The sequence below is a fragment of the Oncorhynchus masou genome, chromosome 10, assembly GCF_036934945.1.
Source record: "Oncorhynchus masou masou isolate Uvic2021 chromosome 10, UVic_Omas_1.1, whole genome shotgun sequence".
In the NCBI taxonomy this organism is placed as follows: domain Eukaryota; kingdom Metazoa; phylum Chordata; class Actinopteri; order Salmoniformes; family Salmonidae; genus Oncorhynchus; species Oncorhynchus masou.
Window position 1 is genome coordinate 14,485,506 of NC_088221.1, and position 129,408 is coordinate 14,614,913.

General features: G+C 42.3%; 4 protein-coding genes across 12 annotated transcripts; 3 read left to right on the plus strand and 1 right to left on the minus strand.

The window, feature by feature from the left end:
* Nucleotides 1–242: 242 nt before the first annotated feature.
* Nucleotides 243–18,906, plus strand: ttc21b (tetratricopeptide repeat domain 21B). 5 transcript variants are annotated; one of them, XM_064975953.1, is made up of 31 exons: nt 243–639; nt 886–934; nt 1,518–1,647; nt 2,257–2,367; nt 2,454–2,620; nt 2,928–3,050; nt 3,482–3,639; nt 4,347–4,431; nt 4,736–4,834; nt 5,096–5,288; nt 5,625–5,717; nt 7,783–7,880; nt 8,347–8,547; nt 8,873–9,002; nt 9,117–9,274; nt 9,372–9,596; nt 9,824–10,062; nt 10,568–10,640; nt 10,914–11,024; nt 14,484–14,622; nt 14,767–14,873; nt 15,046–15,234; nt 15,542–15,652; nt 15,747–15,828; nt 16,006–16,156; nt 16,239–16,400; nt 17,221–17,416; nt 17,778–18,002; nt 18,089–18,209; nt 18,315–18,382; nt 18,509–18,906. In XM_064975953.1, the coding sequence occupies exons 2-31, from the start codon at nt 902–904 to the stop codon at nt 18,584–18,586; spliced, it is 4,056 nt and encodes a 1,351-aa protein (XP_064832025.1). In that variant the 5' UTR covers nt 243–639; nt 886–901; the 3' UTR covers nt 18,587–18,906. The 5 variants fall into 5 exon arrangements, with proteins under 5 accessions (XP_064832025.1, XP_064832027.1, XP_064832024.1 ...); XM_064975955.1 differs by having other exon boundaries at nt 243–634; XM_064975954.1 differs by lacking the exon at nt 243–639 and adding an exon at nt 731–795.
* Nucleotides 18,907–21,075: 2,169 nt separating this feature from the next.
* On the plus strand, nt 21,076–32,952 carry galnt3 (UDP-N-acetyl-alpha-D-galactosamine:polypeptide N-acetylgalactosaminyltransferase 3 (GalNAc-T3)). 2 transcript variants are annotated; one of them, XM_064975960.1, is made up of 11 exons: nt 21,076–21,247; nt 22,616–23,194; nt 26,068–26,240; nt 26,852–27,001; nt 27,359–27,593; nt 27,752–27,869; nt 28,052–28,252; nt 29,610–29,741; nt 29,954–30,055; nt 30,171–30,323; nt 30,529–32,952. In XM_064975960.1, exons 2-11 carry the CDS (start codon nt 22,695–22,697, stop codon nt 30,640–30,642), a joined length of 1,878 nt encoding a protein of 625 aa, XP_064832032.1. In that variant the 5' UTR covers nt 21,076–21,247; nt 22,616–22,694; the 3' UTR covers nt 30,643–32,952. The 2 variants fall into 2 exon arrangements, with proteins under 2 accessions (XP_064832032.1, XP_064832030.1); XM_064975958.1 differs by lacking the exon at nt 21,076–21,247 and adding an exon at nt 22,080–22,291.
* An 846-nt stretch (nt 32,953–33,798) lies between these two features.
* On the minus strand, nt 33,799–101,197 carry csrnp3 (cysteine-serine-rich nuclear protein 3). 4 transcript variants are annotated; one of them, XM_064975962.1, is made up of 8 exons: nt 101,148–101,197; nt 100,950–101,020; nt 100,396–100,437; nt 44,076–44,241; nt 39,504–39,677; nt 36,855–37,114; nt 36,309–36,605; nt 33,799–36,089 (listed from the first exon to the last, which is right to left on the minus strand). In XM_064975962.1, the coding sequence occupies exons 5-8, from the start codon at nt 39,646–39,648 to the stop codon at nt 34,941–34,943; spliced, it is 1,851 nt and encodes a 616-aa protein (XP_064832034.1). In that variant the 5' UTR covers nt 39,649–39,677; nt 44,076–44,241; nt 100,396–100,437; nt 100,950–101,020; nt 101,148–101,197; the 3' UTR covers nt 33,799–34,940. The 4 variants fall into 4 exon arrangements, 3 of the variants coding, with proteins under 3 accessions (XP_064832034.1, XP_064832033.1, XP_064832035.1); XM_064975961.1 differs by having other exon boundaries at nt 100,950–101,182; XM_064975963.1 differs by lacking the exons at nt 44,076–44,241; nt 100,396–100,437; nt 100,950–101,020; nt 101,148–101,197 and adding an exon at nt 43,745–43,822.
* Nucleotides 65,704–76,594, plus strand: LOC135547190 (UDP-glucuronosyltransferase-like). Its single transcript, XM_064975957.1, has 5 exons — nt 65,704–66,768; nt 74,066–74,197; nt 75,473–75,560; nt 75,725–75,944; nt 76,216–76,594. Exons 1-5 carry the CDS (start codon nt 65,854–65,856, stop codon nt 76,499–76,501), a joined length of 1,641 nt encoding a protein of 546 aa, XP_064832029.1. The 5' UTR covers nt 65,704–65,853; the 3' UTR covers nt 76,502–76,594.
* Nucleotides 101,198–129,408: the final 28,211 nt, after the last annotated feature.

Sequence of the window (129,408 nt, forward strand, 5' to 3'; positions counted from 1 at the left end):
TGTTAATTTTCTCGAAATCTATAGGCACAACCTAGATTTGAGGCAATTTGCTAGTAGAACATGCTATTACCCCAACCTCACGTTTTTCATTTTCGTCAAAAACAACTTCATATCGAAGAAGTGCCTTTGAGTTGACGGTATTGCACATGCGCAGTTCGGTTCGAGAGACCGTCATACCCGATGACGTCTTTCTACGTTTCAGTTTAGCTAATCAACGTCGCCATGACATCACCTACAAGTGTGATCGGGGATGTATTTTCGACAAGCAGCTTTGTCTTATCTTCATACTGCACTGTTTTTATTGAAACTCTGTGGGAGGACCGTCTTCCGTTTTCCAATGAACGAAATGACACTACTCGACACTGGTCGTCACTAGTTACCACAGCCACACAGTCATAGACCCCGCCTGTTTCTACAATTTATCTTCTTCAAATGGTTGTTTTCATGAATTGTTTTATACATTTTTACTTTGTGGTAACTAGTGTAAACCTCGACCACTTAGAATCGGTTTAAAGGTAACAGACTGAAGATGGGAACCTAGGTCACTTTTATCCAAACGAGAAAACACCACAAAGTAGCTACAAAGCCTCTTCTCACAGCCTTTGTGCCAAAGAGCCACAAGCGCGGCATGCGGGTGCGGTCAGTATTTTACGTTCAGCGTGCTTGGTGCGCCACCTTGTGAAACATTATTGTTAAACCAATGATTTTCAACTTCCTCTACAATCTAAAAATGGCGGCGGTGGTTGTCAAGTAAACGAAAGACGCTTACTGGTGTTTGTAAGATGGCAAAAAAATGTAGCTATAATCGGTTTCTATCTTGCCTTTTAAGAGTACATGTGGCCGCAGTATTCAGTTAAACATTTAAGGTCTATTTCATTGTTGCAGTTTGAGGTGAAACATTATGGCAGAAGTGGAGGACGAAGAGTCAATGCTGGTAAGTGTTGTCGCGTTGCACTGTAGCCAATTTATATTTGTACTGAGACATGTTCACCTCAATGTATACAATAAAGAAACACATCACCGTGTAGCCTGTTTAGCTTGTTTAGAATGTCAAGCTGCAGTGGTTCTTTCAAAGTTCTGAAATGAAAAACGCACAGTTAACCTTATCCGCCAGGCAGGATGTTTATGATGACATGCAAGTGACATTTATCATAACGTGTAAGGTATTTATTTATCCTCGCAGAATAAGGGGCAAAACATTCAGGATAAAGCTCCTAGGTTATTCAGGTTATGAATGGTCTTCATCAGCAAATTGGTTACATTGTTGAGTAAACACACGACTTCATATCAGTAACACAGGCCAACTTGGACACGGAGGATATTACGGACAAGTATTGTCATGTTGACCGTTTGCCTTCCATACGAGTTTTTTTTTTATCAGCACATTGTTGGTTTACAGCCTACTTTGATTTACTCAGGTATTTTCTGAAATGTTTTTTTTTTTTGTGGTTTTGATCTCTGCCATAAATTAAGCTATTTTCTATCACAGCTCTACATTTTCATGTTTTTGTTCCCAGGCCTTGATCAACTACTATTGCCACGAGAAGTATTTCAATCATGTATTAAATGCTGCAGCTGTGGCACAGAGGAAATTCAGCAATGATCCAATCTTCAGCTTTTTCCATGCCTACGGCACCCTGATGCAAGGTCAATGAGTACTCCATTGCTTAGTTTGAAACAATTAAACAAAGCAGCTACAGGGAGGTCCACAATTATTTGTTGTTTAGGCTGTATGTTCCAGCACTCTGGATTTGAAATGATACAACTATGAGGTTAAATTGCAGACTGTCAGCTTTAGTTATAGGGTATTTTCATCCATATCAGGTTCACTTTTTAGAAATTGCAGCATTTTTTTGTACATAGACCCCCCCCCGTGTCATTTTGGCGTCACTTTTATTGTAAATAACAATATTGACTTCCAGTCTGTTGTGCTAACGCTAGTTAGCATTGTCTCACAAAACTACCTCAAACTTGCTTCATACAGGACACAGAGACATAAACATGGTATCCATGAATTCATCTGACATCATTGCCAAAATAGTATCCCTTTAACCTCAGTCATTGTATCATTTAAAATCCAAAGTGCTGGAGTACAGAGCCAAATCAACAAAAAATCTGTCACTGTCCAAATACTTTTGGACCTGTATATCTGTTTCATGTAATATCAATCACAGTGTATTATTGCATAATGCCTTAATTTTGTCAGCATATTATGGATCCAGAATAAATACAAATTATTTATATGTTTCGTTTTAGATCAAATTCAGGAAGCCATCCATGAGTTTGAGACAATAAAAGACAGAAGAGATATTTCCCTCTGTACATTCATGGCTCTTGTTTTTGCTGAAAAGAAAAGGCCAAACCCAGGTAAACCCATATTTGTCTTGATCCATGGTTACTTCTCTGTGTATTTTTCTGTAGCTGAATCTATACACTTTTTATGTTGACTTCAGATCGAGATGTCATTCAGGAACTGGATGCCAAGGTGAAAGAGGACCGTAAAAGTGCAACACCTAAGGGTCTCTACTACGCTGGGATGTTCCTCTGGCTTCTGGGACGAAATGACAAAGCAAGGGAATACATAGAGAGGATGATCAAAGTCTCTAATGGTTCCCGAGAAGTGAGTTTGGTTATATGTGTTTCTCTCAAATTCTATCAAATATATATATTTTTTGAAAATGCATTTGCAAAAACTTACGAAGTTTGCAAGTGTCACTGTATACATACCTCAAACAGTTAAATGGGTGAAATTATGCCCACTCTAGGGCACTATAGGGTTGCCTAGGGACGGCCTTTGTCAGCGCTAGGCTATTTGAGAATGTGTTTTATGAGCATTTTGAGTGGAATTACTTGAAAAACAGGTAGAGGTCTACTCTGATTTATATTTGTCTACCCTTCTAACATTTGGATTAATGTCTGTTGTTCAGGGGATTATCCTAAAAGGCTGGATAGATCTGACCTCTGGTAAGGATGCATATGCCAAGAAGGCTGGGAAATACTTTGACGAAGGCCTGAAAGAGAAAGCAGATGTTTTTGCTCTGATGGGAAAGGTAAGAAGGCACACAACCCTTGTGTTGCCATGAATAGATTACTTCACTTGCAATGAGAAGAGATGTTAAGATATTGGAGACATTGTTGAGGTCTTTGTCACGTCTCATATTTCATGTGGCACCTAGTTATTGTGCCTGAATGATAATCCCCCATTGTGCTTGATTTTGTATATCCCACAACCTCACTAGGATGTCAGTCTATTATTCACTAACACAATCTGTTTCTCAATTTGTACCATATATTGAATGGACTGTTTTGAAATGCCAAAGCTCTATGTTGCCTTATCTGTAGTAATACAGTGAGACCAATTGTTAGCTTGCGATCTTTTGCTCTTTGTGTAGAGTAATTAGCTTTTGAAACAGATGTACAACTGTGCATTTTACTTTCCCTCAACATGTCCATACATTGTGTGATATTTTATCGGTTTCAGGCACATTACTATGAGTATCGGCATAATTATTCTGGAGCATTGGAGACAGTCAACCAAGTGATTGTTAGTTTCCCTGGGTTCCTTCCTGCCTTTATCAAGAAGATGAAGCTTCTATTGACCCTGCAGGACTGGGAGCAAACTGTAGATGCAGCACAGAGGTATAGTATCTCATATTAGAGGTGATTTTGCTCTAGAATTTCTGTTTTCTTGTTACTTAAGCTAATGACACTGGAAATAATAGCTGGCTTTAATCTTAGTTTGTAAAGAATTGTTTGGATCAAATAAATACTTTCATTGATGGATTTGGTCAATCAATAGCAGCCATATAAAGAACGAGCCAGTCCGCCTTTGCAAGTGGCCCGTATTGAAGTGCAAATTAAAATGGAGCGTGATGCCTGGAACCAGTGGCATAATGACTGAGCCATTGTTCCTGACTGCTCGCCTGCTGGACCCTGGCCAAAGCCAGGGAATATGAAAAGGCTTTTGAGCTGAAGCGCTAGAGCCACACGTTTCCCAGGATGCACTTCTCCAGGTTCTATGAACTGCAGGAAGGAGGATCACTCAGGTGGAGCCTGTTTCTAAGGGGACTAAGCCCAAGGCCAGAGCCACTGGTTTAGCCCTGCTGAGTCATAGCTCTTTGAACAGGAATGGACACATGCAGTGCACAGTCAGGCTCTCTTTTTTTTTCTCTCATTGTCTAAGTGGGTGTTCTTCCTTAGATTGTATTCTCTCTCCCTTTCCTCCAGCCTTGTCAGGCATATAAGCCATCATGGGAAGAAACAAATACAATACTCTGACAACACCACATTTTCATTAGCATCAAACAGTGCTGATCATTAAAGAGATGTTTCATGTCCTATTCTAGGCTCTTGCAGAAGGATAAAAACAACCTAGAAGCCCTGAGAATGCTCGCTCTTCACTCCTTATGCAGAGAGGGGGACATCACAGAGGTAATTTCCAAACATGAATAGTTAAAGGGATGGTTCGGGATTTTGGCAATGAAGCCCTTTATATATTTCCCTAGAGTCAGATGAACTCGCGGATACCATTTTTTATATCTCTGCTTCCAGTATGAAAGAAGTTGGAGGTAGTTTCGCGAGCCACTGCTAACTAGAGTTGCCGCAAAGACTGGAAGTCTTAGGGATCAGCTAGCATGCATTTCAACCTGTTGCCACACAACTACGTATGAATGGTACATAATGATTCCCATGATGTGTACGTGGTCAAGTGGGATACCCTTTTTACTTTTGGCAGTCACTAAACATGCTCTCAAGTCTCGTCAGCAACTTGGACACCCAAGAGCCTCACAGCCCAGACCTTTTCTACAGGATGTCCTTGGCTTTCACACGGGTGGTAAGACTAATTTGATTTATTAGTCGAGCGTATTGCATCTTCAGGATGCCCAGCCCACATGGGCTTATAAGACACTATTCAGTGTTTAATGCTTTTCGATAAGAAATGTTTTTACATGGAAACTAGTGTGACTAGGTTTCACCTCTGAAGAGATCGAGAACCCTTTCACTTCACCTTGTGACATTACAGTCCCTGAACCAGGATAATTGCATGTCTGACATGAGGTATACACAAATACTTAACTCTGTTGTCATTTGCTAGTGTGGAAGAAATGAGAAAGTGATTCAGCAGACTCACATCATGGTGGACAGAGCCTTCTCCCAAGCCCAAGGGGATTCTGATCTGGCCACAGAGCTGGGCTACCAGTTGGTTCTGCAGGGAAGAATCAAAGAGGCTATGAAGTGGTACAAGACTGCCATGACTCTGGACGAAACAAGTGTCTCGGCTTTGACAGGTGAGACGGGCTTCCCTGATTGTTTAGACATGTGCCGTAGATCTCAAACTTTTTAGCTGTAATGTAGCTATGCATGTAATTCTGTACCTACAGTTGAAGTCTGAAGTTTACGTACACTTATATTGGAGTCATTACTACTTGTTTTTCAACCACTCCACAAATTTCTTGTTAACAAACTATAGTTTTGGCAAGTCTGTTAGGGCATCTACTTTGTGCATGTCACCAGTAATTTTTTACAACTGTTTACAGACAGATTATTTCACTTATAATTCACTGTATCACAATTCCAGTGGTTCAGAAGTTTACATACACTAAATTGACTGTGCTTTTAAACAGCATGGAAAATTCCAGAAAATGGTGTCATGGCTTTAGAAGTTTCTAATTTACAAGTCTGGTTCATCGTTGGGAGCAATTTCCAGATGCCTGAAGGTACCACGTTCATCTGTACAAACAATAGTATGCAAGTATAAACAGCATGGGACCACACAGCCGTCATACCGCTCAGGAAGAAGACGCGTTCTGTCTACTAGCGATAAACTTACTTTGGTGTGAAAAGTGCAAATGTATTTTATTTTATTTGACCTTTTTTTAACCTCTTAGTGATCCCTTCATGCGCCAATCCCTTTAGCGGGATCGATTTGACAACATCCAGTGAAATTGCAGAGCGCCAAATTCAAACTTCAGAAGTATCAATATTAAACATTCACGAAAATATAAGTGTAATACATCAAAATAAAGCTTACCTTCTTGTTAATCCAGCCGCTGTGTCAGATTTCAAAAAGGTTTTATGGCGAAAGCAGACCATGCGATTATCTGAGGACAGCGCCCCGCATACAAACACATGAAACTAATTTTGACATTTTTCTGACACAAAAGTCAGAAATAATGATATGACAAATGCCTTACCTTTTGAAGATCTTCTTTTTGCAATCCCAAATGTCTCAGTGACACAATGAATGGCCGTTTTGTTCGATAAATTCCTTCTTTATAACCCCAAAATGTTAATTTATTTGGCGCGTTTGATTCAGAAATAAAAAGAAAAACATCGACCAATTTCTAAAGACTGTTGACATCTAGTGGAAGCCATAGGAACTGCAACCAGGTTCCTAATAATAAGGGTATCTATTTACCTTTATTTAACTAGGCAAGTCAGTTAAGAAAAAAAAACTTATTTTCAATGACAGCCTAGGAACAGCGGGTAAACTGCCTTGTTCAGGTGAAAATTTACATTTACATTTAAGTCATTTAGCAGACGCTCTTATCCAGAGCGACTTACAAATTGGTGAATTCACCTTCTGACATCCAGTGGAACAGCCACTTTACAATAGTGCAAAATCTGTCATTCTGCACCTTGTCAGCTCAGGGATTTGATCTTCGGTTACTAGAACAACAGCAAAGCACCTTGTGAAGATGCTGGAGGAGACGGGTACAAAAGTATCTATATCCACAGTAAAACGAGTCCGATATCGACATAACCTGAAAGGCCGCTCAGCAAGGAAGAAGCCACTGCTCCAAAACCGCTATAAAATGCCAGACTACGGTTTGCAACTGCACATGGGGACAAAGATTGTACTTTTTGGAAAACTATCCTCTGGTCTGATGAAACAAAAATGGAACTGTTTGGCCTTAATGACCATCGTTATGTTTGAAGGAAAAATGGGGAGGCTTGCAAGCAAAGAAAAAACACCATCCCAACCGTGAAGCACAGGGGTGGCAGCATCATGTTGTGGGGGTGCTTTGCTGCAGGATGGACTGGTGCACTTCACAAAATAGATGGTGTCATGAGGTAGGAAAATTCTGTGGATATTTTGAAGTAACATCTCAAGACATCAGTCAGGAAGTTAAAGCTTGGTCGCAAATGGGTCTTCCAAATGGACAATAATCCCAAGCATACTTCCAAAGTTGTGGCAAAATTGCTTAAGGACAACAACGTCAAGGTATTGGAGTGGCCATCACACAGCCCTGACCTCAATCCTATAGAACATTTGTGGACAGAACTGAAAAAGTATGTGTGAGCAAGGAGGCCTATAAACCTGACTCAATTACACCAGCTCTGTCAGGAGGAATGGGCCAAAATTCACCCAACTTATTGTGGGAAGCTTGTGGAAGGCTACCCAAAACGTTTGACCAAAAGTTAAACAATTTCAAGGCAATGAAATTGCAATGCTACCAAATACTAATTGAGTGTATGTGAGCTTCTGACCCACTGGGAATGTGATGAAAGAAAGCAAAGCTATTATTCTGACATTTCACATTCTTAAAATAAAGTGGTGATCCTAACTGACCTAAGACAGGGAATTTTTACTAGGTTTAAATGTCAGGAATTGTGAAAAACTGAGTTTAAATGTATTTGTCTAAGGTGTATGTAAACTTCCGACATCAACTCTATGTAGAATTTGGTAACGTTTATTCTTCATTATAATATTATAAACAAATAATTAAGTTGTAAATCCTTTAGATGTAGATTGTAAAAACATCTGATCTGTATTTCCAGGTATTATCAGGTGCCAGCTGATCGAGGGAAACTTGGAGGATGCAGAGCAACAGCTGGAGTTTCTCACAGAGATCCAACAGTCTATAGGGAAATCAGGGGTAAGGCTGATAGAGAGATATTGCTCTGTTCAATCCAGTACTTTTGACATTAATATCTAGTGTTTGGTCATCTAGTGAAGCTTTGTAGCCTTTTGGACAGTTTTTTGTTTAGGTAATGGTAGTTCTTTAGAAATGTGTGGGCTTTCCAGTGTTTGCTAAGCCCTTAACAGTGACATCAGCTTGGATAAGTAACCGCTGAGTAACAGCTTGTCCTGTGTATCTTTAAGTATTATAGGGGAGACTCTGGGTACATTCCAAAAGGCACCTTATTCCCTTTCTAGTGCACTATAAAGGCCCATAGCGCTCTTGTCAAAAGTAGTGCACTATATAGGTAATAGGGTGCCATTTGGCACGCTCTGCTGTACCTTGGTCCTATAAACCATGTTGTGTTAGAGCTGCCCTACTGAGCTGAATACTGTTGTGTGAACCTGTTGACAACCTTGGCTTGCTCTTTCCTCTCTGTCAGGAGCTGCTGTACCTGCGTGCCATGCTGGCTGTGAAGAAACGCAGGTCACAGGATGAGGTCACCAACCTGCTGAATGATGCCGTGGACACTCACTTCTCCACACTGCAAGGCCTGCCGCTGGGGGTGGACTACTTTGAGAAGCTCAACCCTGACTTCTTGCTGGAGATCGTCAAGGAGTACATAGCACTCTGTCCTGCTAAGGTCAGTCTGGAGAGAGATGTCTATGGATACATTTGTTAAGTACATATTTTAAGATTTTATTATAGGGGACTATAAGATAAGGAGAGGAGAGAAAGGTGGAAAGATCGACTTGGGGATTGAACCCCGATCTCCGGTGGGGGGGCTTTGCATATCTACAGATGCATTTATAGAGATTACTGTCAGTAATTTTTGACACCACATTTACTGGGTTTAACAAACGATACAAAGACTTTGTCACAGGTTGTAAATAGATTTGTAGCCCCCGTCGTGTCATTCATTGTGGTCTTGATCATAGAGATAACCATTGGTATCACGTGTGTGTTAGCCTCCAGCCCAGGGCCAGCCTCCTGCCCCTCAGCTCCAACACTGTGCCTCTGTGTTGGACACTGTGGTGAAGATAGTACCTGGACTCCTACAAGGTGTCTTCCTATTGGCCAAAGTTAGGTTTCAGTCTGGTGAGTTTCAACTGAATTGCATGTGACACAATTCTGCTCTGTTTTCATGCCAAGTTGTTCTTAACATGGATGACAACAATTAATGGGTTTGATGGCAATGCTGATGTCCTTTAGGTGACATTGACTCTGCTCAGAGCAGCCTCCAACACTGCCTGGACCAGTGTCCCTCCCATGCTGAGGCCCACCTGCTCATGGCACAGATCCACCTCTTACAAGGCAACTACAAGCTCTCCTCCCAGTCTCTGGAGCTTTGCCTCAGTCACAACTTTGCGGTAAGAACAGCATTCCAGATGAACGTGGTATCAGATCAAACAGAACTGTTATGGGAACATCCATCCTCTAATAGCTCTGTGTGCTGCTCCCTGCTAGGTCCGAGAGCACCCTGTGTATCACCTTATAAAGGCCCAGGCCCAGAAGAAGATGGGAGAGCTCCAAGAGGCCATCCAGACTCTGCAGATGGCCATGATCCTGCCGGGGGTCCGCAGGGCCGGTGCCTCAGCCAAATCCAAGAACAAGAAGGTGGAGCTGAGCTCTGCTGACTGTGTGTCCGTGTTCCTTGAACTCGCCGAGGCCCTCTGGCTCAACGGAGAACAAGTAAGAGAACAAGCTCAGCAACAGAGAGTATTATTCAATATATCTTGAGTTATGCTCACCTTTCTAGGAAATATGTACTTTCCAGGTACTCATGAAATGCAGATCCTCCATATTTTATTGTACTTACATTCCCGGTAGTGTTTGTCCATTCTCTTCTGTCTCCGTCATGTTGTTGCCCAGTGTTGAACAGTAAAGTCTGATTCATGAACGTGGGTTTGACGTTTCAGCACGAAGCCGCCAAAGTGATGCAAGACGCCATCAACGAGTTCTCGGGCACTCCTGAGGAGCTGCGTGTCACCATCGCCAATGCTGACCTGGCTCTGCTGCGTGGCGACACCGAGCTTGCCCTGAGCATGCTCAGAAACATCACCCCTGAGCAGCCCTACTATATCCAGGCCAAGGAGAAGATGGCCGACATATATCTGACTCACAGGAAAGAGAAGCGCCTTTATGCCAGTTGTTACAGGTGAGGAACAACACGGCATTATAAAAAAGGCTATAGTCTGACAGTTAGGCACGCAAACTGTTCACTAATGGTGTTTGACATGTAGCTTAGGGTAACAAATAGTTTGTTATTTCTTGAAACCACGTCTCTTATTCAGTGTACTAACCACATCCCCCATTGCTGTGTCAGCCCACCCACCCATGCCATAGCAGCAGTCAGTCCATAACAGTATGCAGGCCACAAGTTCACAGCAAATCAAGTGTAAATGTTCTACTTTATCCACTCATACAGCAAGGCTGTAATATGCAAAGCTGCCTGCAGTGTCTAAAAGTGAGCTGAAGGCCCATCACCTCATCTCTGATACTATACTTGTGTTGACAGAATTTTCCACACAGAGACACCACTGGGAAGCCATTAAGGATGAGTGAACCTCAGAGCAGAACAGACCCATGTCTGTATAATGTGATTGAATCTTATTCAAGACATTTTTGATATTCTACCTGATATTTTTCCTGTCTTTCCTCAGAGAATTAGTAGAGAAGCTGCCGAGTCCTCATACATATCTTTTACTTGGGGATGCTTATGTGAATATCCAAGAGGTGGGTATGAAATTGAATATCGATTAATCTCATTGTTGCCCAAAACGAGGCAATGCAAGGCTTGCAGGGTTTTGGGGTCTTTTAAAGTAGTTTGTTCAAAGTAAGTAGTATTATGCAGTGTTTTATTAATTCATGCATATATTTATAAAGAGTAAACATCTGTGCATTGTGCTTATATCTTCCTTCATGACTCCCTCACTGTGGAATGTTGAATCATCACAGTTAATGTTCGGTACAGCTAAATGTCACTAAGTCAAGTCCGTTTATCCGCAGCCAGAGAAGGCCATTGAGATCTACGAACAGGCTCTGAAGAAAAACCCCAAAGATGGAGCTCTGGCCAGCAAGATTGGGAAAGCTCTCGTCAAGACTCACAATTACGTCAAGGTCTGTATACTAACTGGGGAGCTACACTGAGGCGTCAGGAAAACAGTAGCTACTACACTGGATGTGTACATTTTTGCCGTGCAAGCACGTCAAATTATTACAAATAAAACCAGAGCGTAATTTTACGCTAAGTAATGCAATCGTCTCACAGCTGCGCTCCTTATGCCCAGGTTTCTTTTAAATAAATTGGAGTGTCTTACATGCTAACCACACTGCATGCGTTGCAAAATAAATGTACACATACATGCTCTTCAATCATTGGACTCACACTGCTCGCACGCGTCTGCGTAGCCAGGTGCTAAAATAGAACTTGGTTCTATTTGTGATGCTTGATGCGCTGCAAGTCCTGCCTCTCCCATCCTCATTTGTTTTTAGGAGCATATACCCACGTTGGTGATAGAAAGATGAACTGAGATCCACACTCCAGTCCAGTTGGTGGTGGTAATGCATCTTAAAGTTGGTTGCCAACTGCCATATAAAGTCCAGAGAAGAAGAAGAAGCCTGGAGAGATTACTAGAAACGTTCTTCTTACTAGAATCCTTCTTCTGGTGCCGACAGAGATGGCCGCCTCCCTTCGCGTTCCTAGGAAACTATGCAGTATTTTGTTTTTTTACGTGTTATTTTTTACATTGGTACCACAGGTAATCTTAGGTTTCATTACATACCGTCGGGAGGAACTACTGAATATAAGAGCAACGTCAACTCACCATCATTACGACCAGGAATACGACTTTCCCGAAGCGAATCCTGTGTTTGCCCACCACCCAGGACAATGGATCGGATCCCAGCTGGCGAACCAAAACAAAGTCGCCGTAAAAGGGGCAAACGAAGCGGTCTTCTGGTCAGGCTCCGGAGACGGGCATATCGCGCACCACTCCCTACCATACTACTCGCCAATGTCCAGTCTCTTGACAACATGTTTGATGAAATCCGAGCAAGGGTTGCCTTCCAGAGAGACATCAGAGTTTGTAACGTTCTTTGCTTCACGGAAACATGGCTCACTCGAGACACGCTATCGGAGTCGGTGCAGCCAGCTGCTTTCTTCGCGCCGAAAGAAACCAGCATCTTTCTGGTAAGAAGAGGGGCGGGGGGGGTATGCCTTATGATTAACGAGACGTGGTGTGATCATAACAACATACAGGAACTCAAGTCCTTCTGTTCACCTGACAAATAATTCCTCACAATCAAATGTCGTCTGCATTATCTACCAAGAGACACATCGATGGCCCTGAAATGTTTTTATTTGACTCGATGTATACTGGAAACCACATCCTGAGGCTGCATTCATTGTAGCTGGGGATTTTAACAAGGCTAAATTCTATCAACATATCGATTGTGCAACCAGGGCTGGTAAAACCCTGGATCATTGTTATTCTAACTTCCGCAATGCATATAAGGCCCTCCCCCGCCCTCTTTTCAGAGAAGCTGACCACGACTCCATTTTGTTGCTCCCAGCCTATAGACAGAAACTAAAACAGGAAGCTCCCGCGCTCAGGTCTGTTCAACGCTGGTCCGACCAATCTGATTCCACGCTTCAAGACTGCTTTGATCACGTGGATTGGGATATGTTCCGCATTGCGTCCAACAACAACATTGACGAATACGCTGATTCGATGACCGAGTTTATTAGCAAGTGCATCAGTGATGTCTTACCAACAGCAACTATTAAAACATTCCCAAACCAGAAACCGTGGATTGATGGCAGCATTCCTGCGAAACTGAAAGCACGAACCACTGCTTTTAACCAGGGCAAGGTGACCAGAAACATGGCCTAAAGCAAACAGTGTAGCTATTCCTGGGTCTCGACCCCGCCCTGTGCAACTGGGTACTGGACTTCCTGACGGGCCGCCCCCAGGTGGTGAGGGTAGGTAACAACATCTCCACCCCGCTGATCCTCAACACTGGGGCCCCACAAGGGTGCGTTCTGAGCCCACTCCTGTACTCCTTGTTCACCCATGACTGCGTGGCCATGCACGCCTCCAACTCAATCATCAAGTTTGCGGACGACACTACAGTGGTAGACTTGATTACCAACAATGACGAGATGGCCAACAGGGAGGAGGTGAGGGCCCTTGGAGTGTGTTGTCAGGAAAATAACCTTGCACTCAACGTCAACAAAACTAAGGAGATGATCGTGGACTTCAGGAAACATCCCCCTATCCACATCGACGGGACAATAGTGGAAAGGGTAGAAAGTTTTAAGTTCCTCGGCGTACACATCACGGACAAACTGAATTGGTCCACCCACACAGACAGCGTTGTGGTAAAGAAGGCGCAGCAGCGCCTCTTCAACCTCAGGAGGCTGAAGAAATTTGGCTTGTCACCAAAAGCACTCAAAAACTTTTACAGATACACAATCGAGAGCATCCTGTCAAGCTGTATCACCGCCTGGTATGGCAACTGCTCAACCGTAAGGCTCCAGAGGGTAGTGAGGTCTGCACAACGCATCACCGGGGGCAAACTGCCTGCCCTCCAGGACACCTACACCACCCGATGTTACAGGAAGGCCATAAAGATCATCAAGGACAACAACCACCTGAGCCACTGCCTGTTCACCCCGCTATCATCCAGAAGGCGTGGTCAGTACAGGTGCATCAAAGCAGGGACCGAGAGACTGAAAAACAGCTTCTATCTTAAGGCCATCACACTGTTAAACAGCCACCACTAACATTGAGTGGCTGCTGCCAACATACTGACTCAACTCCAACCACTTTAATAATGGAAAATATATGTAAAAAATGTAACACTAGCCACTTTAAACAATGCCACTTAATATAATGTTGACATACCCTACATTACTCATCTCATGTGTATACTGTACTTGATATCATCTACTGCATCTTGCCTATGCCGTTCTGTACCATCACTCATTCATATATCTTTATGTACTTATTCTTTATCCCTTTACACTTGTGTGTGTGTATAAGGTAGTTGTGGAATTGTTAGATTACTTGTTGGTTATTACTGCATTGTCGGAACTAGAAGCACAAGCATTTCGACACACTCGCATTAACATATGCTAACCATGTGTATGTGACAAATAAAATTTGATTTGAGTTTACTATTTTTTTCCCGTGGATTAATTGTCAGAGTAGAGGACCTTGTGCATTTCAGGTAAAATAACAATGCAATGTTTATATCCCAGGACAAATTAGCTAGCAACAGCAAGCTAGCTAGCTCAATTTCCATAAATGTTTCATGCTTTTCGACCTGTCCCCAAATGAATATACTTGGTTCCGAGTTCATTTCTATATTTCAACCTACGTGTCCTGATCACGTCTAGTGTGGGTGGAACAAAATCTACATGAGCGCGATAGAGCACGCACTCGAGCGGTTTGATCATCATGTTAGGCTCTGCAAAAGTTACGTGTCCAGTGTAGCAGGCCTGTAAGAAAAAAAACATTCAAATATCAATCTATAGTAGTCAATAGCTGTATGATTCACCGCTGTTATTCACAGGCAATCAATTACTATGAAGCTGCTCTGAAGACTGAGCAGCAGAACTTCCTGCGATATGACCTGGCTGAACTGCTAATGAAGATGAGACAGTACGAGAGGTGCGAGAAAGTTTTACAAGAGGCTCTCGCCCATGACCCAGGTAAGCTGGACATCATTGCTGCAATTTTTGAACATTTTGTATGTTAAAGTTTTGTTGCTGGTCATAAATTACAATGATAATACATAGTTACTTATGTAGCGCTTTTCCGACTTCTCACTCGTCGCCTTGTGGTGTTTTGTCTAGTAAATGAGCTGCCGTTGCTAACCGATGATTGTCGCTATCTGGTCCTGTTGGCCAAAATCCAAGGCAAGGTTGACAAAAACGAGGATGCTTTACTTTCCTTGCAACGAGTAAGTATTCTGATATGGTAAAAGCCATTATGCTAATCAATGAGAGAAACTGAAATATATTATTATGATAATTTCTAAGATTGAAAATCTGTCTCCTCTATAATACATGCATAGTTCACAACATTGCTATTTTTTAGCTATGCTCTGAACCCAGACTTGTATTTTCTTTTAGGCCCGGGATGTGCAGGCCAAGGTGTTGAAGCGTGTGCAGTTGGAGCAGCCAGACGCTGTCTCCATGCAGAAGCAGCTCGCTGCAGAGATCTGTGGCGAGATCGCTAAACACTACACAAGTCTTCGAGGCTATGAGAGAGCAGTGAAATTCTACAAAGAAGCTCTTGTCTATTGTGAGAGTGATGCCAAGGTCGGTGCAGCTGAATCAAGCCTTCAGTGTCTGCTCCCTGCAGCTGTATTTGTGAATCTCCAGCATCCCTTTCTTTCTATGCAGTTTTTGTAGTTGCTAATTTGCATATTACAGTAGTTTATCATGTTTATAATCACTAAATGTTTAATTACATTCAAATCTATTTTTATGAATGTGTAAATGTATGTTTAATGCCAGCAAGGCATACTGCAACATTTGCGCATAGGAAATGGTATTATAATTATGATGTTAGAAGGTAATTGGTTAAACAAAGTTGAATTCAATTGAATGCTTTCATTGTTACCAGGTGATGCTGGAGCTGGCGCGGTTGTACCTCACTTTAGATGATGTGGATGGCTGCCAACAGCAATGCTGTGTCCTTCTGAAGAGTGACCAGGTCAATGAAGATGCAACACTGGTTAGTTCTATTTATATGCCATTTCTGTCAAGTCCCAAAGGAAAATCCTATTGTAAAACTTGATTGTTTTCCGAACTTCTCTGTTTCCTCGTAGATGATGGCTGACCTGATGTTCAGGAAGCAGGACTATGAGCAAGCCGTTTTCCACTTTCAGCAGCTACTGGAGCGCAAACCAGGTGTGACAGGGCTCTGTTTCTCTTAGGTCTGAATACACAACTTCCCCCCTGAAATAGAATTTCAATGGAGATTTGTAAAGCTTGAAAAGGAAGCGTAAGAACCTCAATGTAAATATGCACTGCTGATTTGACCTCCCCTGGAAGGGAAGTAATGTCTTTCCCATATGTTCCTGCCAGACAACTACCCAACACTGTCACGTCTAATCGACCTGCTGAGGAGAGCTGGGAAGTTAGAGGAAGTTCCCAGGTTTCTGGAGATGGCTGAAAAACATTCCTCCAGGGCAAAGTTTGACCCTGGGTTTAACTACTGCAAAGGACTTTATCTGTGGTAAGTGCATTAGTCAAAAGTATCTTTAGCTAGATTGATTATGGTGTCTTGTTTAAATAATTAAGTTGTATTTCGTGCCCAGGTACACAGGTGAACCCAATGATGGGTTGCGACACTTCAACAAGGCACGGAAAGACAACGACTGGGGTCAGAATGCTGTGTACAACATGATTGAGATCTGTCTTAACCCAGACAATGACACCATGGGAGGAGAAGTCTTTGAGAACCTAGATGGTGACATGGGGTGTGTTACATGTGCAGTAATTTGTGATTTTTATTAGGATCCCCATTAGCTAATGCCGTAACGCTAGCTAGTCTTCCTGGGGTCCAACACCAATTAACAAGACATTACAAATAACCACAAATCAAGACTTCACAAACATTCAACAAGTAGACAATACAGAAAAAATACCTGACAGGAAACACATTTAACATTCAGTTGATGCATTCTATTTCCTGTCCAGTCATATGGTCTATCGCATTTCACCTTTCTTGGAGGTGGATTTACTTTTTGCCTGAGAAACATGGCGTTCCATTCAGCTATGTATTTCAATGAACAGCTGAATATTAGCTGTGGGGATGTTTTTTTTTAATGCTTACAGTGACGATACACTGAGTGTACAAAACATTAGGAACACCTGCTATTTCCATGACATAGACTGACCAGGTGAATCCAGATGAACACTGTGATCCCTTATTGATGTCCCTTGTTAAATCCACTTCAATCAGTGTCGATGAACAGTTTCCTGCATGTATCAAGAATGGTCCACCACCTAAAGGACATCCAGCCAACTGTGGGAAGCATTGGAGTCAACATGGGCCAGCATCCCTGTGGACCGGTTTCGACAACTTGTAGAGTCCATGCCTCGACGAATTGAGGCTGTTCTGAGGGCAAAGGGGGGAGGGGTGCGCAACTCAATATTAGGAAGGTGTTCTTAATGTGTTGTACACTCAGTGTATATCTCAGCTAAAACACAAATCCTTATGTCCATGTTATACTTGCTCATTTATCTGGCTGTCATTGATGTAAATGCACTTCCTTTTCCATTTTCATCTATGCTCAGGAACTCTACTGAGAAGCAGGAGTCAGAGCAACTCGCCGTGAGAACAGCAGAGAAGCTCCTGAATGAGTTAAAGCCCCAGACAGCCGGTGGACACGTCCAACTACGGATCCTAGAGAACTACTGCTTTCTGGCCACCAAGCAGAAAGCCAACGTCGAGAAAGCCCTGAATGTTTTCACAGAGATTGCAAACAATGAGGTAAGTCAACTCCAGATGGTGTACATAAGTGTGCACACACACCCACACCCTTAGCAAATCTAACATCACTACGCGGGTGCATTATCTTAGGCTTTCTCTTTGCTTTACACTTTATTGATGCTGACTTTGGAGGTTTCCTTAACAGCTTATTTATTGAGTAACTTACTATGTCATTAACATAGTAAGATAACTTGTGTAAGATAATATCCTGTTACACAAATTGAATCCTCCTTGCTGACAAGGAAACCTTTGTTTGCATTTTTGGATACTCTTGTCTACTTCACAGAAATAGAGGGAAATGTTAGACCTGATTCACTGTAAAACGACACCTAACTAACCAATGCTCTCTGTTTTTACTTAGAAGGACCATGTGCCTGCACTGCTAGCCATGGCGACAGCCTACATGATTCTCAAACAAACCCCTCGAGCCAGGAACCAGCTCAAACGTGTAGCTAAGATGAACTGGAGCATTGTTGACGCTGACGAGTTTGAGAAGAGCTGGCTGCTCCTGGCCGACATCTACATCCAGTCAGGGAAATATGACATGGCCGGGGACCTCTTGAAGAGGTGCCTTCGTCATAATAAGGTCAATGCATACCCTTGATCAAAAATGTATGTATGTATGTATGAGTTTGAGTCACTCACGGTAACAGTCATTGTTCATTTTCACAGTCATGTTGTAAAGCTTATGAATACATGGGCTACATTATGGAGAAGGAGCAGGCATTCCGAGATGCAGCGCTGAACTATGAAATGGCTTGGAAATATGGCAATCAAACGAACCCCACAATAGGTATGTTTAAGGACATCTTGTACATGCTGCCATTTTTGTAAAAAACAAACATTTAATCATGTAAATATACAACAGTCTATGAATAGTAGTATGTTTTTGTCTCAGGATACAAGCTTGCATTCAACTACCTGAAAGCAAAGAGGCATGTTGATGCCATAGATGTCTGTCATAAGGTAAGTTGAAATCATAGCTTCACATGTTATCTATGTTGAAATAAGTGTGTAAAAATTAGATTTTTGTTTACGTGTTGTCATTGAATAACATCATATGCATAAACTAAATATTCATGTTTTGTTTAGGTTTTGGATGCTCACCCCAATTATCCAAAGATGAGGAAGGACATCTTGGACAAAGCTCGGGCAGCTTTGCGGTCTTAACATAAATGTTTTAGAGAGAGAGAGAGAGAGCAGTGGGTGTATTATTGCTCAATCTTTTTTTTATGTGTTTTGTTAACAAGCATTATTACTTGGGTAAGTATTTGGATGTAATTATAAATGGAATTTTGGAGGGATGAGAGACAGTGCTTTTTATAAACGTGATTACAATACAAAACACATTGTTGTAGAGTTATTGTGTTTTTCTTACAATATAATGAAAACAGTGACTCTGTTTCAACACTCTAAAGAAAGACGTATTGCTTTGCAATAAATGTCAGAGTTCAATTTTAATCTTAAATAAATCTTAATTGTACACCTTATTAACATGTCATTATGTAGAAGAGCAGACATTGAGGTGTCCCAAATGTTCCTGGTCTATAGTAGTTCACTACATAGGGAATAGGGTGCCATTTGGGACACACAGGGTCAGTGATTTTCAGGTTAAGAATGAAAATGAACATCCAACTCAGTGCCACATAGACTCTTATCTAGATATGATATCATCCACACTGTTTTTATTTGTATATACATACATGGTTGTTACTTTTTAATGAAGAGAAATGCCACTGGGAGTTGCCAACTTGACAGCACCCTCCCATAAGGAGGTTGAAGCTACTATTAAATGGTGACATCAAGTCACACACCCAAAAGTCTTGTACCAGTCCATAATTTGACATTCAAATGTATTTCTTCCCAAAAGTATTTGCACTGTTGTATATTAAGTTTAGGTTGTAAAGACGGCAAGTAGCCTACATTATGCCAATTACCAGTGTAAGGACATAATATTGAAACATTCACACAATTTCCATAAGTGTGTGAATGTTATGTATTGACTATGTTTAGTAAAGCATTGATATTAAGAATCTAGAATGAATCATTTAAAAAAAAAAACTCAATCTACACACCCCATAATGAAAAAGTGAAAACAGGTTTTTAGAAATGTTTGCAAATGTATTAAAAATAAAAACATGTCTTATTTACATATATATAGTCAGCCCCTTTGCTATGAGACCTGAAATTGAGCTTGGCTGCATCCTGTTTCCGTTGGTCATCCTTGAGATGTTTCTACAACTTGACAACTTGAGTCCACCTGTGGTAAATTAAATTGATGGGGCATGATTTGGAAAGTCACACCTGTCTATATAAGGTCCCACAGTTGACAGTGCATGTCAGAGCAAAAACCAATCCATGAGGTCGAAGGAATTGTCCATAGAGCTCAGAGACAGGATTGTGTCGAGGCACAGATCTGGGGAAGGGTACAAAAACATTTCTGCAGCATTGAAGGTCCCCAAGAACACAGTGGCCTCCATCATTCTTAAATGTAAGAAGTTTGGAACAACCAAGACTCTTCCTCGAGCTGGCTGCCTGGCCAAACTGAGCAATCGGGGGAGAAGAGCCTTCGTTGGGAATTGACCAAGAACCTGATAGTCACTCTGACAGAGTTCCTCTGTGGAGATGGGAGAAACTTCCTGAAGGACAACCATTCCTGAAGGACAACCATCTCTCCAACAATCAGGCCTTTATGGTAGAGTGGCCAGACAGAAGCCACTCCCCAGTAAAAGGCACATGACAGCCAGCTTGGAGTTTGCCAAAAGGCACCTAAAGCACTCTCAGACCATGTGAAACAAGATTCTCTGGTCTGATGAAACCAAGATTGAACTCTTTGGCCTAACTGCCAAGCGTCCCGTCTGGAGAAAAACTAGCACAATCCCTACGGTGAAGCATGGTGGTGGCAGCGTCATGCTGTGTGGATGTATTTCAACAGCAGGGACTGGGAGACTAGTCAGGATCAAGGGAAAGATGAATGGAGCAAAGTACAGAGAGATCCTTGATGAAAACCTGCTCAGGATCTCAGACTGGGACAACGGTTCACCTTCCAACAGACAACGACCCTAAGCACACAGCCAAGACACCGCAGGAGTGGCTTCGGGACAAGTCTCTGAATGTCCTTGAGTGGCCCAGCCAGAGCCCGGACTTGAACTGGATTGAATGTCTCTGGAAGGACCTGAAAATAGCTGTGCAGCGACGCTCCACATCCAACCTCACAGAGCTTGAGAGGAATTGTAGATAAGAATGGGAGAAGTGTCATACCCAAGACGACTGGTCTGAATAAATATTGAAATTTGATATTTCTGTTTTTTATTTTTAATACATTTGCACGAAAAAAATCTAAACCTGTTTTTGCTTTGACATCGGGCACTGTGTATAGATTGATGAGGGGGAAAACATATATTTTATCAATTTTAGAATATGGCTGTAACATAACAAAATGTGGAAAAAAATCAAAGGGTATGAATAATTTTCGAATGCACTGAGACTCGCCTATTATTCGCATAAGCTATTCGCCTATATCAAATATAATATATATAATAGAGACGGACTACTCCTGAAAAAGTCACTTCCACAACTCGGGGAGCTTGTGATCTGTAGGCTAAGTACCAAGAAGGACAGGAGAACAGTCACTGTGAATTGTGTCCCTCGTTGAACCTACTTGACAAGACTCCTACTGCGCACCGGAGTATTCCTCCTCCGAATGTCTACGGTGTCCACGTCTTATCTTTACCACCTTAAGCATCGAACACTTTACGGATACCATCTGCCAGGGGTTACTTGGCAAACAGGAATATGTTGGGATATGTCTCAGAGGGTCCAACATATTCGGTGAGTGGCAGATGTTCAGTCATTCCTTTCCTTAAGCCTTGAGATAAAAAATAAATAATAATAAATAAATGCAAGGTTGGACTTTGATTCTAGTGTAAACCGTAAAATTAAAAGGATTTGCCTGTCGTGTAATGCTCTTTACCATCTGAGGAGTTCTATAGCTTTCTTAGGCTAGCCTACTGTATGATACTTTGTAACAGATGCGCTTGAGCGCCTTTGCTTGAATATTTGGCAATTCTGATAAACAGTTCGAGTTCGAATTGTATTATGCTTACTATAATGCAACACTTGTACACAATGCCCGATGTTGATCTGTTAAACAAACCAAAAAATTGTCCCAACCTATTTTCTGCAGTATAGGCTAAACCGTATTCTGTAAGCGACCCATTATTCTTCTTCATTATTGGATGCAGAGAGGTATAGGATACGTTCATCCGATATGTGTAACCCGGCAACAGTCTCAATGAATGACTTGCTGAACAAATCCATGATTTTAAGAATTGATACCATTATAAGATCAGACATATCCCGGTGTAGACTATTTCCAATAGTGCATGAGACAAAGTTACTCTGCAAGATGACACTTTTTTTTAAATGGATTTAACCAAACGGGGCACAGCGAGTTATAGTTTTGTAGCTGAAATAAATCAAAGTGATGTTTGCAACTGACACAAATAGACTCATACTTCATGCGCCAAATGACTTAATTCATCATTTTTAAGCCACTGTTTTGCAGTGTTTCACTAATGTAACAAATGGGATAACTTTAGGGCTTTGACAAAGGGAGATCCGCTCTACGCACGCGTGCCAAATATAAGGGTTCCACCCTCTACCTGAAAGGAGCGCACCTGGATCCAACGAGACGGAAGTAGTTTGCAAAGATTGAGAAACGCTGCACAACTGTATTCTTTTTGGGCAACAATTACTCTGGAATTCCACGTTATTTCGAAGGTGATTTTCATTTAGCGATATGCTCGACAAAACTTGATGGACTTTTAAATCAATAATTTGGAGTCCATTTCCCATCCTTTATGCAACGTCCCGGTAAGTCATATCATTTTCCCCAAAAGAGTGTGAAAATGTAGGACTATGACGAGCATTTTTATAGTAGCCTGGTCATTCCTGTCGTTTAGTAGACTGCTGTATAGTAGCACGTTTTCCAACTATTTTGTTGGACAGTAGGTTGTGGAGAAAAATAATCGCAAGTCTTGTTACATTCCTGCTTGTGTATGGTCATAATCCAAAGTGACATAGAACTTCAGTCTGTTCTCAGCTTTGAAGAAATACGTGTTTTCCATTCATGCGAGAATGAGTTTTGTGATCCTGCTTTTTACCTCTGTTAATTTGACACATTTCTTTCTTTTTAAGGTTACCTCCTCTGGTGGTGCAACTGACTGGTAGGTGAAGTACTGTCTCAAAGCTATCTACCCCACATATCTCCAGAAGAATGAGTGGTCTCCGCAGAGTTCTCAGAAGGCGATTACACCCCTTAAAACTGGTGATAGTGGCCCTTATTTTTGTCACATTTCTCTTCCTAATACAACGTGAAGTAGTAACCCAAAGTCCCTCCCTAGAAGAGCCCTGGCTGAAGGAGATGGCTGTCAAACGGGATGCCATGCTGGGCATGGTGATGGGTGCTGTCAATAACTTTAGGGACGCTATGCCAAAAATGCAGATCAAAGCCCCAGTGCGTCAGCATGACAATGCAGGGGACTTCTCCTGTTTGCCAGGGACCTACACGGCTGCTGAGCTGAGGCCAGCCCTGGAGCGTCCACCTCAGGACCCCAACAGCCCCGGGGCCTCTGGGAAGCCCTTTCACACAGATAAACTGAGCCCTGCTGAACAGAAGGAGAAGGACCGGGGAGAGGAGAAACACTGTTTTAACCTCTACGCCAGTGACCGCATTTCTCTCAGCCGTGACCTGGGTCCTGATACCAGACCACCAGAGTATGTTATCTCTCCATAATTGACTGGCTGTTTTTGTGCTCTTATCACAGTTGTTTCCATATCCATGCTCTAAATTCTGTGGTGGAAAAAGTAACCAATTGTCATACTTGAGTTCAAGTAAAGATATCTTAATAGAAAATGACTCAAGTCACCAAGTAAAATACTACTTGACTAAAAGTATCTGGATATATGTATGCATGTACAGTTGAAGCCGGAAGTTTACATACACCTTAGCCAAATACATTTAAACTATTTTTCACAATTCCTGAGATTTTAATCAGAGTAAAAATTCCCTGTCTTAGGTCAGTTAGGATCACCACTTTATTTTAAGAATGTGAGATGTCAGAATAATAGGAGAGAGAACGATTTATTTCATCACATTCCCAGTGGATCAGAAGTTTACATACACTCGATTAGTATTTGGTAACATTGCCTTAATTGTTTTACTTGGGTCAAATGTTATGGGTAGCCTTCCACAAGCTTCCCACAATAAGTTGGGTGAATTCTGGTCCATTCCTCCTGGCAGAGCTGGTGTAACTGAGTCAGGTTTGTAGGCGTACATGCTTTTTCATTTATGTCCACAAATGTTCTATAGGATTAAGGTCAGGGCTTTGTGATGGCCACTCCAATATCTTGACTTTGTTGTCCTTAAACCATTTTGCCACAACTTTGGAAGTATGCTTGGGGTCATTGTCCATTTAGAAGACCCATTTGTGACCAAGCTTTAACTTCCCGACTGTCTTGATGTTGCTTCAATATATCCACATAATTTTCCTACCTCATGATACAATCGATTTTGTGAAGCGCACCAGTCCCTCCCACAACATGATGCTGCCACTCCCATGCTTCACGGTTGGAATGGTGTTCTTCGGCTTGCAAGCATCCCCCTTTTTCCCCCAAACATAACGATGGTCATTATGGCCAAACAGTTCTATTTTTGTTTCATCAGACCAGAGGACATTTCTCCAAAAAGTACGATCTTTGTCCCAATGTGCAGTTGCAAACCGTAGTCTGTCTTTTTTGGAGCCGTGGCTTATTCCTTGATGAGCGGCCTTTCTGGTTATGTCAATATAGGACTCATTTTACTCTGGATATACATACTTTTGTACCTGTTTTCTCCAGCATCTTCACAAGGTGCTTTGTTGCTGTTCTGGGATTGATTTGCACTTTTCACACCAAAGTACATTCCTCTCTAGGAGACAGATAGCATCTCCTTCCTGAGCGGTATGACGGCTGCGTGGTCCCATGGTGTTTATACTGGCGTACTATTGTTTGTACAGATGAACGTGGTACCTTCAGGCGATTGGAAATTGCTTCCAAGGATGAACCAGACTTGTGGAGGTCTACAATTTTTTTTCAGAGGTCTTAGCTGATTTCTTTGGATTTTCCCATGATGTCAAGCAAAGAAGCACTGAGTTTGAAGGTAGGCCTTAATACATCCACAGGTACACCTCCAATTGACTCAAATTATGTCAATTAGCCTATCAGAAGCTTCTAAAGCCATGACATCATTTTCTGGAACTTTCCAAGCTGTTTAAAGGCACAGTCAACTTAGTGTATGTTAACTTCTGACCCACAGGAATTGTGATACAGTGAATTATAAGTTGTATATAAATTATAAGAATGCCAATTGTCTGTAAACAATTATTTGAAAAATTTCTTGTCATGCACAACGTAAATGTCCTATCCAACTTGAAATGTGTGGAGTGGTTGAAAAACGAGTTTTAATGACTCCAACCTAAGTGAATGTAAACTTCCAACTTCAGCTGTATGTATGTGAGAGAATCCATCAAATCTCTTATATTAAGCAAACCAGACAACACAATTAAAACATATAAATAAATAATTATAGACATTTGCACACTGGCAATTTACAAAATTTATGTTTAGTGAGTCCACCAGATCAGAGGCAGTAGGGCGGACAAGGCGTTATATTTATAGGTGGGTGAATTGGACCATAATTCTGTCCTGCCTGAGCATTAGAAATGTAAGTACGTTTTGGTGTCAGGGAAAAACGTATAGGAGTAAAAAGTGCATAGTTATGTCAGGAATGCTGTCAAAAATATAAATAGTGAAGTACAGATACCCCAAAAAAACTACTTACATAGTATACTTAAGTATTTTTACTTAAGTACTTTACACCACTGTCTAAAATGTATTGTCTCAGTGCCATATGCTTTGGCTACGTAGCCTTGTAAAAAATGTAGAGTCAATCTTGGGGTTGGTGGCCCTGTTTTTATGATGAAATTCTGTCATTATAGGGTATATTTTGTAAAACATCCTCATATGATGCAAACATCTAAAGTGGGGTTTCTCCTCATCACATAGCAGCACCATCTAGTGGTGTTCAATAGAACAGCTTCTCTATTGAGGAATTCAGTATGCTTTTATGTCTTGTCTCAGTAGCTCCGTATGAAACCAAAGTCACATACTGAATGACCACAGAAGGAAGGAGATGACCATAATGTGTCTACAACAGAAATGACCGTTTTTACTCCAAGTCTTTGATATTTTCTTTGAGTTATTGAGGAAAATTTCACTTTAACCACAGGCTGAGTTTCTCTGTCTGAAACATTGTTTCAGCATGTGTGCCCAGTAAATGTGTCTGGGTCAAGAAACAGCTTCGTTTTGTTTGGCTAATTAAACAAGTCTGTCCATGTTCCTATTTTTAATGGGGTAATTTACACAGATTCAGACTGTCTGATGCGGTTGGCATTTCAAAGGGAGTCTCACATCCCAATGAAACAACTGAAACAGACACCCCTTTAGGGGAAGACTTCAGATGTTTCAACCACAGTCCTGCACTGAAAGGCCTCTCAGGGACCCAAAAATACCTTTAAAAAAAATAAAAATGTTTTAATGCTCTTTTGCAGATGTATCGAGCAAACGTTCAAGCGCTGTCCCCCTTTGCTGACCACCAGCGTGATCATTGTGTTTCACAATGAAGGCTGGACTACTCTGCTGAGGACGGTGTACAGCGTCCTCCACACCTCCCCTGCCATCTTCCTCAAGGAGATCATCCTGGTGGACGATGCCAGTGTGGACGGTAAGGAACTAACTGGCCAGCCAGGCAGACGGCAGGACCACCTTGTTTTCACTTGGAATTGATTTCAGTTGGCCTGCTGGGCGGCCCGCTGGTGTGCCATGAAATGTGCAGGCTGGAGCCCCGGCTTCTTGTGAAGGGGGTTATAGCAGGAAGCAGCACTGCTAGTGAATACTTTCCTAAGAGGGGCTAGCTAGTCTGTGGCGGTATGGAGAAATATGTCTGTTTTCTCTTGTAAACAGGCCCTAGGCTGAGGGGGAAACGAGTCTGTGGGTAAAAATGACAAGGGAGCAGGGAATGCAGCCCAACTGAGTGACACTCAAAGCCCTCTGTCGTTTGTTGGGAATAGCCTGCTATTAGACATCTGTACTAAAGCTATTTCCCTGGCCCAATAGGATAAGGCTAGGAACTGATCAGGCAAACTTGGCAGCTAGCCATGGTGTCTCTCTCTCAGTATGTAGTGCAAGCTTCCATATTGGAGGGGGAGGGGGGGGGGTCTAAGTTGAGGTAGAGGCCAACTCTTCCAGAAAGTGTTACAAGGTCCATTACTGTATCTTGACTGTCCATTCTAGATCTGCATGGTCTAATGCTGTGGGCTCATTACCTTTTCACAGACGCCTTGAAAGAGGATTTGGATGAATATTTGAAGCGGCTGCACATCGTGCATGTGGTGCGGCAGCGGGAGAGAAAGGGCCTGATCACCGCTCGGCTACTGGGAGCCTCTGTAGCCACCGGAGACATCCTCACCTTCCTCGACGCGCACTGTTAGTACATGCACACCCACACCCCAGCACAGACATCAAACAACTGAGTCATCAGGCTGGAACAACCAGAACAGCTCTGCCTTTTAGACACCTATACACCCCAGAATATTAGCACTACACAGATGCTGTTTCGGGCATGGCAGGAAAACCACAAAACATTATGAGTATTCGAATGTAACATTTTTGGGCAGCCTGCTTTGGGTTGGCCAGGGAAAAATATCAAATCAGTGTTCATTAAATTGAGTTGTTTATACAACAGTCTTCTATGTTCCGTGCCGATGTAGTATTTAGCATTTTAAAATGTTATGTTATTTAGTGGTTCTATTTTAATGCTGGTGGTGAATGCGTATCCAACAGGTGAATGCTTCAGTGGCTGGCTTGAGCCTCTACTGGCCAGGATAGCAGAGAACTACACTGCAGTAGTGAGTCCTGACATCACTACCATTGACCTCAACACTTTTGAGTTTATGAAGCCCTCGCCGTACGGGCAGAACCACAACCGTGGTAACTTCGACTGGGGCCTGTCCTTCGGCTGGGAGAGTCTACCGGACCACGAGAAACAACGGAGGAAGGATGAGACCTATCCTATTAAGTGAGAAGAACTATGTGAATGATTGAATGGCTATTTTTCAGGAGGAAATACTGACATGACAAACACCTCCCATCTATCTACCTTGATAACTGGTTTTCAACTGTGTGTAAACAAACTTATCCGGACCTTCTATTCAGTGGTTATCTTTTACCCCACAGGACACCGACGTTTGCTGGGGGACTCTTCTCTATCTCCAAGGACTACTTCTATCTCATCGGAAGCTATGATGAACAAATGGAAATCTGGGGCGGCGAGAATATTGAAATGTCTTTCAGAGTATGAGCTGATTCACTTGGCTTTCTAGTTAGAAAACACCTTGTGTTAGTGTCATCGCTGCTACATTTTTTTTGTGTGTGTGTGTTTCATTCTCTATCTTTGTATTGTGTAGTAGAACCGAACCAACCGGTTACCAAGTATGACTAACAGTGTTGGGTGTGTTGCCTCTGTCTTGTCTGTAGGTGTGGCAGTGTGGCGGTCAGCTCGAAATCATCCCTTGCTCCATCGTGGGTCACGTGTTCCGCACCAAGAGCCCCCACACCTTCCCCAAGGGCACCCAGGTGATCGCGCGCAACCAGGTGCGGCTGGCCGAGGTCTGGATGGACGACTACAAGGAAATCTTCTACCGGCGCAACCAGCAAGCCGCCCAGTTGGCCAAAGACGTATGTGGTATTTCTGAGTGACTTTGTCATATTGTTGTACGTTTTAAACCCAGCGAGGCATGTCGATATCCCGGGAAATGGGACAGGAGTTCAGAAACAGTTAATCTATTCCCTAAAGTAATGTTTTAGCAGTTTGCTCTGGAATGTTTGCCCTGCGCTATATCCCACATGGACATATGACTGTTCTCATTCTGACTGCAGACCACTTGTTATCCCCCTCGTAGGACAAGTTTGGGCAGCCACAGGCTGATGTGATTAAAAATAAAATTTAAAAAAGTATGTGATTTAGTGTTTTGGAAATAAAGTCTTCATAGATTCTTAAAGAAAATGTTAATCTCATCTTGTGGCTTTGGTGTCATGTTCCCCAGAGAGACTTGTTATAGAGGCAGGGACCCCTCTCTCTCTCCCCCCAGAGTGACTCATTTTAGAGCACTGACACCTAAACAAAGATCGTCTTTTGGTTATGTATCGTCTGAACACAGTTGAATGTACAAACCCATTCCCGTGAGGTCCCTGGTTATGCACCGTAGAACTGTGTCACTATGTGACGTGAAATAAGTAGAAATGAATAGTATCCGTCTAAAAAAAACTTCTGCTGGCCTCCAGGCTATTAGGTGTTTTAGAGTTGTTAACAGGCAGGAAGGGGAGCCTTTGGAGGCAAGAGTCTGTTAAATGACAGGGATTCGTAGTGCTGCTGTATCAGGTTTTCTCATCTCCACGCCATAAACAGTCCCCCCTCAGGCCATGTGTAGTTGCGTACCTTGGAGTGAAGCAGGCCAAGAGGCCCTCTCCTGCTGCCTTCAAACACCCCCCCTGTGTCTCTAACCGCTTCAAGGAGCACAGCTACAGTTGTTATCGTCGCACACGGTGGCTTACAGCATCCGCGTCATTATCTCTCTTAAATGCTCTCGCTACTAAAGATCTGCCCGGAGAAGCTCTCTGTTCCTTGGAATACTCTGCGTTTGTGCTGGCAATAGGCGAATCAATGGCTGAGCAATGTCTGCATGCGTTTGTTTGAAACATTGATGGCATGAATGAATTTAAATGAAGCAAAGAGAGGGAAAAGTCTGTAATTTCTCGACTAGAGGGTTCATCATTTGCTATGGTATTTCTGTATGTGTACCGGATAATTTTTGTGCGTGCCAATTACTCGAAACGAGATCGGGCAGCCTGAAACTCTGCCATACATGGTGCTGTCTTCAAGCAGTCACCCATCAACCATGGAGCTCCAGCACTAGACCGACTGTGGGGAAGTGGAAATTGACTTTTTCCTCCCAGTCCAAAGCCTGGGCAGTGTGAGTAATGAGGAAAGTCCCCACCCCTCTTTAATGGCTGCTGCCTGGAATTGTTTCCACAGAGGGCCTTCGGAGACGTCGGGCGTCGTGTGGACCTCCGGGAGCGGCTGCAGTGCAAGAGCTTCTCCTGGTATTTGAAAAATGTGTATCCAGAGGTCTTCATGCCTGATCTCAACCCGCTCCACTTTGGCTCGGTAAGTCCCCCCTCTCCCAGACTCTTTCCAGACCACAGAGAGCTTTCTGGCAATGGTGGGTTTCCACTTAGCATCTCCAGAGGGCTCCGAGGGGAGCTCCAGGGTAGGCCAGGGGGGAGAGGTAGTGTGGAGCTACTCTAAGGTTGGGAGGTGGCTGGGCTTGTTTGAACAGCTTGTGTGTCTGACTGAAATCCCTTTCCTTGTGCTTCCAGGTGAAAAATGTAGGTAAAGACTCGTGTCTGGATGCAGGGGAGAACAACGAGGGAGGGAAACCGCTGATCTTGTATCCATGCCACGGCCTCGGAGGAAACCAGGTCAGAGGGAAGGGAATGAAGGGACTGGGTTCAGTCATGAAGGAAATGCTAAGTACTTTCTCGGTCACTTTCAAAATAAAAACGATTACTTCTGGTGTTTTTTGTGATCCCTCAGTATTTTGAGTACTCGACCCATCATGAGATCCGGCACAACATTCAGAAGGAGTTGTGTTTGCATGGGACGGATGGAGCCGTGAAGCTGGAAGACTGCCAGTATAAAGGCCGCAATACGTTTGTAGGAGCTGAACAGAAGTGGGAGTTAAGGGAGGTGAGACCAAATACCCACATTTCTATCCTAATGGGCTCAGTCAACATTTCTACTTGAAAGCCTTTTTTTTTTTTTTTTAACTGTCAATTATTATGAAATTGTTGGGCGTTTGCCTTGTTCTCTTGCATCATCTTCACCATAGAAGTGGATGTCAGTGATTTCCTACTGAGGATGTTGGTGACTAATCTGTTTCTCCTCTCTGTAGAACCAGTTATTCTACATCCCAGGATGGAACCTGTGTCTGAGTGCTCGTCATGAGCACCCCTCGTTGGTGGCCTGTAACCCTTCAGACAGATACCAGCTGTGGCTCTACGTCTGACTACAGGACACACATGGTGGACGATGTGTGCCTTGGTATCCTAGGACCATTAGAACAAGTAGCAATTGGCGTACATTTTTGTTATGTTTTATCATCGAAGTTGAATTTGTATTTATTTTTATACGTAGAAGAACTGCTGCTGGAAAGTTTGCGATTTGAGGAGAACGTGACCTCGGGAAGGAAGCATTCAAACTGATACTAAAGACTGTTTGTTTTACTCCTTTTAAAAAAATAATAATAATCATGATTTGGGTAAAGGAATTGTTTTTCTTGTCTTACACACCAAATGCTCTCTGTAGATTGACGGAGGTAGCTAGGACTGGAAAGACTTTGGATGGATACTGAATGAAGAGAGATTTCTTTGAAGAATACGTCTTTTTTTATACTGTGTACTTCGGCGGGAAATCAACATTACATTTTTATTTAATTACCAAGGTTTGTTCTTTATTGCCCACACTGAATAATTTATTAATATAAATGTGAAAACCAACAATGGACTGTCATAATGCAGTAGTGCACTTGCCTCTTGCACAAACTGAATAACTTCGATGTTATACACCAAAGACTAATCAAGTTTTTTTTTTTTTTACTATTAAAGACATGCTCCAGAACAATCTATGAGGAGAATTACTGTCTTACCTCAATTAGCTACAAATCCATTTTCTGGAAGCGGTGCAGTGCCATTTTCCTTACATTTCCCCCAGGTGGGCCAGCCCCCTAGCAATTTGAGTTCCAGCCAATGAGGTTCAGCCCCTCGGCGTGAGAAATTACGTTGGGCACATATGTGATGTATGCAATTTTTGGGGATCATTTTTGGCTTGTAAGCTCTACTTTCAGAACTACTGGCTTAGAAGTATACAGGGAAAATCTATTTTAAAATGTGTATTATAGGTTATTCAACATCTACCACTACTGCCTATTTTTATTATGCGAACTTGTCTATCAGATGTGACAGGAAAGCACTAGATATGCATCCTCCATTACCCCTACTAGAGGGTCTGATTCCCCTCTCCTCCAGCTGGTTTTCCTCATAAGCAGATTGAGAATGATGTCTATGCGTTGCCCATACAGTGCCTCTCACTTTATGAACAGCCAATTCTGATAAAATCTCCAAAGTGGCATTTTGCCGGTATTTGCAAGATAAATACATTTCTTTTGCTTTTCCATATTGCTTGGCTGGGGAGTTCAAAGGTGTTTTAATCATGTATACGGTTAAACTTTTTATGAGACTTTATCACATAGCATTTTTAAACACAAATCCAGTCACTGCTGTGGTATTTGAAAATGACCTGTTGTGTACAATCTGGTTGATTTTCAAGTTTAACTACAACGAAATAGTATTTTTTTTCTTTATTTTCTTTGAAATCTCTCTTTACAGGAATTCGCTTGATTGATTGGGCCCTGCCTACTTTTTATCAAAAATCTAATAAAGTTTTAATGTCAGGGTTTTAGGGAATAATTTAAGGTTGACACATCTTAACATGCATAGGCGCTTTGGAATGTATTTTTCTATATTTGACAACACCATTTTGTAAAATAATTTTTTTGAATTAAATGAATGTACATGTTTTTGTATCATGTTCATGGGGATTGGAAAATGTATATGTAGGCTTAAATGGGATCTGTAGAAAGGGGAAAAATGTTAACTTGGTTTACAACATGGAATGTATGATTGTATTTTTTTTTGAGTCAAGTCTCAGAGCTCCCAGTATCACACAAATGTCAGTGTTTCGATGCAAGGGTGTGGGCTAGTTTATACGAATTGATGGAAGAATGCTGACTGACAATGGAATGTTAGAATTTAGTTGACTATTGAATATGTCTGGGACTGAGAAACAGATGGGTCTATTGCAGTCTGTCGATAAATTAGAACCGTGTGCCTTTTATGTTTGGATCCTTGAGGTTTTCCATTTTAGTAAAAGGAACTCTGTAATGAGTACAATGACTGAATACGTCAGGGGTGTTGAACTCGTTCCATGGAGGGTCTAGTGTCTTTTTTTTTCAATTAAGCCTGAGATGGTGAGGTGAGATCATTAGTAATTAGTGACCTTTATTCACCAATCAAGTACAAGGGTGTGAAACCTGTGGATACCAGGCCCTCCTTGGAATGAGTTTCACACCTATGCTGTATGGCATGAGTACCATTCTTCACCATTTCTTATGTTCAACGGGAGAGGGCGCTGTGCACAAAGGAATTCATCCTTGACCCATCCTTACTGGGTTGTTGGTGTACCCTTTTTCTAAATAAAAGTTGTTCAAGCTAAACGTATAAAGAAAAACACATGGTTTCATTTTATTTAAAGGTCATGTATTGTTAAAGCAAAAACGCAAAAAAAAAAAAATTGCATAACATTTTGGCTTTATCTAACGTTAAGAAACCAAAACACATTGAAACATTTATACCATTCCATACAAAAAGTATTCTGTTTCACATTATAGTAAGCGATATAAGGAAATCAGGCACATGGAGCTGTACGACTCACAACCGTCATGAAACGAGCAACATTTTTGACAGAAACATGATTTTATCCAATACAGACAGTTCAGTAAAGCACAACAAATACACATTTCAATATATCATTCATAATAAATACTGAAAATCATAAACACAGCAGAATTACTCAATTGGATGCAATGTTACTGTATCTTGCCTTCCCTTAAATGCTTTGGCACTGATACTGTACAGTCCATACAGTAGCACTGATTGGCTGACAGCTGGATACACTTTGTTTGCCAATGAGGTGAGGTAACATTTTGTGTTTCAGTCAGGTGCAGAATCACAAATCAAGTAGTGTTGGTTGAATAGAGACACGGTGCAGACTTCGAGGACAGGGATACATGCAGGGCTGCCCACTCCTTTTATGGAGAGGGAATGTTGGTATTTCATTGTAAAGGCTGTCCCTAACGTTTTAATACAGTTGTAGCAATACAAATCTGGAGCATTCCGTTCAATGGCCTTACGTTCAATGGCATTTTCTCCCAATGTCTTTTCTCCCAGGCTGATCTGATATGAATCATAGGCTTGCTTGATTGTCCGACCTCAAATGCCTGATGTGACTCTCAAGAGTACGACATGGCTTTCATTAAAACCTTCGAAATGTCCTGTTATTATTGCTCTTCACACTTCAATAATTGTGTCACACGATAACGTTCTCATCTGTACAACCAATCTCTTCAGGTATTTACTGTCAGTTGTCATAAGAGAATGGAACGTTTGTGTAAATATGTACTTGAAATCATTTCCCTGTCCAACTCAGCAATACCTATGTTGTCCCCAGTTTGTATTTTTTATTATGACATGTTTATTTTTAAATTAAGCCCCATAAAATATGATTTACTGATCATATTATTGTCCTGTTGTTCCCATATATTTGATAGCTGTATATGGTCTTTGAGAGCTGTCAAAGTACATTAGTGGTCTAAACACCTGAATGTTTCCAATGAAATGATGCTCTTGGCATTATAATTCTAAATAAATAAATACAAGTGGTAGTCTGTTTCAAGCTTTTCCAGACCATATAAAAGCGGGGATTTTACAAGTGACAACACAATAATAAGGTTTGTACAGTACATTGAGACAGATTTTATCAACCCCAAATTGACCGTGGTCAATTTCTCATAAATGCCATTTTAAGACCCAAAAGAACATGCATTTATAGTTATCAAAACATAAGTATACACATACTTCAGAACCAATAAATAAACTGTGACAATATTTCTTTTGCACATTTGACACAGACATTGAAAAGTCCCACTCACAATATATGCTTAAAACTTTACCTTTAAAATTACGAGATACAATGCACAGGCTTATAGCGTTCAGTTTTTGTTGACTGATTCCATCTTGCACTTTAGAATACTAGAAATCAGCGGGTTCAATAGAAATGTTTCTCATTATGGATCCAGTAGCTAAGTAATGTCTATGTAATGTAAGGTCTTGCGAATTACTTGGAAAGTTTAGTTCCCATTAAAGGCCATAAAGATCTTCAACACTTGGTCAGCCTTCCCACGGGCCAAAAACTGGTTGAATCAATGTTGTTTCCACGTCATTTCAACCTAAAAATCTATGCGATGACATTGAATCAATGTCAAAAACTGATTGGATTTGCAAAAAATAATCAATGTAAGGGCATTTAGTCTTTTCTTTCACCTAGCTTTTAACCTAAATCCAGTGACACGGTAACATTTGTTGTTGATTTCACATTGAATTCACGTTAGTTGACATTGAACTGTGCCCAGTGGGTCGTTCATTAAGAAAAGACACAACATGAAGTCTACAGACAGGTAAGCTAGGCCAACTAAACTGGTGCGACCTGGGGGAGATTCTCTGCTAATGCAGGTGTCTTTGTACTGTCTGCTAGAGAAGGCCCTTCAGACAAATCATTAGCACGAGACACTTCCTTTGGCTGCTCTGTTACAAAACACTTCCCATTACTACCGTAGCCTTCCTGGGAGCTCTTATTGTTCAGGTAGTTGTTGTGGGACTCCATCTGGCTAATGCCCCCAGGCTGCTCAGGGAATGTTCCTTTAGATTGGACCATGTTGTTTTCCAGGTCAGGTGTGCAGCAGCCCATGGCAGTGGTTGCTGCTCTGCCGTTGGTCAGGGTAAAGTGTTGATTGGTGTACTGTTCCTCAGCCTGGTGGGGGAAGTCTGTATACTGCTCTGCCTTGTCGGCGGCCATGTTGTATGGTCCTTGTGGCATGGCCCCATTGCTAGTGCTAACTGGGTGTGGGAATGATAAGGCCTCTCCGTAAGTTTCACTGGGTTGGCTGGCCGTCCCGTTGGCAGATGCAACAGCACTGGGGTTCTTCTGCTGATAATACTTGGCTTGGGAGCTGAGTAAATAAGAGTTTCCATTCATGTGCTTTTCAATGTGGTTGTCCTGTGGCAAGGTGCCATCAGAGTAACACAACACAGAGGACAGGGGAACAACCTCTGTGTGGGACACAGGCGGCGTGCTCACACCATCCTCAAAGTCCTCCGACTTCTCCTCCTCATCCTCATCCTCCTCTTCTTCCTCAGAGTCACTGTTAGCCAAGCTCTGAGTGCTGGAGTCAGACAGTCCGCTGCATAAACTGCTGTTGTCCTCTTCGTCCTCCTCATCCTCCTCATTCTCCTCATCGTCCTCATCCTCATCATCTAGATGCTCTTCCATGTTGTCAGCTGTCTGGAGGTGAATGATGGCAGACTGTTGAAGTGTTGGGTCTGTCAGAGAGTACTCCAGACTATGTTGGGTCTGGACCAGCGGGTTGCCGTGGCTGTGGCTTTCGCCATGGTAACCATTGGCAGGGGAGGCCTGCTGCTGCTCACGGCTTTTCTCCAGCTCTAACTTCATTATGGTGTGCAGGAAGTGGGTCCGTACACGGATGGGGTTAAATTCCACCCGGCCGGCCGCGTTGCTACACCCCTCCTTGGTACAGCCACAGGGAAAAGACATGCGGTCCACCTGTAGATTGGACCACATTGGGTTATATGACCATATATTCTGCAGTTTGCATGTAATAGACAAATTAGTGTAATCCTTTTGGCAATATCAGATAAGCAACTGTAATTATATAATGCTTTTTCAATAATGCAGTGCTTTCATCTACAGCGTCTAAAATATTTGATCACTTAACGATACATCAGTGTCAGTATGTCTGGGTCAGACTACCCAGAGATTTACCTGACATTTGATTCCTGCTACGCTGCACGCACATGTCTCTGGGTCACAGAACACTCTGCAGTCGCAGCCACAGTCCTCTCTGGACAACCGGATGGCCCGCAGCTCGTGCTTCTCCTCCACGTCAATTTTCTTCACCCCCGAGGTCCGCAGCAGAGCCCGGCGCTTCTTCGTGGTGAGGGGCTGGAGGAAGAAGTACTCGTCCACCTCCGTGTTTTCCAGATCAATGTCATCGTCAGAGATGTCCTCAGCCGTGAGCGTGTTGGCCTCCTCCGACTCCACTGTACCGTTCTTAGTCAGCTGGAAACGAACGAGAGGGGATCAAATTCAGTCCGGTTTGAAGAGCAAGCAACCAGCCCGAAACAAATGACATACTGCATCTCAAAAGAGGATACAGAGTTAGCCGTTGAAAACACGTTCTGGATTTCTACGAGGATATGCTATGTCACAACTGTGCATCGAGTACCGTCTGTTTATCACGATGCATTATATCATCTCCCTGTGTGCCGTACATTTCATTAGCTCAGTAGCTTCCTTTTCTTTCAATACCTTGAGTTTAATGGAGTTGATTTTCTCCTCCTTCAGATGATCTCGGAGCATGTCTCTGTGGATCCTCTCCTGCTCCAGGGCAAACTCTCCCAGGGAGAACTGCCTGACACAGCTGTGTCTGTTGGACATGCCCAGCGTACTGCCTCCCTGACTGGGCACACTGGTGAAACCCTGGCGCCGGCTGAAGTAGTACACCGTCACGTTCTCAAAGTGCACCCTCCTCGTCCTCACACGCTTCTCTCGCTTCAGGATGGAGTCAGCTAGAGGACCAAATGACAACAGAAGAAGTGGATGGTGAAAGGAACGTTAAAAAGCGGTGATAGCTGGCCTACTCATACATGAATAACAGGGGGAAGCAGGGCTATTTGTTCATACATGAATGAAAGATTAACCAGTTCCACGTGGTGGAACCACCAGTATGACCAAAAGCTAAATTTAACCATCATTACAGCATACAAGAACAAGGACACTGTTTCAAGGAAATGCACCTATTTAAAACTGCATAAGGTACATAGGAAAGTGTTGAATGTTTTTGCTGTCTGTGATGCGCTCTCAATGGTGTAGATGTGTAGCCAAACCTTTCTATTCTGTGCTTACTTACTATTTGAATGATTTGAATACCTATTTTTATTTGACTTTTCAAGACCCTAGAACCTCAGGAGTCATTTTGCTAGCTCTCAGACAACAATAAAAAAGCCTTAACTCAAACCAGTTTAGTAAAGCAGTGTTTCATCATCCCAAAGCTGCCATTTGGCATGTCGATCCTACTTGTGGCTTTTTAAGGGCAGTTCTATGAGAGCCAGGGAGGGAGGGAGGGAGGGAGGGAGGGAGGGAGGGAGGGAGGGAGGGAGGGAGGGAGGGAGGGAGGGAAAAAAGGAAAGCAAAGACTGAGAGCATAAATAATCCCCCTCCCAGGCCTGGATGTAGAGTCACTTTCCCAGCGGTCACTTGAGGTCAGACAAACAGGACAAATGGGGGCCATCTGGTTGGTGCAGCTCTCCACTCTGTGCCATAAGGACAATGTCTTCATTAACAACATGGCAATACCAGTCTGGGCTTCAAGATTGGAATTTTTCTTTATTGTCTTAAAAAAAGGTTTATAAGTTGTTGTTTCGGGTATCCACATGGTTTTCAAGCTTGCACCCTGAAGAAGGCACAGTGATGTCGAAACGTTGGTGTTTTTTTTACCCAATAAATTACTGGGAGGTTATACATACGGAGTGTGTGGCTGTCTTTGTTTCTAAAGCTTGCAATACCTAACATAGTTGTATATTTCTCTGTATTTCTTCTGTTTTCTTGTCCATTTCCGATGAGGGTTGCCTCAACCATTTCTAAAAATGTATCTTTGAGAATACATAGTAGCCCTTTTCAAAGACCTCACAATTCCAAGGCTGCTTCACTAAAAGCAATCACACCAGGAGAGCAGCTGGGTTATTTCTTCAACACTAACGTGACCCAAGACAGGTGTGTTCTGTCTTCCCCAGGAGACAATGCTACTGTACATCTCAGGAGCAAGCCTGATACATTGTGGCACCTCTTTAGTGGGGAGAAACTGGGGGAGCCATGTGTTGTGCTGCATAGTGCAGACTAGAGCTGAGAGTAGTGTCCTCCTGGTCCTCCTGTGCATCTGTCACCAAACACAACATAGATCTGTCCCCTGAGGAATCATCCACCAAATTTTCCATTTTTTTTCCTACGAATAACATCGTATCTGCTCATAGAAAGATACAGGTCATCTAATACACAGTTCTTTTTATCAGCGGCGCCATCAGTTGTGGCTGTAGCCTTTCCAATAAGTAGCTGTGGAGCGGAGAACAGGTTCACTCGACTGAGAGCTTCTTAGAGAGGCTGACACACCAACAGCCACACCAATAGCTGCAATTACTGAGCTCTTCAGTAAGGCCATTCTACTGCCAATTTCTGTCTATGGAGATTGCATGGATATGTGATTGATTTTATACACATGTCAGCAACGGGTGTGGCTGAAATAGCCAAATCCACTAACTTTAAGGGGTGTCCACATACTTTTGTATATATAGTGTACAGTGTGTACCCTGAAAATATATAGATATGGAGCCACCCCAGATTTGGCCCATGGGGGGGCGTGGCAGCCACTATAAAAAAAAATCAATAGGCCCATATATTGCCCATATTGGTGGCCATTTTAGGTCCTACCGTTATGTCAGATTGCCCCCCCCCACACATAAAAATATGTGGCTGATTTCAGGGTTAAAGCACACAGATTGATCCAGCTTTTTTTCTTTCCTCTTCAACTGTGTTATCGGAATTATATTCCTACTGGCCATGGGTTGGTTTTGGCTTCAGAACTCAGAATATCAGTCATCACAAGTTATTATTGACAATAGGTTTCCTAACACACTCAACATCCATTACAAAAGCAACATTATGATGGATTAGTGACATCAGAATGACACAAGCTTCATTAAAAAACAAATGTCTCTTTCACTAATGTACAATATGAACAATGAATGTAGCTATTTGTTTGTTCTTTCGACACTGTGTCAGTGTTGAGCATATCAATGAGTGTTTTGTAGTGTTTTGAGTGTTTCGTTGACTGTAGGGGGAGAGGGCAGTGTGTGTGTATGTGCATGTGTATGTGTGCTTGTGTGTGTGACTCAGGTGACTCACGGGTGAAGGTACCCAAGGCCGAGGGGTTGACACTGTCGCTGCTGTCCCCGCTCTCGCTGCAGGAGACCTCGTAATCAGACTCCCGCAACGAGGAGCACGGCGAGGAGGACACCTCCTCAAACCTTCTCTTAAGTATTCCGCTCATGGCCTTCCTCTCCGTCTCCGCCACTGCACCTGCAACAATCAACAGGGAAGGAAGGTAACACCTGATTTAATGCCCAGCTTAGGCCCCGCCAGTCTGGGCAGTTCTCCTCAACACAGTCAATTAACATTGAGTCACAGAACACAACACCCCCAGCTGCTGCCCAGCCCCCCGCCCCCCCTCCCCCCCGTAGCAAAGGCTGCAGATTGCATGATACATGATGTCTACCTCAGGAAGTTCATTCTGCTGTCTTTGATTGAGTGACCACAGAAAAAGGACATCGGACTGAGATTGTTTCTTCTGCCCTGTCCTCGTGATGGTATTCATAAAAACACTGCCTGGCTGTTGTTCAACTCAATAAAAAATGGATCACAAAATAACAACATGGGGTGAAAATGAAATGAGACGTTAATGCCCAAAGCAGGCTTTTAGTATCCGGCCACAGCACCATATGAAAAATTTAAAACATTATGTGACTGTACTTAAATTGCTGTTGCACCTCAGAAACACAATGAATGCATCCAACCGGCTACTGATTGAAATGATCCACTGGCTTCAAAATGTATTAATTACATTTTAGGGGAAATTTAAAAAGCCTGACTACAGCTTTACTTATTCTGGGATATGCAGTGAATTTAAATATGCCTGTAAAAACTGTCTGAATGTGTGTGGGTGTGTGCGTGCGCACGTGAATGTGTGTGGGTGTGTGCGCATAAAATGCATGCATGTAAAAATCAAACAGGGATTTGTGAAATGGTTAACGTTGCACATTCAGTGCTCCTCCTTAGAGGGGTTCCAATCTGAGGCATGATTTGTAGTATTTAGGGGGACATTTTGAGTGACATGGTTATACCTTCTATAAAAGAAAGTGGACATTTTCCAGTGGACCGGGAGGAGCACCCAGAGGGCTGTAAAGTGCCATTGGCTGAATAAAGGAACCTGAGTGTTTAGCTAGCTTTCAGTGTCACAGAGACCGAGGAAAGACCCTGGTTGCGTCCGAAATGGCCCCCTATTCCCTATATAGTAGGGATCTTGTTAAAAGTAGTGCACTAGATAGGGAATAGGGCGCCATTAGGAATAGGGTGCCATTCGGGATACAGCCCCTTTCTGAGTCCCTCATCTTCCCCGATGCCACTGCACAGCAGACGACTACAAGAGAGGCCAGCGGAGAGCAGCCACCAGTGACAGCCATTAAACTCTGACTGATGGTGCAATTAAACCAATCAAAACAAGAGCAGGCTCATCAGTCAACTACACAGATACTGAGTGCCAAATTAGGCTACTGACTTTAAGAAGTCTTACTTTTGTAACTGTCAAACATTGTTTTTCTGGAACTTGCTATACCTTCCCCCCACAAATCATGTTACATCACTTGGTCTTCAGCCAGTCATTGTCTGCATCAGTAATCTAGTAGAAATTATTTAGATATGAATCATGTCATTTTAGACATCAATAAATCTATGCGTTATTACACAAACGATAGTAATTGCATTTTGTAGAGACGTTATCATAGAGATAGATAGCAGAGCTAAGGAGGAATGACTGGCAGCTTCTCTCTCCGACTCTTTGTTTTCGACACGGAAATAAGGAAACAAGACTTCAGAAGGACAAGACATTGAGGTAATGTGTGAACAAACAGATGAACAGTTTGTTCACTCAAAAAACTTTGCTCAATTTGAGCTGAATGTATAAAAACTTGTTGAGTCAAATTACAAATTAATGTTTGCCTTTGGAAGGCAACACTGCCGTTGGTTCAGTTATATGACCAAATGTTGACCAAATACTCAATCATATTGCAGCTGGTTGCCTTACAATTGTAGTTGAATCAACAAACTCAGATTGAAGTGAACTGAATTTGAACAAGGTTGACAAGTGAAATTACAAATGTATGTTTGCTCCAAACCACTGAAAGCCATACCCATAATTATCATATCAAATATGATCATATTTTCAGAATTCTTTGTTTCAATATCTGTGTTTAGTTGATTAATATCTGATGCTACACTAACATAAATGAAATACATTTTTCTAAACTAAACCAATCTGTTAGTAGTTGGACGTTTTGCACCCATTACTGAGATGGCCTTACCAGTTTGTTTATATGACATAGGTCGTCTCAATAATCAACCTTCCCTACCCTGGCAGTCATACTCAATGGAGGTGATTAAAAGTTCAAATTGTTAGATATCCCCACACTGTCAGGATTCCAATAGGAATTATGCATCACTTTGCAAGCCAGCATAATGGCACTTGCAGTCTTGATATGGCCTGTTAACCAGGAGTTTCAACGAGGCCCTCAAAGAAAGGCCTTATGATGTATGTAATACTGAAAGGTAGAATCAATTCTCAAGTTAAATTGTCTGTTCATTGTTCACTCAACCTATAATTCAAAGTTGAGTGAACATGCAATTTAACTTAAGAATGTATGTTTGTTCATCTATATGCCAAAATGTTAAGCGAACTCACAATCCTATTGCAGAAGGCAGCCGTAAAATTGTACGTTAAATCAACTTTTACATTTTATTTTTACCATGTGTGGTAGTTACTATGACATAGGTCTGCTTGCACCTGGAGGAGATTCAACATCGACTACAGTACCTTGCACTGTGGAATGTCCAATGTGAGGCGCCCGCTGCATGTACAGTAGGCAACTCATACTGTTGACGCCAATAATTCTGTTCCATTGTCACTTTAATGGATCACAACAAACTCTACATACTTTGATCCAAAATCTATCAGCATTTCCATTCATGAAATATTGAATCAGTCCAGAATGGCCACTTGACCTTATCATTTAGCATCAAAGGGTGCACAGATACTGCAACTTATCAAAGACTGCCTGAATGCTAAGATAATTGAAAAACTTGAAAGACTTTCATTCACCTTTTGGGTCATTCGGTGTAAAAATGAAACACCATAAATGTCAAGAACATTGAGCAGTTTCCTGTAACCTACTGGGCCTTTCTATGTAGACTGTAATCAATGGAGGAAACGTAAAAAGGTACAAGAGGGTTAATACCTCTTTTTCTACTGGTGTCCAACTGGGAAGTTGGACAATGTTCCATGTAATTCAGGAGAAATACAAAATAGTATGGACATTTGAGTTCCATTTTACAAATGGGATGGCCCGGCCCATACAATGTAAGTCTATTTTGTCATTATTTTCAGTAGTTCCCCATTGTTGAAAAACCATTCGTATTCTTAGCCCTCAGCGGATGCTGCGCTGTTCTTTGATAGCCAAAGTGGTTTCCATGGAAATGCTGATATACTAGCACAAATAGTGATTTCACAGTGATACTCCTCCAGCCCTATGTCTGTGAAACATAAATGTCACTGCAGCTCTACATCTGAAAACGAATGAATACAATATATATTAAGGAGGATAATCATTTTTGAGGAAACCACACAAATTAAGAATATTACAAGACAAATATCCTGTTACCAACTTCACACAGAACCACAAGTACACAAATAGAATGTTCTGTTATGAACAAGGATCACGATGTCTTATTTCACACTGTAGCTATCCCAAAATAGATCCACCCGGACAGGGTAACATCATCTGTATTGTAACACAGTGGCTAATGTAAGTAGACTCTACTTCTAACAGCACAAGCCAGAGAACAGAGCTCGTTCCTCCTCTACATCATGCAGTTCTTTCTTTGTCTCCTCCAATGTTGTGTTCTACCTAATCAAGGCTGGGAATACACCACGGTGCATGAGAAAATGCTGGGAGCAATAATGCACCAAAAGCCTGCTTGAAAAGCCCCTCCCTGTGCTGGCTTCACTGAGCGCACACACATGCACTGTACAAACCAACTGTGTTCCTTTAGGAACTGTATCCACAGCCCGCGGTGGCACGCTCACATTCTGAATTCAACGGACAATTTCCCCATTCATAAGGTTCGCAAATCACCATCAACAGAGGTGACACACAAGAATCACACTGCAGATCTGCTATATGGAGTCGCAGTGAAAGCTCTCGTCCCCAAGTTATACTAACAAGCCCACAGCATCTGTAGCAAGTCATGACACACCAGGTCCTGCAAACGAATACATAAGGGTGCACTTTGTGCCAACTCTGGTAGAAACGACTGACCTGTGTCCACTGGCGTGTTTTCCGACTCCTTTGACCCCCTTCTCACAGTGAGACTTGGGAGCAAAATGAAGCACTCAGAAAAAGGTGACACATGATAAATGAAGGGCTCCCATTTTGCTTCAGTCCACTGACTTGCTGCGACCCTGCCACTCTGAGGGCTTGAGTGCCGGCTGAGAGGGAGAGATAGGGAGAGGCACAGAGAGACCTGTACATTTCCCAGCCCTGACTGCCACTGCCGGTACCATATGTTTATTGTTAAATGAAGATAGGCACTCTCTCTTTAACTCTCCCTATCCCTTCCTCTCTACCTCCCCCTCTCTGTCTTACTCACCCTAGCCACACAAAGACTCATTAGCTGCTGCCGGCTGAAAGGCTGGATCCTGACTGGAGTGGAGGGAGGACGCCTGTGAGATCACATGGGTGGGATGTCTGCGAGAGAGTCAGGCGTGCCTGTGCTCCTGCTGTCTGCAGATCTTTTTTTTTTTACCAGCATGAGCCTGGGAGGGAGGGAAAGACACGAGGGAGAGGAGGGGGGGTAAGAGAGATGCAGAGGGGGAGGGTATGATGAAGGGGAGGGGAAGAGAGGTAGAGCGAGAGAGTGAGTGAGAGAATAAAGAGAGAGAGAGAGAGGGGCAGGGAGTGGAAGAAAAACATTTGATTCCAGGCTCAATAACCCAGTAAGATTAATGGGCACAATGCTTAATAAAACCACAGGAGGAACCATTGTATAGCTCACAACACTGAGATTGGAAGTAAAATCTCCAGAAAGTGACAAATCCAGCAAAAGAGCCTTATTTGTGCTAATTCTAAAGGTCTTTGAATCATTGAAAATGTATGATGACCTCAGACAAATGGGAATTAGCCTACCTCATACAAGCTAATTATGCCACAAGTTTACTGGCCCCAAAACCAACTAAATATCCAAACCATCACAGTAATAATATAAGGATCTCACATCACAGTGAATACTACAGTATATCACACACAGAGAGGAGCCCATCGACCTGTGTAATAGTTGTCCCCAGTGAAGTGATTATAGTAGAAGCACCTCCTATCCAAGGAAGTCCTGTTTAGTGTGGCTGCGGCTTGTGGAGTCAGAGGGATGATACCATTCTTACATGCAATCAGAGAATGATTCAACATTAGAAGCACTGCACTTCCTCCTACAGCTTTGGCTTAATCTACTGCTTTATAGTCGGACAGGAAATAAAATCAACACTGGAACAGTGCTGTTAGGAGCTACAAGCTCTATGTCTGATTACAGACAAAAGGCAACCATACAGAGACAGAGTTACACCAAATGTCAATAAATGTACTTCAATACACACACAAACATATTCTATTTACTCCTCTGCCCACAAAATGTGTATTCCAAGATGAAGACATGTAACACTTTGTGCGAGGGCCTAATACACAGTGCACAATGTAAATCCCCAATGCCTCTGGCGAATGCCTATGTTTAGTGGGCGGTTACAGTGTGAGAAGCATGTTTTTTGACAGTGACATGTTACGTGTTACGGGATTACATTGTTTTATTGATAAACCATTAAAACAAAGCTGTCATCCCTCTCAGGCAGGGGCAGTCTGCTGCGTGTGAGTGTCCTCACTGAACATACTGAACTTTCCCTTGACAGCAGCCTGGTCTCATAGACTAGTAAATGTAAATCCGGGACACTCAAATTGGTATGACATGTTTACTACGTTTGTTGTGGTTACATAAGACGGAAGGTTAGCTAAAAAAAACTCTAAAATTCTAAGCCGTTTAGGTACATACATTTTTTTTCAAGTAAAAAAATATACAAAATTAGGCCTTTTCTACTATAGCGCATAGAAACACATTGAATAACACATTATATAAATGGCGAAAAACAAAAAATAGTTAAAGGTTTTGAAGTGTCTGTCCTATATCTAGGAGATATTAGAAAGCTTTAGAAAGTTTTTCTGGAGACATATTTAAACAACGTATTTTTGTTGGCACAAACCTGACAGAGCTTGAGAGGATCTGCAGAGAAGAATGGGAGAAACTCCCCAAATACAAGTATGCCAAGCTTGTAGTGTCATACCCAAGAAGGCTCGAGGCTGTAGTCACTGCCAAAGGGGCTTCAGCAAAGTACTGAGTAAAGGGTCTGAATATTTATGTAAATGTCTTATTTCAGTTTTTATTTTTCTCCCCAATTTCGTGGTTTCCAATTGTTTAGTAGCTACTATCTTGTCTCATCGCTACAACTCCCGTACGGGCTCGGGAGAGAAGAAGGTTGAAAGTCATGCGTCCTCCGATACACAACCCAACCAAGCCGCACTGCTTCTTAACACAGCGCCATCCAACCCGGAAGCCAGCCGCACCAATGTGTCGGAGGAAACACAGTGCACCTGGCAACCTTGGTTAGCGCGCACTGTGCCCGGCCTGCCACAGGAGTCGCTGGTGCGCGATGAGACAAGGATTTTCCTACCGTCCAAACCCTCCCTAACCCGGACGACGTTAGGCCAATTGTGCGTCGCCCCACGGACCTCCCGGTCGCGGCCGGTTAAGACAGAGCCTGGGCGCGAACCCAGAGTCTCTGGTGGCACAGCTGAATAAATACATATATTTAACCTCTTTACTTTGGCAAGCCTAAATAAGTTCAGGAGTAAAAAGGTACTTAACAAGTCACATAATAAGTTGCATGGACTCACTCTGTGTGCAATAATAGTCTTTAACATGATTTTGAATGACTACTTCATCTCTGTACCCACACATACAATGATCTGTAAGGTCCGTCAGTCGAGCAGTGACTTTAAAATAGGGATTCAACCACAAAGACCAGATAGGTATTCTAAAGACACGCAAAAAAGACACCTATTGGTAGATATAAAAAGCAGACATTGAATATCCATTTGATCATGGGGAAGTTAATAATTACACTTTGGATGGTGGATCAATACACCCAGTCACTACAAAGATACAGGTGTCCTTCCTAACTCAGTTGCCGGAAAGGAAGGAAACCGCTCAGGGATTTCACCATGAGGCCAATGGTGACTTTAAAATAGCTACAGAGTTGAATGGCTGTGAAAGGAGAAAACTGATGACGGATCAACAACATTGTAGTTATTCCACAATACTAACCTAACTGACAGAGTGAAAACAAGGAAGATGGTACAGAATAAAAATATTACAAAACATGCACCCTGTTTGCAACAAGGCAATAAATTACTGCAAAAGATGTGGCAAAGGAATTCGCGTTTTTTCCTGAATACAATGTGTTATGTTTGGGGTTATCCAATACAACACATTACTGAGTACAAATCTCCATATTTTCTAGCATTGTGGTGGCTGCATCATTTTATGGGTATGCTTGTTATTGTTAAGAACTGGGAAGTTTTTCAGGATAAAAAGGAAGCGGAATGGAGCTAAGCACGGGCAGAATCTTAGAGGAAAACTTGGCTCAGTGTGACACTGGGATACTGGGATATTAAATAATCTTTCAGCAGGATGATAACCTAAAACCCAAGGCCAAATCTACACTAGAGTTGCTTACCAAGAAGATAGTGAATGTTCCTGAGTGGCCGAGTTACAGTTTTGACTTAAATCTTCTTGAAAATCTATGGCAAGACCTAGAAATGGTTGTCTAGCAAAAATCAACAACCAATTTGACAGAGCTTTTTAGATTTTTTAAAAAGAATAATGGGCAACTTTTGCACAATCCAGGTGAGAAAAGCTCTTAGAGACTTACCCAGAAAGACTCAGCTAAAATCCCTGTCAAAGGTGCTTCTGCAAAATATTGAGGGGTGTGAATAATTATGGAAATTAGATGTTTCTGTCATTTATTTTCAATATGTTTTCACTATGTCATTACGGGGTATTGTGTGTTGATGGGTGAGAAAACATTTTTGTAATCAATTTTGAATTCAGGCTGACACACAACAAAATTTGGATTAAGTCAAGGCTTATGGATACTTTCTGAAGGCACTGTAAATGTGCATAAAATAACTCACCAACAATAATTATTGAAGCATTGAAGTTAAAGACACCAAACCAACATTCACATGTTCAGGCTATCCTACGTTCAAATTTGTATGTTTTTTCAGACTAAAACGATAGACATTTGCATAATAAAAAACTCACCAAAAGTAACCCTTGAATTGTTCAAGCTAGATACACCAGCACCAACTTTGATATGTTCAGGCTGTCCTAACTTTTCATCCAACTACTTTTTCAACTATAAACAGTCACCACCATTACCACAGCAAAAACTACCACTGCTATAACGTATTTCAAAACCTACATTCTTTAAAACATGCTAGCCAACACACCACATTTTCTTCAGGAAATGTACTTTCCAATGATCACTGTTAGCCTGAAGAGTGTATTTATTAGATACAACAACAGCTAGCTATAAGTAGGTCTACATTCAATAGCCTAAAACTTTTGAATCATTACATCATCATTCAACTAAAATCAAACTTCATTTACACTGAACTTTTTACAAAAGTCAATTGCGCATCGATCTGAAACCCACAGCTTGAATGAGAGTTGCTTTGCTTTCCTAAAGGTGTTGTCCACATGATCCTCGTTTTTATTCCCATTTTATGCCTGAAGATCACTTTGTCTTATGTCTTTCTTGTTTTCATTTTCACACGCAACAACTGTAGTTTAGACATTTTTGTGATCTAACTGACTCACAATCCAAAGTAATATGGTTGATATAGTAGGCTATCAAAGTAATTGGACCAATTATTTTACTACATTTAAATGTTGACCACTAACACAAAAATACTTTTAAAGAGTTAAAGGAAGTCCCACCAATTGCACATCATGTACAATTACCATCTAGTTGTTATTATTCTTCACAACGCTACTCCTCTTACAACATTTAAGATAGAGATACCGTTCAAACTTTTAAAGAGTAGACTGGTCTGGAAGAGTGTGCTTTTATACATTTTAAACTATTTAACTTGTTGTCCTTTTATTTGTCCTCCATCCACGTTTATGGCCTGGCCTGCTAGCTGTATGAATTTTCGTGCCTCCAGCTCGCCTAGCTACTCACTGGACTCTATGATTACTCGGGCTACACATGCCTCTCCCTAATGTCAACATGCCTTATTTATTGCTGTTTTGGTTAGTAATTTTTGCCTTATTGCACTGTAGAGCCTCCAGCCCTGCTCAATATGCCTTAGCTGGCCCTTATTTTCCACCCCACACACATGCGGTGACCGCACCTGGCTTAAATGGTGCCTTTAGAGACAACACATCTCATCGTCACTCAATGCCTAGGCTTATCTCCACTGTACTCACATCCTACCATACCCTTGTCTGTACATTATGCCTTGAATCTATTCTTCCTCGCCCAGAAACCTGCTCGTTTTGCACTCTGTTCCGAACGCACTAGACGACCAGTTCTTTTAGCCTTTAACCAAACTTTTATCCTACTCCTCCTTTGTTCCTCTGGTGATGTAGAGGTTAACCCAGGCCCTACAGCCCCAGCATCACTCCCATTCCCCAGGCGCTCTCATTTGTTGACTTCTGTAACCGGAAAAGCATTGGTTTCATGCATGTTAACATTAGAGGCCTCCTGCCTAAGTTTGTTTTATTCACTGATTCACCACACTCCACCAACCCGGATGTCCTAGCCGTGTCTGAATCCTGGCTTAGGAAGGCCACCAAAAATCCAGAAATTTCCATCCCTAACTATAACATTTTCCTAAAAGATAGAACTGCCAAATGGGGCGGAGTTGCAATCTACTGCAGAGATAGCCTGCAGAGTTCTGTCATACTATCTAGTTCTGTGCCCAAACAATTCGAGCTTCTACTTTTAAATATCCACCTTTCTAGAAACAAGTTTTTCACCGTTGCCGCTTGCTATAGACCACTCTCTGCCCCCAGCTGTGCCCTGGACACCATATGTGAATTGATTGCCCCCCCATCTATCTTCAGAGCTTGTGCTGCTAGGTGACCTAAACTGGGACATGCTTAACACCCCAGCCGCCCTACAATCTAAGCTTGATGCCCTCAATCTCACGCAAATTATTAATGAAACCACCAGGTACAACCCCAAATCCGTAAACACGGGAACCCTCATAGATATCCTCCTAACCAACCTGCCCTCCAAATACACCTCTGCTGTTTTCAACCAGGATCTCAGCGATCACTGCCTGATTGCCTGCATCCGTAATGGCTCTGCGGTCAAACAACCACTGTCAAACGCTCATCACTGTCAAATGCTTCCTAAAACACTTCAGCGAGCAGGCCTCAGGCCTTTCTAATCAACCTGGCATGGGTATCCTGGAAGGATATTGAACTCATCCCATCAGTAGAGGATGCCTGGTTATTCTTTAAATGTGCCTTCCTCACCATTTTAAATAAGCATGTCCCTATCAAAAAATGTAGAACCAAAAACAGATATAGCCCTTGCTTCTCTCCAGACCTGACTGCCCTTGACCAGCACAAAAACATACTGTGGCGTTCTGCATTGGCATCGAATAGCCCCCGTGATATGCAACGTTTCAGGGAAGTTAGGAACCAATATACACAGGCAGTTAGGAAAGCTAAGGCTAGCTTTTTCAAGCAGAAATTTGCATCCTGTAGCACAAACTCCAAACAGTTCTGGGACACTGTAATGTCCATGGAGAATAAGAGAACCTCCTCCCAGCTGCACACTGCACTGAGGCTAGGAAACACTGTCACCACCGATAAATCCACAATAATTGAGAATTTCAATAAGCATTATTCTACGGCTGGCCATGCTTTCCACCTGGCTACCCCTACCCCAGTCAACAGCCCTGCACCCCCCACAGCAACTCGTCGAAGCCTCCCCCATTTCTCCTTCACACAAATTCAGATCGCTGATGTTCTGAAAGAGCTGCAAAATATGGACCCCTACAAATCAGCCGGGCTAGACAATCTGGACCCTCTTTCTAAAATTATCTGCCAAAATTGTTGTAACCCCTATTACTAGCCTGTTCAACCTCTTTCGTATCGTCTGAGATTCCCAAAGATTGGCTAGCTGCCACGGTCATCCCCCTCTTCAAAGGGGGAGACACTCTAGACCAAAACTGTTACAGACCTATATCTATCCTACCCTGCCGTTCTATGGTCTTCGAAAGCCAAATTAACAAACAGATTACCGACCATGTCGAATCCCACCATACCTTCTCCGCTATGCAATCTGGTTTCAGGGCTTCAGAGCTGGTCATGGGTGCACCTCAGCCACGCTCAAGGTGCTAAACGATATCATAACCACCATCGATAAGAGACATTACCGCGCAGCTGTATTCATCGACCTGGCCAAGGCTTTCGACTCTGTCAATCATTACATTCTTATTGGCAGACTCAACAGCCTTGGCTTCTCAAATGATTGCCTTGCCTGGTTCACCAACAACTTCTCAGACAGAGTTCAGTGTGTCAAATGGGGGGCCTGTTGTCCAGACCGCTAGCTGTCTCTATGGGGGTTCCACAGGGTTCAATTCTCGGGCCAACTCTCTTCTCTGTATACATCAATGATGTCGCTCTTGCTGCTGGTGATTCTCTGATCCACTTTTAAGCAGACACCATTCTGTATACTTCTGCCCCTTCTTTGGACACTGTGTTAACTAACCTCCAGACGAGCTTCAATGCCATACAACTCTCCTTCCCTGGCCTCCATCTGCTCTTAAATGCAAGTAAAACTAAATGCATGCTCTTCAACCAATCGCTGCTCGCACCCTCCCGCCTGACTAGCATCAAAACCCTGGACGGTCCTGACCTAGAATATGTGGATGTATCTACAAATACCTAGGTGTCTGATTAGACTGTAAACTCTCCTTCCAGACTCACATTAAGCATCATTTCGCAGCAAAGCATCCTTCACTCATGTCGCCAAACTTACCCTCGTAAACCTGACTATTCTACCGATCCTTGACTTCAGCGATGTCATTTACAAAATAGCCCCCCTAAACTCTACTCATCAAACTGGATGTAGTCTATCACCAAAGCCCCATATACTACCCACCACTGCAACCTGTGCTCTTGTTAGCTGGCCCTCGCTACATATCCGTCGCCAAACCCACTGGCTCCAGGTCATCTATAAGTCTTACCTAGGTAAAGCCCCACCTTACCTCAGCTCACTGGTCACCATAGCAACATCCTCCCGTAGCACGGGCTCCAGCAGGTATATTGCACAGGTCATCTGCTGCCAATGACTGGAACAAATTGCAACAATCTCTGTAACTGGAGACTTATATCTCCCTCTCTAACTTTAAGCATCAGTTGTCTGAGCAGCTTACCGATCACTGTACCTGTACACAGCCAATCTGTAAATAGCACACCTAACTACTTCATCCTCATATTATTACTTACCCTCTTGCACCCCAGTATCTCTACTTGCACATCATCATCTGCACATCGATCACTCCAGGGTTAATGCTAAATTGTAATTATTTTCACCTCTAGGACCTATTTATTGCCTACCTCCCTACTCTTCTACATTTGCACACACTGTACATAGCTTTTTCTATTTTATTTTTATTTTGTGTCATTGACTGTACATTTGTTTATGTGTAACTCTGTGTTGTTGTTTTTGTCGCACTGCTTTGCTTTATCTTGGACAGGTCGCAATTGTAAATGAGAACTTGTTCTCAACTGGCCTACCTGGTTAAATAAAGATGAATTTAAAAAATAAATATTAAAAAGGGATTTCTTCAGCATTCATCACACCCAACATTTTATTCTATTAACTGTAAACAATGTAACTTATTACACAAATCAGTTACTTTGACCACTTTCCCAACTTCAAATTCTTTAAAACTTTTTATCAACTATAACCATAAACATTTGCAGAAATTAGCATAGAACACCACACCAACAGTAAGTCTTGAATCGTTTAACCTTTTACTGCAGTGGGCTAAATCAGGGTCACACAGTGTTTCTTGGTCGTCTTAAACAAATCTACTTGGAAACAAAAGTATACACCTCACACAAGGTCATGTGTTCAAAAAAAATAAGACATCCGTACCATGTTAAATATAGAGTTCAAATATATTCAATTTTGAGTTTGCATCCCAATATTACATTTTATAAACATCACAGAAGACTGAAATATAACAAAAACTTTTGACATTAAAACACTGGATTTTCTGCATTTGAAAAAAAGTATGTTTATTAATTGTGAAAAATATTAACGTTCCACCCATGAGGCCACTAGAGGAGGCCACTAGAGGACGCTTCGGGCATTCGACTGAATGAAATCGGATTTCTTCCACATTCTAAAGCTCCCATTGTTGAAAACTCCCATGACTACCAACATTCTACTCACTGTAAACATTCTAACTTTAGACACAAATCAGCCACTTTGATCACTTTCCCAACAACTTAAACAAACACTTAGAGGGTATGACATCTTGGTCTACTTCCATGGAGTGATAAAAAAATAAGTTATTAAGATGTTGCATTGAATTCAATATTTTTGCATTTGTAATGCACAAATTGAATAACTGAATTCAGAAATTGAATTTCTATCTAAATAATGAAATTAATATTGAATTTAGTTGTAAAATGTTATTTCTATTTAATTAAATATTCAAATGAAATATTTCTTTATTAAGTTTCAATATGGTAGATATTGCATTCTTGGTCTGGGTATGAAGTTTCATCATCATTTCAAGTTGAGAAAAGTTTTAAATATTCAATTTCTCTAATGCGTTCAGGTTCTGTTTTCAAATTCAGTTCTCTAAATTCTGATTCAAACCAACATCCTGGTACTTTGCTAGCTATTATGACCCCATGCCTGAAAGGTGAGACTATGGAGCATTTACATGCCTTATGTTTCCCTTTACGATACTCACAAGCCGCACAGGACACATTACAAGGTAGTGTGACAAACAAACAAAATTTGACCCCTATAAGAATATTGTTGAATATCCCTGTGTAGCAGAGCCTAGGGAGAGGCCACTACCACAGACCAGAGCTAGGAGGGGTTTCAGGGTACATAGGCTCAGTGAGGCAGAGTTCAAACGTAGGTTTTTATTATTTGTACTAATTTGTACTAACTAGGCTGAGTGAGTTTGCTAAACTCTGGACGTTGTATACGTTTATTAATTACAGATGTCACAGCCTTCATAACCCTAGAAGCGCAAAACAGGGCCAAAGTTTGCTGTACTTTGAGATTGTATATGGTAATGTATTACAGATGTTACAGCATTAAAGATCACAGTGCAGTTGACACATGTGCGCGGTTGTATAAGCGGGTTAACTGACTTATACAACCACACCAGGCCCATCCCTCAGGTTTTTTTTTTACCAAAACAGAGGTGGGGTGTTGCTTTGTTATCGTTTCAATTAGGGACAACGTTTTGTGTTACTGAGGTTATAGTCTAAGTTCCTTCTTCTTGAGCATTTCTGGTTTTAAGTTACATAATAAAGAATCTGTTTGAACGGTTTACTCTGCCTCACTGAGCCTTTGTACCCTGAAACCCCTCCTAGCTCAGGTCCATGGCAGTGGCCTCTCCCCAGGCTCTCCTACACAGGGATATTCAACGACAGTGAGCTCCAAAAGTATTGTTTAAGCTCTGTACTCCAGCACTTTGGATTTGAAATGATACACTGACTATGAGGTTATCGTGCAGACTGTCAGATTTAATTTGAGGTTATTTTCATCCATTCATTTTGAAACGTTTCGAAACTACAACACTTTTTGTACATAGTCCACCCTATGTTAGGGGACAAAAAGAATTGGGACAAATTCACTTAAAGTCTTCCAAAGTTTAGTAATTGGTCCCATATTCATAGCACACAATGACTACATCAAGCTTGTTAATCTACAAACATGTTGGATGCATTTACTGTTTGTTTAGATGTCTCAGATGTGTCATTTTGGAGTCACTTATTGTAATTAAGAATATAATATGTTACTAAACACTTCTACATGAATGTGGACGCTAACATGATTAGAGATAGTCCTGAATAAATCATGAATAATGATGAGTGAGAAAGTTAGACGCACAAATATAAATGTTGAGAACTGAATTTGAAAACAGAATCTGAATGCAACTGAGAATAAGAATATTTTAAACTTTGGTACACTTGAAATGATGGTTTGTAAACTTGATACACAGACAAGGATTGCAATATCTACAATATTGAAATTGAATATTCAGTACCAGTCTAAAGTTTGGACACACCTATTTATTCAAGGGTTTTTCTTTATTTTAACTATGCTCTACATTGTAAAATAATAGTGAAGACAACAAAACTAGGAAATAACACATATGGAATCATGTAGCAACCAATTTTTTTTTTAAACAAATCAAAATCTACGTTATATTTGAGATTCTTCAAAGTAGCCACCCTTTTCCCTGATGACAGCTTTGCACACTCTTGGGATTCTCTCAACCAGCTTCACATGGAATTCTTTTCCAACAGTCTTGAAGGAGTTCCCACATATTCTGAGCACTTGTTGGCTGCTTTTCCTTCACTCTGTGGTCCAACTCATCCTAAAACCATCTCAATTGGGTTGAGGACTGGGGTGATTGTGGAGGCCAGGTTATCTGATGCAGCACTCCATCACTCTCCTTCTTGGTCAAATAGCCCTTACACAGCCTGGAGGTGTGCTGGGTCATTGTCCTGTTGAAAAACAATTGACAGTCCCACTAAATGCAAACCAGATGGGATGGCGTATCGCTGCAGAATGCTGTGGTAGCCATGCTGGTTAAATGTGCCTTGAATTCTAAATAAATCACAGACAGTGTCACCATCAAAGCACCCTCACACCTCCTCCTCCATGGCTCATGGTAGGAACTACACGTGAGGAGATCATCCGTTCACCTACTCTGTGTCTCACAAAGACACGGTGGTTGGAACCAAAAATTGATACAATTGGAGTCATCACACCAAAGGACAGATTTCCACTGGTCTAATGTGCATTGCTCGTGTTTCTTGGCCCAAACAAGTCTCTTATTATTATATGTCCTTTAGGGGAGGTTTCTTTGCAGCAATTCGACCATGATGGCCTGATTCACGCAGTCTCCTTTGAACAGTTGATGTTGAGATGTGTCTGTTACTTGAACTCTGTGAAGCATTTATTTGGGGTGCAATTTCTTAGGCTGGTATCTCTAATGAACTTATCAGCAGAGGTAACTTTAGGTCTTCCTTTCCTGTGGCAGTCCTCATAACAGCCAGTTTAATCATACCGCTTAATGTTTTCTTTTGACTGCACTTGAAGAAACTTTCAAAGTTCTTGAAATGTTCCTGATTCACTGACCTCCATGTCTTAAAATAATGAGACTGTCGTTTCTCTTTGCTTATTTGAGTTGTTCTTGCCATAATATGGACTTGGTCTTTTACCAAATAGGGCAATCTTCTGTATACCACCCCTACCTTGTCACAACACAACTGACTGGATCAAATGCATTAAGAAGGAAAGAAATTCCACAAATGAACTTTTAACAAGGCACAGCTGTTAATTGAAATGCATTCCAGGTGACTACCTCATGAACTGGTTGAGAGAATGTCAAGAGTGTGCAAAGCTGTCACAAGGCAAAGTGTGGCTACTTGGAAGAATCTCAAATAGAAAATATATTTAGATTTGTTTAACACTTTTTTGGTTACTACATGATTCCATATGTGTTATTAATTTCATTTTGAGGTCTTCACTATTATTCTACAAGGTAGAAAATACTATAAATAAAGAAAAACCCTGGAATGAGTAGGTGTGTACAAACATTTTACTGGCACTGTATATTGAATTTAAATAGAATTTTAAAACAGAATGCAATATTCATTAAATTCAGTTTTAAATATAAGTTCAATTTGTGAAAGTAATTATTCAATTTGTGCATTACAATTTCAAAAACATTGAATTCAAATATAATTTCTGTGGACACTTAAATCACTTCATATTCTTCTCTGCCATTTAAATATGAAATTTGAACAGAAACTGAGTGTACAAAACATTATGAACACCTGCTCTTTCCATGACAGACTGACAAGGTGAATCCAGGTGAAAGACATTATCCCTTATTGATGTTACTTGTTAAATCCACTTTAAATCAGTGTAAATGAAGGGGAGAAGACAGGTTTAAAGCCTTGAGACAATTGAGACATGGATTGTGTATGTGCACCATTCAGAGGTTGAATGGGCAAGACAACATACCTTTGAACAAGGTATGGTAGTAGGTGCCCGGTGCACCTGTTTGAGTGTGTCAAGAACTGAAACGCTGCTGGGTTTTTCACACTCAACAGTTTCCTCTGTGTATCAAGAAAGGTCCACCACCCAAAGGACATCCAGACAAGTTGTTCCTAATGTTTTGTACACTCAGTGTATATTATCTCAGAAAGAAAACATCACCTGTAAGTTTAACCATTTATTAGAAAAGATGCATGGTTTGGTGTTAGGGCAGCTGCTCCTTCAGGATAGTTCACAGCCCAGGCGAAGCATCACATGAAGATGATATTATAACTACAGCCAGCTGATTAACTAGGTGTGCGACAGAATGCACCGTTTAAGAGCTCTCAATAGACCAGCATCTACCATACATGACTGACTACTAGGTCTATGTGTATGTATTAAATATGTGTAGCATGAGCTAACGCAGCCGTATGACTATTTCACATATGACGCACCACCGGGTACCCTCGATGAGGCAAGATGAGCTGTCATCTTGGATCATGAGGATATTCTACATGTGAACACAGCCAACCACCTGCAATATAGCTCCACCGCCAGGTGGCCTTGCTGAGCAATATGAGCTGTGCGTGAGAGTTTTCTACGTACGAGCCCAAACAACCACCTGCAAAAGAGGTACAGTGCTGGGTGCCAGCCACCCACCTGAGCTAAGAGTGTTATATACTGTATCAGATGTGATGCAGAACAAAAGCAACCTAGTTACTGGACCATATGGATGACGCAATCATGATCATAATAGTAATTAGTGCCAGAACTCATGTAGGCTCCACGCTCTCAGAGTGAAACATCGTAGGCATTGGAAGATTATGGCCCATAATCTTGAGGGTCGTGACCGATGAGAAGCAACACTGATGCAGGAGTGTGCAGCTCAGAGCTGACACATAGCACTGATGAAGGAACCAGAGCAGTGAGGAGTTCCAGGATCTTGTCATTGGTTGCCAGCATCGGTGTTGAACAAGGTAGCATAACATGAAAGAGAGGACAAAGCAATGTTAGTTATTTTTATGAACACCTTGTGTTCCATTGTCAATTCTTCATTGCTGAGTATAAAAGAACTTTCAATATGTAAGTGTCCATAAAGCAATACAATTTGATATAGCACGCAAGATTAAAGGGATGGAACATTTAGTGCAATTCAGACTGAAGATCCCATATAAGCCGTCAAACAGACCGCTTCTAGCAAAGGTTAATGTAAACCCAACACCAATGAACTCAAACTTGTGCTACTGAGAGAGGAGAGATACTCCTGATATGCATGCCGGTTGCTTTCTGTAGGAGACAGATGGATTCCTGAGCGAACTACTCGGCTAAGTTTCCTGACAAGGGCGTTTGCAGTGGCCGTGTTACTGTCACACCGGCAGTCATGAGTCAAGACCGCAGTAAAAATCCTTGTGACCGTTGAGTCGCGGTAATCTCCTTTTATGCACACTGGACATGCTTTAGTAGTACCCAACTTACTAACGACCATCAGGTCCTAATGGCCTGGCACTCAGTGCCCTATTGTCTCTTTAACCACTCTGACATCAATGCAAATGCAATCAAAAATCACATTAAAAAAAGTGTCATCAAAATAAACTCACCTGTTGTATTCGCTGCATGTGACAAATAATCTTTGATTTGATTTATTTGGATGAACATAAGATTCAACAACTGAGACATAAACTGAACAAGTTCCACAGACATGTGACTAACATAAATGGAATAATGTGTCCCTGAACAAAGGGGAGGTTCAAAAGTAACAGTCAGTATCTGGTGTGACCACCAGCTGCATAAAGTACTCCTCATGGACTGCACCAGCTTTGTCAGTTCTTGCTGTGAGATGTTACCCCACTCTTCCACCAAGGCACCTGCGAGTTCCCGGACATTTCTGGGGGGAATGGGCTTAGCCCTCACTCTCCGATTCGATCCAACAGGTCCCAGACGTGCTCAACGGGATTAAGATCCGGGCTGTTCGCTGGCCATGGCAGAACACTGACTTTCCTGTCTTGCAGGAAATCAGGCACAGAATGAGCAGTATGGCTGGTGGCATTGTCATGCTGGAGGGTCATGTCAGGATGAGCCTGCAGGAAGTGTACCACATGAGGGAGGAGGATGTAATGCACAGCGTTGAGATTGCCTGCATTGACAACAAGCTCAGTCCAATGATGCTGTGACACACAGCCCCAGACCATGACGGACCCTCCACCTCCAAATCGATCCCGCTCCAGAGTACAGGCCTCGGTGTAACGCTCATTCCTCCGACTATAAACACGAATCCGACCATCACCTCTGGTGAGGCAAAACTTTGACTCATCAGTGAAGAGCACTTTTTGCCAGTCCTGTCTGGTCTAGCGATGGTGGGTTTGTGCCCATAGGCAATATTGTTGCTGGTGATGTCTGGTGAGGACCTGCCTTACAACAGGCCTACAAGCCCTTAGTCCAGCCTCTCTCAGCCTATTCCAGACAGTCTGAGCACTGATGTAGGGATTGTGCATTTCTGATGTAACTCGGGCAGTTGTTGTTGCCATCCTGTACCTGTCACGCAGGTGTGATGTTCGGATGTACCGATCCTGTGCAGGTGTTGTTACACGTGGTCTGCAACTGCGAGGACGATCAGCTGTCCGTCCTGTCTCCCTGTAGCGCTGTCTTAGGCGTCTCACAGTACAGACATTGCAATTTATTGCCCTGGCCACATCTGCAGTCCTCATGCCTCCTTGCAGCATGCCTCAGGCACATTCATGCAGATAAGCAGGGACCCTGGGCATCTTTCTTTTTGTGTTTTTCAGAGTCGGTAGAAAGGCCTCTTTAGTGTGCTACGTTTTAATAACTGTGACCTTATTTTAAAAATAAAATATTTCACCTTTATTTAACCAGGTAGGCCAGTTGAGAACAAGTTCTCACTTACAACTCTGACCTGGCCAAGATAAAACAAAGCAGTGCGACAAAACAACAACACATCGTTACACATGGGCTAAACAAAAGTACAGTCAATAACAACAGAAAAATCTATATACAGTGTGTGCAAATCGAGTCAGGAGGTAAGGCAATAAATAGGCCATAGTAGCGAAGTAATTACAATTTAGCAAATTGACACTGGAGTGATAGATGTGCAGATGATGATGTACAAGTAGAAATACTGGTGTGCAAAAGAGCAAAAAAGTAAATAAAAACAATACGGGGATGAGGAAGGTAGTAGCATGGGCTATTTACAGATGGGCTGTGTACAGCTGCAGCGATTGGTAAGGTGCTCAGAGAGCTGATGCTTAAAATTAGTGAGGGAGATATAAGTCTCCAACTTCAGCAATTTTTACAATTTGTTCCAGTCATTGGCAGCAGAGAACTGGAAGGATAGGCTGCCAAAGTAGTTGTTGGCGTTGGGGATGACCAGTGAGATATACTTGCTGGAACGCGTGCTATGGGTGGGCGTTGTTATAATTGCCTATCGTCTGTAAGCTGTTAGTGTCTTAATGACTGTTCCACAGGTGCATGTTAATTAATTGTTTTTGGTTGAACAAGCATGGGAAACCATGTTTAAACCCTTTACAATGAAGATCTGTGAAGTTATTTGGATTTTTACGAATTATCATTGAAATACAGGGTCCTGAAAAAGGGACGTTTCTGTTTTTGCTGAATTTAGTATCCTGCTTTTAAAACACCTCACTGTGATGATTAAAGTTGGAAGTGTCAACAGCAGGTTGAAGCTAGTGTAAAACATGGTCGTTGTGGATGTTGTTTCAAAGCCTAACAAAAATAAATGGAGAGTGCTTTCTAAGGTGATGAATAATTCAAAACACCCATATGCATTTTCAAACTTATGCATAGGCCTATTTTTTTTAACCTTTAGTTCTTATTCACAATGGCGGCCTAGGAACAGTGGGTTAACTGCCTTGTTTAGGGGCAGAATGACAGATTTTTACCTTGTCAGCTTGGGGATTCGATCTTGCAACCTTTCGGTTACTGGCCAAATGAAATCCAAGATGGCGTAGCAGTCAGACGTCTTTGTCTTCGTCTTGTCGTGTCCCGTGTATATATCTTTTAATATATTTTTTCTTTGCATATATTTTCTAAAATATTTTTCTTAACCTCAACTTCAACATAATCTCCCGGAATCAGCCTCACCCAATGTGGTATGGATCTGCTATTTTCTTTACTTTTGAACCGGACCCCCAACAGAAACTAGCCAGCTAACTAGCTACTAGCTGGTAGTCAGCTAGCCACCGCTAGCGGTCATCAGCTAACCTTAGCCCGGACAACTCTTGCCAGTCTGCTGAGCGCGATTCAAACCAGAGCATATCGGACTTCTTTTTATCCATATCGCCAGATTCCTACCGCAAGCTCTGGACCTTTTCACCTGGATCACCGCAGCTAGCTAGCTGCTATCAGAGTGGCCACTCCCATAACGTCTCTGTTCTGAAGCAAGCATTAATTAGCCTGGAGCTAGCCTATGCTAGGCCCATCTCCTGGCTAGCTGAAGAGGCCCATCGGCCAATGTTTTAGGCCACTATACCTATTTAGCCAATTGGCCTGGACCCTTTTACTACACGAAGCCCTGCTGATCCATCACGACTGGTCTGCCGACATAACTACACGAGGGGGCTACAACAGACTAATTCCGTCACTACGTCCCTCTAAGGCCCTTCTGCTAGCTTGCTATCCACGGCCCGCTCTGCATCGCCGTGTCTCCAGCCAGCCTAGCTACTCACTGGACCCCTATGATCACTCAGCTACGCATGCCTCTCCCTAATGTCAATATGCCTTGTCCATTGCTGTTTTGGTTAGTGATTATTGCCTTATTTCACTGTAGAGCCTCAAGCCCTGCTCAATACGCCTTAGCTAACCCTTTAGTTCTACCTCCCACACATGCAGTGACCTCAAATGGTTTAAATTATGTATCTAGAGACAATATCTCTCTCATCGTCACTCAATGCATAGGTTTACCTCCACTGTATTCACATCCTACCATACCTTTGGCTGTACATTATGCCTTGAATCTATTCTACCGGGCCCAGAAACCTGCTCCTTTTACTCTGTTCTGAATGTACTAGACTACCAGTTCTTACAGCCTTTAGCCATACCCTTATCCTACTCCTCCTCTGGTGATGTAGAGGTTAATCTAGGCCGTGTAATCTGCAGTGCCTAACTCCACTCTCATTCCCCAGGCGCTCTCATTTGTTGACTTCTGTAACTGTAAAAGCCTTGGTTTCACTCCTCTTTCTATTCTGGTTAGAGCCAGTTTACACTGTTCTGTGAAGGGAGTAGTACACAGCGTTGTACAAAATCTTCAGTCTCTTGGCAATTTCTCGCATGGAATAGCCTTCATTTCTCAGAACAAGAATAGACTGACAAGTTTCAGAACAATTGCCAATTACTTAAAAATCATACAATGTGATTTTCTGGATTTTTGTTTTAGATTCCGTCTCTCACAGTTGAAGTGTACCTATGATAAAAAATTACAGACCTCTACATGCTTTGTAAGTAGGGAAAACCTGCAAAATCGGCAGAGTATCAAATACTTGTTCTCTCCACTGTATATAGTAAGTGTCAAAATCATTACATTCAGGGCCGAGTGTCTGTGGGTTTTCGCTCCTCCATTGTACTTGACTGATGAATTAAGGTCACTAATTACTAAAGAACTCCCCTCACCTGGTTGTCTAGGTCTTAATTGAAAGGAAAAAACAAACGCCAGCAAACACTAGGCCCTCCTTGGAATGACTTTGACACCCCTTATAAATAGAATACATGTTTTATATCTGTGTCCAGACTGTCCATTACCTTCTGGTAGAGACCATATGGTTTAAGAGAAAATAGACTAATTCATGAAAAATGCATCTATTCTATGGCATTTTCAATTAACGCTGCAACTCTTCCAACTATTGACTTTTTTCACAACAGATAGCAGTTTGACACCAAAACATTAAAAACAAATAAATATTGACATAGCAAAATAAATAAAAAAGTGTGTAAAACATTTTTTTTGTAGGATATTTCATGCTGAAACCCTCATATTAAACACCAATGCTATTCATTTAGTTGATGGTTATATTTAAGATAATGTTTTGCAGCTTCTGTCATTCAATTTTTTTAATTATTTTATATGTGATAAGGCCACACAGAGGGCAAGAGATAATTACAGCCACCTGTGATATGTCTTGTGATAGATCCTTGAACGATACCAAAATTCTGGTAGTTTACTGGTAAACTTCTAAAGTTTTCAGTAATATACCCTCCCTTTACAACCCTAGTTACGCCTAATATGGCAATTCATATTTTTGTTAACTTACATCTCAAAGCCATGCATTCAAGAAGCCTTTACCTGGTGTACACATATTTCTCTGTCCTCAGTTTGATTGAAGCCCTCAATCTGTATTTTTTTAACCTTGTAACTGATTAGCTACAAGTATAACGCAATGAAATATCTCATTCTTACAAAAAAAATGTATGTATAGGCTAAAAAAAACAAACATTTTCGGGCCTTCCTCTGACACGCCTGGTAGAGAGATCCTGGATGGCAGGGAGCTCAACCCTAGTGGTGTACTGGGCTGTACGCACTACCCTCACTGCCTTGTGATCAGATGCCAAACAGTTGCCTTACCTACGCCTCCTGAAGGGGAAGGAGGCATTGTTGTGCCGTCTTCACGACTGTGTTGACGCGTGTGCACCATGATAGTTCTACAGTGATGTGGACAATGAGGAACTTGAATCTCTCAATCTGTTCGATAACAGTCCCGTCGATATGGATGGGGCATGTTCGGCACTCCCGTTTCCTGTAGTCCACGATCAGCTCATTTTCCTTGCTGACGTTGAGGGAGAGGTTGTTGTCCTGGCACCACACTGTCAGGTCTCTGAACTCCTCCCTATAGGGTGTCTTATTGTCATCAGTGGTCAGGCCTACCACCGTTGTGTCATCTGCAAACGTAATGACGGTGTTGGAGTTGTGCACGGCCACGCAGTCCTGGGTGAATGGGGAGTACAGGACGGGCCTTCGTGTTGAGAGTCAGCGTGGCAGATGTGTTGTTGCCTCACCACCTGGAGACAACCCATTATGAAGTACAGGATCCAGTTGCAGAGGGAGGTGTTTAATCCCAGGGTCCTTAGTTTAGTGATGAGTTTGGAAGGCACAATGATGTTCAATGATGAGCTTACATCAATGAACAGCATTCTCACATAGGTGTAACTTTTGTCCAGGTGGTAAAGGGCAATGTGGAGGGCAATAGAGATTGCGTCATCTGTGGATCTGTTGAGAAGGTATGCGAATTGGAGTGTGTACAGGGTGTCTAGGATGATGGTGTTGATGTGAGCTATGGCCAGCCTTTGAAAGCATTTCATAGCTACATATGTGATTGCTACGGGGAAATAATAATTTAAACAGGTTACATTGGCATTTATGGGCACAGGGACTGTTTCTGCTTGAAACGTATTACAGACTGGGTCAGGAAGAGGTTGAATATGTCAGTGAAGACACTTGCCAGCTGGTCAGCGCATGGTCTGAGTACCCGTCCTGATAATCCAGGCCCTGCGGCCTTGTGAATGTTAACCTGTTTAAAGGTCTTACATCAGCTACAGCCATCAGAAACAGTTGGTGCCCTCATGCATAGTTCAGTGTTGCTAGACTCGAAGCGGACAAAGACGATATTTAGCTCTGACAAGGTCCAGTGTGCGTGGAGATTTGCGCACGACTGAGAGCGTAAGTTTGCGTGTCAGTGTTTTTTGGTGGGAGAAGAAAGGTAATGTTCAAGATTCATAAAAAATATGAGAATACTTTAAGCTTTAGTGTATAACTCAAAGGTTAGAAAACCACCATGACTCCTCCCAGAGCAGGGTTAATAGTGTAACTATGACTTGCATGTTGCATGCTCTGTATCAAATCTAATTTTATTGGTCACATACACACGGTTAGCAGATGTTAATGCGAGTGTAGTGACATGCATCTGCTTCTAGTTCCGACAGTGCAGTAATATCTAACAAGTAATCTAACAAATTCACAACGACTACCTTATACACACAAATGTAAAGGGATGAATAAGAATATGTACATATAAATATATGGATGAGCGATGGCCGTACGGCATAGGCAAGATGCAGTAGATGGTATAGAATACAGTATATACATATGAGATGAGTAATGTAGGATATGTAAACATAATTCAAGTGGCGTTATTTAATGTGACTGGTGATAACTTTATTAAATCCATTTATTAAAGTGGCCAGAGGTTTGTATCTGTATGTTGGCAGCAGCCTCTATGTTAGTGATGGCTGATGATGGCCTTGAGATAGAAGCTGTTTTTCAGTCTCTCGGTTCCAGCTTTGTTGCACCTGTACTGACATCCTTCTGGATGATAGCGGGGTGAACAGGCAGTGGCTCGGGTGATTGTTGTCCTTGATGATCTTTTTAGCCTTACTGTGACATCGGGTTACCTTTCGTGTTACTTTTCTTTTCCAATGTCATGCTGATCAATGGGAAGTTAATAAATAACTGACATTTTTGTAGAACTAAGAAAACCAACAATTCAACGTATAACAATATGAGTACTATTGGAAAGAAGCTTTTGTTTGTTGCTTCCTTTTAAATGAGCAATGCTTACTTGTTAGTAGTAAATCTAACTATTCATCAGAATCGCTGTAATACTTTTGCATTATAATTCACTAGCCAGGATCCAGCTCATCTCAGCACCCAGAACCAACTCAGCTACTCTATACTGTATGTTATGGCTGTCACATTGAGATTACTAGCGAGCTAATCCTCTCCATCTCTCAATTGCCCTAAGGAATCATTAACCTGAACCATTCAGCCTGCAGTTAGACTTTGGTCCACAGGAAGGACTGACTAGGGTTATATAACAGCCTGCTTGCACATGCAGACCCAGACCTAGCAGGGATACACATACTCCCACAGTTTAGTCTGAGGTCTAGCCACCTCTCAGTAGCACTCAGTGCCAGACCTCGGGGAGTTAGTGTCCTTCTCACAACACAGCTTGTGTAACTGAGAGGCAGAGAGGCATGGGTTGGGGGAAAAGTGTTCCTGTGGTTAAGCAGGGGCAGGGGCCGGGGCTGGGGCTGACGCCGGGGCATAGGCTGGGACTGCTGGTTTTGCTGTTCTGCCTAGCCCTGTGTCCAGGGCCCATCCAGGGGGACAAGGTCCTGGTGATGCCTGTAGAAGGGAGCCACTGGCTGAGTATGAAGCTTCTGGTGAAGGAGCTTGCGGCCAGGGGCCATGAGATGGTGGTGCTGGTCCCTGAGACATCCATCCTCATCAAGAGCTCTGACTACCACAGGACTGAGATATTTAGGGTCCCCTTCAACAAGGCACAGCTGGACAAGAACATTGACAAATTGAAGGACGACATGTTCCGCAAGACCCCGAAGGTAACGGACATATTTATGAACGTGCAGGGCCTGATTGACTTCACCGACATGCAGGTGAAAGGCTGTGAGGGTCTTCTGTATGACAAGCCCCTGATGCAGCGTCTGAGAGGAGAAGGGTTCAAGATGATGCTGACCGACCCCTTCCTACCCTGTGGATCCATCATCGCTGACTCCTTCAACATTCCAGCGGTGTACTTCTTGAAGGGGATCCCCTGTGGGATGGAGGATAGGGCTGCCCAGTGCCCCAATCCCCCATCCTACGTACCACGCTTCTTCTCCGGCAACACTGACCAAATGGACTTCCTAGGGAGAGTTAAGAACATGCTCATGTACGGTCTGGAGAGCTACCTGTGTACAATAATGTTTGCTAGCTTTGACGAGCTGACCAGTAGGTACCTGGAGAAGGACCTGACGTACAGGGAACTGCTGGGTCACGGGGCGATCTGGCTGCTGAGGTATGACTACTCCTTTGAGTATCCCAAACCCACGATGCCCAACATGGTCCACATTGGAGGCATCAACTGTGGTAAAAGAGATCCACTTCCAGAGGTAAATCTCTTATAAATACTTCAACTGTGCAAAAAATTCAACTGTGCAGAGCTGTGCACCCTATATCTTATATGGATCCAGGTCCAGAAACCTTTACGGTACATGTGTAAAACTAATTCCACAGATGGCCAAGTGTCTGCGGGTTTTCGCTCCACCTTTGTACTTGATTGATGAATTAAGGTTACAAATTAGTAAGGAACTCCCCTCACCTGGTTGTCTTGGTCTTAATTGAAAGGAAAAACCAAGAGCCCGCAAACACTCGGCTCTCCGTGGAATTAGTTTGACACCCCTGCCTTAATGGATAGATTCACTGCAGCGGCAGTTGTACCACATGACTGGACACAGCTCTCTGTTTATCTACCGACTAGCTTCTCCTCACATTTATACAGCCCACATTCCACTAGCTCTCATTAATGGGACTAGCAAAGCAAACGTCCTCATTCAAAATCTTGTCATACTTCTTCTTCTTCTCATTTGGAACGTTACTCCTCCTACACCGTTTAAGCTAGAAATATAATTAAAACTTTAAAACATGCAGATCGGTCTTTTACACTATCAAAATATATTCTACGGATCAAACGATACAGCTGTTTTAGTAACTGCATTAACACATTTTACCCCATTTTCCCCCCAAAACAACTGACCCCTTCCCCAACAAGTCGGACAAAATTTCTACTACCAATAGTTACAGCTGTTTATCGGAGTTTAAAGGGACAAAAAAGGAACTTGCTAACAGCTTTCTCATGTCTCATCATTGAGCAGCCCAAACAGACCCGTTGCTATGGACATTTACATTTACATTTAAGTCATTTAGCAGACGCTCTTATCCAGAGCGACTTACAAATTGGTGACTCACATATGCAGAGGAGCACATGGTGAAGCTTTGGCAAAAATTATGACAACCACAACTACTGACTACAACCACACAACTAGTCAACACCAACTACTGACCACAACAGCACAACTACAGACCATACTCACAACCACAATCACACAACTACTGACCACAACATCTGACCACAATTACTGACCACAACCACACTACTGACACAACTAATGACCACAACCATAAAACTACTGACCACTACTACTGAACACAACTATTGACCACAACTAATGAACCACACAACTACTTACCTAAACTACTGACCAAAACTACTGACCAAAACTACTGACCACTACTTACCACAACCACTGACTATTTTCATACTGTAGGGTCCAAAGAATCTGCAACACAACCACTGACCACACAACTACTGACCACAACTACTGCTCTTGTCCAGCTCTGTTCCTGGGCATTGCTACCTAGCTCTGGTTCGCATATAATACCTACCAGCAATAATTGTAACTCTTGCTAGTTCAAGCTAGAGACACCAAACCGACTTTCACATGTCCAGGATAGCCTATCCTATCAACCAACCAATCAATCAATCAATACAGATTTTCATCTACCTACATCTTAAACTATAACCAATCACCACCAGTACAACTGCAGAAACTACCACTACTATAATGTATTTCAAAAGCATACATGCTAGCAAACACACCAAATTTTCTTCAGGAAATGTACTTTTCAGTGATCATTGTTAGCCTAAAGAGGTCATCTTTTAGATAGAACAACAGCTAGCTATCAGTAGGTCTGCATACAAACCTATTCTGCGTAGTTCTTCAACAACCATAAAATACTTTTAAAGAGCTGTCATCACTAGATCCACCATCCTATCTCTCTTCCCAAATTGCAGCCTAAAACATTCTAATCATCACATCATCTTTCAACTAAAATCAAACTTAATTTACACTGAATGTTTTACAAAAGTAAATGGTGCACCTATTTATCTGAAACCCAGAGCTTGAATGAGAGTTGCTACGCAAAGAGTGTTGTCCACATGATCCTCCCTTTTATTCCCATTTTATGACAGAAGATCACTTTGTCTTGTCTTTCTTATTTTAGTTTTCACACGCATAATGCAAACTGTAGTTTAGACATTTTTTTGCGATCTAAATGCCCCACAATCCAAAGTAATATGGTTGATATAGTAGTCTATCAAAGTAAATCAGACCAATTATTTTACTACATTCAACAGTGACTATATGTAAGTGCCTTGCTTTAAATAGTAAAGTTACACTTTTCAAGGTTCTACCACTCTCACAAAAAATAATTTTAAAGAGTTAAAGCAAGTCCCATCAATTGCACTTCATGTACAATTACCATCTAGTTTGCCTTGCAATCTGTCAAACCTGGTGTAACCTAGAGTTCAAGCTACTTTCCTGTCAATTGTAAGTATTGTGGGTACTGATAAAAGACGCCAGAGTGCTATGGGAGTCATGCCAAACACAAGTAATCCTGATAATGTTTTAGGGAATATAAAAAGCAATACACCAATAGAAATGCTCCATAATCGCACCCATTATTTTTCAAAAGTTTCCTAACCACGTCCTTCAGCTTGGGTAAGGAAAAAGGACAAGGCAGATAGATGTGCAGGGAAAGTTAAGGTGTGGTTTCTCATATTTTGTAGAAAGAGAAGTATTGCTCAAAATTAACATTGGGGGAATGTCCCTCTCTGTACTACCCTCCATTCTCTCGCTTCTCTAAAGACGGTGTTCAGTCAGCCCTCTGAGCCCTGGTCAAAAATAATGCACTATATAGGTTATAGGGTGCCATTTAGGACATAACACAGTTATTTCCTCCTGGGCTGTGGCCACTATAATCTAACAGAAAAACTGAGGGGCCCTATTGTGTTCTAGTTCCAACCCTACAAACCTCAGGAAGGGAAATTACTCTGCAGGGCTTGTTTTGTGGGGTTAGGGTTGGAGTTAGGGTTAGCTGTGATTGTTATATGATTTATTATGCCTTTGTCTTCTATGAATACAGGGTGTGTTATCAGAGAATGGGCTCCTTTTTCACAACTTCACCTTCCTTCCTTCAGTCAATATTTTGCTAACCAGACCAAAGACTGTTCTAACACTCATGTATTGCTCAACATTAATGTTGGGGGAATGTCCCTCTCTGAACTACCCTCCAATCTGTTTCTTCTCTAAAGACTGTGTTCAGCAAGTAAAACCTGAGTCAGGAACAGCATTGATGTGCCTCAAATGGTACCATACTTCCCATACAGTGAACTACTTTTGACCAGAGCCCTCTGGGTCCTGGTCAAAAATAATGCACTACATAGGTAATAGGGTGCCATTTGGGACATAGCACAGTTCTTTCCCCCTGGACTGTGGCCACTATAATCTAACAGAAGAACTGAGTAGCCCTATTGTGTTCTAGTTCCAACTAGTTGGACAAGTGTCCAAAAAGTTGGACACATTCTGAAATGGACCTGAGGCTTTCCCAACCTGGACCCGATGTACATAAAATAAAAAAATATAGAGACCTGTTCCCAACAGACCCGAGGACAGCTAGACCCATTCCATATAGACAGATCCAGACACATTCCAATCCCGGTGAGGGAAGCAGCAGAAATGTCATTTTTTATTATGAGGACCTGATAAAGCGCGATAGGCTCAGTGTTGCCAACTTAGCGATTTTGTCAATATTTAGCGAGGTTTTAGACCCCTCCTGTGACTTTTATTGGTAAAAGATTCTGGCGACAAATTCAACTACTTACGGGCTGCCTTTGGGGAGTTTTGACACCAAGGGTTTCTATGTTTTTGATAGCGTTTAACTACTTTTTCCATTCAATTCATCCGTAAATGAGAGTGGGAGAAGCTGAGAAGTTCAAGAGGCGGTGGTGTGCAGTGGGAGAGGGGACCAAAACACTATGTCGGGGACCGCAGCTGTGTTGTCGCCACAATGGCAAAACATCATCTAGCGACTTCTAGCGACAAATCAAGGAGCCAATAGCATATCTCACTGAAAAATAGTTGACAACACTGGAGGGTTGGAGAGAGAGGTACCGCTTGAGCAGGCAGGAGAGGGGCAGTTCTGTGAATTAGTGACACATGAAGAAAGGAGGGAGAGACAGCACCAACCACCAACTAAGCCGACTCGCACTATAGTAGACTAAGAGACCATTTGTGCTTGAACCAAAAATATGGTCGGAGGCTCCATATGGATTGTGTGATGCAATGTGGAGCCTTCGGAGGCACGTAGAGGGCAAATTGTGCTCCGTACTGCATTGTCTTGCGCCTCTCAAATGTTGTAATAATGCGGAGGGCTCCGTGTAGCTCCGCATTGACATGATTGGTTGACGGTAGGTGAGGGCGGGAGATCCTGTATAAACAAAAACTCACTTCCTTGACAACTTCCTTCACAACAGCTCTGCCCTGCTCTGCAAAGTGCAAGAAATATAAATACCATATCACCATAACACCTCGATCACACCTATAGCGCGTCGTTGCACAAAATGGTACGCAGCATCATCTGGATACGTGTGCAACAAAAAGTTCAACATGCAGACGTCAGATTGACCACGCAGTGCCTTTAACATGCATGCGCGGATCCAGTTTGGTCAGCGTCTGCATGCAACATCATGTGCATGTTGATTTTATCTATCCCCACCAGAAATGTTCATGTCACGTAGGTTACAATACCAACACCAATTGTGAACCAACTATATTAACACATGAAACATTCATGGACATTTGTAAACCGTTTCAGGAAACTAGACGTACATCATAGGTCACTACCACACAGGAGAGCCGTTTGAACTTAATTTTTTTTTAATCAAAACGTTTTTGGGGGCAGAAATGACTTCTCCAACTTTCATGTGCCTTAATAACAAACTTGTATGCCATCTGTAAATACAAATAAAATTGTTAAATAACAAGCCTAGTTGGTTAAGCCACAGAAAAAGCCAGCAACCTTCCCACTACCCATGACTGTCTGAAATAATAAGTGGGCTGGACATGCCGAGAGATGAGTTTGGATTGGTCAGCCATATAGCAACGCTTCTGTCTATTTGAGCTGGTCAGCTTGTGTAGGGAATCCTGTCTAACGATGCATTTTTTAATGTATCGCGTAGTAAAATTTAACAAAAGACTCGGCTATGCAAGTATCCATTTCAATAGAATGTCACTGCAACAACTGTTTCATAACACTCTCGTCTGAGTGTGCCAGAGCGCAGAATAATTGATGAATTTACAAATGCTCAACACTGGTTGAATATGGCCGGTGTAGGCAAAAAAGCGCAATTAAATTGTTGCCAGGGGCACACTTATAGTCACCAACTCTTTGGATAACATGAAAACAGCCTCACCAGCTCTGCTACGGCGAGTAAAATGGAGTTTGGGTAGGGGGTAAAACTTAAGATGATTCTTAAAGTTATGGCATTGCACACAGTCAGTGTAACCCAGAGTGACTAGATAGAACAACAGGACAAGCAAGCTGTACAAACAAAACAGAAATGACACAGGACATCTTATTTGATGAAAGGGGTTGCAGTCTGCCGTGAAGCGTTCATCCATGTATACGGGTAAGAGTCTAGCTAGTTTCAGATAATATAAATTTCTAATTTTGTCTGAAAGTTGTTTTCATTGAAAGTTAAAGCTTACAGTTAGCTAGCTAGCTGACATTAGATGGCCAGCTCTCTAGCTAGCATTACATTTATGATCTGTGTGTAGTAATGTTATCTCAGAATGCCATTTCGCATTGCTAGTAATAACCTAATGTTAGCTAGCTAACTAGCTAACATTGAACCTGTTTGGTTAACTTTAGCTAGCTATGACAATTGGTTTGTATTGTTAGTACTTGTAGTATGGATTGGGATATGTTGGTATATTTTTTAGCTAGCTAGCTACATGTCTGAACAAAAGACCAAGTTAAAGTTTACTGTTAGCTAGATAGCTGACATTAGATTGCTGGATTGATAGCTAACATTATGTTTATGATCTATGTGTAGTAATGTTATCTGGGAATGTCATCTTCACCAGATGATTACATGACCAATCAAGTTAGCCAGGTGTGTGACAGTGATTACGGCTATCTATTGTATAATAATGCCAACATATTTGTATCTGGAATTTGTCTTTCAGCATCAGTAGAACAAGCCTGACTCTCCTCCACCAAATAATGTACTTTTTACCCCATACATTTTCCCTTACACCCAAAAGTTGTCTTTACACGTTGACAGGAAAATTGTCCAATTCACACACTTATCAAGAGAACATCCCTCGTCATCCCTACTGCATCTGATCTGGCAGACTCACTAAACACAAATGCTTCATTTGAAAATTATGTCTGAGTTGTTGGAGTGTGGCCCTGGCTATCTGTCAATAAAAAATAATAATTGTGCCGTCTGGTTTACTTAATAAGGAATTTGAAATGATTTATACTTTTACTTTTGATACTTAAGTACATTTTACCAATTCTATTTAATTTTGATACTGAAGTATTTTTTTTAAACAAACACCTTTAGACATTTACTCAAGTAGTATTTTATTGGGTGAGTAGTAGTACTTTTACTTGAGTCATTTTCTATTAAGGTATCTTTACTTTTACTCAAGTATGACAATGTAGTACTTTTTACACCACTTTATGTGACTGTGGGTTACAGCATTTATTTCACATGACCTATCAATTTAGACAAGTGTGTCTGGGTAAGCGACATCTAATATTTATTAAATATTTTTATCTGGACACTTTCTGTTTATCTGGAATTTTTCCTTATTGTAGGCTATTACTTTTACCACTTTTAGTCTTAATCTTTACTACACTACTCACTGTTTATCACATGACCTCACATGTGAATCCTTAAAGAAATGGTTGGGGCTGGCTTAAGCGGGTGTGAACTATGCTAAATGGGTGAAGACAAAGGAGAGCTCTCCAGTAGGTACCAAAACATTAAAAATGCCATTTTCTCAAAAGTGAGTTCACAAGTTGATCAACTTTCAAAGCAGAATTACTTTCCCATTGTTCCTCAAAAACGGAGTGCATGATATACCATTTTGAAGCTAGGAGTCTCTACTTTTATCCAATGTAAAAAATAAAAAAGACTACACAATTTCAAATTTTGCTACATAAGACCGATTTTGAGCCGGTCAGTCACATTTAGCTAGCTTGCTGTTGCTAACTAATTTGTCCTAGGAAATAAACATTGGGTTGTTTACCTGAAATGCATATGGTTCTTTTGACTTATGTCCAACAACAACAAACTACACGTACCACACTCCACTCCCGTGAAAAGCAAGAGCAGCAGCATAAATGATCAAATTTTCTCTCTCTTTACTTGCAATACTTGATATGTGGTTGAATGCATTGACTGTAAGTCATTCTGAATAAGAACGTCTGCTAGATGCCGAAAATGTAAATGAACAATTTTCTTGTTAACTAACCCTTCCCACCGTGCCTCAACAGGATCTGCAGGAGTTTGTGGATGAGTCAGGAGAGGATGGCTTCGTGGTCTTCAGCCTGGGCTCTATGGTCTCTCAGATGCCGGAGGAGAAAGCCAAGCAGTTTTTTGATGCCTTCAGCAGGATCCCTCAGAGGGTAAGGACACCTCGAATATGTCCCAAATGGCAAAAATAACCCTTTCTGACCAACACAATCTTTACAGTCTCTACCTCTTCTGTAAATATCAATATATTTTTCTAAATCTTAAAGATATCATTTCTCACTCACAGTTGAGATATCATTGTTTGAAGAAGCACAGTACTATGCATGTTAAGCATGTAGGCCTAATCTCCAATCCACTATTACATGCTGACCAAATCGCTCGCGCCTGTGCCATCGCACGCGTGTTGATTTTGTACATCCACACCAGACATGATCAAGACACGCAGGTTGAAATATCAAAACTCTGAACCAACTATATTAATTTGGGGACACACCGAAAACCATTAAACATTTATGGCAATTTAGCTTGCTGTTGCTGGAATATAAACATTGGGTTGTTATTTTACCTGAAATGCACATGGTCCTCTACTCAGACAATTAATCTACTGATAAAACGGTAAACCAAATTAGTTTCTCGTCATCTCTCCTCCTTCCTTCAGGCTTCTTTTTCTTCTTTGGACTTTATATGGTAGTTGGCAGCCAACTTTACAGTGAATTACTACAACAGACTGGAGTGTGGACGTCAGTTCATCTTTCAATCACCCACATGGGTATATGCTCCTAAAAGCCAATGAGGAGATTTGAGACACAGGACTTGCAGAGCGTCACAAATAGAACCAATTTCTATTTTATCACCTGTCGCGAGCGTCTGTGCAATGATTGAATAACATGCATGTATTTTGCAACGCTCGAGCACGCGACATGTCTGGTCAGCATGTTAGTCTAAACTAAAAACAAGTCCTTTAATTACGTGGAGTTTCAATGGCATTTGCATACTCTCCATTCTTCATATACTATGTCAAGTATCATGGCAAGCTGCAGTTCTATGTTGTTCACTTTGTGTGGAAATATACACTGGAGCTATGCCTTAAAACAATCCAGACACCTTTATTTTTAATTTTTTTTAATTTTACCTTTATTTAACCAGGCAAGTCAGTTAAGAACACATTCTTATTTTCAATGACGGCCTGGGAACAGTGGGTTAACTGCCTGTTCAGGGGCAGAACGACAGATTTGTATCTTGTCAGCTTGTGGGTTTGAACTCACAACCTTCCGGTTACTAGTCCAACGCTCTAACCACTAGGCTACCCTGCCGCCCCATTTATATCCCACTACAAACTGGTGTGCCTTTACCACTATGTCCAGAACTGGCAGATTATTCTATAAGACTTGATTAGGAAGGTAAGCTGTTGTTCTCTGTGTTTTCAGGTGGTGTGGAGGTACACAGGAGTAGTGCCTAAAAACGCTACAGCCAACGTCAGATTGATGAAGTGGCTTCCTCAGAATGAGCTGCTGGGTTCGTTTAGTCTCTCAGTTATAATGAAAACCACCTGGGTTACAGAAGTTACAGATGGGTACTCTTCTGAGTAAACACATCATGCTACTTTGTTGCCATTGTGAAAGAGAAGCAATAGATTCTTCTTCATGGTTTCATGCTCTGTTATATGTTCCATGTTCTAGGCCACCCCAGGGTCAAGGCCTTTATAACCCACGGAGGAACCCACGGTACCTATGAGGGGATCTGTAATGGCGTTCCCATGGTGATGCTGCCGTTGTTCGCTGAACAGGGTGACAACGTACACCGCATGGCAGTGAGGGGCGTCGGGGAGGTGCTCAACTTGTTTGATATCACCTCAGAAAAACTGGTGGAGGCTCTCAACAAGGTCATCAACGACAAGAGGTCAGACATCATGTTATATAATACTAGGAGATACTATGAACTCAAGTAGCAGTGCAAACAGTACAGAGACCAAATCCTAACTTGAGATCTATACGCACATATTGAGATTCAGTGCAAATATAATTTTGTCAGCCATGCATGATTTAAATGAAAGTCTGAGTTCCTCATTAGAATTCAGCCCAAGGTGAATATTGCACTGTGTAGTGTGACAGTGGTTCCTATATTAGCAGTCATGATTGTAAATCCTGTTGTATTTGTCCTTTCTCCCCAGTTACAAGGAGAAGATGATGAAGCTGTCAGCCGTGCATAAGGACCGTCCCATCGAGCCCCTGGACCTGGCCGTGTTCTGGTCAGAGTTTGTGATGCGTCACGGCGGAGCGGAACACCTGAGACCCGCCGCTCACGACCTCAACTGGATCCAGTACCACAGTCTGGATGTGTTCACTCTGCTACTCACTATAGTTCTCATTGTTGTCATCGTCACCGTTAAATGCTGCATAGTCTGCTTCCGCAAGTGCTGTGGAACCAAGAGGACTATGAAGAAGAAAAGTGCATAGCCGTGGGAAGTAGGGGTGTTGAAGGTGCTGCAGTACCTCCTGGTGGTGGGATGGTAAAATTGTAAGAATAAAATAAAACAATTGTAAAACGTTTTTCCGTTGCCTTAATGATATAAATGATTATGGGATTGGGGTAGGGGGGAGAGAGAAAAAAAACATGGGATATTTATTTATGGGCCCCATTCTGCATGGAGAGCTCTCAGCTCCGTTTTGTGAATGGTGTGCTCATGATATGCTCTTATCTACTCAATTGTGGAGGTTTGGAGTTGGACACGCGCTCTGCTGTACGATAGACAGTTTAGTTTGAGTTGAGTCGGGTCTCTCCTTCTCCCCTCTCCCACACTAGGCGCATGAGTTTCTAGTTTGGGAAGCATATTTTCACCATGAACATGCACCTTTATAGTAAAGCATTCCATGGAACTATCCATCATCGCATTTGTGGACTTATGTAAGATAGCCTACTATTCCTAATGTGAAGAGTAGATTGGGTAGTCAATTTAGGCTAATAATATAACTCAAATCGCTATTAAAAAGACTGCAGTGATCAATGCATGAGTGTGTAGTGGCGAAGAGTAGGTCTAGGCTATATCAGATACATTTCTTCTCCTTTCTTTCCGTGTTTATAGACACATTTAATGTTATTCTAATACACCTTATATGACTGGAGACATTAGCAGATTTTTTTTTTTAATACAACAAAAATCATAGGGTAGTATAGGCCTATAGGCTACTATTGACAGTGACAAGAGATCAATACCAACGACCTTGTCTACAACCATCTCATCTAGGCCTATGAAAAGGGGAGACACATTTTACAATATGATGTCCATCTAACCAGGAGGAGGAAATTATTGTCCAAGAACAAGGTTTCAAGTGGTACAGCCCAATGATAAAGAGTGGATAGGCAACACTAGAGTCCCTGGTTCAAATCCAGGCTGAATCAGATCCGGCCGGGATTGGGAATCCCATAGGGAGGTGCACAATTGGCCCAGTGTCTTCCGGGTTTGGCCGGGGTAGACCATCATTGTAAATGAGAATTTGTTCTTAACGGACTTGGCTAGTTAAATAAATATGGACGATACTCTACGCTGGTGCCAATAAGATTCACAGTCCTTTGACTCCCTTCACCTCCCCACACATCTTCCTCTTGTGTTTATCTGATAGGAGTGGAACCCAGTAGGCTCGTCTGCTGCAATTCGTGGCAAGGATCAACAAGTTGTGTGTTCTGAGATGGTGTTCTGCACACCACTGTTGAACTGCACCGTTATTTGTCTGTTTGTGGCTCGGCCCACCTATTAGCTTTTACGATTCCATTCTCCTTCGACCTCTCCTATCAACTGGATGTTTTCTGTTTGTCGCACCATTCTAGGTAAACTCTAGACACTGTTGTGCGTGAAAATCCCATGAGATCAGCAATTTCTGAGATACTAGATCTGGCACACCTGGCACCGACAATCATACCACGCTCAAAGTCCATTAAGTCACTTGTTTTGCCCATTCTAACATTCAATCGAGCAGTAACAGTATGCCCTGATGCCCGTCTGCCTGCTTTATGTAGCAAGCCATGGCCACGTGACTCACTATCTGTAGGAGCGATCCATTTCCGTGAATGGTGTACCTAACAAACTGGCCAGTGACTGTATATTCCTCATAATCAAATCAAATCCAATTTTATTTGTCACATTCTCTGAATACAACAGGTGTAGACCTTACCATGAAATGCACACTTACAAGTCCTTAACCAACAATGCAGTTCAAGAAAGAGAAAATATTTACTCAATAAACTAAAGTAAAAATAGTCAAATAAAAAGTAACACAATAAAAATAACAATAAAGAGGCTATATACAGGGGGTACCGGTAGCGAGTCAATGTGCAGGGGTACAGGTTTGTTATTTTGTACATGTAGGTAGGGGTAAAGTGACTATGCATAGATAATAAACAGCGAGGAGCAGCAGTGTAAAAACAAAGGGAGGGGGGGCGTGTCAATGTAAATAGTCCGGGTGGCCATTTGATTAATTGTTCAGCAGTCTTATGGCTTGGGGGTTGAAGCTGGCACTCCGGTACCGCTTGCCGTGCGGTGGCAGAGAGAACAGTCTATGATTTGGGTGACTGGAGACCTTGACAATTTTTGGGCTTTCCTCTGACACCGCCAAGTATATACGTTCTGGACGGCAGGAAGCCTGGCCCCAGTGATGTACTGGGCCGTACGCACTACCTTCTGTAGCACCTTACGGTCAGCTGCCGAGCAGTTGCCATACTAGGCGGTTGATACAACCGGTCAGGATGTTCTCAATGATGCAGCTGTGGAACGTTTTGAGGATCTGGGGACCCATGCCAAATCTTTTCAGTCTCCAGAGGGGGAAGATTAGTTGTCGTGCCCTCTACACGACTGTCTTGGTGTGTTTGGACTATGATAGTTTGTCGGTGATGTGGACACCAAGAAACTTGAAACTCTCAATGTTAATGGGGGCCTGTTCGGCATATTTAGCTCTATTAAATACAAATGCAAATCATAAGCTGGAGAGAAGGCATTTTGTTACACACAATTCCATTGCACCACTGCTATTGACCTAGATTTTGTCTGACTTGCAAAGTGGCTTTATGATTTCTGTGAAGCAATTTTGTGACAGCAGGCATGAACATAAACATACAAAATGTTGTGAATCAAACAGTATGTGTGGCCAAGCAGGGCAGTTGTATTGAGGTCATGTGATAATGAAGTGTCCAACCCAGAATGCTCAGTGAAGACATGACACTAGGAAATAGGAAATAAAATAGAAGAAACATTTTGGAAATAGATATCCCACAGCTAACATTTTTACTGTATCTTATGCATTGGTGAAGAACTAGTTCTGCTGTCCAAGAGTCCTATTGTTTATCATAGACATTATAAACACAGGTTCAAATAGGCATCTTAATCTGAGAGAAGAAGACATTGTGTGGATTGTCTGAGCTGTGACTGACACAACATCTGATGAATGTGTCTTATCCGGCACACAGTTTTCAGTCGACCCACACACCTTGAATGTCTTGCTGAACATTTTCAACTCAACGAAGACTGAGAGAAGCATCATTGGCAGTCCTTATTTCAGACGGTACCCCGACACTTAATCTATTGATATGCACAGTCTCGGTAGATCCCTTGACAGGGGCAGCAGTGACGCTGGTGCATAAGAGACATTGGGGCAGGGTATTCCTGATTATTGTGGAGCTAGAGAGGGTAGACTTCAGACACCACTGCCTGCGTCCCAAAGTCACCCTATTTCCTACATAGTGCACTACTTTTTACAGGGCCCATAGAGAATAGGGTGCCATTTGGGATATAGCCCTGTCTCTCTCTCTCTCTCTCTCTGAAGCCTGAGGACCTCACCAGTCTTAGCCAACACTCAATACACCTAGATTGTTACAACATTAGGACATTATTGTTTTTTTAAATTCTTCAAGCTCTGTCACATTGGTTGTTAATCATTGCTAGACAGCCATGTTCAAGTCTTGCCATAGATTTTCAATGTGAATTAAGCAAAACTGTAACACAGACCCATACAAAATCTGTCGGGGTAGACAATCTGGATCCTCTCTTTCTAAAATTATCTGCCGCCATTATTGCAACCCCTATTACTAGTCTGTTCAACCTCTCTTTCGTATCGAGATTCCTAAAGATTGGAAAGCTGACACGGTCATCCCTCTCTTCAAAGGGGGTGACACTCTAGACCCAAACTGTTACAGACCTATATCCATCCTGTCCTGCCTTTCTAAAGTCTTTGAAAGCCAAGTTAACAAACAGATCACTGACCATTTTGAATCCCACAGTACCTTCTCCACTGTGCAATCCGGTTTCCAAGCTGGTCACGGGTGCACCTCAGCCACGCTCAAGGTACTAAACGATATCATAACCTCCAACGATAAGAGACAGTACTGTGCAGCCGTCTTCATTGACCTGGCCAAGGCTTTCGACTCTGTCAATTATCGCATTCTTATCGGCAGACTCGATAGCCTTGGTTTCTCAAATGACTGCCTCGTCTGGTTCACCAACTACTTCTCAGATAGAGTTCAGTGTGTCAAATCGGAGGGCTTGCTGTCCGGACCTCTGGCAGTCTCTATGGCGGTGCCACAGGGTTCAATTCTTGGGCCGACTCTTTTCTCTGTATATATCAATGATGTCGTTCTTGCTGCGGCTGATTCCATGTTCCAACTCTATGCAGACGACACCATTCTGTATACATCTGGCCCTTCTTTGGGCACTGTGTTAACTAACCTCCAAATGAGCTTCAATGCCATACAACACTCCTTGCCTTCAACTGCTCTTAAAACGCTAGTAAAACTAAATGCATGCTCTTCAACCGATCGCTGCCAGCACCCACCCACCCGACTAACATCACTACTCTGGATGGTTCTGACCTAGAAAATGTGGACAACTACAAATACCTAGGTGGCTAGACTGTAGAGTCTCCTTCCAGACGCATCTCCAATCCAAAATTAAATCTAGAATTGGCTTCCTATTTCACAACAAAGCCTCCTTCACTCACGCTGCCAAACATACCCTCGTAAAACTGACTATCCTACCAATCCTCGACTTCGGCGATGTCATCTACAAAATAGCCTCCAACACTCTACTAGGCAAACTCGATGCAGTCTATCACAGTGCCATCCATTTTTGTCACCAAAGCCCCATATACCACCCACCACTGCGACCTGTATGCTCTCGTCGGCTGGTCCTCTCTACATATCCGTCGCCAGACCCGCTGACTCCAGGTCATCTATATATGTCTTTGCTTGGTAAAGCTCCGCCTTATCTCAGCTCACTGGTAACAACACCTACCCGTACCACTCACTCCAGCAGATATATCTCACTGTCTATCCGCAAAGCCAACATCTCCTTTGACCGCCTGTCTGACAATGACTGGAACGAATTGCAAAAATTGCTGAATTTAGAGACCTATATCTCCCTCATTAACTTTAAGCATCAACTATCTGATCAGCTCACCGATCGCTGCAGCTGTACACAACCCATCTGTAAATAGCCCATCCAACTACCTACCTAATGACTGACATGCCTCGTTGAATAAAGGTCAAATAAAATAAACTCTGTGTTGTTGTACGTGTCTAATCTTGGCCAGGTCGCAGTTGCAAATGAGAACTTGTTCTCAACTAGCCTACCTGTTTAAATAAAGGTGAAATAAAATACATTTTAAAAAATTGTCTTGTGGTTGAGTAACTACAATGTTGTTGATCAATCCTCAGTTTTCTCCAATCACAGCCAATAAACTCTAACGGTTTTAAAATCCCCATTGGCCTCATGGTGAAATCCCTGTATATTTGTAGTGACTGGGTGTATTGATATAATTAATAACTGCACCATGCTCAAGGTCTGCTTTAAAAAAAATCTTTACCCATTTACCAATAGGTGCCCTTCTTTGCGAAGCATTGGAAAACCTCCTTGGTCTTCGTGGTTGAATCTGTGTTTGAAATTCACTGCTTGACTGAGGGACCTTACAGATAATTGTATTTGTGGGGTCCAGAGATGAGGTCGTCATTCAAATATCATTTTAAACACTATTATTGCACACAGAGTAAGTTCATGCAACTTATTATGTGACTTGTTAAGCAAATGTTTATTCCTGAACTTATTTAGGCTTGCCATTACAAAGGAGTTGAATAGTCATTGACTCAAGACATTTCAGCTTTAAATTTTGTATTCATTTGTAAACATTTCTAAAAACATAATTCCACTTTGACATTATGGGGTATTGTATGTACAGTTGAAGTCGGAAGTTTCCACACACTTAGCTTGGAGTAGTTAAAACTCATTTTTCAACCACTTCACAAATGTCTTGTTAACAAACTATATTTTTGGCAAGTCGGTTAAAACATCTACTTTGTGCATGACACAAGTACTTTTTCCAACAATTTACAGACAGATTATTTCACTTATAATTCACTGTATCACAATTCCAGTGGGTCAGAAGTTTACATACACTAAGTTGACTGTGCCTCGAAACAGCTTGGAAAATTCCAGAAAATTATGTCATGGCTTTAGAAGCCAATGTTAGGCTAATTGACATCATTTGAGTCAATTAGAGGTGTACCTGTGGATGTATTTCAAGGCCTACCTTCAAACTCAGTGCCTCTTTGCTTGACATCATGGGAATACCATAAGAAATCAGCCAAAAACAATTGTAGACCTCCACAGGTCTGGTTCATCCTTGGGAGCAATTTCCACCATGGGACCACGCAGCCGTCATACTGCTCAGGAAGCAGACGCGTTCTGTCTCTTAGAGATGAACGCACTTTGGTGCGAAAAGTGCAAGTCAATCCCAGAACAACAGCAAAGGACCCTGTGAAGATGCTGGAAGAAACAGGTACAAAAGTATCTATATCCACAGTAAAACGAGTCCTATATCGACATCACCTGAAAGGCCGCCCAGCAAGTAAGAAGCCACTGCTCCAATACTGCCATAAAACAGCCAGACTACGGTTTGCAACTGCACATGGGGACAAAGATAATACTTTTTGGAGAAATGTCCTCTGGTCTGATGAAACAAAAATATAACTTTTTGGCCATAATGACCATCGTTATGTTTGGAGGAAAAAGGGGGAGGCTTGCAAGCTGAAGAACACCAGCTGAAGCACGGGGGTGGCAGCATCATGTTGTGGGGGTGCTTTGCTGCAGGAGGGACTGGTGCACTTCACAAAATAGATGGCATCATGAGGAATAAAAAAATACGTGGATATATTGAAGAAACATCTCAAGACATCAGTCAAGAAGTTAAAGCTTGTTCACAAATGGGTCTTCCAAATGGACAGGGACCCCAAGCATACTTCCAAAGTTGGGACAACAAAGTCAAAGTATTGGAGTGGCCATCACAAAACCCTGACCTCAATCCTATAGAACATTTGTGAGCAGAACTGAAAATGTGTGTGTGAGCAAGGAGGCCTATAAACCTGACTCAGTTACACCAGCTCTGTTAGGAGGAATGGGCCATAATTCACCAAACCTATTGTGGGAAGCTTGTGGAGGGCCACCCGAAACATTTGACCCAAGTTAAACAATTTAAAGGCAATGCTACCAAATACTAATTGAGTGTATGTAAACTTTTGACCCACTGGGAATGTGATGAAAGAAATAAAAGCTGAAAGAAATAATTCTCTATTATTATTCTTACATTTCACATTCTTAAAATAAAAGTGGTGATCCTAACTGACCTAAGACAATTTTTATTTGGATTAAATGTCAGGAATTGTGAAAAACTTGAGTTTAAATGTATTTGGCTAAGGTGTATGTAAACTTCCGACTTCAACTGTATACAAGTGACACATCATCTCAATCCATTTTAAATGCAGGCTGTAACACAACACAATGTTGAAAAAGTCAAGGGGTGTGAATACTTTCTGAAGGCACTGTTTATACTGTTTTCTAAGTCAAAGCTCATCTTATAAAACTACTGCTGTACACACCTTTTCTATACATATACTGTCCATAATGTCTATACACACACCATCATATACATTTATATTCCTGGACTCTGACATTGCTCGTTCTAATATTTCTAAATTTCTATTGTTTTATTTGGATTTGCATGTATTGTTTGTGTTGTTAGGTATCACTGTACTACTGGAGCTAGGAACATAAGCATTATTTATTTCTTTTTGATTTGATTTAAAAGATCCTCTGCCATATTAGAAGTCTGAGGTTAGGCTTAACCTCATAAATCACTGGTGTCAGATGCAGCCATAAACAGCAACCTTGAGAGGCAGGCCGGGTCTCAGCTGGGCTCCCTGAGGAGGAGCTGAGGCCTGGATGATTACATATCTACAGATGATGTTGACGGAGGATTCCTGCAACAGAGCATGTGGCGGAGAGAACATAAACACAACGCTGATGTATTCCACATTCGATGGTACTGTTTAGAGGGTGGCGAGCCTCCTAAATTATACATGGAAAAGGCCGCGGAGGAGTTTGTTTGGTGAATGTCTCGCTCTCCCTCTCTCTCATAATTCTCCATCTCTCTTCTATTCTCTCTCTCTCGCTGTCAGTTAATCACGTGTTCAGGAATAACAGAATGCTCAATGTAATTTGCATCCCTGTGTCCCAAGGGGAAACTTGGTCAAGCCCACATCCTCCACAAAATAAGTCAATGTAGGTTACAGGATGGTTTCAATCAAAGTGGTATGGATAAAAAAATAAAAAAATGTTTTCCCCACATCTGAAAATAAATCAGTAATTATATGGAGAACCATCAAAATGTGCAGCAGAATGATGTTTTCAGACCTAGCGAACAACACTATGAGACATTAGCACAATACATTGCAGATATATCAATCTACACATAAAACCAGACTCTGTGCATTAATAAAATACAACTATGACCGCTCTGTCTAAATCACAATAAATAAGCTGTGGTGGAGCGGGCACAGTCATATTCAAACACTCAATGTTTCTCAAACATCAATAACACAATAATATAATCTATCTACACATTACTTATATACATGATAAGCTCATGGTCAAATTCAATCAAAAAAAGGAGAACAACACAGTCCAAGAGGATATTGATGTTCAGGCAGCTCAGTGACAATTGGAAAGTCACATGCATAAGGAACAATGCACCAATTAAACACAAAGGAATCCATTCAAGAAAATGTGGTACATTTACAGATTTATGCAAATCAAGCTTTCACACGGGCTCCGTACATTTGTTAACTTGATGTTGCCCGAGGCTGTAGACAGCTCCACAAACGAAAGGAAAGGAGGGAGTCGGACCAGCCCACTGCTCAGCACTCTGCACACGAAGGATGGGAGCCTGCCTGCCTGCTGCAGCAAGCACAGGGACCATTGATCTATCTGCTCCTCCTCACAGAACAATAGAGGAAACGCCGGTGCTTGTCTATTATCAATGCAGGTCCAGGGATGACTGAGATAGAGTCTTAAACCAACCATTAGGTTGTTTGGAGTACCATTATATCAAACTGGGCTGCTCTGTTCCATTTCATAACATCGGCCATTAACATACATCTGCCAATCATATTTGTTTCTAAGGGGGGGGGGGGTCTTAGGGGGATGTCATTACTTTTCAAAGACAGGGATATAGAATAACATATTATATTGGGTGCACCCAATAAGGGTCGTTTTTTTTTGTCTGATTCTTTTTCAAAGGCAGCTGGTGTATAATCTAAAAAAAAGCAATTTCATGGTTTTACATATGGTCTTTCATAACATGGATTCATAAAACCATTACACTCTCACGAGAAGACAAACGCTGAAATAATGATGCTCTTGGTTTGACGCTGGCAAGGAGCAGCAAAATGAATTCATCTGACAGCCTGACAACATAATCGATCCATTGTCTGCCGAAATTAGTCAACATACAGCTTACAGTGTCTTAACTTTTTAAAAACACATTCAAACTTGGGCATGTTTTGGTGTAATTCAAGTCATGCACTGTGGAGGCACAATCAGGTTATTTCACACTAGTTGTCAATCACAATGCTAAGCTGAATTATTGATAAAAGCATATTTTATTTATGACTGTGTTTTCCCATGCCAACAAAAAGTTCACAGAAGCCCTAGCTCTGGCAGAGACAGAGCTGCCAAGGCACCTCACAGAGACAAAGATGCTTTCATCTCTGTTACATGCGGAGGGAGCCGAGGGGTTGTGGGTCCATGTTAGCAGACATCATTATTAATATATAGTATCTGCTGAGATCTTCAAGCATTTTCATATGTAAAACATTAGCTCTGTTATCTGGTCAAATTCATGAAGCGGGTCATGCAGTGTTTGTACATAGTTATTATTCCACTGTCTATGTTCATCTGTAAATAATCCCAGTACACCAAACGAAAACATGGTTTGAAGGTGCCTTTGAAGGCTAAAAGCTATATGCAGCTCTCACATTTCAAAGGATACATTTAGCCTAATTAACTAACTTCATCCTAATGGATACGGACTCCTGCAAGCTAGAAATAGGATCACCATCAGACAAACTTAGAAATGTACAGAATATCTACTGTAAATGAACATCTAATACAGTGCGTTGTTTAATGTAGCAGAATGTAAAAACGTGAAGAAATATGTAACATGATAGTCATTTTATCTATTTGAATAACTATCATTCTAGTTCTGTGGTTATACTAAATCAACACTTAGAGATTCATAATGATTCGTACTGTATCTGAGGAATATTTTGTTTACACTATTGCAACTTCTCTGACTAATGGTCTGACAAAATAAAAACATATACCACAATGGTAGTCATTTCATCAAAGAGTCCCCCCCCACATTAAAACTGGTTGCCATAGTGATGGCAGGCATAGAGCAGCATGATGGAAATCATTTGAGAATTTATTCAGAGAAAGATGACATGCTCAGACTCGTAGGAATGGGAAAATAGGTGCTCTTGGTTTTACTCTGAATCAAAATAATAGTTGATCAAAATTCACATCCAATTAAAAAAATGCCTTAAAAAGGTGTGCAGGCTCATTATCAATGAGAGTGCATCAAAATAGATAGGTTGCGTAACTATGCTACTGTGTTTATGACATTGACACACTATCAGAGTTATACATACAGTAATAAATTGTTGTATTCCAGGGGAATACATTTATGTGGACCTCCAGTAATTAACAGTGCAGGTTAAAGTACCTAATTGTCATACTTGAGTAAAAGTCTAGATTACTTAGAGCTGAAAATAAAAGTCCCCCAGTAAAATACTACGTGAGTAAAATCAAAACATATTTGGTTTTAAAAGTAAAAGTATAAATTATTTTAATGTCCATATATTAAGCAAACCAGAGGACACCATTTCTTTTTTTCCTATTTTTTGTTTGTTTACGGATAGCCAGGGGCACGCCCCAACACTCAGACATGATTTACAAACGACGCTGTGTGTTTAGTGAATCTGCCAGATCACAGGCATTAGGGATGACCAGGGATGTTCTCTTGAAGTATGTGAATTTGACAATTTTACTGTCCTGTTACTGTACTTTTGGGTGTCAGGGAAAATGTATGGAGTAAAAAGTACATATTATTTTAGGAATGTAGTGAAGTAAAAGTTGTCAAAGTTGTGAAAGATAACTTTGCATCCCGCAAAGGCGGAGGTGTTGCTAACATTTACGATAGCAAATTTCAATTTACAAAAAAAAAAAAAAGACGTTTTCGTCTTTTGAGCTTCTCGTCATGAAATATACGCAGCCTACTCAATCACTTTTTATAACTACTGTTTACAGGCCTCCTGGGCCATATAAAGCGTTCCTCATTGAGTTCCCTGAATTCCTATTGGACCTTGTAGTCATAGCAGATAATATTCAAATTTTTGGTGACGTTATTATTCACATGGAAAGGTCCACAGACCCACTCCAAACGGCTTTTGGAGCCATCATCGACTCAGTGGGTTTTGTCCAACATGTCTCCGGACCTACTCACTGTCACAGTCATACACTCTGGACCTAGTTTTGTCCCATGGAATAAATGTTGTGGATCTTAATGTTTTTCCTCATAATCCTGGACTATTGGACCACCATTTTATTACGTTTGCAATTGCAACAAATAATCTGCTCAGACCCCATCCAAGGAACATCGTGCTATAAATTCACAGACAACACAAAGATTCCTTGATATCCTTCCAGACTCCCTCTGTCTACCCAAGCACGTCAGAGGACAAAAATCAGTTAACCACTTAACTGAGGGACTCAATTTAACCTTGCGCAATACCCTAGATGCAGTTGCACCCCAAAAAACTAAAAACATTTCTCATAAGAAACTAACTCCCTGGTATACAGAAAATACCCGAGCTCTGAAACAAGCTTCCAGAAAATTGGAAATGGCGCCACACCAAACTGGAAGTCTTCCGACTAGCTTGGAAAGACATTACCGTGCAGTATCGAAGAGCGCTTAATACTGCTCGATCATCCTATTTTTCCAACTTAATTGAGGAAAATAAGAACAATCCAAAATTCCTTTTTGTTACTGTCGCAAAGCTAACTAAAAAGAAGCATTCCCCAAGAGAGGATGGCTTTCACTTCAGCAGTAAAAATTAATGAATTTCTTTGAGGAAAAGATCATGATTATTAGAAAGCAAATTACGGACTCCTCTTTAAATCTGCGTATTCCTTCAAAGCTCAGTTGTCCTGAGTCTGCACAACTCTGCCAGGACCTAGGATCAAGAGAGACACTCAAGTGTTTTAGTACTATATCTCTTGACACAATGATGAAAATAAACATGGCCTCTAAACCTTCAAGCTGCATACTGGACCCTATTCCAACTAAACTACTGAAAGAGCTGCTTCCTGTGCTTGGCCCTCCTAAGTTGAACATAATAAAACGGCTCTCTATCCACCGGATGTGTACCAAACTCACTAAAAGTGGCAGTAATAAAGCCTCTCTTGAAAAAGCCAAACCTTGACGCAGAAAATATATTTTTTAAACTATCGGCCTATAATCGAATCTTCCATTCCTCTCAACATTTTTAGAAAAGGCTGTTGCACAGCAAGTCACTGGCTTCCTGAAGACAAACAATGTATACGCAATGCTTCAGTTTGGTTTTAGACCCCATCATAGCACTGAGACTGCACTTATGAAGGTGGTAAATGACCTTTTAATGGCATCAGACCGAGGCTTTGCATCTGTCCCCGTGCTCCTAGACCTTAGTGCTGCTTTTGATACCATCGATCACCACATTCTTTTGGAGAGATTGGAAACCCAAATTGGTCTACATGGACAAGTTCTGGCCTGGTTTAGATCTTATCTGTCGGAAAGATATCAGTTTGTCTCTGTGAATGGTTTGTCCTCTGACAAATCAACTGTAAATGTCGGTGTTCCTCAAGGTTCCATTTTAGGACCACTATTGTTTTCACTATATATTTTACCTCTTGGGGATGTCATTCGAAAACATAATGTTAACTTTCACTGCTATGCGGATGACACACAGCTGTACATTTCAATGAAACATGGTGAAGCTCCAAAATTGCCCTCGTTAGAAGCCTGTGTTTCAGACATAAGGAAGTGGATAGCTGCGAACGTTCTACTTTTAACCTCTTGGAACTCCCCATCCCGGATCCGGGATCGTGACTAAAGCCTCAGGCTCATTAGCATAACGCAACGTTAACGATTTCTGAAAATCGCAAATAAAATGAAAATAATGCGTCTGCTCTCAAGCTTAGCCTTTTCTTAACAACACTGTCATCTCAGATTTTCAAAATATGCTTTTGAACCATAGAAATTGACTAATTTGTGTAAGAGTATGCAAAGCTAGCATAGCATTTTGAGTAGCATTTAGCACGCAACATTTTCACAAAAACCAGATAACCAAATAAATAAAATCATTTACCTTTGAAGAGCTTCTGATGTTTTCAATGAGGAGACTCTCAGTTACATACCAAATGCGCAGTTTTTCCTGAAAGCGTCTGTGTGTAGGAGAAATCGTTGCGTTTTCTACATTGCGTCTGGCTACCGAAACGAACCGAAAATTCAGTCACCTACAACGTAAAACTTTTTCCGGATTAACTACATAATATCGACCGAAACATGGCAAACGTTGTTTGGAATCAATCCTCAAGGTGTTTTTTCACATATCTCTTCATTGATATGCAGTTCGTGGAAGCTTGCTTTCCTCTCTGTATCCCATGGAAAAATACTGGCAGCTGTCTTTTGCGCACCAATTTCGGCGCAGGACACCGGGCGGACACCTGGTAAATGTGGTCTCTTATGGTCAATCTTCCAATGATCTGCCTACAAATACGTCACAATGCTGCAGACACCTTGGGGAAACGACAGAAAGGGCAGGCTCATTCCTCTCGCATTCACAGCCATATAAGGAGACAATGGAAAACAGAGCCTCAAAAATCCTGCTCATTTCCTGGATGCCGTCTCATCTTGGTTTTGCCTGAAGCTCACGTTCTAGGGCACGCACAGAAAATATCTTGGTAGTTCTGGACACGTCAGAGTGTTTTCTTTCGAAAGCTATCAATTATATGCATAGTCGAGCATCTTTTTGTGACAAAATATCTTGTTTAAAACGGGAACGTTTTTCATCCAAAAATGAAATAGCGCCCCCAGAGCATCAACAAGTTAAAATTGGACAAAACAGAGAAGCTTGTTTTAGGTTCCAAGAAACAAAGAGATCTATTGAATCTGACAATTAATCTTAATGGCTGTACAGTCGTCTCAAATAAATCTGAAGGACCTGGACCCTGATCTCTCTTTTGACGAACATATCAAGAATGTTTCAAGGACAGCTTTTGTCCATCTATGTAACATTGCAAAAATCAGAACCTTTGTCCAAAAATGATGCAGAAAAATTAGTCCATGCTTTTGTTACTTCTAGGTTAGTCTAGTACAATGCTCTACTTTCCGGCTACCCGGATAAAGCACTAAATAAACTTAAGTTAGTACTAAATATGGCTGCTAGAATCCTGACTAGAACCCAAAAATTTGATCATATTACTTCAGTGCTAGCCTCCTGACATGGGCTTACTGTCAAGGCATGGGCTGATTTCAAGGTTTTTACTGCTAACCTACAAAGCATTACATGGGCTTGCTCCTACCTATCTCTCTGATTTGGTCCTGCCGTACATACCGACACGTACGCTACGGTCACAAGACGCAGGCCTCCAAATTGTCCCTAGAATTTCTAAGCAAACAGCTGGAGGCAGTGCTTTCTCCTATAGAGCTCCATTTTTATGGAATGGTCTGCCTACCCATGTGACAGACGCAAACTCGGTCTCAACCTTTAAGTCTTTACTGAAGACTCATCTCTTCTTTACTGAAGACTCATATGCTGCAGTAGTTTATGTGGTGTCGGGGGGCTAGGGTCAGTTTGTTATATCTGGAGTACTTCTCCTGTCTTATATGGTGTCCTGTGTGAATTTAAGTATGCTCTCTCAAATTCTTTCTTTCTCTCTCTCTGAGGACCTGAGGACCATGCCTCAGGACTACCTGGCATGATTACTCCCAGTCCACCTGGCCGTGCTGCTGCCCCAAATCAAATTCAATTTTATTTGTCACATACACATGGTTAGCAGATGTTAATGTGAGTGTAGCGAAATGCTTGTGCTTCTAGTTCCGACAATGCAGTAATAACCAACAAGTAATCTAACTAACAATTCCAAAACTACCGTCTTATACAAATGGTACATAGCGGCATAGGCAAGATACAGTAGATGGTATCGAGTACAGTATATACATATGAGATGAGTATGTAAACAAAGTGGCATAGTTAAAGTGGCTAGTGATACATGTATTACATAAAGATGCAGTAGATGATATAGAGTACAGTATATACGTATACATATGAGATGAATAATGTAGGGTATGTAAACATTATATTAGGTAGCATCGTTTAAAGTGGCTAGTGATATATTTTACATCATTTCCCATCAATTCCCATTATTAAAGTGGCTGGAGTTGAGTCAGTGTGTTGGCAGCAGCCACTCAATGTTAGTGGTGGCACCTGTACTGACCTCGCCTTCTGGATGATACCGGGGTAAACAGGCAGTGGCTCGGGTGGTTGTTGTCCTTGATGATCTTTATGGCCTTCCTGTAACATCGGGTGGTGTAGGTGTCCTGGAGGGCAGGTAGTTTGCCTGGTCCGTGACAGGGCTGGTTTTCTTTTTGTAATCCGTGATTGACTGTAGACCCTGCCACATACCTCGTGTCTGAGCCGTTGAATTGAGATTCTACTTTGTCTCTATACTGACGCTTAGCTTGTTTGATTGCCGCGGAGGGAATAGCTACACTGTTTGTATTCGGTCATGTTTCTGGTCACCTTGCCCTGATTAAAAGCAGTGGTTCGCGCTTTCAGTTTCACGCGAATGCTGCCATCAATCCACGGTTTCTGGTTTGGGAATGTTTTAATCGTTGCTATGGGTATGACATCTTCAACGCACGTTCTAATGATTTCGCACACCGAATCAGCGTATTCTTCAATGTTGTTGTCTGACGCAATACGAAACATATCCCAGTCCACGTGATGGAAGCAGTCTTGGAGTGTGGAATCAGCTTGGTCGGACCAGCGTTGGACAGACCTCCACGTGGGAGCTTCTTGTTTTAGTTTCTGTCTGTAGGCAGGGATCAACTTTTCCAAAAGGAGGGCGGGGCAGGGCCTTATATGCGTCACGGAAGTTAGAATAGCAATGATCCAAGGTTTTGCCAGCCCTGGTTGCGCAATCGATATGCTGATACAATTTAGGGAGTCTTGTTTTCAGATTAGCCTTGTTAAAATCCCCAGCTACAATGAATGCAGCCTCAGGATGTATGGATTCCAGTTTGCAAAGAGTCAAATAAAGTTCGTTCAGAGTCATCGATGTGTCTACTTGGCGGGGAATATATACGGCTGTGATTATAATCGAAGAGAATTCCCTTGGTAGATAATGCGGTCGACATTTGATTGTGAGGAATTCTAAATCAGGTGAACAGAAGGACTTGAGTTCCTGTATGTTTTTGTGACAACACCACGTCTCGTTAGCCATAAGGCATACGCCCCCGCCCCTCTTTTTACCAGAAAGATGTTTGTTTCTGTCGGCGCGATGCGTGGAGAAACCAGCTGGCTGCACCGACTCCGATAGCGTCTATCCAGTGAGCCTTGTTTCCATGAAGCAAAGAACGTTACAGTCTCTGATGTCCCTCTGGAATGCTACCCTTGCTCGGATTTCATCAACCTTGTTGTCAAGAGACTGGACATTGGCGAGAGGTATACTCGGGAGTGGTGCTCGATGTGCCCGTCTCCGAAGTCTGACCAGAAGACCGCTTCATTTCCCTCTTTTATGAAGTCGTTTTTTGGGGTTGCCGGCTGGGATCCATTTCGTTGTCCTGGGTGAAAGGCAGGACACAGGATCCGCTTCGCGAAAGTCATATTCTTGGTCGTACTGATGGTGAGTTGACGCTGCTCTTACATTCAGTAGTTCTTCTCAACTGTATGTAATGAAACCTAAGATGACCTGGGGTACTAATGTAAGAAATAACACGTAAAAAAGAAAAACTGCAAAGTTTCCTAGGAACGCGAAGCGAGGCGGCCATCTCTGTCGGCGCCGGAAGACAGAGATGTCAACTGTTCTGACTGTGATAATTATTATTTGACCATGCTGGTCATTTATGAACATTTAAACATCTTGGCCATGTTCTGTTATAATTTCCACCCGGCACAGCCAGAAGAGGACTGGCCACCCCTCATAGCCTGGTTCCTCTCTAGGTTTCTTCCTGGGTTTTGGTCTTTCTAGGGAGTTTTTCCTAGCCACCGTGCTTCTAGACCCGCATTGCTTGCTGTTTGGGGTTTTAGGCTGGGTTTCTGTACAGCACTTTGAGATATCAGCTGATGTACAAAGGGCTATATAAATAAATTTGATTTGATATAAATGGTACAGATCCCCCCAAAAAACTACTTAAGTATTTTTACTTACATATTTTACACCACTGGTAAATAACTGTTCATGTCAGGTCCAAATCATTTGTTTTGTTTCCAAATAGAACCATCACTTCAAGCTCATCAAGATGAAAGTAAAACACATTTCAAGTTAACTCATAATAAGCTGGAGAGAGAAAGCACATTCCACATGGACATCATGGCAACATCTCATGGGAGCCTGATCCCAAACCCTGAAAGACCCAGCAAAGCTTGTACATAGCCAGACCAAATACACTCAAGGACTAGTCATTTCAAAGATGAAATTGTGAAAATAATGCATTTTAGTGTTACAGCTACAGTGGGGCAAAAAAGTATTTAGTCAGCCACCAATTGTGCAAGTTCTCCCACGTAAAAAGATGAGAGGCCTGTAAATTTTCATCATAGGCACACTTCAACTATGACAGTCAAAATCAGAAAAAAAAATCCAGAAAATCACATTGTAGGATTTGTTATGAATTTATTTGCAAATTATGGTGGAAAATAAGTATTTGATCACCGACAAACAAGCAAGATTTCTGGCTCTCACAGACCTGTAACTTCTTCTTTAAAAGGCTCCTCTGTCCTACACTCGTTACCTGTATTAATGGCACCTGTTTGAACTTGGTATCAGTATAAAAGACACCTGTCCACAACCTCAAATCGTCACACTCCAAACTCCACTATGGCCAAGACCAAAGAGCTGTCAAAGGACACCAGAAACAAAATTGTAGACCTGCACCAGGCTGGGAAGACTGAATCTGCAATAGGTAAGCAGCTTGGTTTGAAGAAATCAACTGTGGGAGCAATTATTTGGAAATGGAAGACATACAAGACCACTGATAATCTCCCTCGATCTGGGGCTCCACGCAAGATCTCACCCCGTGGGGTCAAAATGATCACAAGAACGGGAGCAAAAATCCCAGAACCACACGGGGGGACCTAGTGAATGACCGGCAGAGAGCTGGGACCAAAGTAACAAAGCCTACCATCAGTAACACACTACGCCGCCAGGGACTCAAATCCTGCAGTGCCAGACGTGTCCCCCTGCTTAAGCCAGTACATGACCAAGCCCATCTGAAGTTTGCTAGAGAGCATTTGGATGATCCAGAAGAAGATTGAGAGAATGTCATATGGTCAGATGAAACCAAAATATAACTTTTTGGTAAAAACTCAACTCGTCGTGTTGGGAGGACAAAGAATGCTGAGTTGCATCCAAAGAACACCATACCTACTGTGAAGCATGGGGGTGGAAACATCATGCTTTGGGGCTGTTTTTCTGCAAAGGGACCAGGACGACTGATCCGTGTAAAGGAAAGAATGAATGGGGCCATGTATCGTGAGATTTTGAGTAAAAACCTCCTTCCATCAGCTAGGGCATTGAAGATGAAACGTGGCTGGGTCTTTCAGCATAACAATGATCCCAAACACACCGCCCGGGCAACGAAGGAGTGGCTTCGTAAGAAGCATTTCAAGGTCCTGGAGTGGCTTAGCCAGTCTCCAGATCTCTACCCCATAGAAAATCTTTGGAGGGAGTTGAAAGTCTGTGTTGCCCAGCAACAGCCCCAAAACATCACTGCTCTAGAGGAGATCTGCATGGAGGAATGGGCCAAAGTACCAGCAACAGTGTGTGAAAACCTTGTGAAAACTTACAGAAAATGTTTGACCTCTGTCATTGCCAACAAAGGGTATATAACAAAGTATTGAGAAACTTTTGACCAAATACTTATTTTCCACCATAATTTGCAAATAAATTCATTAACAATCCTACAATGTGATTTTCTGTATTTTTTTCTCATTTTGTCTGTCATAGTTGAAGTGTACCTATGATGAAAATTACAGGCCTCTCTCATCTTTTTAAGTGGGAGAACTTGTACAATTGGTGGCTGACTAAATACCTTTTTTGCCCCACTGTATTTGAAAAGACCGGCTGAAAACTTCTGCCTGCTTTGTTGGGATGGAGTATTGCCCTGCCTGGTGACATCAACGGCCGGTAAATTAGTTAATAGACCAATAAGAAAGAGTGTTCTTCCAATAACAGCTAGTTTTCCCCTCCCCTCTCAGACCACTCCCAGACAGCCCTAGAAAAATTATTGTTTGAGAAATGGCTCTTTGCTAAGAAGCTATTTTTTTTGGACAATTTTACTGGAAACAATCACTAATGTACATAATTGTTACTCAGAAATTATTTGATATAAAAATGGTTGCATTTCGCCATTAATTTAATACTGGCATATACAGTTTTGTAAGTCTATAGAATGGATTGACGGGGGTCTTCCAATTTCAAGAGGGGTGAACATTAGTTGAGACATTAAAAAGGTGAGAAAATAGGAATATCATCAGATCAATATTTATCTAAGACTGATTTTAATTGTTTAATTGTTGGGTTGTGATCTTGTCCCCTGAATAATCAACATGCAATGTCCTGTTAAGCCTAAGGACATGCTTCCTAAACAGAACATTCCAACGGATCAACAAGATATGAACCACTGATCTAAAGCACCAGCTACTCCCTCCCAAAAAACAATCTTCTAGCCTGACCTGTTGGCCTGTTTTTACAAGTCAGTATGAATGGAACTGCAGGCCAAGTTTAAAGGAAAGCATGAATCCCTGGCATTCCCACAAATGTTGGCTCTGAATGTGAAACTGTGAGAAGACTACTCACCCGCGCCAGAGTCATGCAGGGACATTCTACTCTGTACTATTATCTTTAAAAAGGTCGCACTAGCTTCTCTCTAAAGCTTTAATGAACCACATTCAGTGCACCCAAGCCAACTATGCTACAGTTTTTAATAGCAACGCAGATTCAGTTATTCAAAAAGGTACCAACATTCAAAGGCTCAGTTATTCAATAGGTAAACACATTTAAATCAAATTTTATTGGTCACATACACGTGTTTAGCAGATGTTATTGTTGGGTGTAGCAAAATGCTTGTGCTTCTAGCTCCGACAGTGAAGTAATAACTAACAGTTTCACAACATATACCCAAAATACACATAACTAAGTAAGGAATGGATTAAGAAATATATATATATATATATATATATATATATATATATATATATATATATATACACACATGTCAGAGTAGCATTAGACTAAGATACAGTGGCATAGTATAGAGTACAGTATATACATATGATGCATGATGCAATATTTACAAACAATTAAAGTGACTAAGATACCATAGAATAGCATATAGTACTGTTTACACATATGAGATGAGTAATGCAAGATACGGAGACATTATTAAAGTGGCTAGAGTTTCATTTCCTTAAAGTGGCCAGTGATTCCTAATCTGTCTATAGGCTGCAGCCTCTGATGTGCTGGAGATGGCGGTTTAACAGTCAGTGGTGTAGTATAGAATACAGTATATACATATGAAATGGGTAATGCAATATGTAAACACAATTTCAAAGTGACTACGATACCGTAGAATAGTGTGTGCAAGCAGCCGCCTCTGATGTGCTAGTGATGGCTGTTTAGCAGTCCGATGGCCTTGAGATAGAAGTTTTTTTTCAGTCTCTCTGTCACAGCTTTGTTGCACCTGTACTGAACTCGCCTTCTGGATGATAGCGGGGTGAACAGGCAGTGGCTCGGGTGATTGATGTCCTTGATTATCTTTTTGGCCTTCCTATGGAATCAGGTGCTGTAGGTGTCCAGGAGGGCGGGAAGTTTGCCCCCGGTAATATAATTTAGTGAATGTTTCAATGTTATCTTAAGCACAACAAATTAGTAACATATGTGTATGAATTCGATTTGTAACATATCATACAAATATATATATTTTAAATATATACAGTATATATTATTTTTATACAGTGCCTTAAGAAAGTATTCAGACCCCTTGACATTTTGTTACAGCCTCATTCTAAAATGTATATATATATAAAAAAGAAAACCTAAATCAAGTTACAAACAATACCCCATAATGACCCCTTACTCAGAACTTTGTTGAAGGACATTTTTCAGCGATTAAAGCATCAAATCTTATTGGGTATGACGCTACAAGCGTGGCACACCTCGTGTCCTGTTGGAAGGTGAACATTCGCCGCAGGCTGAGGTCCTGAGCGCTCTGGAGCAGTTTTGTCAAAACTCTCGCTGTACATTGCTCATCTTTGCCTCTATTCTGACTACTCTCCCTGCCGCTGAAAAACATCCCCACAGCATGATGCAGCCACCACCATGCTTCACCGTAGGGATGGTGCCAGGTTTCCTCCAGACGTGACGCTTGACATTCAGGCCAAATAGTTCAATCTTGGTTTCATCAGACCAGAGAATCTGGTTTCTCGTGGTCTGAGAGTCTTTAGGTGCCTTTTGGTGGAGTGCTGCAGAGATGGTTGTCCTTCTGGAAGGTTCTCCTTGGTCACCCTGACAAAGCCCCTTCTCCCCCAATTGCTCAGTTTGGCCGGGCGGCCAGCTATAGGAAGAATCATGATTCCAAACATCTTCCATTTAAGAATGATGGAGGCCACTGTGTTCTTGGGCACCTTCAATGCTGCAGACATTTTTCAGTACCCTTCCCCAGATCTGTGCCTCAACACAATCCTGTCTCGGAACTCTACGGACAATTCCTTAGACCTCATGGCTTGGTTTTTGCTCTGACATGCACTGTCAACTGTGGGACCTTATATAGACAGGTGTGTGCTTTTCTCAATCATTTCCAACCAATTGAATTTACCACAGGTGGACTCCAATCAAGTTCTAGAAACATCTCAAGGATGACCAATGGAAACAGGATGCACCTGAGATCAATTTTGAGTCTCATCGCAAACGGGCTGAATAGTTAGGTAAATAAGGCATGTATATGTCAGTTGAAGTCGGAAGTTTACATACACTTAGGTTGGAGTCATTAAAACTCGTTTTTTAACCACTCCACAAATTTAATGTTAACAAAAAACATTTTTTGGCAAGTCGGTGAGGACATCTACTTTGTGCATGACACAAGTAATTTTTCCAGCAATTGTTTACAGACAGATTATTTCACTTAATCACAATTCCAGTGGGTCAGAAGTTTACATACACTAAGTTGACTGTGCCTTTAAACAGCTTGGAAAATTCCAGAAAATTATGTCATGGCTTTAGAAGCTTCTGATACGGAGTTTAAATCTAATTTGGCTAAGGTGTATGTAAACCTCCAACTGTAAAATAAATAATAATTATATATATGTAGATAGCACCAGTCAAAGGTTAGGACACACCTACTCATTCAATATGTATTATTTCATAGTTTTGTTGACTTCAATATTATTCTACAATGTAGAAAATAGTCAAATAAAGAAAAAACCTGGAATGATTAGGTGTGTCCAAACTTTTGACCGGTACTTTATTTCTAATATTTGCAGGACGTAACATATCATACAAAACGGATGACGTAGTACCCAAACACCGGGAACCACGTTTGGCCCATGAGCACCACTTTCAAAACTACAGGCTGGAATTACACATACGTTTGAGAGTGCATATTTAACTATGTAACAAGACATGTACTAATTAAGTCACATTCCTGTGAGGACAGGTTGCTGACGGATTGCATAGACTAACAGATGGATTCGGGAGGAACAAAATCATTGCCAAGATAAGAGGTGGAGCCCCACTCTTGCCTCACAGATCTAAATCACTTTGCTGGATTGAGTTTGGGTGTGTGTGTTGCACAGAGCTGTCTCAGTGCCTCCTTCCTGTTTGGCAAAAGAGAATGGTTGAGCCACAACAAAGAGGGTATAGCTGGATAACGAGACACGCTGCCATATTCCAACCCACCACTTCATTGGCACAGCATGTCTCCCCAGTTGCTGCCAACACAGACGTCCAATTACATGACCTTTGCTATCTAACCCATTTTGATAAGGCATTGAATAATCAGCCTGGCAATTATACCTAAAAATCACAATCCACTAAGACTGTTTGCTCTCTAAAATGGTACTCAGTATACTACTGCTCGGTAAAGCCTGTACTGTGTCTGTTGAAGAAAATAAATGCACATCCACCAGAGGACTTTTCAGCCATTATCTACAAGGCCCAATAATGTAAGCCTTTGGGTGTTTCACAACGTCAAAAGCCATTGGAAAACTCCATGCATCTGATATGCTGTCAATTTTGAAACATTGAAGCATGTATTGAGTACCTTATATCGTCTTATTGCCAATCTCATAATGATCCTGACTAAATAACAGCCAACATGCACATCACAGATGTTACAATGTGTTTGCATCAATTTCATATTTACACCAGAAGCTGTATCGGGTCAAATCCTTCCATCCTGACTCAAGTTTTTCCTATTTAATAACCAGTCTATATTGGAGTAGACCAGATGTCAGTCTGAATATCAAGATCAAATCTTACCTTCAGATGTTATAATAAGAGCTTTTGTAGCAAAACTGCAACAGCTGAGCAAGCTTTTAATGGAATATCACAGGCCATAAATCCAACACAACCCAAACCGAAGGCAGGTGACATCACCTTTCTGTATTCCACGGCAAAACGTGTTAGACAGTACAAAAGAGACAATAGACTTAGTCTTACCTTAAATAAAAGATGTAGGTATGCTGTAGCGAATTCTTTATTCTGTGAAAAAATATATACATGTACCGTAAATGAGCCTGGAGTGAACGATTATTTCCAGAAGCAGTGTAGCAACCAGGGTGTCACATAAAATCAAGCTGAAAGTGACTGTAAAATGTAACCACCAATGAACTCGAGGTGATATAGGTAATAGAATACAGTGCATTAGATTACTTTTCACTGGGAAGGTCTGTAAAGATGTATCATTTCCAACAGGTCAGTTTTCATTAATCCTTTCGACAATAGTCACAGAAACATGCAAAACAACTGCTGTAAATTGTTCTGTTAAAAGCCAGACCTGCATTTCACGCACACGATATTCAATATGTCACAAAATATACAAAGATAATTTCCGACGGGTCCTGGACAAGATCGAAAAGCATACAATCTGAAGGGAGCAATTATTTAGTTCCAACACGAAGACAATTATACGTCAATGAGAACTGTGATCAAACATATGATTTAACTCTATGACAGATTGCTAAGGATAATGATCCTCAAGTTGCGGCACTTACCATTAATTTCGTTTTTTCAGCCTTTACACGCAATCACTGATTGTTCAATGATGTCCTTCTCTCTGAGTAACCTAATTAAGCGAGCAAATTATTCGCTTTTTCTTAAAGAATGTAATTCACTCAATTCATAAAAATAAAAAAAACTCCAGTATTGCAGTAATACATAATTGATGTGCACCGTAATTAAGATTTGCCTACCCGGCATAGTTGTGTCGCATCCAAAGTGCGCGTTCATAGGCAGTTCTTCCGGATGCTCGTGGAACATTGAGGGTGTTCGATTAATCTCGCCCAGGCGCCCTTGTAGCTGTGCATTGCATCGGCTGAAAGTTGATTGCGTTCTATTCAAAGCCCACTGCGATCACGGTTTAAAACCAAAGTAACGTAAATAATCACGTGTGTAATTAATAGTATTGTGTTTTACCCATGCAAAAGTGATAGCTTTATCTGTCTTCCCAATGAAAAATAGTTAGAAAATGGAAATATTTATTTTATGGAAAATATATGGTGTACGTTTCTGGACGATGCACCATGGTGCTGCCTTGACAAAATGACAAAGTGGCACAGATTACTGTTCAATTTGAGAAGAGCGTGCTTCCCTCCACGCTTTCGCCTGTTGGGCCATTGCCTGGTGCCCGGCATTTCAGCATAATCGAATCTGCCCAATGGTGCGCGTCAGTCTGACAGCTACATCAGAAACGTGACTTCCCTCAACCAATCATTTCACATGGTTCAAGAAATCAGGAATAGAGTACCACACAGTTTGTCATAATACAATCCTAGCGGTCCAACAAGGAAATGGTTCCAATCGTTTTTCCCATAGAGGATTTTAGAAGCACTTAAAATAAGGGCTGTGTTTTGTGTAGACTTACCTTGGTGTGACATTTTGATAACAGTGTAAATCTCTCTAGGACAAGACTACTTTTATCAATATATTTGCCTGTATTTATCCCCCAAAAAATACATGCTATTTAGCTGCTAATGTGGCTATCATAAAGAACTACAAATGCAATATTTTTATTTATTTAACTAGGCAAGTTAGTTAAGAACAAATTCTCATTTGACGGTCTACACCAGCCAAACCCGGATGATGCTGGGCCAATTATGCACCGCCCTAATGGACTCTCAATCACAGCCAGTTGAATTACTGCCTGGTTTCGAACCAGGGTGTCTGTAGTAGCACCTCGAACACTGAGATGCAGTGCCTGAGACCACTGCTCCACTCTGGAGTCCAATGATTATCTGGATGAGACTGCCGAATCAAGGCAAATGTAAGAATTTCCATTGTTAGTAGATACATACATTTGCTCAATTTATTTACATTGACAATTCTGTGAACTGTCTTGTGCAAGTTTTAAATTGACACAATACCTGTCAGCTAGAGATGACGTTCAAGAGCTTGCAGGGATTTGAAGTCTTGCATGATGTCTACTTTGATGCTAATTGGCATTTTTGAATCTGACAGCAAATAGAGGCTAATAAATGTATAAAAGTCCCCTTGTCTGAGAGAGATTTACATGGTTATCAAAACTTTACGCCAAGGTTAGCCTACACGAAACACAATTTTTATGTGTTTCTAAAACCATCTATGGGAAACATGAATGGTGGAAAAACGATTAGAACCATTTCCCTGTTTGACCGCTAGGTTTTATGGGTATTATGACACCTCCACTATGGGGCTCTATAGTCCTCTAAAACCTTTGTACAGAAATGTCTCTATGCTGGCTTCACATGCTCCTGGGAAATGGGAAACTGTTACACGTCGCTGACCATCATTGGTTACCGCCTTTCAAAGTGTGTTGCATTATGAGGATAAACATTGTATGACTTGCGCCTACATATCAACTGCATGAACTTTACAAAAATCATGTGATCAAAGGTCATGAAGTTTGGACTGAAAGCAACTGCAAGTTTCGCATTTGCCCTTCACCAACTTCATCCTGCGGCCATGGCCTGCATAGTGGGAGGCTCTATTGTCAATCAATCTTTAGTGTGTTTTTGTTTGACCCACGCCAACATGACGAAGACAAGATTGAAACAGGAACCGTAATTGCCATAATCCATGTGGATATGTACAAATTAATGTGATATTTGAGGCTCTCTCTGTCACCACTTGATTGTACACACATATATTTTTGGAGATGTTTTTTTGACATAAAAAAAAATGTAAACAATGGCAACTTCCATGTTGCACTGAGCCTGGCTGTTGGAAAACCACATCAGTTTCTGACTTTCGGCTGTTGCAAATGCACCTCCCCCGACTTCACTCTTCAACTTTCGCCTACAGTCGGTTGCTTACGCCTTACCACTCAATCGAGCCCACTGTGTTCAAGTGCTTTTAAAGTTGGAACAATTCTTCAACCAATAAGATGTTAGTTAGCTTGATAACCTTGCTAACATTGCTAATAATAAAGATAGCAAGCTTGCTTAACAACGACAATATGGTCAGACTAGCTATTATCCATATTGATAAGGTTGTAACTGTCAAAAACGTATTTGTTGTAATCTTTTGGTTGAAAAGGTAGCAGGTCAGTGGTGAAACATCACAACTCAGCAACTCTGGTAACAATTATTGGGCTTGTTCGACATTGCAGCCAACAGTGCAGGCAGTACAGTATGAAGACAGTCAAAAAATGCTTCTCCAATAGAAATCCTCAATCACGCTTGCAGGCTTGTTGACTACCCAATTAGCAATGAGCTCTCGGGAGGCCGGCGTCCCTCCAGAGTGGTCGAGCGCCGTTCGACAGCTCCCCCCCAATCGCCTCATTCATGGGCACCCGCGACAGGCCGCTTTATCAAAGGGAAGCCGTGCTCCTGCAGATCACATGCCGCTTTCCTCACACAGCGTTCCCGACCTTCTCCCGACCAATGACCCTACACCTGCCAGTCGGAGGCAAGATGCTTTTTCAGCGTGAAGCCAGTGGCGTGCCTACTCCCTTTCCACACATACTTTTATATATTTTGAGATTTGTATTATTTAAAGGGATATTTTGTGATAGTGGCAATAAGACCCTTTATCTATATACTTCCCCAGAGTATATCTCTCATTTTTATGTCTCTGTGTCCAGTATGAAGGAAGTTAGAGGTAGTTTTGTGAGACAATGCTAACTAGACTAAGCACAATCATCTGACTCTGGGGAAGTAGATAAAAGGCCTCATTGCCAAAATCCCGAAGTATCCCAATAAGTATTTACAAGTACTGTGAATGATTATGTGTGTGCAAAATATATCAGATAGCCTAACAAGGGCAAGTCCTGGTTCCCTGGATCAACAGGTAACGACAAATAAATCCAGTCAAATTAAATATTATTAAATCAAATAATATCTTATCGGCTGCTATCTGAATAGGTCTATCGGACAATTTTTCTTGGGTCACTATAACTATATCTATTTTGCCATTTGGATTGATCCCCTCTACCAAACGGAACCGCACAAGGTGGCTAAAACCAGACCTCCATCCTATGATCACTCGACTAAGCATGCCTCTCCTTAATGTCAATATGCCTTGTCCATTGCTGGTCTAGTTAGTGTTTATTGGATTATTTCACTGTAGGCCCTCTAGCCCTGCTCATTATACCTTATCCAAAATTTCAGGTCCACCACCCACACATGCGATGACATCACCTGGTTTCAATTATGTTTCTAGAGACAATATCTCTCTCATCATCACTCAATACCTAGGTTTACCTTCACTGTATTCCCATCCTACCATACCTTTGTCTGTACATTATACCTTGAAGCTATTTTATCGCCCCAGAAACCTCCTTTTACTCTCTGTTCCAGACATTCTAGATGACCAATTCTCATAGCTTTTAGCCATACCCTTATCTTACTCCTCCTCTGTTCCTCTGGTGATGTAGAGGTGAATCCAGGCCCTGCAGTGCCAAGCTCCACTCCTATTCCCCAGGCATTCTCTTTTGATGACTTCTGTAACCGTAATAGCCTTGGTTTCATGCATGTTAACATTAGAAGCCTCCTCCCTAAGTTTGTTTTATTCACTGCTTTACCACACTCTGCCAACCCGGATGTTCTAGCCGTGTCTGAATCCTGGCTTAGGAAGACCACCAAAAATTCTGAAATCTCCATCCCTAACTACAACATTTTCAGACAAGATAGAACGGCCAAAGAGGGCGGTGTTGCAATCTACTGCAAAGATAGCCTGCAGAGTTCTGTCCTACTATCCAGGTCTGTTCCCAAACAAATTGAACTTCTACTTTTCAAATTCCACCTCTCTAAAAACAAGTCTCTCACCGTTGCCGCCTACTATAGACCACCCTCTGCACCCGGCTGTGCTCTGAACGCCATATGTGAACTATTGCCCCCCACCTAGTAGCTCGTGCTACTAAGCGACTTAAACTGGAACATGCTTAACACCCCAGCCATCCTACAATATAAGCTTGATGCCCTCAATCTCACACAAATTATCAATGAACCTACCAGGTACCACCCCAAAGCTGTAAACATGGGAACCCTCATAGATATCATCCTAACCAACTTGCCCTCTAAATACACCTCTGCTGTTTTCAACCAAGATCTCAGCAATCACTGCCTCATTGCCTGCATCCGTAATGGGTCAGCGGTCAAACGACCTCCACTCATCACTGTCAAACGCTCCCTGAAACACTTCAGCGAGCAGGCCTTTCTATTCGACCTGGCCGGGGTATCCTGGAAGGATATTGATCTCATCCCGTCAGTGGAGGATGCCTGTTTTTTTAAATGCCTTCCTCAACCATCTTAAATAAGCATGCCCCATTCAAAAAAAAATAGAACCAGGTACAGACATAGCCCTTGGCTATCTCCGGACCGGACTGCCCTTAACCAACACAAAAACATCCTATGGCGTTCTGCATTAGCATCGAACAGCCCCTGTGATATGCAGCTTTTCAGGGAAGCTAGAAACCAATATACACAGGCAGTTAGAAAAGCCCAGGCTAGCTTTTTCAAGCAGAAATTTGCTTCCTGCAACACATACTCAAAAAAGTTCTGGGACACTGTAAAGTCCATGGATAAAAAGAACACCTCCTCCCAGCTGCCCACTGCACTGAGAATAGGAAACACTGTCACCACCGATAAATCCACTATAATTGAGAATTTCAATAAGCATTTTTCTACCCCGTTCAACAGCACTGTACCCCCCACAGCAACTCGCCCAAGCCTTCCCCATTTCTCCTTCTCCCAAATCCAGTCAGCTGATGTTCTAAAAGAGCTGCAAAATCTGGACCCCTACAAATCAGCCGGGCTAGACTATCTGGACCCTTTCTTTCTAAAATGATATGCCGAAATTGTTGCAACCCCTATTACTAGCCTGTTCAACCTCTCTTTCGTGTCGTCTGATTCCCAAAGATTGGAAAGCAGCTGCGGCCATCCCCCTCTTCAAAGGGGGGAACACTCTTGACCCAAACTGTCACAGACCTACTGTATATCTATCCTACCCTGCCTTTCTAAGGTCTTCGAAAGCCGAGTCAACAAACAGATTACTGACCATTTCGAATCCCACCATACCTTCTCCGCTATGCAATCTGGTTTCGGAGCTGGTCATGGGTGCACCTCAGCCATGCTCAAGGTCCTAAATGATATCTTAACCGCCATCGATAAGAAACAATACTGTGCAGCCGTATTCATTGACCTGGCCAAGGCTTTCGACTCTGTCAATCACCACATCCTCATTGGCAGACTCGATAGCCTTGGTTTCTCAAATGATTGCCTCGCCTGGTTCTACAACTTCTTCTCTGATAGAGTTCTGTGTGTCAAATCGGAGGGCCTCTTGTCCGGGCCTCTGGCAGTCTCTATGCGGGTGCCATAGGGTTCAATTCTTGGACTGACTATTTTCTCTGTATACATCAATTATGTCGCTCTTGCTGCTGGTGAGTCTCTGATCCACCTCTACGCAGATGTCACCATTCTGTATACTTCTGGCCTTTCTTTGGACACTGTGTTAACAACCCTCCAGACGAGCTTCAATGCCATACAACTCTCCTTCTGTTGCCTCCAATTGCTCTTAAATACAAGTAAAACTAAATGCATGCTCTTCAACAGATCGCTGCCTGCACCTGCCTGCCTGTCCAACATCACTACTCTGGACGGTTCTGACTTAGAATATGTGGACAACTACAAATACCTAGGTGTCTGGTTAGACTGTAAACTCTCCTTCGTGACTCACATCAAACATCTCCAATCCAAAGTTAAATCTTGAATTGTCTTCCTATTTCGCAACCAAACATCCTTCACTCATGATGCCAAATATACCTTTGTAAAACTGACCATCCTACCGATCCTCGACTTTGGCGATGTCATTTTCAAAATAGCCTCCAAGACCCTACTCAATAAATTGGATGCAGTCTATCACAGTGCCATCCGTTTTGTCACCAAAGCCCCATATACTACCCACCACTGCGACCTGTACACTCTCGTTGACTGGCCCTCGCTTCATACTCTTCGCCAAACCCACTGGCTCCAGGTCATCTACAAGACCCTGCTAGGTAAAGTCCCCCCTTGTCTCAGCTCGCTGGTCACCATAGCAGCACCCACCTGTAGCACGCGCTCCAGCAGATATATCTCTCTGGTCACCCCCAAAACTAATTCTTCCTTTGGCCACCTCTCCTTCCAGTTCTCTGCTGTCAATGACTGGAATGAACTACAATGCAGCAGGATACCACCCTTAGGTGTTATTACCACCATCTGGAGGAAATCCAGAATGGTCACGCTCCTCAGTTTGGCTACCCATCCAAGCCATCGGAGCCCTGCACTCAAAGGAGTGAAGATGATAGGTTTCATACATTGCTTCCATTAAGTGTCCCTCAGTCTTCTCCTCTTGGCCATTCGGCACTGAGTAATATGGCGCCTCTTGGCCAACAAAGCCAAAGCTTGGCTTCTTCTCTTGACCTTTCGGCCCCACTTTTCCCACAGGATGAAGCCAACCTCTCCGCCCGCTTGATGCGGAATACCTTGACTCACTGAAACAGGCATGGAAGACCTGTTACCATTTAAACAAATGTTCCTGTCGAACATGTATCCTACCTTCATTACCTACTTGGGCCATGCAGCCCACGTTGGCTTGCCTATCTTACAACTCAGAGAGCTTGCAAGCACAGCTTTTGAGGCATCAAAAGCTCACAACGCTAAGAGCCCTGACCACTCGGTTTTGAAGTTTGACCAGGAGCACTCACTCCAATCAGAGGTTGCATTATCAGGTATTGGAGCGTTAAGAGACGACGCACAACAACAGTTTCTACCACGAAACTATGATTCCAATAACCTCCGCGGTCGAAATAACTGTAAAGTACGTCGCCATCAAAACGACTACCGCTACAATCGACCTGTTCACTACGTTCCAGCACCCGACCCACACAAAGTGTCAGAGCACAAGGGTAACAAAGTGTTGAAGGATGATCAAAACGTAGACCAATGTTCTCCAGAAGTTCCACTACGTGAAGAACTAAAGCGAGAAACATTTGAGAAAAGGGTAAAAGATAAGTCACAAGGACTAGACGGGGAATCAGATTATATGAATAAAGGGGCTTGTATCTCCTCTGAAATTCCATGAGTACTTACCAGGACAGAATGCTTCACTTACTTGTATTCGGATTCTTGGCCCCTCAATGTGGCGTCCATGTTATAGGGGAGACAACTAATGCTAAGAGGGAAAAAGTCACATAATCATGCATTAAACATTTTTATTTTACATACCAGCTCTAAAGTTCGCTGGCACCTCAATGTTTTCATGGTGCACTAGATGCTCCTGATACGGTGGGACTGGCAGTATGCGACAACACATCCTCTGGCAGAACGCAAAAACATGTCCTCTGGCAGTACCAAAAACACATCCTGGGGTCTATGGCTTCGATCACACCTACCACTCGTTGCATTTTAACTACACCAGAATTACATTAATTTCCATTGGAACGCTGCATTTGCCTTGCAGCATTGCGTTGCAGAGGCAGTTGCAGTTAGTTTGGTGTGAGTGCATATGTTGGATTTATCGAACATACAGTGCCTTGCGAAAGTATTCAGCCCCCTTGAACTTTGCGACCTTTTGCCACATTTCAGGCTTCAAACATAAAGATATAAAACTGTATTTTTTTGTGAAGAATCAACAACAAGTGGGACACAATCATGAAGTGTAACGACATTGATTGGATATTTCAAACTTTTTTAACAAATCAAAAACTGAAAAATTGGGCGTGCAAAATTATTCAGCGCAGAATGTGACGCAGAATAATCTGGATATGTGTGCAGTAAAAATTCAACATTCACCTTCTGCTACCATTTCTGTCGTCTAAGCATACAGTTTGTGGCATTTGTTGGTTAAATCCAACATATGCATCACACAGAACGCACTACAACTGCCTCTGCAACACTGCAAGGCACACCCAGCGTTCCATTGGAAATGAATGTTTTTCTAGTGTACCAAAACTGCACTGTTGGTGTGATCGAGGCTTAATGGTCGTCTCACGCCGAACTGTGTGGTCAAATCAAAGGCACTCCTTTGATGGAAAGTTTTTTTGACAAAAATGAAAACGCGTCATTTGTCACTTTCAACGAGGTTGTTCAACTATTTAAGACATTGTCTCGAATCTAGGTTGTGCCTTTAGATTTCGAGAAAATGAACAACTAAGGAATCATTTTTCACTTATATCATTGACTTCTCAAACTCCAAACTCTGGCCTAGTCTGCCCAAAACCTTTTCCAAGAAAATAACAAAAAAAACATACATTATTTTGTATCTTTGTCCCTCTGTGTTTCATACATTCCTTCAATTCGCAAGAGGCTGAATGTATTTCACCGGAGAAAGCATCTGAGCCACGAAACAGCTACCATCTGTCATGTCTTGTTATGTCTGTTCCTGTCCTTTCTCTTCATTCTCTCTCTCTGCTGGTCTTTTTAGGTTACCTTCTCTGTCTCTCATTCCTCAGCTGTTCTACATCTGCCCTAACTAGCTCTTTCACTCTTCCCCACCTGTTCTCTCTTCCCCCTCTGATTAGGTCTCTATTTCTCTCTCTGTTCCTGCTACTTTCAGTGTCTGATTCTTGTTTGTGTTTTTTGATGCCAGAAGCAAGCTGTCGTCTCGTTTGCTTCCACCTTGTCCTGTCCTGTCGGAGTCTGCCTGGCAGGAGCATCCTGCACTATACTAACGTTCTTTTTGTTCCGCTGACAACGTTGGAAGAGGATTTATGCCATTCCTGTATTTTCATTAAAGAACTCTGTTTTCTGTTAAAACCGCTTTTGGGTCTTCACTCAAGCTCATAACAGAAGAATCAGACCTAGAATGGACCCAGCGGCTCCGGACCCTTTTCACTCCGCCGTCGAGATCCAGGGAGCGATGCTAGGCAGACACGAGGAGGAATTGTCTGCTGCTCAACATGCCGTTGAGACCCTGGCCGTCCAAGTCTCCGACCTCACAAGACGGGTTCACCAACTCCACCTCGATCCACCGCCCACTTCCAGGGTTTCCGAGTCTCCGGAGCCCAGGATCAACAACCCGCCGTGTTACTCTGGGGAGCCCACTGAGTGCCGCTCATTCCTCACTCAGTGTGATGTGGTGTTCTCTCTCCAGCCCAACACTTACTCCAGGAGCGCAGCCCGCATCGCCTACGTCATTTCTCTCCTTACCGGACGGGCGCGTGAGTGGGGCACGGCAGTCTGGGAGGCGAGGGCTGAGTGTATTAACCAGTATCAGGACTTTAAGGAGGAGATGATACGGGTTTTTGACCGTTCTGTTTTTGGCGAGGAGGCTTCCAGGGCCCTGTCTTCCCTATGTCAGGGGAATAGATCCATAACGGATTATTCTATTGAGTTTCGCACTCTCGCTGCCTCTAGTGACTGGAACGAGCCGGCTTTGCTCGCTCGTTTTCTGGAGGGTCTCCACGTCGAGGTTAAGGATGAGATCCTCTCCCGGGAGGTTCCTTCCAGTCTGGACTCCTTAATAGCTCTCGCTATTCGCATAGAGCGACGGTTTGATCTTCGTCGCCGAGCTCGTGGAAAGGAGCTCACGTTCTCCGTTGCTCCCCTCTCCACATCACTGCCACCTGCCGCATCACTGCCACCCTCCTCCGCCGGCTCGGATGCTGAGCCTATGCAGCTGGGGGTATTCGCATCTCGGCCAAGGAGAGGGAACGGAGAATCACCAATCGCCTCTGTCTCTACTGCGGCTCCGCTGGTCATTTTGTCACCTCATGTCCAGTAAAAGCCAGAGCTCATCAGTAAGAGGAGGGCTACTGGTGAGCGCAACTACTCAGGCCTCTCCTTCTGGATCACGCACTACCTTTCCGGTCCATCTCCGCTGGCCCGGTTCATCTGCTTCCTGCAGTGCCTTGATAGACTCTGGGGCGGAGGGCTGTTTTATGGACGAGACCTGGGCTCGGGAACATGACATTCCTCTCAGACAGTTAGGGAGCCCAGGGCCTTGTTCGCTTTAGATGGTAGTTCTCTCCCCAAGATTCAGCGTGAGACGCTGCCTTTAACCCTCACTGTCTCTGGTAATCATAGCGAAACCATTTCTTTTTTAATTTTTCGTTCACCTTTTACACCTGTTGTTTTGGGTCATCCCTGGCTAGTGCGCCATAACCCTTCTATTAATTGGTCTAGTAATACTATCCTATCCTGGAATGTTTCTTGTCATGTAACCTGTTTAATGTCTGCTATCCCTCCTGTTTCCTCTGTCTCTTCTTCACAGGAGGAGCCTGGCGATTTGACAGGGGTGCCGGAGGAGTATCACGATCTGCGCACGGTGTTCAGTCGTTCCAAGGCCACTTCTCTCCCTCCACACCGGTCGTATGACTGTAGTATTGATCTCCTTCCGGGAACTACTCCCCCGGGGTAGATTATACTCTCTGTCGGCTCCCGAACGTAAGGCTCTCGAGGATTATTTGTCGGTTTCGCTCGACGCCGGTACCATAGTCTCCTCCTCCTCCCCCGCCGGAGCGGGGTTTTTTTTTTGTTCAGAAGAAGGACGGGTCCCTGCGCCCATGCGTGGATTATCGAGGGCTGAATGACATAACAGTTAAGAATCGTTATCCGCTTCCTCTTATGTCTTCAGCCTTCGAGATCCTGCAGGGAGCCAGGTTTTTCACCAAATTGGACCTTCGTAACGCCTACCATCTCGTGCGCATCAGGGAGGGGGATGAGTGGAAGACGGCGTTTAACACTCCGTTAGGGCACTTTGAGTACCGGGTTCTTCCTTTCGGCCTCGTTAACGCTCCAGCTGTCTTTCAGGCACTAGTTAACGACGTCCTGAGAGACATGCTGAACATTTTTGTTTTCGTTTACATGGACGATATCCTGATTTTTTCACCGTCTCTCTCGATTCATGTTCAGCACGTGCGACGCGTCCTCCAGCGCCTTTTGGAGAACTGTCTTTATGTGAAGGCTGAGAAGTGCACTTTTCATGCCGCCTCTGTCCCTTTTCTCGGTTCCGTTATTTCCGCTGAGGGCATTAAGATGGATCCCGCTAAGGTCCAGGCTGTCATTGATTGGCCCGTTCCTAAGTCACGCGTCGAGCTGCAGCGCTTTCTGGGCTTCGCTAATTTCTACCGTCGTTTCATCCGTAATTTCGGTCAGGTGGCAGCTCCTCTCACAGCCCTTACTTCTGTTAAGACGTGCTTTAAGTGGTCCGTTTCCGCCCAGGGAGCTTTTGATCTTCTTAAGAATCGTTTTACATCCGCACCTATTCTTGTTACACCTGACATCTCTAGACAGTTTGTTGTTGAGGTTGACGCGTCAGAGGTGGGCGTGGGAGCCATTCTTTCTCAGCGCTCTCTCTCTGACGGCAAGGTCCATCCTTGCGCGTTTTTCTCTCATCGCTTATCGCCGTCAGAACGTAACTATGATGTTGGTAATCGCGAACTGCTCGCCATCCGCTTAGCCCTAGGCGAATGGCGACAGTGGTTGGAGGGGCGACCGTTCCTTTTGTCGTTTGGACTGACCATAGGAACCTTGAGTACATCCGTTCAGCCAAACGACTTAATGCGCGTCAGGCTCGTTGGGCTCTGTTTTTCGCTCGTTTCGAGTTTGTTATTTCTTATCGTCCGGGCTCAAAAAACACCAAACCTGATGCTTTATCTCGTCTCTTCAGTTCTTCTGAGGTCTCCACCGACCCCGATGGGATTCTCCCTGAGGGGCGTGTTGTCGGGTTGACTGTCTGGGGAATTGAGAGGCAGGTAAAGCAAGCACTCGCTCACACTCCGTCGCCGCGAGCTTGTCCTAGGAACCTTCTGTTCGTTCCCGTTCCTACTCGTCCGGCCGTTCTTCAGTGGGCCCACTCTGCCAAGTTAGCCGGCCACCCCGGCGTTCGGGGTACGCTCGCTTCCATTCGCCAGCGTTTCTGGTGGCCCACTCGGGAACGTGACGCGCGTCGATTTGTCGCCGCTTGTTCGGTCTGCGCGCAGACTAAATCTGGGAACTCTCCTCCTACCGGCCGTCTCAGACCGCTTCCCATTCCCTCTCGACCGTGGTCTCACATCGCTTTAGATTTCATCACCGGACTGCCTTCATCAGCGGGGAAGACAGTTATTCTTACGGTTGTCGATAGATTCTCTAAGGCGGCTCATTTCATTCCTCTCGCTAAGCTCCCTTCTGCTAAGGAGACGGCTCAGATCATCATCGAGAATTTTTTCCGAATTCATGGCCTTCCGTCTGACGTCGTTTCCGACAGAGGTCCGCAGTTCACGTCTCAATTTTGGAGGGAGTTTTGCCGTTTGATTGGGGCTTCCGTCAGTCTCTCGTCCGGCTTTCATCCCCAGTCTAACGGTCAAGCCGAACGGGCCAATCAGACTGTTGGTCGCATTTTACGCAGTCTTTCTTTTCGTAACCCTGCGTCTTGGTCAGAACAGCTCCCCTGGGCAGAGTACGCCCACAACTCGCTTCCCTCGTCTGCTACCGGTCTATCCCCTTTTCAGTGTAGCCTCGGGTACCAGCCTCCGCTGTTCTCATCTCAGCTCGCCGAGTCCTGCGTCCCCTCCGCTCAGGCTTTTGTCCAGCGTTGCGAGCGCACCTGGAAGGGGGTCAGGTCGGCACTTTGCCGTAATAGGGCGCAGACTGTGAGGGCCGCTAATAAGCGTAGGACCAAGAGTCCTAGATATTGTTGCGGTCAGAGAGTATGGCTCTCCACTCAGAACCTTCCCCTTAAGACAGCTTCTCGCAAGTTGGCCCCGCGGTTCATTGGTCCGTTCCGTATTTCCCAGGTCATTAATCCTGTCGCAGTGCGACTTCTTCTCCCGCGCTATCTTCGTCGCGTTCACCCGGTCTTCCATGTCTCCTGTGTTAAGCCCGTTCTTCGCGCCCCGCTCGTCCCTCCCCCCCCATCCTTGTCGAGGGCGCACCCATCTACAGGGTTCGTAAGATTTTGGACATGCGCCCTCGGGGCCGTGGTCATCAGTACCTAGTGGATTGGGAGGGGTACGGTCCTGAGGAGAGGAGTTGGGTTCCCTCTCGGGACGTGCTGGACCGTTCGCTGATCGATGATTTCCTCCGTTGCCGCCAGGTTTCCTCCTCGAGTGCGCCAGGAGGCGCTCGGTGAGTGGGGGGGTACTGTCATGTCTTGTTATGTCTGTTCCTGTCCTTTCTCTTCATTCTCTCTCTCTGCTGGTCTTTTTAGGTTACCTTCTCTGTCTCTCATTCCTCAGCTGTTCTACATCTGCCCTAACTAGCTCTTTCACTCTTCCCCACCTGTTCTCTCTTCCCCTCTGATTAGGTCTCTATTTCTCTCTCTGTTCCTGCTACTTTCAGTGTCTGATTCTTGTTTGTGTTTTTTGATGCCAGAAGCAAGCTGTCGTCTCGTTTGCTTCCACCTTGTCCTGTCCTGTCGGAGTCTGCCTGGCAGGAGCATCCTGCACTATACTAACGTTCTTTTTGTTCCGCTGACAACGTTGGAAGAGGATTTATGCCATTCCTGTATTTTCATTAAAGAACTCTGTTTTCTGTTAAAACCGCTTTTGGGTCTTCACTCAAGCTCATAACACCATCTGTCTCTGTATGTGTATCATTGCAGCCAGTAGCATTAAATGCAAGGGAAGCCAGCGAGCATTTGCCTCCCTTGATAAAAAAAATTAAATAGCCAATCAGTGTTGAGCTAAACTGAGTGAGCTTAGCTATGAATGGTCCTGGTGCACCCCAAAAAAAATGTAAAGGGAAGCCAGTTTGGATTTGGCTTCACAACATATCAGAAGCCAAACGTCATTGACAGAAAAAAGGTGAATTGTTGCATCTCCTTGTGTCGTTGTCCTCCCGTGGCTAGCTAGAGATTTCCTAAAATAGCCATGGATGGAGACAGCGATTTGGATCTGTGGTTTTACTTAATTTGCGGTGCTGGCCAATGATTCCAACCATTCGTTCATACATTGTTGTGCCCCTGGCCTGAAAGGGTGGAAGTTCAACATGTAGCTAGATGTAGTAGGCTAATGTTAACTAGCTGGCCTGGCGCATAATTGACCATGACAGGAAGTTAGGCTAGAGAGCAAGTATTTTAGCCTGGTAGCTTAGGACAACAAAAACTAAAAGTGTGCACTGTATGACAGAGTCATAGAATGCTTAGGCTTCATGAAAGAGGAGGATGGCATTGGCGCTTCTCTACAAGTAGGGTGAGTCAACATGTTTTTCTACTTGCTCGCACACACAATTTTAATATTTTTATTTAATTTCACCTTTATTTAACCAGGTAGGCCAGTTGAGAACAGCAGTGCGACAAAAACAACACAGAGTTACACACAAACAAACTTGCAGTCAATAAGACAATATAAAAATCAAACAAATCAGTACCATGGACAGCCACATCATATTTAGCTTACGTTGATTGGACTAAATTGTTTTTGGTATCGTTTAGTTCTAAATCAGTAGATGTTTAGTAGTCTGAAAATGTCAGAAACATTAACTTGCTTGACCATGCTGTAGGTCATGTAACTGTTTGTTACATGCAATATGGTTTGTGAACTCCACCAGACAGAGGTTGCTCTCTAGTTTTGTGTGATGAAACAAAGGTGTGGTTAAATTTATTCTACCACTGTGTCTTCTTATTGTTTTGGCCTTAGGCCTGTATATCACTTTGTCAAGGCATATGAACGAACAGGTTATTTGCATCAGTGCTAGCAACTATATCCAAATTATATATGGCCTATACTCTCAACTTGGACACAATTGTACATTTTTAAAGTCAACAGTTTCAAACTTGGTGTATAAATACTTCATACCCAGGCTAGAATGACAATTACAAAGATTCACATGCTGTTCTCCTACCACATTCAATTTTCAAGTGAAACTTTAAAGTGTTCATAAATAAATTAGATTGTTATCACTCATTCAGTCATCTTATCTGTTTTAATGCTAAATGTGTTCTGTTATTGACAACACATTGTAGTGGGATATCTGCATTGCTCGCTCTTTGGCGTTTTAGGCTGGGTTTCTGTAAAATAACTTTGTGACATCTTCTGATGTTACTTAAAAGGGCTTTATAAATACATTTGGTTTGATTTGACGTAGCCTAGAAACACATTTTTCTGTAGAGTCTACACCAATTATGTGTACACTGTGTTTAGTGCTGCAAATGACTCTCAGAGCATTTCATACTATTCTGTACATAAATCTGTGGTTCCATTTAGTATGATAGGTTATGATGTATTCATTTGAGGATGCCCATCACCCATTTCATATAACAATTCTCTTTGTTATGAATTTTCAAAACGTACAATATAATTTAGAATTTTGGCTAGGTGGCTAACATTAGCTAGGCTAGGGTTTAGAGATTAGTGTTAAAGCTAGGCGTTTAGTTAAAGGGAGCGGTTAGCTAAAGGGTTAAGGTTAGGGCAAGGGTTAGCTAACATGCTAAATGGTTGCAACGTAGATCAAAAGTAGTAAGCTGTTGAAAAGTTACTAATTAGCTAAACTGCTGATGTTGTGCGTGATGAGAGTCAAGCTTGCAACCTTTGGGTTACTAGACGTTCGTGTTATACAACTATCCATCCACCCTGGCCAACCACCCTACGTTCGTGTTTGCGTTAAGTAACCACCTGTCTTATGTAACCATACCAAACGTAACATATCATTTACTATGTCTACTCTATGACACCAGACTGAGTGTTCGGGGAGCTTTCAAAACCATAGCCCCTTGATTACCACTAAGACTTGCCTTGATGCTGACTGTTGCAAATTATTGAAGTACACTGTCATCTAGTGGGCACTATTTGGAGATACAATGTGTGAGAGGCATTTGCTACAGTACGGTACACGTTCTATTGACCAATTCCATGTACTGTGGGCATATGGAACAAGGGACTCAGAAGAATGAGTTCTGAGTGATCCTAGGTCCATGATGATACACCTGTGCAATAGCCTATGCATTTAATTGTAAGTAGAACAACTGACTACAGGCTACTACTTATGAAAATAACTAGATTGGACTCCGGTACACAGCAGGTGGGATAGGTAGCTAGCACACTGGTAGACAGTGTTGGGCACTGTTTTCCCGCAGTTCTGTTAACGACAGCGAGGGCAGGTGTTCAGCAACCATTAGCGAAGGACACTGTGTTCACAGCAGGCGGGAGAGGTCCAGTATCTAGCTAGCACACCGGTAGACAGTTTACTTCGCCCCCGCCTGTCAGGTACTACTTTCCCGCAGTTCTGTGATCGGCAAGTGGAAGCGAAGGCCACTGTGTGCTATCTTAGATAGGTAGGAAGACTCCGGTACACAGTAGGCGGGGGCGACATGGGTAATGTTAGCTACCTAGCTAGTTAGGATAGTGTGCAGGAACGAACCATTGAGAAGCTCGACGGCGGTGTTAAATACCCACATGCAGGAACGCCCCCCGAATTGCAGGCCACAATCACACACTATTGGCTGGGTGGGGATGTGCTTCTCAGAAAGAACAGTAGATGATGCTAGTAGCTCACTGACAACAGGGATGGTTAGAAATACTCAAGATGTTATGGTACTCCTTCATTATGCAGTGATAATACATCTAGCTATGGCTTTTCAGTGCTGCTTCATGTACTATTGTATACAGAGGAGGTTGTGGTTATTACTGCAAGTAACATGTTATTGGCCATTTCACTGGCACCTCACTTTCATAGCATTGTCATTCCGCCTACATACCTAATTGACATGGGCACTCAAGTGTTATTGCCTTTCATTGCTAAAGAAATTGTGAAAAATATTTTGTTGTGATACATTGTGGTGCCTACAGTGTGAGTCTACCATTTTTTTTTTACCAGTACTACCAGCATATGTACCATTATGTAATATTATGCTTACTGTGTCAGGCCTCATTTTTCCTGACCATGTGACCTGAACATAAACACACATCTTTATTCTACCACTGTAAACCCGAATGTTTTAAATACATATTGCCTTTTGTATTTCTCCTCCTTGTTTTATTCAGAGTGGCTGCGTTATGTTTTGGCATCACAATTAGCATTAAAATACTGTCTTGGTAGTGCTTATTACTTTAGTCCCTGACACATTACATAACCATATAATTATAACCGATGTGCTTATATTCTATGAGAAACCAAGTGCTAATTATTGGTTAGCACCTTTTATTTGATTTGTTTAAGTTTGAGACAATAATGCTAGCTGTGCTATTACAAGTATTGTATTTGCCTGTTAAAGACACGTGTTTTACGTGTAGTGGTATCTAAATGGTCTTTGGTCTTGCTGCCTCCAGGGTGTGTAACATGAGAGGTCTGAATAGATAGGGGATCCCGCTCGGGTCTGGCCTATGCTAAATTATGCATCCCTCTCAGGTGAACAGAGGATATCTGGTGTCATTCATTCACTGTTGTATGTACACTATACAGTACCTTTCAAAAGTTTGGACACACCTATTCATGTGTGCAAAGCTGTCATCAAGGCAAAGGGTGGCTACTTTGAAGAATCTCAAATATAAAATATATTTCAATTTGTTTAACACTTTTTTTTGGTTACTACATGATTCCATATGTGTTATTTCATCGTTTTGATGTCTTCACTATTATTCTACAATGTAGAAAGTAGTCAAAATAAAGAGGAGGTTTGTCCAAACTTTTGACTGGAAACTGTATATACAAAAGTATGTAGACACCCCTTCAAGTGACTGGATTTGGTCATTTCAGCCACACACGTTGCCAACAGGTGTATAAAATCAAGCACACAGCCATGCAATCTCCATAGACACCTTTCCAACAATTCAGTTTGTAAAATTTCTGCCCTGCTGGAGCTGCCCCGGTCAACTGTAAGTGCTGTTATTGTGAAACCCATAATCTAGGAGCTATGGGTTTCCATAGCTGAGAAGCCGTACAAAAGCCAAAGATTACCATGCGCAATGCCAAGCGTCGGCTGGAGTGGTGTAAAGCTCGCCGCCATTGGAGTCTGGAGCAGTGGAAACGCGTTCTCTGGAGTGATGAATCACGCTTCACCATCTGGCAGTCCAGCAGACAAATCTGGGTTTGGCGGAAGCCAGGAAAACACCACCTGCCTCAGTGCATAGTGCCAACTGTAAAGTTTGGTGGAGGAGGAATAATGGTTTGGGGTTGTTTGTTATTGTTTGGCCTAGGCCCCTTAGGTCCAGTGAAGGGAAATCATAATGCTACAGCATACAATGACATTGTAGATGATTCTGTGCTTCCAATTCTGTGGCAACAGTTTGGGGAAGGCCCTTTCCTGTTTCAGCATGACAATGTCCCCGTGCACAAAGCGAGGTCTATATTGAAATGATTTGTCGAGATCGGTGTGGAAGAACTTGATGGCCTGCACAGAGCCCTGACTTCAACTCCATCGAACACCTTTGGGATGAATTGGAACCCAGACTGTGAGCCAGGCCTAATCGCCCAACATCTTTGCACAACCTCACTAATGCTCTTGTGGCTGAATGGAAGCAAGTCCCCGCAGCAATGTTCCAACATCTACTGGAAAGCCTTCCCAGAAAAATGGAGGCTGTTATAGCAGCAAAGGGGGCACCAACTCCATATTATTTTGGAATGAGATGTTCTACGAGCAGGAGTCCACATACATTTGGTCATGTAGTGTATTGTCATGGTCGTGCATTAGGATGATACCTCTACACTCACAGCAATCAATGTCTACATTTAAAGTCACGCTGGCAGTTACAGTACGGTCAAGTTGAAATATTCACATTGAAAGTATGTGATGTATTGTAAAAAGAGTGTTGAACACAGTAGAATTTCAATGTGTGTGTGCACATCGGGTATTTTGTTCAAAGCCAGTCAGTTACAACAGTCAGTCTGTTGAAAGAGACCTCTCAGATTTCATAGAAAGTGAAGCCCTGTGGAGTGTACTGACCTGTGTCCTCCCCTCCCCCTACATGTATCCTGTGAATGTGGACCAGGCCGATACAGTTCCCCAACAATGGAAATTCAATCAACCTGTATAAGTGAGTGGAGCCCAAACCACAAACGCTTTCGTCTCTCCAAGCCGCAAGTGGCCACAGACAGCCTATAATGAACCGGTTAAGGGAGAACAAGTCGACAATAAGATGAGGGAGGTTCACAATTTCAGAAGTAAGACAGAAGAATCCTTCGGCACAGCAGACTGTGAGTGTGTTGTTATATCATGCTATCAAATCAAATTACTATATTTTTTTATCAGATGGTGAGACTCTTCTGTATTGTCGATAAATTGTACAGATTTAATTGAATAGTTTTATTTAAACTCATAAATTCAATCTATGTAGATGGGGATATGGTATTTGGATCATTGTGTAGAAAAGCATTACGTAACTTGAGAAAGGCAGTGTGGCTATGTCTCTAAGGAAGGTCTCATTGAAATGTTGCTCGTAAAATAAATAGAGACAAAGTAAGATACTGAGTAAATATGTTGTAAACATTTATGGAAATGTGTAATTTCCATGCATGAGAGCAGCAGGCCCACTGCTACTAAGTGATGCAGACCTGCTCTTTGTCTTTACACCATCAATAAAAAAGCATGATATCCTCTTTCATGTTTCACCTCTGGAAGAGTTGACAACATCCATCCCACCTTTTACAATCATAAGTACTTTAAATAAAAGCACTAGGAATGGTACACGAGTAGTCCATTACTGTGTACAATCTTTGTTCAATGTTCAAGTGCAGTCTCAACTTTGCATCAAAAGTAGGATTTGATCATGTTACTTACAGCATTTAAAAAAGATAAACAGATGAACAGGCACAAGCACTCAGCGTCTCTGTGGGGTTTATGATGAATCATGACAACAATGAGATAATTGAAGGTAATTAAGGACCTATGCGCTTAGATTTTTATGACTCATTTATTTAATGTGAACTATTATCATTCCACTGTAGCCTATCTGTGAGGATTGGCCAACATGCCCTTTGAACTTAGTCCACCCTGTGGCTGGTTGGTTCTCTGTTTTATTGATTTAGGTGAGAAATACAGTTGAAGTCGGAAGTTTACATACAATAAGGCTAAAACTAGTTTTTCAACCACTCCACAAATTTCTTGTTAACAAATTATAGTTTTTGCAACACTGTTAGGACATCTACTTTGTGCATGATACAAGTACCTTTTTAAACAATTGTTTACAGACAGATTATATCACTTATAATCCACTCTATCACAATTCCAGTGGGTCAGAAGTTGACATACATTAAGTTGACTGTGGCTCTAAACAGCTTGGAAAATTCCAGAAAATTATGTCATGGCTTAGGCGCTTCTGATAGGCTAATTGACATAATTTGAGTCAATTTGAGGTGTACCTGTGGATGTATTTCAAGCCTACCTCCAAACTCAGTGCCTCTTTGCTTGACATCATGGGAAAATCAAAAGAAAACAGCAGACCTCAGAATTTGTTTTTAGACCTCCACAAGTCTGGTTCATCTTTGGGAGCATTTTCCAAACGCCTGAAGGTACCACGTTCATCTGTACAAACAATAGTACGCAAGTATAAACACCATGGGACCATGCAGGCGTCATACCGCTCAGGAAGGAGACGTGTTCTGTCTCCTAGAGATGAATGTACTTTGGTGCGAAAATGTGCAAATCAATATCAGAACAACAGCAAAGGATCTTGTGAAGATGCTGGAGGAAACGGGTACAAAAAATATCTATATCCACAGTTAAACGAGTCCTATATCAACATAACCACAAAATAGATGGCATCGTGAGGTAGGAAAATTATGTCGAGATAGTGAAGCAACATCTCAAGACATCAGTCAAGAAGTTAATGCTTGGTCGCAAATGGGTCTTCCAAATGGACAATGACCCCAAGCATACTTCCAAAGTTGTGGAAAAATGGCTTAAGGACAACAAAGGAAAGGTATTGGAGTGGCAATCACAAAGCCCTGACCTCAATCCCATAGAAAATGTGTGGGCAGGACTGAAAAAGTGTGTGTGTGCAAGGAGCCCTACAAACCTGACTCAGTTACACCAGCTCTGTCAGGAGGAATGGGCCAAAATTCACCCAACTCATTGTTGGAAGCTTGTGGAATGCTACCAGAAACATTTGACCCAAGTTAAACAATTTAAAGGCAATTCTACCAAATACTAATTGAGTGTATGTAGACTTCTGACCCACTGGGAATGTGATGAAAGAAATAAAAGCTGAAGTAAATAATTCTCTCTACTATTATTCTGACATTTCACATTCTTAAAATAAAGTGGTGATCCTAACTGACCTAAGATAGTGAATTTTTACAATGATTAAATGTCAGGAATTGTGAAACTGAGTTTAAATGTATTTGGCTAAGGTGTATGTAAACTTCTGACTTCAACTGTATGTTCCTTCCTTGCATACTAATATAATGCCTTGTGAGAGTCATGTGCTTTCTGTCATGTTTGAGGTAGTTCAAACACTCGGCTATCTTTGGTGCTACTCTTAAAATAGAAATATCAGAATTATTGAATTCAAGTAACACAGCAATGTTTGTGCTCTCGCTATGTATTTGCATCTCTCAATTACAAATCCTAAGAAATGTTTTAATGGCCAAAGACTCAAACTCAAAATACATTATTTCCTGCAAGGAAAAGACATTTGACTCATAATGGATGAGAGTGGGGATCTATGGATGAATCACCTTCCTGATACAGTACAGTTTATGACCATTTAAAGCACGACATCCACTTTGTCCCAGTATCGGGTGATCCTTCCCTTTCATTACTACTATGTGAGAGCAGTGTGGCAACCGAGGGGAATATAAAGTTTAGGTCAGGCGTTGTGGATTGTGAGCATGTGGCTAGGAGTGGATTAGACTTGTCTTGATTTGTTTAACTCTAGGATTTAGCTGGATTAGGACAGACATAACAGCATCCCTAATTGCTAGCCTAATGTTGCCCTGACCCAAACATGCACCAAGTGTTCCTCTTCCTCCTCTGTAGGAACGAGCCAATCCTCCCACTGTGTGAGATGGCAAAGCTCACAGTGACCGGTGATTAGAATGCCCAGTGCATTCACACACTCTGTCCACAAGTGACCTGGTTAGTATGTCTGGGATGAATTTCTGCCACTTCTGTCTAATTTGCCTGAGTAATATATTTGGACCTTCCCTGTATTACAAATAACGAGTGTTAATGAAACATGCCCTCTTGTCATCTTCTTTACAGCCACTATTGTGTCCCCCTCTCTGTCTGTGTAGATTGTTTAATTCACTTGTATCCTGAATCAGATTATTGCTGCAGTCTCGTTTGCAACAAGGTGACCTGATATGAAAAATGATGATGTCGCACACTGATGGTAGTTATATTGGAGCAAATGGTGACATTGGGGCTGAACTCATGACACTACATTCTGTAGATTAGGGAATTCAAAAGCTAATCACAATGACAGTATGTTCTTCATCAATGTCATTTGTGTACCTCCCCCCTGACAAAGTCACAGCATGACTTTGTAACGTAACTTAGGCTACGGCTGTGGCCTGTTGCGGGGCAGTAGACCTCAATGTTTTTACATGAAATACAACAAACCCAAGTCAATTGGGTAATGAATGTTTCTCAAATGTTGCAGATCTAACTCTGTTTTACATGATTAGTTATTATTGTGCAAGAGACAAGACGACGGACATATTACACAAATACGAATACGCTTTACTTGGGAAAGGCAGTCCAATAGCAAGACATTCATGATTACTATTACTAGCTGCTTCTTCTGCTAATGGAAGCCAATCCTGTGTATGGCCGATGGAGCAGAGTGACAGGATATTGGTGAGTAAATGACAGTCAGTTGTATGATACTGTGCAAGACAGGATCTCCGTTGTCAAGCTAGCAGCTGTGTGGCAGTGCGAGGTAAAATAATGCCTCTCCTAAGATCTGTATTTCCAACATATCTTAGAGGGATCCCTACCATGGCTGAAGCTTGAACACTGTCACGTGTTATATAATGAAATAGGCTAGTTTTTCTGTAACCAATTAAAGCTGGAATCAGTAAAGGTGAAACTGTCGTTTGTGATATTATAGCAACAAAGAAATACAACCCCCCCCCAGAAATCATTGCATGTTATTGGGCGCATGATAGAACAGCAGAGTATGTAAAAAAAAATTACCAAGATGCTGCATGCTCCTCTTCTCTGTTTCGTAAACAAAACAAAAACTAGAACAAATGTGTTGGGGCAAACAGTGATGCTGTTTCCCAAAGTGCAGATTTTAGGTTTTACGTTTCTGATGTTGTATAGGATCTCTGCATTACAGGCGGTCTTCAATAAAGTGTAAGGACTTGTCTCTGCCACAGAGTGGCAGCCAAGACTCTACACGCCAGGAGACTGGCTATGTGAGGTTTGGGCCCCATTGAAAGACTGCTTACATTGAGCTCTTGCAAACCATGTCACAATGTGACACAGACGTTCTGTTGCAGTTGCTAGATCAAGCCTATGTATTAAGGTGTATTGATTGTTCTTCAATTTAGGTGTTGAGTACAATAAGTTTGCCAACCTTTTGCCATTATCAAATATCTGTAAAGATGGAACATGTGAAGTTCCACTGTGCCAATATGTTTATCATAGCAGGATTTGACAGACATTTTTATGTTGCATATCAGACTCATGTTATTTCTGTCTGAGTTTGCTTCATAGCCCTTGTGAGTCTCTGGCTGCATTGCACAAAGGTGTTTGATTTTTGTCACATGTATCCTCTCCCAGACACAGTAAATACCACACCCATGTCATCATGGCCTCCTGAGAACATGTCGTTTCATGTTCTCTACCTATACATAAGCTGTCATTGCAGGCAATACTCCCCAAATGAATGAGACACATAGCTTTACTTTACAGATCTATCACTAACTGATCTCCAATAAGTGCATAAGCCTGGATTTTACTGTAAACTATACTGAGGGAAATGTCGAGATATTGCCATTTGTTATTGGCAAAACATTAACCATAATTTACCCATGGGACTGTAGGTCAATGCTGTTATGTCATCAAGGCTCTTTTTTTCTTCACTTGAGACGGTTATTTTTAGCTTATTTCTTGAGTGTCTGTCGTGGCTTCGGGGGTCTGTGATTGGATGACAGGCGTGACTGTGGGTCAAGCACAGGCTAAATATATGTGCTGTTGCCATGAATGTGAATGTTGTGCTCATCCATGTCCTGTGTGTGTGTCTGTTTGACGGACACTGTATTTGCTGTGTATTTGACACCTTAAGATACACTACATGTCCAAAAGTATGTGGACAGCTGCTTGTCAAACATCTCATTCCAAACTCATGGGCATTAATATGGAGTTGGTTCCCCCTTTAGCTGCTATAACAGCCTTCCATTCAGCCATGAGCCTTAAGTGAGGTTGGGCACTGATGGTGGGTGATTAGGCTTGGCTCGCAGTCGGCATTCCAATTAATGTCAAAGGTGTTCAATGGGGTAGAGGTCAGGGCTCTGTGCAGGCCAGTGAAGTTCTTCCACACTGATCTTGACAAATGTCGCTTTGTGCACGGGGGCATTATCATGCTGTAATAGGAAAGGGCCTTCCCCAAAATGTTTCCACAAGGTTGGAAGCACAGAATTGTCTAGAATGTCATTGTATGCTGTAGCTTTAAGATTTCCCTTCACTGGAACTAAGGGGCCTAGCAGCCCCAACCATAAAAACAGCCCCAGACCATTATTCCTCCTCCATAAAACTTTACAGTTGGCACTATGCATTCGGGCAGGTAGCATTCTCCTGGCATCCGCCAAACCCAGATTCATCCATCAGACTGCCAGATGGTGAAGCGTGATTCATCACTCCAGAGACCGCATTTCCACTGCTCCAGAGTACAATGGTGTCAAGCTTTACTTCACAATAACAGCACTTACAGTTGACCGGGGCAGCTCTATTTATCATTTATTTTATTTAACTAGGCAAGTCAGTTAAGAACAAATTCTTAATTACAATGACGGCCTGCCCCGGCTAAACCCGTACGACGCTGGGCAAATTGTGCGCTGGCCTATGGGACTCCCAATCACGGCCGGATGGGATACAGCCTGGATTTGAACCAGGGACTGTAGTGATGCCTCTTGCACATGCCTCTTGCACAGGTACTGTAGTGATGCCTCTTGCAGTACCTTAAACCGCTGTGCCACTTGAGAGCCCAGGGCTCTCAAGCCCAGAACTGACTTGTTGGAAAGGTGGCATCCTATGACGGTTCCACATTGAAAGTCACTGAGGTCTTCTGTAAGACCATTCTACTGCCAAAGTTTGTCTATGGAGATGGCATGGCAGTGTGCTCGATTTTTATACACCTGTCAGCAATGGGTGTGGCTGAAATTGCCGAATCCACTCATTTGAAGGGGTGTCCACAGTCTTTTCTCTATATAGTGTATGTAGTGTTTTTTCCGTCATACTGCAGGTCTTCCTCAATTAAATTCCCTTACGCTGATGACTTTTTGCAAATCCAGTTAGTTTTCACATTGACTCAACATCATCACTTGAATTTTTGTTGTTGAAATTATGTGAAAACAACGTAGACTTTTTTTCCCCCAGTGGGAAGCTTCTAGTAGTTGAGGGTAAAGTCATGGATGAGTACCTGACGGTGTGACGGACTGCTGTGTGTGTGTGTGTGTGTGGGCAGTCAGAACAGCCATTTATCTGTCCCTGTTCCACATAATGATTAGGGGTGGAAAGCCATACCTGACATTCCATTTTAATGATCTGGCTGCTCAGGTAGAATATCCTCCAAATATTTTCTAAACCTCTGTGCAAACTTCTTATTGCATGTCATGTCACACACAGAGCAAAAGGCATGATACCAATTCACAAAATATCTTCTTAATAGATTCTTTTGGATTTGAAATAAGTACGGAATGGCACCTTTTTTTACTTGAGAATAATTTCATACATGTCTGTTTTACCGTTTCTAAATGAATGCACTTTATGTATCTCGTCCACCCGTTTGAAGATGTAATAAGTATTTGGACAAATCAACTTCTAGTGTATTACATTTAGTCAAAAGTTTAGTATTTGGTCCCATAATTCCTAGCACGCAATAACTACATCAAGCTTGTGACTACAAACTTCTTGGATGGTTCGTTTTTTGTTGTGTTTCAGATTATATTGTGCCGAATAGAAATGTATGGTAAATTCTGTCATGTCGATGAGTGAGAAAGTTAGAGATGTACAAAGATCCTTCCCCCAAAACATGCTAACCTCTTACCATTACTAATAAGAGGGGAGGTTAGCATTTTCTGGGGGGGTTATGATATGCATGCCTCTAACTTTCTCACTCACCATTATTCATGGTTCATTCAGGATCATCTCTCTCTCTCGCTCTCAAAATTCAATCCAAATGTGCTTTATTGGCAAGGGAAACCACATGTTTACATTTCCAAGTGAAATAAAACAAACAAAAGTGAGAAGAAACCAATTGAACAACAAAAAAATCGATTATAAATGAGCAGTAAACATTTCACTCAAAAGTTGAAAAAATATTATGTTCTATTATCAGCTAGGTACACTATTTTAGCAGTGTGCAAATAGCTGTTGTACGAATAATAAACAAATGTACTGGTGGTATTTACAATGTTTTTTGTGGTCCATAGGTTGCCGTTTTCTCATGGCAATGGGCCACAAATCTTGCTGCTGTGATTGCACATTGGGGTATTCCCCCTTTTAGATATGGGATTTTATCAATGTTGGATTTGTTTTCAAATTCATTGTGGGTCTGGGGCTGCGGGCTGGGGGTGCTGGTTATATTACCGGTCTGCAAATACAGGACTAGTAAAGGCGCTACTTTTAATTCAGATATTTCAGGGGGTGCTGCAGCACCTTCAGCAACCCTACTTCACATGGCTATGCTGTCTTCTCTTGAAAGCCAGGTCAGCCTATGGTGATCTCTCTCAATAGCAAGGCTATGCTCACTGAGTCTGTACATAGTCAAGGATTTTCTTCATTTTGGGTCAGTCATAGTGGTCAGGTATTCTGCCAGTGTGTACTCTCCATTTAGGGCCCGATGGCATTCCAATTTGCTCCGTTTTTTTGGTTGATTCTTGCCAGGGTGTCAAATGGTTATCTTTTTGCTTTCTAATAATTTGGTTGGGTCTAATTGTGTTGCTGGTCTGGGGCTCTGTGGGGTCTGTTTGTGTTTGTGAACAGAGCCCCAGACCAGCTGGCTAAGGGGACTCTTCTCTAGGTTCATCTCTCTGTAGTTGAGGGCTTTGTAGTGGAATGTGTGGGCATTGGATCCTTTTAGATGGTTGTGGAATTTAACAACCTTTTTTTGGATTTTGATAACTAGTGGGTATAGTCCTAATTCTGCTCTGCATGCATTGTTGGGGTTTTGAGCTGTATGCAAAGTTTGTATTCAGAATTCTGCAAAAATAATCAGGTGTTTGTCCCCATTTGGTATATTATTGGTTGGTGAGTGGACACCAGACCTCACACCCATAGAGGGCAATTGGTTCTTTAACAGATAGAACTATTCTCTCTCTCTCGCACTCTCGAACATCCAGCCCATGCATAATTCCAGCCTTTCCCATTCTGCCTGCCTGCCTGTGTGAATTGAAATTGGTCATTCTTCAAATTGTCAAACTGCCATTTAGTTCTTTCCAGTGAGGAGTTTTCTGTGCTGCCACTAAGCTTCACACAAATTAGAATGTTTAATCCACCACCTCCTTGTGAGACCCAGGCGTCCTTGGTGAGAGAAAGCAATATGCTCTCTGCCTCGGCATGAATTATTCCAACAAAAGTAGTATCTTCAGGACACCCTGTCGCAGACCACCAGAATACAGTTTATTAGATAATACAAATCAGGGTTTTTATACAGAATATGGAACATTGTTTGTTTTGCGGAACATATGTCCTGTCCCTGCAGACATTGTCGACCATTTCTGCCACACTCCACTCCCTGAGATCCACAAGCATGTTAGCGTTGTGAGGAACATGTTTCAATTGCAAACCTCGGTAGTATATGAATAAGTAACTGTGGTAATAGCGCTCATATTGACTAGGATTCTATTCATTCCAAATTTGATTGTTCGGGTAGAGTCGTGGATCCGGTCGTTGTACAGGATGACAATAGGATGACAATGCCCCCTCCCATTCATAGGGCACAAGTGGTCACTAAATGGTTTGATGAGCATGAAAACA

What these genes read in the sequence shown, in the direction of transcription:
- csrnp3 (XM_064975962.1), bottom strand. Translation starts at nt 39,648, where the DNA reads ATGAGCGGAATACTTAAGAGAAGGTTTGAGGAGGTGTCCTCCTCGCCG. An exon ending in TCAACTCCATTAAACTCAAG is followed by an intron (nt 36,606 to 36,854) that starts GTATTGAAAGAA and finishes GTTCGTTTCCAG; the next exon opens with CTGACTAAGAACGGTACAGT. An exon ending in TAGCAGGAATCAAATGTCAG is followed by an intron (nt 36,090 to 36,308) that starts GTAAATCTCTGG and finishes TCCAATCTACAG; the next exon opens with GTGGACCGCATGTCTTTTCC.
- ttc21b (XM_064975953.1), top strand. Translation starts at nt 902, where the DNA reads ATGGCAGAAGTGGAGGACGAAGAGTCAATGCTG. An exon ending in AAGTGTCTCGGCTTTGACAG is followed by an intron (nt 5,289 to 5,624) that starts GTGAGACGGGCT and finishes GCTTTTAAACAG; the next exon opens with CATGGAAAATTCCAGAAAAT. An exon ending in CTTTATGCCAGTTGTTACAG is followed by an intron (nt 10,063 to 10,567) that starts GTGAGGAACAAC and finishes GTCTTTCCTCAG; the next exon opens with AGAATTAGTAGAGAAGCTGC.
- galnt3 (XM_064975960.1), top strand. Translation starts at nt 22,695, where the DNA reads ATGAGTGGTCTCCGCAGAGTTCTCAGAAGGCGATTACACCCCTTAAAA. An exon ending in CCGCCCAGTTGGCCAAAGAC is followed by an intron (nt 28,253 to 29,609) that starts GTATGTGGTATT and finishes TTGTTTCCACAG; the next exon opens with AGGGCCTTCGGAGACGTCGG. An exon ending in ACGGCCTCGGAGGAAACCAG is followed by an intron (nt 30,056 to 30,170) that starts GTCAGAGGGAAG and finishes GTGATCCCTCAG; the next exon opens with TATTTTGAGTACTCGACCCA.
- LOC135547190 (XM_064975957.1), top strand. Translation starts at nt 65,854, where the DNA reads ATGGGTTGGGGGAAAAGTGTTCCTGTGGTTAAGCAGGGGCAGGGGCCG. An exon ending in AAAGAGATCCACTTCCAGAG is followed by an intron (nt 66,769 to 74,065) that starts GTAAATCTCTTA and finishes GTGCCTCAACAG; the next exon opens with GATCTGCAGGAGTTTGTGGA. An exon ending in AAGGTCATCAACGACAAGAG is followed by an intron (nt 75,945 to 76,215) that starts GTCAGACATCAT and finishes CTTTCTCCCCAG; the next exon opens with TTACAAGGAGAAGATGATGA.